A 131,309-nucleotide genomic window follows, 5' to 3' on the forward strand; every position below is an offset into this window, starting at 1 on the left:
GTCAACTCTTCGCAAGCAGACGAGTTTGAGATTCGGAGGTACAACAACAACTTGACAACCCGAGGAAACGCTACTAGTATACCCGCGGGTCCGAAGATCAACACCATAACGTACTACCGCGGTGTTGCATTTGGGTACCCGCGGGTACACAAACAAGAACAGTACATAGGTCTAATAACCTCACCCAACACTCTCGTCCTCAAGGTCCATGCAGACGTGAGCAATAAGTTCACGTACTGAGATCAGTTTCGTCATCCTGTTCGGCGGCAGGAAGTGAATCATTTTCATCAACATTAATATTGACATATGACCACGCGGGTAAATTAGCTAATTAATGGTACCGGAGTAACGCGATTGGGTGTCTCTAATGTTGAGCAACTTGCGACTGAGTCTTATGTAGTCTATTTTGTTCTATCTTCATTACATGTGTCATCGATGCTTGTCGGACATGTACGACGAGACGACAAAGAGGGTGAACGAAGGTTGTAGCTCCAGATAAGGTCTATAATACTACAAGGCGTAGATCTCTATGTCAGACACGCCGTTCTGAGGCCTCGAAGCTTTTCTGCATCTCATTCGCCGTCTATCATTCCCTCGCTCAAGCACCGATAGCCTTCCTTCTCGACATAGGTTTCGTCCGCTTGCGTTTCTTCCCCTGATTGAACGCATTCGCGATTTTCAAGTCGCGTCCGAGCACATCATCCTTCTTCACTTCATAAATGCGGACCTAAAGGACCGTCAGCTAAATACCGCATTCCAATCACATCAAGACGTACGATCCAGTTTTCCGTTGTATATGCCTCCTCGAGGTAGTCCAAAGTTGGGCCCTGTACAGGCACATGCTGTCCTCGCACACGATCCACAGGCTGCTGACCACCAAACAGCTCCGCAAAGCGATAGTAGCTCATTTTGTACATCAGACTGTCGCGCATCGCCGGGGATGCCTCGCTGTCTACGCGGTACTCTCCGCGATTGAAGTAATTTGGCTCTTGGATCTCATCGGGCCAGACACCCTGCGCGATACGTACCATCCAGAGGAACTTGTTAATATCGTCGCCGCTGTACCCGATCAGCCCACCGAAGATGATGAGCACGTAGCTGACATCGTGTTTGCGCAGGATGGGGTAGGCAATATCCTCGGGCGACGACATGGCTTTGCCCACTGTCGCAATGTGTGCTATTGTACAAGTTAGCGTCAATTAAGGCTGTTACATCATGGGAGAAACTCACTATTGTTCCAGGTGTTGTTATCCACCAACGTCGGACGATCCGCCATTCCTGCGATCTGGTAGCCATAGTCCCACCAACTCATGACAACTGCATCCTCTGCCGTGTTCTGCCTCAGCCAGTGGTACGCCTCCCTGAAATCATCAATGAGGTTCTTGCCTCCATCGGAGCTTGTCGAACTCAGCACGACGGATGGTGAGGAGTATGCGTTCGAAGTCACCCATGTGCAATGCACGACGAAGAAGAGAAGCAATCCGAGCGAGTTCAAAAGAACGACCAGGCGCGTGTCCATACCGAAGACGCCCCTTTCGGCAGTAGTGGCGGATTTGGCAGCTACAGCAGAGGAAGTAACGTTGGAGACAAGTTCACTTAAGACACTGCCCGCGGATGCAGAAGCTTCTTTTTCTTTCTCCTTCTCCTTGTTCTTTTTCGTCTTCTTGCTGGTAGCGGGTGTAGCGGGTCTCGAGGCAGATGTTCCAGTGGAAGGAGTATTCGAGGACTCACTCTTGTCGTCTTCAACACTGGGTTCGGTAGGGTCCAGATACGTATCCATGAGAGACGAGAGTGCTACAGCGGCAGACACACAGACAACCGGGGTGAGGGTAAGCATCAGACGCACCATCACGCCTGCAAAGTAGCTGGCAACGACTGCGTAGATGATCACGAAGATGTGCTCGTCCCTCAGTGTACGGAAACACATCACGACGCCCGCAGGGAAAAGGAAAATCAGGAAATGCAAGTCCATGAAGAACGAAGGCCATGCGGTAGGCTGGTGCTCAGATACTGAAGCAATGATAGGGATGTACCTGTGTGTCTAGTCAGTGATGGAAGGTTGTGCATAGGTATCTTCTCATACTTCTTAGCATAGCCGGTGTCCCACAGGGAGTAGAATCGCCCAGTCCAGGGGGCAATCCAGCCCTTATAAGTAAGGCCAACGATTCCAAAGAAGCCGATCAGGCCAAGAGAGATGACCGCAGCAAGGAGTAACTCCTGGAACTGCTTTGAAGACACGTGTGCGCGAACAAGTTGCCCGAAAGCAACGATCTGCAATAGGCCGAACACACCTGCAAAGGTGTTCTCAAAATAATGCGAGGAACGGGAATGATGAACGTACCAAGCGCAGCCATGTGTTCGCTAGTGCGAACAGGCTGGAAGCCAACGAAGGGGACCTGCATGCTGGACAAGGTGCCGATCGCATACCAGGACGAATACGCAACATAAAGTCGGCCCGTAAAACGACCCATCAACAATAGGACGAGCGCATGTAGAGGAATCATATTTGTGATGAATGCATACCCGCCTGTGGATTGTTGTCAGAATCAACTTGAAAGTAGATGAATGACATCATACCCCATGCAGCCACCATGTAGAAGTAAAATACAGCAGTAATAGTGCCCCAAAATGCGCTTCCCTGCTTGAGCGCCTTGATCCATGCGAAAAAGGTAAACATAAGCAAGAATATAGCAATAGCCTCATTGTCATACGAGCCGGCGACGGAACGCGAGATGTAACCCGGTACTATGCCAATGAACGCAGCTGCAAGAAGACCAGCACTTTCATCTTTCATTTCTTTCGTAAACCTGGTAAGTGATAATAAATTGACTGTCACAATGGAGTGTAGAACGCGCGCACATGTACGTGGCCCAAGCAGTTAAGGCGCTAAATCCTGGAGCTAGGAGGACACAAACGTTGCGAATATCGACCGGGAGATTGAGTGCATGGAGTAGGTTGTATATTACACCGCTAGTTGCCATAAGACCGGGATAGATAGTTCCACCGACTACACGTCCGAGGGGGTACCATGCCGTTGGGTCGAACCAATTCCAAAATTCCTGGAAAACGCGACTTGTGAAGTGCTAGTTGAAGAGCCTGAATGTTCTGCTTACGTAGAAACCTTGCGAGGCGAGAACCTTTGTTGCTCGACTGTAAAGGAGGCGCTGAGCACGCGAATAAATACACAAAATTTACGTACTAGTTAAACCATGGATCGCTGTTAAGAGTTCATTGTGTGAGTCGACACATGTTCAAATACGGTTTCACGCACAATTCATGGATAATACTCTCGAAATTGATAACAGCAAACAGACGAGAGGCAATAGCAGCGCCTGATATGAGGGCAAGTGCAATGATACGGAGTAGGGACGCGGTGTTGGCAACGGTGACGGGAGACAAGTCAGAAGGGAGTGGGTAGGCAGCCGGCATGGCCGCTAGTAATTATTGTCGACTGTCGTGGACTGTCTTTTAGCAACGTTGAATGAAGAGACCGAAATATGAGCTGAAACCCTCCAAGCAATATGGAAATGCGAAACCTTGGCGTTAACCGAAAGTCGACGTGTTCGATGAATGTAGACTTTGACCCCTCCGTGGAGGGTCACACGCACCTGGCATAGTGCTATTACTAAATATTAGTACTGCCGTAGTAACTATCTACATACTACTCATCATTGCCAATGACAGCCATTCATATGCTACTAGTATTACTGGTCACCGTGACCTGTGGCTTATATGCTGGTCACATTCAAGCTCGAGGTATCCTCGGTAGAAATCTAACATGGATATAAGGTGACGGACGAGTCGGCGTAGCCGGCTTCTGATACCAGCACTGCTTTTCCAATGACCGCCGCGGTCCAAGGAATTACGAGTCATCGTGGTATCCGCCATGTTGTTTATCTGCAGCAGAGACGCTGATATATGGGCCCTAAATCTATTACCAGTAAAGTGGTGCCTGCAATGACCGGTGCCGCGAACCTAATAGTGCAGAGACAATCACCTCGAGATACGGCATACTCGTTGAGTCAGGCTGGATTATGCCTGCTGGATCAAACGCTGGGGCAACGCGCTGGGCAACGCGCCCGGATCCAGTATTCACATCCGGGTCAAAACATCTTGGCATTTTGCTCTTGCCGGAGTTTAGTAATCCAGTATCACAAAAACTACCCTCCACCTCGATAACGAACCACTGCCCTAATCAGCTTCGGTGCGTCATAAGGCAGTGACGATACCATTAGAACGCGCCATGTAAGTATTGATGGAATTTCTACAACAGTGCTAGTTCAACACGTGTCTCATCAACCTTCCATCTACGGCAGGCGTGCGGAAGCCTCGAGGCGCAGCATGCAGCCCTCATAAGCGGCTCCAGATGCAACGGCATTCTGCACTTTTCTTCCAGCTCTCTTCATCTTGTAGCTCTTCAATAGCAGAGCCACTATATTCACGTCCTGGTGACTGAATACATACCAAGCAATAACCACAGTTGTCTAGCCTTACGGGTATATTCGTACCCTAATCCATTTCAGGTTACTCGCAGATCTATCAAATCATGCTCCCCATTACCGAATTCCAGTTTGCGTTCTGTGGGATCGCGACCTTTGCGGCCACCTTCGGCTACGCATGTGCTCGTAGAGCCTCCTCCCTGGGCGCTCAACCAAGGCACGTCGATGTCGAACCGTGAGTCACGCAACCCAGCCGAGTAGTAGTAATCCATAACGCGGACTCAGCGAGGAGAAGTCTCTCAAGCGTAAGCTCGATGAATCTGATGCCGAATCCGAAGAAGAACAGGAGAGACCCGTCAAAAGGAGCAGAACACCTCCCAACGACCACGAGGAGGAAGTAAGTTTTAATCGAAGACGATGATATTGTCTTCATTTGTTGAGCAACTTCTGCTAGGAGTGGGAAGTTGTCATCCCACCTCCTTCATATCAAGAGGCCCAGAATGCGGCACCCCATCCTGAACCAGCTGTTCAACAAGAAGTGTCCACAGTTGCTCAAGTTGGGGCTGCGCCAGTCGAAGACGTCGCTGCAAGCGCTAATGAGGTAAAGTTAAGATTCAATTTGATCGTGCACCAAAATTAATCTTCTGCAGCCCGCTCCAGAAGCACACACTCCACCGGCTACCATTGTTGACGAAAGTGCTCAGTCAGCCGAACCACAGACCGAGGAGGTTGAGTCACAACATAAGCATCCCGAGAATCAGTCTCAATCATTGAGGACCAATGAGCCCAGTGAGCCTCGCCCCGTTACACCGCCGCCACCGTCGGCTCCCAAACCAATTACTCCTGGTCCGAATGTCACTGCATTCTCATCTTTCGCAAACACCAAATCCCCCTTCACCAAGTATTCCAGCACTCCTTTCCCGTCATCTACGTCGGCGTTCACACCTGCTTGGCGATGCGGCGAATCTCGTACCCGAAACTTTCCTGTTGATAACGCACCTGTGCTGTGTCCGAACGATAATGCGATCTCGCCGTCTCCAAATGAAGTTGCTGAGACGTCTTCGGCCGGTGCTCTAGGTGACCGTACACAGGCATCCACATCATCAAAAGTATCATCACGTGGGTCACCGCCTACAACGACCTGACGCTTCATTAATCTATGGTATCCCTAGTTGTGACTGGTGAAGAAGACGAATCCGTTTCTTCCGAGCTCAAAGGTGTCAAAATCTTCATAAAGCGCGGACGCAAAGAATTCACAAATGGTAACTTTGGACATATCAAAGTCCTGACGCAGGACGAACGAACGCGCTTGCGTAAGTATATCTTCCTTGCAAAATGTTGCTATTGATCACGTGCGGTGTATCAGTATTCAGACGGGACCCCCTGGGCCAGGTGTCGATGAACGTAGCCTTGCGGTCTGCAGTGCGGTGCCATTATGATGCAGGTGAAAGTATTCTCCGAGTCGTGCTGATGGAGCAGGTCGCTGCTGAGGGGAAGGAACCGAAAGATGAGGTTGTGATCTATGCCCTCAAGGTAGGTGACATAACTTTGATCCAAGAACAATTCGGTTAATCGATCGACATGCAGCCGGGGCGTGCACCGAAGGCCGATTTCAAGGTTTTTGCTGAAATGCTCTGCGCAAACGAGTCTCTCAAAGTGGCGTCATAATCCCTCCTTCCCCTTGGAGGTCGATGGCAGATGACATGTGTCATGCCGCAAGACGCTGGACGTCTTCATTAGAACGCAATATGCGTTCGGGCAGTAAGTTGTATGACAGTATGTCGACAACTTCGCCGCATGTGCAAAATTGGTTTGGTTGGTGAAAGACCTCAGCACGTCCAAACCACTAAACAGTTATGGATATCCCGACACTGTATATTGAATACACACTAAAGATTGTACGAATTTTTGCTCGTGTTGCGAAACGCAACACGTATTCTAGGCAAGTTTGTACATCTACTCTATAGAATCATGATTCCAGTGCTAAGTTGTCGGGGACTCGACAAGATCACAACTGCGATATAGTCAGAATAGTGGTAGATCACAAACTTTTGCGCTCTCAGGAAAGGTGCCATGTGAATCCCTTGGAATGTGCCGGTCAATTAGTCCACTTCGATAAATAAAACTTACGTTTCGAGTGCTCAGTTGTAATGCGTTGTGGGAGTGACCCATGAGAGGTAGCGGGTGCCAGTCATTTCAATATTCTGAGCTTCGTAGCCATGTTATGTTCTTGAGAGCTTAACTTAAAGCTGTCCTGAAAGACCACTTCAGAAGTATGGAAACTGAGTTTGTAAAACGCATCTGGAACGCCCATTTCCGCAGCCATACTTTCGAGAATATGTGATCGATTGAGGCCGTGTATAAGGCAGGTTCTTATCTTATTCTACATCAGACCTTTCATATTTTGCTTAGAACGCATACTTGAAGGCGGGCTGCGGGCGGGCGGGGCCGCCGATCATTATTAAACCGGCGAGCCACCGATATTCCCACTCCATCAGCCTTTCTGCCGCCCAAGCCGTACACAGAGGTCACATGATGTGTTAGGTCACGGTTACGACTCTTGGGCTAACTTGAAGGCTGCCGCATCAGCATTTGAATGAGTTTCTTGCTGTTTCTCTTTGGCTTGCCTAGTGAGCGACTCGAAACCTAGTACGCAAGCTTTGAGCAGTGGCTCAGAAGTCTCTCCGGACCCTTCACTTCGCTTTCCTTGTTTGCCACACCATGGCTCGCGGCTTCAAATCCCCTGCTGCTCAAGTACCACTGCCTAAAGTGTCATTTATTATCGTCCAGGATGATGATATCAACCAACCTGCTGGAGTGCACGACCTACAAGCTAGATCTTATGGATGTATGTAGTGTATACGCTTTGTCAAACTATTCGAGCCAACTCCTTTGCAGACAACGACTTCACTGAATTCCTGAGACCGGATCATTACATTCGGTACATCGGTGAGCATGTTTACGTGTAATAAACGATTTATTTGACACAAAATAGAGCCCCTTGAGAAAGACCTTGCCATTCAGGTAGAATATGACATGGACGACCAAGGTGGGCACTCTCTTACCCCTCCTTCGCTTTACCAATCTATTAGAGCAGATCAGGAATGGCTTGACGCAGCGAACGTTGAAAGGAAGAAGGATCAACTGAATGCGGTCACGTACGAGACGTTTGAGATTATCATGGATCGCCTGGAGAAAGAGTACTTTGATTTGGTATGCCCCTCTGTACCATGTATAGACTCTTCTCACTTTGCCACTATGCAGACCAAGAATATACCCAAATCTGATTATGCGATGCCTTCTGAAGATTCGACTTGCGCCATTTGTGACGATTCCGAGGGAGAAAACAGTAATGCTATCGTATTTTGTGACGGCTGTAACCTCGCTGTTCATCAGGGTATTTCCCTCGAACTTTTGAACATATCACTTCACTCATGTACCAACAGACTGCTATGGAGTCCCGTACATACCTGAAGGCCAGTGGTTATGTCGCAAGTGCACCGTCTCCCCTGAGAATCTAGTGGTAAGGAGATTTTGAAAGGGCATGCATATTTCACTAACGGACATTCAGTCATGCATACTTTGCCCCAACGAGGGAGGAGCGTTCAAACAAACAGTATTTGGTGACTGGGCCCATCTTCTGTGTGCTATTTGGATACCCGAGACGCGGGTGGCAAATGAGGTATTCATGGAACCTATCACTGGATCTGACAAAATTCCGAAGCAACGCTGGAAATTAGTAAGTTTTTCTTTCTTTTCGTCTTATGCTTATTTCGTTCATTGACACTCTATCCAGAAATGCTCAATATGTGGCATTCGCCAGGGTGCATGCATCCAATGTACAAAGAACTCATGCTTCCTGGCCTTCCACACAACCTGCGCTCGCAAGGAAAGGTTACTCATGCCAATGAAGAGCTCGCAGGGATCTGAGCCTGGTACGCTGGCATGCTATTGCGAGAAGCATCTTCCTGTATGCAATGTCGTCTCCCTTACATTGGAAACCACTCATCTTACTTTTTTTTCAGAAAGAGCAGCAAGACGCTCGCCTGAAAGCTCTTGCACAAGACGGCCAGATGACTAGCCCCAGTTCCAAGCTGTCCAAATCTGCTCGTGCATATGCCAAAACTTACAAGACCGGCCCACCGCTCGTGCCACACATCATTGTTGAACGCATTCTGAATTATATCACTAAGGTGAATGTGCGCAAGAAAAATGAATTTGTATATATGGTTTGTAAATATTGGAGCTTGAAGCGTGAAGCGAGGCGGGGTGCGCCGCTGTTGAAGAGACTGCATCTCGAACCATGGACAGCGTCAAACTCGGGGAAAGTACAGACCGAAGAAGAAAAGACTATGAAACTAGAGGTTCATTTTCCTTTCTGTTTCTTCTGCAATGGCTAATGTTCGTGCAGTACTTGAAAAATTTGCGCAGAGATCTGGAGTCTGTTCGTGAATTGACGCTACAAACTCGCAGACGGGAGAGCCGGAAGCTTGCACAGACTGAGAGCATCCAGAAAGTGCTCGAGATTGCACTTTTTCCTCACGAGGCACTACTCCGGCTTGCGTTTGAGAAGGTTCTTGCGTACGCGGTGCTCCAAGTCTTTAGATTGAAACGCTGACATTTCATAAGTCTTGACCGTCACAGTCTCTTCAAGCATCCGGTGTCAAGGACGGAGGTCCCCGACTACTATGATGTCGTGAAAACGCCCATGACCTGGGATGCGATCGATGGGAAGCTTGATCGTCACGATTACTGGGACCTAGAGGGTTTCAAGGTGAGCCATGCTTAGGCTAGTTTTACGCTTCCGTTTTTAACATCTCTCAGAGTGACATCGAGTTGGTACTGTCTAATGCAATCCTTTACAACAAGCCTGGCACATCTTTCTACAAGAGCGCACAAAGAATACAAATAAGCAGTCAACCCATCCTTCAGGAACTCAATTCCCTTGCTTACAATCACTCACCCCTTACTCCCCCTGATCCTTCCGACTCCTCCGTTCTCTCCCAGGTGTCAATCGGAGACCTAGAACCTTTGATGGAAACACTCCAGCTACTGACGTCGACTCAAGACATTCAAGATAACACTAATCTTCTTATTCATACCGATCCCATCTCATCACTATTCAGCTTCGAACTTCCACTCGTGAAGCCCCCACCGCCTCCTGCCCCAGCTCCATCTCCTCCGCCGCCTCCGAAGTCCAAGGTATCCAAAAAGAAGCGCACCCCCAAAACTGTTGAACCTGGTCCTCTGGACACCTCCCCAGGCTTCCGTGCCCCACGAACTCGCCGAGCTCATGCGGCAGCCGCAGCTTTCGAGGCTGAGGCTGGCTTTGAACCCGAACCTCAATCCACTGCCGAACCTGAGCTGGGAGTAATCGAGGGTGATCAGAAAGTAGCTTCTGAACCACCAAAGAAACGACGCCGGCAGAGTGCAATGCCCGGGCAAGCAGAAACGCCACCCATGGTCACAGATGTAGACAGTCAGGGATTATTCAAAATGTTTGATGCCGGATGGATTTTACCGTCGGGACAACGGAGGGGCGGACGTCAGCCCGTGGAGAGGGCTCCACTTCCACCAAAGAAAAAGAAGATGGGTAAGTCGATATCTTCTTTGCTGTTTTCTTAAACTGATAGTCATAATGAAGATCGTGGGATGTCGAGGTTGTCTGTATTCAGCACAAACGCATCGGATAATCAGACTCTAGACGAGATTTCTGGGCCCTCTGGCTTGTCTGTAGAAGAGAAAGCGGAGATGGATGTCAAATCTGGAGTGTCCGAGGCGAGTGCTGCTGCCCCTGACATGGATGCGCAGGCAGAGTTAGACCATGGCGTCAATGAAGAGATGGAGGCACCCATGGCTCTTGATATTCCCGAGAAGCACCAGGAGGAAGAACCGGAGAGGCAACTACTACCAGAATCCGAACCTCAACCGGAAATTCAACCGGAGAGGCAACTACCACCCGAACCTCAACCGGAAGTTCAACCGGAGAGGCAACTACCATCCGAACCTCAACCGGAAGTTCAACAGGAGAGGCAACTACTACCCGAACCTCAACCGGAAGTTCGACCGGAGAGGCAACTGCTGCCAGAACCCGAACCTCAACCGGAAGTTCAACCGCAGGTAATAATCCAGCCGAAGGTCACAGAGTTAGAAAAGGACAGGGAGGAGACACGATCAGAGTTAGAAGCACGGATAGCCAAGATCCCCGTACGACCAAACACGAAGATCAATGTCGAAAACGGGAAAATTGTCGTGGAGGAGTTAGACACGCCCAAACTTCGGCGGGAAAAAGCAAGGCAACGGAAAGCAGAAAAGGCGGCTGTGGCGGCAGCTGCAGCTGCCCAAGGCCTTCCGCAAGCCAACGCTGAGATCCCGAAAACCAACGTCGCGACCACTCAAGATGACGTTTCCGATTTATCTTCTCTGAGCGAGCTGGACAGTGATACTGATGAGAAGCCTGTGACACGGGGCGAGGCGACTACATCCAATACGATACCCGACGTAAAGCTCGTCGGAACGCGTCAACTGCAACGCGCGCCAGCCAATCTCGTTACCACAGGGAAAGCGCTTGTTGTCCTTGAACCGGGAAAACAGTTAGAGTGTGGCACTCTTGGTAGGTCGGCCGATATCTTCACAGATTTCTCATCTGATGATGATTCCTTATCAGTTTGGGCTAAAGCAGGTCAGACCTCGATAAATGGAATTCGACAGTCTGCAGACTCTTACTGATATCACTTCATTAGATACGTATCCATGGTGGCCTGCAGTCGTTTGGGAACCAGATGACCCATCGATTCCAGAAGACGTTAGGAAGAAGAAACCTCAAGATAATTCTCGTCACATTGTACAATTTTATGACCCTACAAGCTCATGGTACATACCCGAAAATGAACAGTTGAATTTTGCTGATCATCTGAACAGGACATGGGTCACCACTGGCCATATGTTGTTACTGGGTGAAGATAATAGTAAGTGCTGGTAGCGTTGTGCGTGTGTCACTGCTGATTCTCTCATTAGCGGTCGATGCATCTCTACTTTCGCCAACTTCGGTGGTCCAAAAGTGGAAAACACCCAGGATTAAGAAACAATGCCGGGAAGCTTTCCAGTGAGTCCTCTTCTCATTCGTCATATATTTCACGAGAACACGTTGCTTCCAGGCGCGCCCTGGCAGAGATGGAAACGGATGCAGATTTACTTGCTCATGAAACGGAGGATGTTGCGACTGAGGTCACAAGCGCTGGTTCTATGAAAGAGCAAGGTTCTACTGATGTTCATATGGCTATGCCAGTCGAGCAATCCGCTTCATGAGCGAGGGTACTTTTGCGCAGACGAGTAACAGACTGGTCGTCAGACATGAATATACTACAGAGACTGTACCAAGTCCCAACCCGTGATTCGGGCTCCACATTTTTTCAAAAGACCGCTGGGAAACACGTTGCTTTATGAGATGGCCAAGATTTTTTCTGGTGATCACGGTCGCACTGTTGGTAAAGCATAGTGAGACAGATACAAGAGATAGACGTGTAGGTACTTGCATAAACAGCTGTTTTGCACCTGTGGCGTGGTGAGATCCAGGTGAACTAAAGAACGAGAACATGATCATACCGAGAGCATTGCAAGAGCTTCGAAGTTCCGGACTTTCCACAGCCGTCAAAGCCGCATTCATTAAGAGAGCTTTCACAGTGTTGTTTCAGGCCACCTGCCAGGATCGTTGTCTCCCTTGTTTGGGGGTTGTCACTACCTTTCTGGGCGACAAACGGGCAACTCACGGATCATCCTCCAGCTGCTTGAGGCAACGCGTAATCTGTTGCTTTTGGTATTTCCTATTCCACTCACGCAGTTTTGGGAGAAGCGCTTGTTTGTCTTCCTCGCTGACGGAATTCGTGCCCTGCAGGGCTAAGAGGGTCGAGAGAAACTGGCACATTTCTACGATGTGCACAGGATCTGCTGGAGCTGAAGACGCAGTGGCCATGCGATGCGCTTGAGTCTTGCAAATCGACGTTTTGGCCGTGGTTAATAGAAACCTAGCGAAGTAAGGCCTGAAAACTGTATGTGAATGGGGCGAGACAGGTAGTGGAAGAGGACTTACAGGTAAGCAACGGCATTGAGCATTCTCATGGGTATATTGAATGCCGCATCTTGCGCATCGTAGGCGTCTACGAGGGCAGGGAGATACTTGGCGCAAAATTCACTGACAGAAGCAAGGCTTAGGGTCCAGGGGACAACCTTGGCTGCTTAACGCACGAATTGATCACGCTTTGGGATGGATTTCTTTGGAGCAAACCAAGCTAATGTACAGATGAGAAACGGTGAGAACGATGGTGTTGCCAGTACTAGGATACGAACCTGTGATTCGAGAAACACTGAATTTGCCTGGTGATCGCCAGTCAATCCGCAGTATTCAGCCAGCGAATCTGCCGTGACGTTCAATAGCCCTTGCATACCAGCTTGCGTGCCAGACATCCAGCTCATCGTTATGATACCACTAGTACGAAGAGGTGGATCAGTTCGAACCCAGGAACAACATGTGCAATGAGGGCATAAGCAGGCCGCAATCATTATTTACGTAGTTGATCAGTTCTAGTTAGCGCTGATCATGTGCATGAGTAGTAAATCGGGACCTTGCTGGAGAAATAAGGTTTAGTAATAGCCTGTTTCCAACTTCAGAAGAGCCTACGTATACTATACGGTCTGATCAAATCACCATAGGAATTTAGGAGATGAACGTTTTGCATGCAAGCCGTTTTTTTCCTGCCGTCAGATATTTATCACGTTAGAATTTTGAAAAGACGATGTACATCTAAAAATTGGACTTAGTGAAAATGTCGTCTAAAACTCTTGCGAGAGTTACCGTTTTGGTTAGCACGAAATTTAGTTCGTAAATGCCTGGTTTTGGATATGTTTGAACCCTGAGCCAAGTTTCACACATTTGGATGCGAGATTTGAAGATTATCGATGCGATGTGAGATTATCAGTGCAGTAAATACGTTATCCAGTATTACTAGTAGTACAATCAAAACTATCTGATATGCATCAGGAAAAACCTCTTTTTAAAATTAGGGACAATTCGAGCCAATTCAATCAAAGGTAGAAAAACAAACAACGTTTTCTCAAATGCGTGCGTAAAAGATCAGATATTCAACAATATCAGCCAATGTGCAGACTCCCAAAACGAAATCAGACAAAGCATCGACAGTCTGAGCCAATGAGCACAACGGAAAAAAGGATTCAAATGCATCAGAGTAAATTTTGAGATACAGAATGCCATATCATTATACTAATTTACGAATGCCATGCGCAGCAAGCAGCACTTCCAATAGATGAGCTTTTCTCGCCTCCTCGCACCGTTTGATTTCGGCGTCCCAACGATCTCCTACAAGTCGATAGATATAGTTTTGAGACACCGTCAGAGGGGCCGGAGTCTGACGGTAGGGGGGGACGGGAGTTTCAGGGATTTCGAGCGGGGGAGTTTCCAATATCCCCAACTCCGGAATTGGAATCCTGCGGGTCAGTGGTTTTTTAGACCTTGTACTTATAGTGAGTAACTGCTGACAATCAACGGACTCGGACTTACTTTTTGACGGGCGACTTCTTAATGGGTGAGTTCCCATCAATACTAAACCCAAATGAAAGCGAGTGTGGGCTAAACAGTCATCAGCTTTACATCCGAGAAGCAATCATTACAGCATCCAAACAACTCACCGCTTCCCTGGTTTTAAATTCTCTTTGTCAGATTCCTGCAACAATGTAAGTCAAAGTTTTTGTAGTACAGACATTAGCATCTGCGCACCATAATAATAAGACACAATTTGATAGATAGCAGTGCACGATCAAGACAAGAACGAATCGATGACTCGGCATTGTGAAATTTTCATTCATCAACCGTGAGAATAAACCTGTCAGCCTGTACCATTACAGTGCGTTGTAGAGACTCGCGCCTCTCGATGCCGGATATGCGGCCTTCTTACCCATTTAATTCCCTATCTGTATCAGCTCACATCCTAAGGACCAGTCATTCGCGCCCTACGTACGCGCCTCACTCGCACATCGCACACGCACGCGCACCCTTCGCGTGCGCGCTCCATAGGCCTTCGCGCTCCTACCGTCCGTCCCTCTGTCCTTTGTCCTTGCTGATTCACTGGTGCGTTATTTTTATCTCTCTCATTGAATTAACGAACCTTCGGTCCGACCTCCGCGCTTACATACAGAGAGTCTATTTAAACTTAGAATATATTTAGAAGTTGATATGGTTACTCGGTTCGGGAGCGCGCTCGGAAGCGTGCCGCATAGCGTAATCTCCCTTCTTAAATAGAGGGAGGATTCCTTCGGTTCTGGTACTTACTTTCCCCTTATCTTGATATACTGCAAAGTGTAGAGTTCTCCCTCCAATACTAGAAATCTGATTATACTCCTCCACTGTTGACACCTGTGCCCTTGCTACTCTCTTAAGGACTCCTCTCCTTCATCGTTCAAGCGCGCGCCCGCTTACGCGCGTACCCTTTGCATCTCTCGCTCACGCGCGCATCTCGCGCGCCTTCGCATCGCCTACGCGCGTCACTTTCCCGCGTCTACCAGCGCCCGTCTAGTTGACATAGTTTCCCTCCACCTTATTCGCGAGGAACTTCTCTCAGTAGCTGTCCTTTGGGTCGAGTTGTATTCTCGTATCCAGGTCTTGCTGTAGAGCCCCCTTTCTTTTAGTGTTTTCACCCACAGTCAAGATTCCTCACCTTCAGCGTCTAAAACAAAGTTACATACTTCGAAGCTGCACCATTTAACTACAATATAGTCACATACGCATCTCTGTCAGTAAAGTTGTTAACAAAGAATGTACTACACTGATCCAACACATTGCTCGTAGTCCACTCACGCGGGGCCACCGCACCAAACTTAGGAATTAAGTGCACCGAGCGGCGAATATTACGCACAGGAATAATGCTTGCTTGCCTCTCACCATCCTGAAGTGCGCGCGAGATGCTATACATCCCATGATTAACGTTTGGGGTGGCAGGGAAGGGCGTGAACCACTCGACATATGCAAGGTGATCAGGGACATTAACCTTGTGAAATAAAGCCCGCTTGACATTGGCTGACAGTGCGAATATGACACGAACTTGCGCGACACGATATCCTGTTAGTATTCAATTAGCATCAGTGTCTCACATACATAGATCAAGATGTTCACCTTCCACGCCCGTTTTGTTGCCATTGCCTAGATTAATAAGTGCCGTATCAAACCTTGCAGGCACTCTCCTGTCATGGCCATCGTGTCGCACAGGGCGTGCGTGGATTGCGTCGACAGTATCATTGTTTACCATGCTACCATCATCATGAACAGCACCATAACGGACTTTGTGGAAGACTGATACTGACTGGAATGGAAGGGTGATGTCGCAGGCCGCATCTTCAGACTGCCTCGCAGACAAATTGGGGTGCATGACTTGGACTATGAAATGCGCCACTGCGGCCTGAAAGTGTGGTGCGCCATAATGTTCGGCTAGTGATGCCAATGGCACTCGTTTGACGGACGGATGCTTCGCCACCTTCAGTTGTCGGGAATATATGACGTCGGAGTGGGGTAGGGGATGATGTGATTGGGGGTTCAGCTGGAGTCTGAGTCGCCATTGAATGAATTTATCATGCCACATGATTTTCTCTCGTCGTTCGAGCCACAGAGTCATTTGCATGTATTCGTCCTTATGATTAGTCGCACGATACGCATCCTTCGCCAGGTCAATGTGCAGTCGTTCGGTATATTCGGTGTTATAATTGTCCGTAGTTCCAAACAGACGAATCATTGAGACGTAGTGCCGGAAAGAATGGAGTTTTGGGAGGTTAAACGACGCACGGATTCCTAAATCGACGAAGATAGCTTTATTGTCGTGAAAACAATTGAGCGCATCACGGAGGAGCTCTAAAGATGAATCAGAGTGACATGGGTATTGAGCGAGATACAAAAAGTCGAGTATCCCGCGTACAGCACGGACAAGTCTAACAGCGGAAGCGTTGTCGGGCAAACGGACGTCAAGGATGATGCCAAGTAGAAATCGGCATATTTGCTGGTGTTCCGTTCCACTGACTCGTGACAGCACTGAAATGCCTTTCATGAAGAGGCGGATGTTGTGGTTTGGAGGGAGCCGTTTGCAGCGCGCATCTATTTCTGCCTCGCTGCAAGCTGATTTAATCCAGGCAATGAGATGCTTGACCAGGCCTTGGTACAATTGGTGGAGGACATCTGGCGTGATCGCGTGATAGATATTGCAGTGCGGGAGTTCCTCCCAGAAAGGATGATACAGAGGTTTCACGCCTGCCAGTGATAAGAGGCAAGTCATGACCAGGTCAGCACGATTGAGCTAGAAACAACACATACCTGCATCACGACAAGCTCTCGCAAACTGAGTCATTGACCGGTTGATATCTGTGGAAGGGCCTGTCCGACAAGCCAAAAGTGATGCGCTTAAGAACCAAGGTATGTGTGGCTTGGTCAAGTTGGATTATTCGAAATCTACTGACCGAATGTGTTGAATCACAGTTTGGATGTCAGAGAAGAATCCACGGAAGCGCGCAGCATCTAACGTTGCAGAACCTGTTGTACACAAGCAGGCACGAGTGCGTGAGTAGGCTACTAGTACATTCTTATTCATTTTGATAGATAGTGACCTGATTTTATCAAGGAGCCCAACCGCTGGCTCGAGTGCCCAAAAAACACGGTGCCACACAGCTCTTTGACTCCGAGTCAGATGATTTTGGGCCCGAGGGAAGTGACGGGGGCTTGTCTGATTCGGATAGTAGTGGAGCTCTGTCAGATGTCAACCCTGAGGAGTCGGATGACGGTATTCTGGGACTCGACCCGAAGAAACTAAAGGCCACACTGGACTATGAAGTATGTGAGATTCATCTATAATTTCAATGACATTGCTTGACTCAGCTCATAGCGGCCTCAATTTGCTAGCTCTGCCTCGTCCATCAGGTCAGTCGCAAGTGCTCTGCTGTCAGATGATGATGCCCTCGCTGAGGAGCACATCGCCATCGACCCTGAGGTCGAGGAGACAAACAAGTCTGTGCCCCGCTACCGTGTTTCGAACCATAATGGTTTGAGTAAGATGGTCAAAGGGGCATTGAGAGGAGGGAAACAGCTTCAGAAGCGAGAGCAAGAGGTGCGATGGCCTGCTGTTTGCTGATGGCCCATATTCACTGACTGTACTTATTTATTTAGAGACCAACTTGGCGGTCACCCAAGGACTCCGTCGACGATACGATCAGCGAAGGACCGCCTGCTGTTCGTTCTCGTGAGGATGACTGGCCCGCTCCTTGTCGCATTGTATATAGTGGTTCAGGCAAGGTAAATCTGACAGAGCAACAACCTCACATTCAAGAGATGCTCCGGGCAGCCATTACCTCCCTTCATGAACACATCCTGTTCGAAAACTCGTATCCGGAATTACAGCAACAGAGAAAACTCATGGCCGACGTCCTTATGTCATGTACCAAAGACGGAGAAGACTTTGACGCTGTGAGGAATTGCCTGGCGAAGGACTCGAAGTATGTGCGTGCGTTATCTACAGTGGTACGTAGTGGTTATGTTTTGTTTCATATTGCTGACTGCACTCTTACCTGCATTACAGCCTGAAGGCCGGATTGGCAGCATCCGTGGGAACGTCAGAAAGGCTGCGCAAGCACATGTCGCCACCCACTACGGTCTGACCAAAGGTGCTGACGAGCGAGTCTCACACCTTCTCAAAAACAATGCCTACATATATCCGGTGAATGCCAAGGTCCGTACTACCCTTGTCTTATGTTCTGTCATTGGTCTAATGCCGATTTTGGTGATATATTGCAGGGGGATCTTGTCCGCACGAAGCCGTTTCAAGCTCCTGCGATTTTGGACACCATTGAGGATGCATTCTTCAACGACGAGCTGGGTGCAGGAGTGAAATGGCACGACCATTTGACGTCCATACTCGACGACCATCCAGAGGAAGTGGAGCTGCCTGTTGCGATGGTGGCTCTCGCTAGCGCTGCGGTGAGTCAATCTCTGTGGTTATATTATATACACTACTAATGGATGACACGACTCAAGGTATGCTCGGTTATTATGCAGTACTCCTCCGAGAAATACGACCGTGACTTCAACTCGGACATGTATGGGGGGATTTATCGAAAGTTGGTCGGCGTGTTGAATGCCATCTTCCAGACCAGTCAGCGGAAGTTTCATGTGCCCGTGCACTCGTTATATAAATCCGTCTAGTGAGTTCTAACGTGGTCGACGGCAGAATTTCTCTGACAGCGGTATTCTATTATAGTGGATCAAAGCGCAAGGCAGACGAACCTAGCGCCGCGGAGACACTCATGTTTCTCGATATCGAAGGTATGGCTGAGGAATGATAGATATAGTGCACTGTTTGTAGATTTGATATTCAATGAAATTTTTGGGTTTTAATATCGGAAGAACTGCCTGAAAATACTTCGCGGATTGGCAAGAACTGCCGCAAAATACTGTTCTGATTGTCTTGAATTGACATCCTATTTTCGAGAATTTGAAAGGGACTAAACTAATTGATCAAATCGTCTAATCTATGAATTTCTCGCAGATTGGGTTGAATTCAATCTCATTGGATCCAATTTGACAAGGAGGTTTTTCCTGATGTGGTTGACCTGTCTATGATATCTACAATTCTGTACTCCACCTGTCCTCATTCAACGGATGCTCAAGGACTCACGCTCGAGAAAACGGTACTGGAGATTCGTTCGCGCACGGTCAGCTTTACACTGCGCTATCAAGAGTGCGATGTCGAAGAGACATTCGGGCGCCATTTCCTACAGAGACTGAGGAGCAGACTACGGCGAACGCAGTATACAGACACCTGATATTGAAAAACAGACACACGACGTCCGAAGGTGATCAGTACTCTTGTAGCAGTAATAGTATAGAATCTACGAGGGTGCCTGCGACGGTCCAATCACTAACATGTACCGCAAAAAGTTGTGAAACTGTACTCGCTCGTCCCCGGAAAGGTTGTTCATCGCACTGAGGATATATAGAAACTTGCGATTGGGTCCCATTCCTCCGAAACCATCCACTTTCACCTTAACTTCGAACTGTTCATCGAGGCTGCCGAATGTCGCTGCGCCGGCGAGCGCCCACATGAACTTCAGATTTTCGATTTGTTGTTCCTCAGTCTCGCCGAGGAACTCTTGGTGCGACCCATGCCAAACAAAACGGATAACGTTGGACATGATGAATGAGTTCTGGAATTTAGCCCTGATTTCGACCTGTCCGTTCTGAAAAGATTGAGCTGCCCCCGACAACACACACGAATGAAAACTTACTTGGTCGAAGCTATAAACGTGCATGAAAACGAGTCCATCACCATCCCGTGCGATCTTTTCGATCAAGCGTTTGCGATAGGTGACGGCGGGTGCGGCAATATGCAGTGGAGGGAAAAGCCGATACGCATGGAAGACGCCCTTGCGCGCGAATTCAGCGAATTTGCCACGAGTTGACGACAACGCATTCGCAACATCCTTACGATGTTTACTCGAGATAAAATTCTCAAATGTTGCTAATAAAACAAGTCAGTATGATGTTAATGGACATATGATACTACTCACCATTAGGCGCAAAACAACGTGGTACTGAGTCCCAGATAACCTTGTTCAGCATGATTTTCTTGGCAGCTTTGTCAACCGCCATCGCCTGTTCTCCAAATAATTCGCGCGTGACCAATTGCGTTGCCGTTTTCATGGACTGGCCAATGATGTCATCCGATAGTTTGATGCGCGTGGGTTGAGGCGTTGATGACGTTTCGGATTGCGAAGTTGAATCTTCGACTGCAGATGGCAGAGATTCGGAATTGCCCTGCGGGCATGTGGAAGGGTAAGGAATCATACGTGGCGTAGGTGGCATCGCTCGTCGGGTTCGCCTCGTTGTTTCCCTTGGCGGGCCCATCGTCTAAGTGAGTGGTAAGCAGGAAATGAATCGAAGAAAAAGGAGAACTCATGTGCATCACATCGGTTGACGGAATCTCACCTCACTGGATCAGCGTCATCTCTGACGCGCTCGTGCTGGTACCAGTACCTTGGAGGGGGGTACTTAAAGGAAAGTTGTGGCTGGATCCTTGAGGTAAGGGTTCGAAAGAAGAGCCCTGGAGGCCCTCCGAGGACGAAGGGCCGTAGTATTGGCCGTGAGGGAAGCGGCCGTCGAAGTCAGCATCCTGCATACTCCAGCCATATAATGCTGCGAAATTGTGAGAGTCACATCAGTAAACGAAAGTGTGATTGACTCACACGTGCTCACACTTGATATGGGAGTAGGAACTCCTCCACTGGCCGCATGCACATCGAAGTTGAACTGAGACATACGTGGTTGCTCAGTAGGAATGTGAAGTTGGCCAGTTGCTGGTTCGCCAGATGGATTGAGGCCAGAACCGCGTGGCGGTTTTGGAACTTTAGCTTTGGTTTTTCGCTGAGGGGCACGCTCACTAGGCATTCAAGGTTGGAGGGGATGTGAGAGTGCATGCGTGCATTTAAGTTGCGAAACGACGTAACGGCACATAGGGGGAAAAGAAACACAAACTTTACATGATCTTTACAAACCGGGAACGTGTGGCGAGCTGATAAGGTGATTCTACAAAAAAAGCAAGGCCATTTACTAACGAAGTGTAAAAAGAAGGGGGGGCATGGTCTGATAAGACGACTTATGAACGGGAGAAAAAGATATATGAATGGCCGGAGCGGGCAAAGCGCTTTATTGAACGGTCGAAGCGTGTTTATGGACGGTCGAAGTGTGTTATGGACGGGCGAAGTAAGGCGGTATCAGTTGATAACAATCTATGAACAGTGACACGAATGAATTGAGTGTCACTGATATTGATCAGTGAGTGACGTGAACGACTTGGCAGTCACATACCATTGATAGTCACAACTGCGAACGCTGCTGGCCCGGCCACCCGCTGCGATGATCCTCCTCTTCGCCGGAATCGGTATCGGAGTCGGTATCGGTATCGGTACCGGCATCCGTGAAACCACCACGCAGTGCACATGTGATGTTGTCCCTGTTTTGTGAGGCTCCAACGAAACGAGGGAGGTAGGGAGCTTCGCCGGTAGACGCTAATAATTCACGTTTGGCACGTGATCCCAGGCATTTTGAGATTATCTCTGCTTGGGTGGTGATGGCGTGAAGCATCTCGCATTCATCATTGTAGGCAGCTTGAATGTAATTCGTGTCATCGTCGATTTCTGTGCGTTCACGCTCAGAAAAAATGTTCCTGATCTTCTTCAGCTGTTGGTCCTTCAAATCGAGGCGGTTTTTGTTCTCCTCGTGGAGCGCCTGATTAAACACTGTCATGCGCTCTGCGTATTCGACCTGCCATAACGATGTCGCCACCTCATGGCGAGCAGCCTCGCGACTAGCGAGTACTGCCTTGAACGCTTTGTACAAAGTGTCAAAGCTCATCAGTGAGAGACCGCTGGATATTGTGTCCTCCTGCTTTTGGACATAGATCATGTAAGAATTTGCGAATCTCTGGAACAAAGAAAAGAAAAGACAAATACCTCTTGCAGTTGTTCAGATGTAAAGTCTGGTTCCCGTACTCGCCCTGTCACGCGGTTGGCAAACCGAAGTTCTAGTGGAGATGGCCTGAGGGGGTATGGGATATGCCTCTTGGTCGACCTCTCACGCATGTAAGCTACTCGAGAAGGTGACTTTGGGGACTGTAAAACGTCAGGCTTATACAACAAACTCTCCTTTACATCAGGAAGGTACGGAATTTCTTCCACCGGGGAGAAGTGAACCTTTGGAGAACCTGAAGGGCAGGGAGACAGCTTGGGAGAAAGTGAACAGTCCGAGCCAGATAAGAGCTCAGTAGCCATGGTATTGATATGGGGCGACTCAGGGAGGCCAACCTTCTTAAAGATCTCTGAGGAAGTTAGTTCTACGCGAGTTGCACTACTTGATGTAGTGCTGGTGAAAGCAGGGCTACTTGGCCGAGCAGGAGATGAGACTGGTGATGAGGACACAGGCTCCATTAGCCTGGCGTGATGACTGTGCGCTGTGAAACGTGAGGTCTTCGGACTTTGAAAGACTTGTTACTTCCTGTGCATACTCACCGGTGTAAGTCTAAGCCAAGTCTACGCTACAATGTGAGTACTTCCATTGTTCACTTTACGATACCATACATACCCTTGGCAGGCTATGTCCCAACTGCAAATTGGGGGAATATCCATCCATCGAGGCGCTTATCTCACATCTCAATTCTCCAACTACTTGTTGGCCATCCGACGCACGACCACGAACATTACCCATTCCTTCAGTATTCAATCAAAGTGGTCAGATACCCGTCACTGGTACCTGTCACCCGCAATCCGGATACGTCTATGGTGTCGGTAGAAATATGCTGGATAAATTGGAAGACGATCAATATGCGCATCAACGGAAGATAAATCATTATTACCCTTTCCATGATGAAGGCGAATGGGAATTAGGGAAGTTTTTGGTGGAAAACCTTACTCAAACGCAGATAACCAAGTTCTTAAAGTTGAAATGGGTAAATGACAGATATCGATCTAAGCTGTATTCCTCAATCTGATCCTACCTTCACAGTTTGACGCTCCGAATTGCGCAAGACCCTCTTTCACCACGAAAGACCACCTCCTGGACTGAATGGATTCACTACTTTCTTTTGCCCCGTGGAAAGTCTCCAAACTAGCATTCAAGGGCTATAAGACTGTCCGTCCCGTGGACATCGTTTGGCGTGATGCGCTAGAGGTCGTGAAGCAACTATTTAGTGACCCAACTTTTGCGAACCACATGACCTTCAACCCCTACGTCGCTAATGTCAAGAATCAACGTGAATACGGAGACTATATGAGTGCCGATATGGCATGGAAAATTCAGGTTTGTTCACCCTCCTATTAATATACTCCTCGCTGAGTAACAGATTGATTTTTATTTCTAGGACCATCTCCCATTGGGTGCGACTCAAGTCCCAATAATCTTGGGATCTGATAAAACACCTGTGACGCGACTTGCTGGAGGAATTGAGATGCACCCGGTCTTCGTCACCATCGGTAACATTGATTCTGAGGTTCGCTCCAAGGCAACATTACGAGCTTGGCGCTGCGTAGCCTACATTCCTGTAATCAAGTTCCGCGTTCACACAGATTACCAGTCTATTCTCCAGGCTAGACTGTGGCACAAATGTATGGACCTTGTTTTCGCCAACCTCAAGGTCGCAGCAAAGGATGGCTGCTTCATGCCCGATCCTTCCCGCTATATTCACCATGTGTTTACGCCACTTGTCGCTCATGTGTGCGACCTACCGGAGGCTACTATGATCGCCACAGTCAGTAAAAACTCATCCCCACTAACTATGGCAACACAAGCAGATTTTGGGGATGGAATTCTCTACCCGCCTCGTACCGGGAAGCATACATTGCAGCTCATCGTGGAGATATCTCGACAGGTTGATCCCTGGGATCTCGACAAGTTCCAGAAAGCGGCCAAAGCCGTTAATCTATCTGGAGTTCACATGCCATACTGGCGTGATTGGATGTTTGCGTGTCCGTCCATTTTCCTCGCTGGTGAGGTGCTGCACACCTGCCATAAGTTTTTCGCGGACCATCCGCTGAAATGGATCAAAGAAGCTCTAGGAGATTATGAGCTCGATACCCGCTTCATGGTCCAGCACAAGCGAGTCGGAACGCGCCACTTCGCAAAAGGTATCACACACGTTAATCAAATGACAGGCCGCGAGCATAGAGACATTCAACGCACTATCGTTGCGTCGATCGCAGGGGCCGTTCCACCCAGATTCGTTCGTACAATCCGTGCCCTTGTAGACTTCTTTTACCTCGCACAAAATCCGGTTCACTCCCCTGAATCACTTCAGTCAATGGTTCAAGCACTTTCAGACTTCCACTCTTTCAAGGACGCTATCATTCAGGCCGAGGCAAGGAAGGGGAAGAAGGGCGTCAAAGAAGATTTTTTCATTCCCAAACTCGAGCTTCTCCAAAGCTTCATTCAGAAATTAGGCACTTTGATGCAGTTCTCTGCTGATGTGACGGAGCGGTTACTCATCACACACTGTAAGGACCTTTTCCCGCGGACGTCCCGGCAAATCAAAGACTTTACGGAGCAGTGTGTACGGATTCTTAACCGCCAAGAGTCTATGGAAATGTTTGGCCTGTACACGCTGTTAACTTCTCGCGGGGCGTCACTAGTTAATGCGATATACGCTGAAGATGAAGATGTCACAATTGCCAATCCCGCACTCTCCTGGGTCTCCCGAGTTCTCCCTGACGAAGTTAAGTCAATACATGGTCCCCGACCAGTCCGCAATCACTTTCTCAAGGGTATTCTCTCTGGAGATGCACTCACCGCTTTTCAACTCAATATCACACCTGATTACAAATCGCTATCACCGTCTGACATACGCACGAAATATGCACTCTTTGGCTTTGAGCGTGCGCTCGGCGAATTCATTTGTCGTTCCCCCCTTTCTAGTGGTGAAAATTCTTGCTGGGACCCCAAGTATGGGCGCTTCCAGGTATGGCATAAATTCCGATTGCAACTTCACTCGGCCTTCCAGCCGCGAGTCATCATGCCGAGTCGCGTGGTGCAAGCGTACCCACCGAGCGATGATTTTCCCTTTGGAAATTGTGATACTGTTCTCGTGGACACCACAGGCATTGATGGCAAAACCAGTATGTCTTTCATGTGCTTATGTTGTAGCCTACTGATATCATATACAGCGAGTTGCATCGCGCAGGTTCGGCTCATTTTTCAACCGACGGTTCGATGAGGTTCCAACGTGGAACTACCATCGTGTCTCTCAGACCCACTTCTCTACGTCCAATTTTTCCACTTTATTTCCAGCCCTGACGATTGTCCCGAACTCGCAATGTGGACCGTGGAGCGCACATACACGCAGGAGGAAAACGGTAATCGCTGTAGGAAGGGGGCTGTCATACGAGTGACAGACGTGACACATGCGGTTGAGTTGATACCAGTTTATGGTGAGGCAGTGGCCAATAGCGTGTCCTCTGCGACATCTTTGGAATGCTATGAGCGTTTTTTCCTGAATAACTTCGCAGACAAGGAGAGTTATCACACATTCAGTACCGAGTTTGTATAGGCAGTAGCATAATCAGTATATAGCAATTGTATCAATCTGTTTAATCTATTACATCTATCGTATCTCTGAGCATATCACCGAAAGATAATCAGGCTTGAGTTTTATCAGCCAGATATAGTGCGTTATATTGGTGTTCAGCATCTCCACCAATCGCCTGAGTGCGCTACTGAAGTCGTAAGTGTTCGTAAGTGTCCGTAACGCGCGTAAGTTAAGCGTTCATTTCAGTGGTTTTGCAGATGTACAAGAGACCCGGCTCATTCCCAAGGCGGCGCTCGATTGCGTGAAGGCCCACCTGAGAAACCATTACACAATTAACAATAACGGGTCACATGTCACATGTCACTCGACAACTTTTCACTGCTTGCCACTTCAATAACAACGCACAGTGGGAGTACATGTAGGCTCTGATACTGAGCAACAACGTGATGATGGGCCAGTCGTTGGGCGTGGCAGCTGTGGGGTCAAACGATCTCACTCGACCTGACTCCCGAATAGGAACCCTTGGCGACTTAGTAGATATTAGAAAGGTGACCGACCCCTGGGAAAGCACGAAGTTGACCCCAGGCTTGAGCTTTTCTTACATGATGTTACGCAAACTGTCGGGGCCTGGGACAGGTACTACTACGTCAAGCACTTAACATCTCAGAGACATAGAAAGACCGGTTACGGGGACAGCTCTGTCAAAAACTTGACCCTGGCCCGGGTTCACATTCCGACAACACGTGGTGAGTTGAAAGTACTCATTACATTCCGCCAGGAATTTGACCACTTCTTGCAGGTATATGTCAGAACGACGGCTTCGCGAATCGCCACCACAACATGAGAACTCGCGTATATGACTTTTGAATGCCGGTAGGTTAGCGCAAGATAGAGCAAGGTGTGCACTCACGCTTCAACTGTTCAAACGTTCAAATTCAAATCCCAGTATCGGCAGAGTTGAGTAAGTAGATCCGGACCGATTCTGTATGCTTGTGCTCTATCTGATAGTCTGATGATCCCACAGGGCCGAATACACTCATGGCTCCACCTTCTCCCTTTTAATAAATGTCAAATGGGGTACTTACTCGATAGCGCTTGCCTTCCTCGAAGGCATCGTGACCATGTCTATCCAAGAGATCACTCTGCCACGGACGTTAACACGTCAAAGGCCTGCAAACGCTTCGCTTATTCTGAGGTTCGATCTTAAATAATGCACTTGCTTGTCATGGTCATATGAATGGTGGTGGGACTTCATTTGATGTTTTCCAGCAGGGGCAGATAAGCACCGCTCTTGCTACCGAATCTAGCCTAAGAAGCAGTTACAGCCACCGGTGACGCAGGGTCACCCTTCAAGTTGTCAGTCGTGTGATCATCGACCTTTTGGCCTTTCCGTTGGTAGCGAATTATTGAGGACAGACATCCGATAGAGTGCAGCACCGCAAGCTCCGCTGTCGTACAGTTTTCATTAAAACGTCACAAGTTCACAACCCTTGCAAGTCAACGGGATTCCGATAGCCTGCCCTATAAGTATTGTACGTTAATGATTAGCAACCCATCCCTTACTCTCTGAAACTGCCATTTGACCTGCACAGTTTTATGCCGGAACTAGATGAATATCTGTATGCTCTTGCCTGGAATAACAACACATCAGGTTCGTTAGCCTTATCGTAAATGATTCATTGTGCCAAACTTCATCGTTTTTCAGTTGTAGTCATTACCCTGATATTCTATGAGTACGGTCAGTAGCTATCATGAACCTTGCAGTGCGGCTGAACGTAATGTTATCTAGTGCTCCAGTTCGAGAAAGAGGTACCAAAGAGCTCATTTTGTCTTGGTCAATTACTCATGATCATATTATCACAGGTCACGTTTGTTTGGGTTAGAAATCAACCTCGACCTTATCAAGATCCGGAACTGACTGGATATGCAGGAAAGACAGTGGTCGATGATGACGTATCTATACCTTGTTGTGAGTTCCACCCTGCCAAAGTGCTTGATAGTTTCCCATTTTGTTGCTATTTTAGGTTCGATATTTCGGTATTTTGATTGCAATGTACGTCGCGGTGTTGTATCCTTCAGATGAATATTGTATGTTGACGCTGGGTTTTAGAATCTCCGCTTGCTGTACGTGAGGTATACCAACTGAGCTGTCATTAACTGACTAGCGCTAGGGGGAGGTCTATTTTATATTCCTGAAGCAGTGAGTCTATCAATTCCTTCTTTAGAGAATTCTAGGTTGACTAAGATTCAGCCGTACGTCAGAAGTTTGTTTCACATTTAAGCATGATCTGCTGACCTCTTGTTTAGTTGTGAGTATATCATATTCAACTGAAACTAGCTTTGCTCATCGTGAAAATGGAATAGGTTATGGCATGTTTCTGTTTATCCAATGGAGTCTTTCTGTATATTTTTGCTTGGGAGAAGGTAAGTCAAGGTGGTATACATACATTCTCGCATACCCATTTCGCATTTGCAGTCATTCTCATCTGGCGTCTATACGCCTTGTACAACCAATCCAAGCCTATCCTGTATGTTTTACTGGTGTTGTTTATACCTATCGTCGCGCTCTATATAGCGGTGGATATATATTTATGGAGCCGACCCTCAGCGATCTCAAGTAAATTTCTATTTTGATCGAATTCTGTGCAAGCTGATGCCTTGGTGTGTAGTACAAGAAGTAATAATAACCCCAAACATCAAGTACTGCGCGGCTTTTTTCCACATCGGGCCCATGCCAGCGATATATACTTCCATCCCCGTCATATGCTATGATATCTTCCTAGTTGTCCTCGCCATTGCCGCCCTCGGGAAGCACCTGAAAGAACGGAAGGAACTTCGAATGAAACCTAACACCTATGTAATCGTGATCGTCCAATATCATGTCATATACTTTGTCCTGTAAGTTCCCCTTCGTTTGTTGCGTTCTCTGAAAGGTTTCATTGAGTCGCGCTAGGAATTTGACAAATCAAATCTTCATGGCGATATTGTGGGCCGACCTTTCGGTATGATCTCTTTTGATTCTAGAAAGATGTGCTCTAATGCAGGCATACCCAGACGGCAGTGATGAATCTCGTTCTAATGTTCAACGATACTGCACCATTTATTATCGTGCCACGTCTTATCATCAGCATTTGGGAAGCGCATGCCAACGATAACTGTGTGCATGTCAGTACGACATTCCAGGATTGCCTCTGTTGGACTTCGCCACCGACGTTGGAGGAGCACGAGCTGGACTTGCGCGAATGATGTTTTAACTTGGAAGGAGGTAGAGTGAAAACCCTTTGCCCGGACTCTTGTCATAGAGAAATTCTCTGATACTACTAGTCCATAGTGTCATATCGAGACATCTAACACTGTACATTGTCGCTACCAAGGATACATCAATAGTGTGATTGATTCATCAGTCGTTTTGGAATATCGTGGAGATGTATTGATCGGGTTCCTCCAGCCTATCAGGAAAATTCTTGTGTGATCATCTATGGCAACGTGCATTCACTATCAGCGACCATAGCATCGCAGTAAAGTCGCCCTCATGCAGCACAGGCACAGCACTGTGGCGCTTTTGACTAGTCATACCACTCACCTTATGTGCCTGGCTAAATACTGCTCATCCTGTCGGTACTCGTACACTTAATCTAATTTTATTTGGATGTTAAAATCAGGCACATCATTAATTGAGTGAGCGATTGATTTGCCCTTTTATTTTGCACTCAGTATGTTTGGAGGTTGGGAGAGAGCTGCCGAAATGCCGGCTGCGTATTTTGAATTCTGGTTGAGTGTGAGGTACGATCACGTGACACGAATAGAGTCTATGTTGTCAGCAAATCAAACGTTGTGCTTCTCCCTTCTCGTCCTCGCTATTAGCCTTTTGACAAGACTTGTCAATATACTCTTTCTAAACTCCTAAACCATTGGAAATCATTCTCTTTCGTCTATCTACGTTGTTTGCTCTGATGGATCGTCTACATTCCGACCCCAGCCTCTTGATTTGTCCTGATTTCCTTAGTGATCCATACCTGGCTAGTCGCACCAGCCTCGTTACCCCTACCACCACCGAGGCACAAGCAGTGGATCTCCTTCGCACGGTGTGGCTCACCACCAACAATGCCTTGCATTCCCAATGGCAACAACAGCTCGCTGAAGACGAGCGTCTTCAAACTGAACGCCAACGCCTAGCCGAAGAAGCGGCCGAGCGCCATCAACAGACTCTTCGGCTCGACGAAGAATCTAACAAAGCCGATGAAAGAAAGAAGAATCGTGCGAAACACCTACCCATTCCCATGCGCCCTTGTCCCGACGCTACCGATGATGAAGTGTTAGTCTCCGATTTTGCCCTCTGGAAGATTGACAAGGGACACTATGTCGAGCTATATTACTGGACGAATGCTGGAATTCAAGAAGCTCATTCCACGTATCGTACCTGGGACGATGAAGGAATGCTTCCCACGACCAGTGCAGATGGTTCCACAACGTGGATCACTGCTGCTGGTGCTAAACCGTCGCTGGCTGTCATTGCTGATCGTAATCTCTCCACCATAGAATTTGCTCAAGCGGTACCAAGGATGATCAAAGCTTTGGAAGAATACGACTGGCCAGTCCAATGGGTAACGATGCTGGCTCGCTTCTGGGCTGCACTCATGCTTCATTGGTACTGGAACTCGATTGATTCCATCGCTCAGCGCGCCATTTTGATCTACCAGGAAGAACAACGTCGTGCCTGGCACAACGCCATTCCCCTGGCCAAGGGCGCTTGGGACATCTCCATCATAGATGATGCTGCCCTTCTTCGCACGTACGACAGAGTTTTTCGCAGCATGCGTCGTCTCGACCTCGGAAATGAGCAAGCGGTACACTCGTCGTCGCTCTTTGTTAAACAATACACTGACTTTTTCGTTTTCTTCCCTTGTTTACCTGACGATCTTATGTGTTGTCTGCGTTGTTTTTTACCCGCGTTACTCCCTTGCGTCTGCGATACTTCATCCCCTGCATTTGCGTTCTCCCACCTGCATTTGCGTTCACCGTGCCTTCCTTTTGCCTTTTCGCGTTCGTTTTGTCGAACCATGCTTTGTGCATGACCTTCCGCGTTGACGCTTGCCCCTTGCATTTACAAATTCCATGGCCTCAGGACTCCAAATCACTCAATCACCATCACTCTCAGCGCTCGAAACGCTCCCTGTCACCACACACCCGGGATCGGTCGCCATCTCCCAAAGCCTCGAAGAAAGCACACGCTCAGCGTCCTTCTCGGTCTGCGCATTCTCGCTCGGGTTTTAAGGACAGCGCACACAGCTCTCGCTCCCCAGCCGTGTGCGCCGTCTGCCTGGGGAGCAAATCTCACGCCTTCATCGAGTGTACAGCGGAGCGCCTCTGGGACAACTCCCGCCCCGCTCTCACCACACGTGTCAACCGACAGCTCCTGCTACGCGGGTCCGACAAACCTTTGTGTGTGGACTGGCAGCATTCCAAAAGCTGTTCCAGCCACTCTCACGACGAGAGGCACATTTGCTCGGGGTGTCTTGCCAACTCCCACGGAGCTCAGCAGTGCCCTCGCGCACAGGCGTCGAAACCCACTCACGCCGTACAATCCTGATACCTGGGAGGCTGCGTTGCGCAGACACAATCTGCTTGATATATACCCCACTCTGTCACATAGTCTTCGGTTCGGTTTCAATCTTGGTATCCCACAAATTAGCAATGTACAATGTCCCTCGAATAATGTTTCTCTCGTCACCTTCGCTGATGCCTTCCGCTCCATACTTGACCGTGAACTATCTACGGGCTGTTACCTCGGACCTTTCTCCTATGATCATTTGTGTGCTCTGCTTGGTCCGTTTCAATCGTCCCCCTTATCCATCATCCCGAAACCAGGCAAGCCTGGGAAGTTTAGAGTTATACAGAATTTTTCGTTTCCTCTCCTGCCTTCTTTGGCTTACCCCAACCCGTCCATTAATTCTTTGCTCGAGCCGGATGATTTCCCTTGCACATGGGGCACCTTCGAAACTGTATGCAGCATCATTCGGTCTTTACCTCCAGGGTCCCAAGCCGCGACACGAGATGTCGCCGAAGCGTATCGCACTGTTCCTTTACACTCCTCCCAGTGGCCAGGAGCGGTGGTGCGTCTTCAAGATGACTCCTTTTGCGTGGATACGTGTGTCTCGTTCGGTATGGGACCCTCCGCCGGTGTCTATGGACAGGTCGCTGATGCGGGGATTGATCTTTTGCGTGCAGAAGGACTTGGACCTCTCACGAAATGGGTGGACGATCATTTGTTCTTTCGCATTCGGCGGGAATATCTGGACAGCTACAATGCCCATCGCCAAAGCGTCAACTCACTTGTCACTCGAAAAGGGCGTGTCCATTCTGGCGGGCGGATTTGGTTCAAGGGTAGACTACTCATTGACGACTCATCCGAAGTACATGCAGAAGATCACCGGTCTCTCCTGCGCGACCTCTCCTGTTCTTCTCCTCGTTCCTCGTTCGACTCTGCGTTCTCCTATGCTTTCGCCGATATTGATCGTGCGTCGCAGCCGTTGGGCATTCCCTGGGAGCCCTCCAAGGATACGGCCTTTGCGTTCTTCGCCCTCTTCATCGGGTTGCTTTGGGATATCCCTAAACTCACGGTCCAACTTTCGGATCAGAAGCGGGAGAAGTATCAAGCTGCCATTCAAAACTGGCGCGCCCAAAAAACTCACTCGCTCCTCGAAGTGCAAAAACTTCATGGTAAGCTGGTGCACGCTTGTCTCGTGGTCCCAGCCGGCAGAGCCTACCTCACATGCCTGGAAGCCATGCTCGGCATCTGCAGTCACCGTCCGTTCATGTCATATCACCCCGTCAAGCACCTTGAGGATGATCTCACCTGGTGGTCCATCACCCTCACTCGCTCCTTCGTTGGCAGGTCCATCGCACTCCCCCAGTGCCTCACTGACATTCGCGCGTTCTCAGACGCAAGTTCAAGCGTCGGAGTTGCAATTGTTATCAATGGGTATTGGAGGGCCTGGATTCTCCGGCCCGGATGGCAAACACTCGACGGACAACGTGACATTGGATGGGTGAAGTGTGCCGGCCTCGAGCTTCTCATCACTGCCATTCTCCACCACCCTCTCTACTCCTCCCATCATCACTTCCGCATTTACTGCGACAACCAGGGTGTCGTCGAAGGTTGGAAAAACGGTAGGAGTCGCAACTGAGAAACCAACTCAATCTTCCGAAGGATCCTTGCCCAACTCGACTACCTTGGCAATGCCTACTCATTCTATCCGCGGTATGTTCCCAGTTGTGACAATCCTGCAGATGGACTGTCACGAGGGATCTACCCACCGCGATGTCTCCTCTTACCACCAATCACGCTACCCGTTGGACTGGCAAAATTCCTCGTCGACGATCACATCCCTCGTCGCCACACCTGCCGCCAGCCATCTTCTGATGATGGGCTGGCTAGCAAAGCACCTATCTAGTCCTGCGGAGGTGAGCCATACCACTCCTAAGGCAGCGTTGATGCCTTTGTCCAATCGCTTTGACGTGTCGAGTCCTCTGCCTCTTCGCCCTCATTGTCTCGCTCGCGATCGCCTTAGACTCTGGGTTCCTGTGACTTCTCGGTCGCGCCTTGATCAGTCGGGGTCGCTCGTCTCTTTGACAGACGACGACATCGATCGCATCTTGCTTGTCATCGCCCACTGTCACGCCTCAAGCACTCGAGAGTGTTATGGCTCCGGGTTGCTTGTTTTCCACGTCTTCTGCGACTCTCGGGGAATTCCCGAGCATCAACGGTGCCCGGCATCTTCAGTGCTGGTGTTGGCTTTCCTAGCTGGATGCGCGGGTCTCTACTCCGGGAAAACATTAGAAAACTACTTCTACGGTATACGCGCATGGCACCTATTGCATGGCTTACCTTGGTCGGTTGACCAAGCGCAAGCGTCCTTGACATTAGAGGGAGCAAAGTCACTAGCTCCCCAGTCCTCGTCTCGCACGAAACGCGCTCCCTTTACCATCGCACTGCTACTGGCAATCCGCTCTAGCTTAGATCTTTCGACACCCTTACACGCTGCGGTGTATGCGTGTTTAACCACGTTGTTTTTCACCATCGCGCACACAGGCGAATTTACAGTGCCTTCGTTGAAAGGTTTCGATCGGCACTTACACGTGTCTGTCGGTGACATATGTCACGAGGTCGACCGTCATGGATTCCGTGTCACAGTCTTCCGCCTGCTGCGCACCAAAACATCTACCTCAGGTGAAGACGTTTACTGGGCAGTGCAGTCCGGCCTCGCCGACCCTCTTACAGCTCTAAATAATCACCTCCACATAAACCATTTGTCCCCCTCCGACGCTCTCTTCAGCTGGAGACACAAGACGGGTCTACGTGCTCTCACGTGCACTGCTTTCTTGAAATGCCTCAAAGACGCGAGCGCCCGTTCGGGACACGGAGAACTGAAGGGTCACGGTATCCGTATCGGAGGAACACTCGAGTACCTTCTTCGTGGTGTCCCGTTCGAAACTGTGAAGACAATGGGGAGGTGGAGCTCTGACGTGTTTGTACTCTACCTCCGGAAACATGCTGTGGTACTCGCGCCATATCTACAGGATCAGCCGGTATTAGAACCTTTCATGCGATATGCAATGCCAGCCTAAAGGTTCGTACTCGCGGTCCTCCTAATCTCTGGGGTCAAGCTAACACCTGTTGCGTCGTTTCGCTCCTAGTTCACAGGGGAATCGGCTTTGCTTGCCCCCACCTTTAGGAGTTTTCTTCGAGTATGTTTCGGTCGAAAGTCTTCCTGAGATTTTGCCCAATCATTATACCATTTTGTTTGCCTGTCAGCCTCAGTCCTAGCTATCGTCTTGCTACCTATGCACTGTCCTTACCAAAGTTTGATTACAATTCAAAGTCCTTCCTTTGTTTGCGAAACGAGACATAGACTGATCCGGATCGAGAAGACAAGTTTGAGTTACTAATAAAATATTGGGTATTGTTGAGCTAGCTTACTAATCATTTTCGCAAAGTCTTTACCGCCGTAGTACTTCCGATTGCGATTGTCTTCCTCAAGGCATTCATGATCATGTCTATTCAAGAGATCACTTTACCGTACGGACGTCAACATGCAAAGGGCCTGCAAACACTTCGCTTGTCTCGAGGTTTGAAATTTGATCTCGGATCATGCACTTGCTTGTCAAGGTCATATGGAATCTGGATGGTGGTGGGACTTCATTTGATGTTTTCCAGCATATGTCGGGGTAGATAAGCACCGCCCTTACCACCTAAGCCAGAGGGTCGGACAACCCAAGAAGCAGTTACAGCCACCGGTGACGCAGGGCGACCCTTCAAGTTGTCAGCCGTGTGATCATCAATATACTTGCGACCTTCCCGTTGGACCTTGGCCTTGTCGCTGGTGGTGAATTATCGAGTACAATGATTCGAGACATCAAATGGAAAAGTGCGGCGCCGCAAGCTCGACACGATGTCGTACTATTTTCATTAGAACACAGCAAAAGTCACCAACCCTTAGGAGTTAACGAGATTTAGTCTGCCCTATAAGTATTGCACGTTGGTGAGCATCAGCCCATCCCTCATTCTTTGAATTTGAGATTCGATCTTTACAGTTTCATGTCGGAACTAGAAGAATCTGTCTATGCTCTTTACTGGAATAACAGCGTCTCAGGTTCGTTGGTTTTGTCGGAAATGAACCATTGCGTTGAATTTCGTCGTTTTCCAGTTGCTGTCATCACCATGATATCTTATGAATACAGTCAGTAGCTTTCATGAATTTTGCAGTGCTGTTGACCGTAATGTTATCTAGTACTTCAATTCGAGAAAGAGGTACCGAGAAGCTCGTTTTGTCTTCGTCGAGTACTCATGATCATATCATCATAGGTCAAGTTTGTTTGGGTTAGAGTTGAACCTCAATGATATCAAGATCCGGAACTGACTAGATACGCAGGAAAGACAGTGGTCAGTGATGACGTATCTATACCTTGCTGTGAGCTCCACCCTGCCAAAGTGCTTCATGGTTTCCCATTTTTATTGCCATGTCAGGTTCGATATTTCGGTATTTTGGTTGCAATGTACGTCGCGGTTGTTGTATCCTCCGGATGATGCATTGTATGTTGATGCTGACTTCTAGATTTTCCGCCACCTGTACGTGACGTAGTGCCAACTGCACCGTAATTAACTGACTAGCGCTAGGGGGAGGTCTAGTTTATATACCTGAGGCAGTGAGTCTGTCTTTCTTTAGAGAATTCTAGGTTGACTAAGATTCAGCCGTACGTCAGAATTTCGTTTGACAGCTGATCTGTTGTTGACCGCTTGTTTAGTTGTGAGTGTGTTGCATTCAACTGAAACTAGCTGTGCTCATCGTGAACTTGAAATAGGTTATGGCATGTTTCTGTTTATGCAATGGGGTTTCTCTGTATACTCTTGCTTGACGAAAGGTAAGTCACAGATATATGCATACATCCTTCTTACTTCATTACACGTACCCATTTGGCATTTGCAGTCATTCTCATCTGGCGTCTATATGCCCTATACAACCAATCCAAACCCATACTGTATGTTCTAATGGGCTTGCTTATACCTATCGCCGCGCTCTATATAGCGGTGGATGTATTTTTGTGGAGTCGACCCTCAGCGATCTCAAGTGAATTTCTACTTCAATCGAATTCTGTGCAAGCTGATGCATTGGTGCGTAGTGCAAGAAATAACAATAACCCCAAACATCAAATACTGCACGGCTTTCTTCCATATGGGACCCATGCTAGCGATATATACTTCCATCCCCGTCATATGCTATGATATTTTGCTGGTCGTTCTCGCTATTACCATCCTGGTGAAGCACCTGAAAGAACGGAAGGAGCTTAAAATGAAACCAAACACCTATATAGTCTTGATCGTCCGATACCATGTCATATACTTTGTCCTGTAAGTTCATCTTCGTTTGTTGTCTGAAAGCATTCATTGAGTCGTGCTAGGAATCTGGCAATTCAAATCTTCTCGGCGATATTGTGGGCCAACCTTTCGGTATGATCTCCCATGATTCTAAAGAGGTCTGCTCTAATGCAGGCATGCACAGACGGAAGTGATGGATGTCATACTGTTGTTCTCCGATACTGCGCCATTTATTATCGTGCCACGTCTTATCGTCGATATTTGGGAAACACATGCCAATGATAGCTGTGTGCATGTCAGTACAACATTCGAGGATTGCGTCTGTTGGACTTCGCCACCGCCGTTGGAGGAGCACGAGCTGGAATTCTGTATAGATCCTGACAATATTTCTTGATACTTCATGGGAGCAAGTAGTCCAGGGCTCAATGTTTTCGTGTAACTATGTACTGTCTTTCATTCTATATTTATTTATGTCCCCAGCCACGTCTGGTACCACCCACGACGGGTTGTCGGCAATCAAGCCGACGCCGGTAGCCTGAGCGCTTTTAGTCAGCTGATCCAAGTCAGGCCGGTGCTGCAGGCCTGATTACAACTTGACTAGTAACTATCACCAGACAGCCGAAGGATACCATGTCCCATGAAGATATCATGCTGACCGTTACCTTTCGCGGTACATCGCACACTGTTTTCCTCCCGAATGACGCCCCTCTCTCTGCTCTTCATTCCCGTCTCGAGCTCCTCACTTCTGTTCCGCCATCATTACAGAAACTCATTTATAGAGGAAAGAAATTTCAGCATCGACAGGATGACTCAGATTTAGAACCCACCATGGCCCAAGCAGGTCTTCGCGATGGCATCAAAGTGCAAATGCTTGGCTCAACAGTAGAAGAACTCGGACAACTGAATGCAGCTGACTCGGCACATCAGAAGAAGGAGCAAATTCTCAGAGAGAGGGCGCTAAAGCCACAGGTCAAGGTATGTCCTGACACTTGTTCTTATCATCAAGATTATCAATCATGATGAGAGGCAATTAGCTTCGTTCGACCGGGTCATCGTCTACTTCGTCACACCAGTACCACTTTCACCGTATAGAACCGCTCACTCATCTGCCGCGACCTGAAACAGCGACGGAGTGTCTCACAACTCTTTCCAAGGACCCTGCAGTCCTACATGTCATGCAGAAGCATCGTTTTTCTGTGGGCTTGCTTACCGAGCTTGCACCCCATGAACACCCTGGACTTCTGGGTCTTAACGTCGGGAGTGGAGATACCATCAAGCTGCGAATTCGGCTTGATACGTATGATGGTTTTCGTCCGTACCTGGAGGTCAGGCGCGTGTTGTGTCATGAACTGGCTCACAATGTGTGGGGCGAACATAACAATGATGTGAGTCACAACCTGTATATCAAGAATTAGCTTCTAATACCCTTTTTACACCGCGGTCGTGTACTGCTAGTTTAAAGAGTTAAATTCTCAGCTCAATCGCGAGGTTGCAGAATTTGAGGCTGCAGCAAGAGCAGGAACACATGAACTTTCTGATTTACGAGACACTTATCAGCCGTCATCGGACGGAGAAGTAGAGGCACTTGTCCATGTTCTAGGAGGCACAGACCTTCGAGGTAACGATACCACGGAAGAACATCGGATAAGGGCGTCGGAAGCTGCCACAGCGCGTCTTAGGAACGAAGAACTAGAACGGAGCTGCGGGACTTCTGGACCACAGAAGCAATCTGGTTGATAGCTGAGTTAATGGTAACTACATATATTTCAGGCTAGGGATGGTGGTTTGAATCTGATGATAATTTACTTCTGCGCTAGTATACGGGGTCAGACAATGTCAGTCGTACATTGGCGCCCAATGAATTAAAAGGTGATCAAGCATTCCTTATAGCAAACATTAACATTACCCGCGTAACGTATAGACGTTGCTGACTGGGTTTGCATGTATGAATATGTGCTCCTTCAGAAGTTTGGTGGAACGCCTGGCGATGCAATGATGTCGTTGCTCGTATACTGTGGCAAGTGCGCTTCCAACTTCCGGTGTGTCTGGATTCCCCACTACAGTCAAATCACACACTTGAGGGAAGAGTAGGGGCGGGCTGACAATTTCTCGAGCTGTTGGTTTCTCTAAAAATATGAGGATAGTGCTTACTCTAGTTCGTCGTCACAATGTGTTCCGTACTAGACTCAAGTTGCACTCCCAGCCGGTTTGTAGGCAGCCCAGGTGAACGGGAGAGACAGTTGGACGAGTGAAAAACAGTATCATGCGTATACGTGATAATGACGGGCACTTCCATGATCTTAAGGGCCTCAGGACCTGATTCATACTATCATAGCGGAGAGTCATGATTCCGCACCTAGTAGAAGAGTTTAAAGGTTGGTTTCACGGTTCCCACCGGCCCGGGTCAGCCATAACCAACCTCTTTGGGATCATCGTGCTTCTCCCTTGTTTCCTTGTCTTCATCGTCACAGCTTCTGGTTCGTCGCTTGTGCTGTATCTCGACCACCCCTTGCATCACTTTTGATTCCAGATCTAGAGCTTGCAGGTGAACCGTGACGGGGCGTCTGTTGTGTTGGCAGTACCCTTCGTATGTTTTTTTTGCGTGTCACAGTGTAAGCTAATCTTCATTCAAGAACATTTTGTTCACCAAATCAAGCTACTACTCTTACGTGTATTTTCCCGTTATCAACTTTGTTCTATATGAAGCCGAAACCAAAATATAACTCGACGACTCAGTTACTTTCCTACTCGCAATCGCGACCTCCATGGAACCACGTCGTGATCGACACGTCCGCACAAGCCCCAACATGTAAAGTTTGAATCTGAATCGTCAAACCTGTTATTACCTTCAAACGGCGTCTTTTCATTTCATGCCTTTGTCACGCTGTCGTCCAAAGGTGTAGTTCATGCATCACTCCGATCTTTCTGCTAACATACATTTATACTTTTTAAATGTCAATACCGCTGCCGCGGAGACTATCTTGAGCGACCGAATCCATGGCCAGGGACATTAACTTTACATTCATGAGATAAGTATAATGTACAGGTTCTTCCGAAGATACCCATTCGTGGTCCGTCGTGCGACACTGATAAATAAATATTCAGAAGAAGTAAAACACCTGTAACAGCATGCCTTGCAGCGGTTAGCGCTTGACTAGAATGTTCGGTGCTAGGACCGCTCGCGTTCTAGATTTGGACATGCAAATTTCTGCGGCATTGCATTGTTTTGGTATCGTGAATGTTATTGACCACTCGGCAACTGGCAGGGACGTGCGCCGACGCTTGGTGCTCAACTGTGGTCACAACATCTTTTAATTGTTCCAAAGCGCACATCTCTATGATCTCCCCCGTCGTGATCGACAGTGGCTAGTCGCCATGATTACCCTGTGGGTACAATTCACAAATCAACGCTCCACAACTCATTGATATTATTTAAAGCGTGTTGTGGGGGTACCAAGGAACTCTTAAATACGCTCGTCGAATTGGCATTTCCGTACCCTTCTCCTCATTCTTATCTGTCAGGCATGGTCGCTCAATCTTCTTCTGAACCTCATTCCAGCGCTGCATCCAACGCCCCCGTCATAATGTCTACCGTAGTCGATGCTGGCATTGCGAATCCTTGCTCAGAGACCCCCGATCCTCAATACCCTTCTGCCTCGGAGCCGGCCGACCCTCCAGCACCTGCTCAGGTGTCCACCTTCACGCACTCCGGCCCAGCAGAGGTGGTCCGAACTACACCGGTGTCATGCACGTATGGCCCCTTTCGTGTTTGGCGCACGTTGGGCCAGGGCACGTACGGCGTGGCGGTGGGAGCTGAAGATGTAGCGTCGAATCGCTTGTTGTGTATTAAGGTCTTTCCAAAGCACCATCTTGAGCGCAAATCCAGGAAAGATGTTCTTCTGAACGAACTCGAAGCGTACAAGCGTCTTTCATGCGCGTTTCTGTGTCCCGCGGCTAGATTTCTCATGGGGCTCGAGATGTCGTTCCAGACCGAGGATAAAATATGTTTTGCAATGGTGCGTCCTCCTCCCCTGCGACCCGTTTCAGTCATCTGACTCCATCGGATGTCTGTAGGACCTGATGGCGAGCGACCTGTATAGCTATCTGCAACGTTATCCTGCGTACTGCGTCCTCAATGCTGGCAGGTGGGCTGCACAAATGGTAAGCAGTCGTCTTTCCTGGTCTTCGACATCTCACGTCTCATGCCTCCTCCGACTTCGAAGACCCTTGGGATCAACGCTCTGCACGAGATAGGGATCATCCACCGGGACATCAAAGCCGCGAACATCCTGATCGATGCTCGAGAGAACGTGCGCATCACTGACTTTGGCGTGAGTTATGTAGACAAAAACGAAGGACCCTTGGACCGACGGCGGAATTATTGTTCGCAAGAGGCGGGAACGACGCACACCATGGCACCGGAGGTCCTGCCCAACATATCCGGCCCCCATCCTTTCAAGTACGGAGCACCCGCAGACTGGTGGTCGTTAGGCTGCGTCCTCTACGAGCTCGTGTCGAAGAAGCACAAGGCACGTATCGAGTCTTCCTTCGCTGCTATCTTACTGATATCATCTCATCAGTCACTCTTCGTTACAAAGGATGACATACTTTCTTACCTTTCTTGGTGCTACCATAACCGCGACAGACCATCCAAACGGTTCCCTGCCTTTGAAGAATTACATGAAACTCTTGCGGATTTGATCTCTGGGGTAAGCTTTTGTCTTGTTCGTTTTACGGCACCATCACTCATCTTTACCGTGGTAGCTGCTGCAACCCGTCCCGTCATCGCGGTTTGGGTTCGCTGAAGTCGTAAATCATAGATCGTTTTTGTTGAAACCCAACACGTCAGAATTCTCCGACGCATACTCTCGCGGTGAGTTGAATCTGATTTGTCTGCGAACATCATGCTAAAACCAGATTGCAGCGCTTGAGCGCAAAGAATTTCCATCTTTGCTGCCAGACTTACGATGTGGTCGAGAGACCAATGCAGCGGAGATCTGGTTTTGCCAACCTTCCTGGGAGAAATCGCACGTTCCGGATGTGGACTGGGTCAAGCCGGCGCTTTATTCTCCGTCCCTATGATGGCCCTTCAGTCCAGTCGCTCTGTCACTACGTCTGCCTTCCTTCTTCAAGTTGTTACAAATAATCTTATGTAAAATGCATCTGTCTCTCGGTTCACATACATCTTTCAGTATCAATCTACTGTTTGTTCCATATCTCCCGGGACCCAGGCAGTAGTGAAATTGGCATGGGTATTCAAAGAATTGAGTTTATAGTTGTAGCTGATTTCAGCAGATTGAGTACGCCACGTTGCTACTCAAAGCGCGCCATCCGAACATCGACAAAGTACTAAAGGAAGGTCTCCGCACCAACATTCTCTCCTTCTCTTCGAACCCAAATTTCTATGGACACGAAGCGAGACTCCTCACACATAATCGACCCGACCCGAAGACTGCACTTGGGTTCAAAGCGCTCAGGCTGATTGATTGCTGGTAACCCGTCGTAGGCGGTACAAGACGTGGCTGAGGACATAAACAAATATAGAATGGAAGATAGTACACAGTTACACGAAAACATTGAACCCTGGACTACTTGCTCCCATGAAGCATCAAGCAAGGTTGTCGGGATCTATACGGAATTCCAACTCGTGCTCCTCCAACGGTGGTGGCGAAGTCCAACAGACGCAATCCTCGAATGTTGTGCTGACATGTACACAGCTTTCGTTCGCATGCGTTTCCCAAATGTCGATGATAAGACGTGGCACGATAATAAATGGCACACTATCGGAAAACAACAGTACGACATACATCACCGCTGTCTGCCAGTGTGCATGTCTGCATTAGAGCAGACCTCTTTAGAATTATGAAACATCATACCGAAAGGTCGGCCCACATTATCGCAGAGAAGATTTGAACTGCCAAATTCCTAGCACGACTCGATGAATGCATTCAGACAACACAATAAACGAAGGGGAACTTACATGACAAAGTATATGACATGATATCGGACGATCAAGACTATATATGTGTTGGGTTTCATTTGAAGTTCCTTCCGTTCTTTCATGTGCTTCACCAGGATGGTAATGGCGAGAACGACCAGCAAAATATCATAGCATATGACGGGGATGGAAGTGTATATCGCTGGCATGGGTCCGGTGTGGAAGAAAGCCGTGCAGTACTTGATGCTTGGGGCTATTATTATTTCTTGTACTACGCACCAAGGCATCAGCTTGCCCAGAATTCGATCAAAATAGAAATTTACTTGAGATCGCTGAGGGTCGACTCCACAAAAATACATCCACCGCTATGTAGAGCGCGACGATAGGTATAAACAACCCCAGTAGAACATAAAGGATAGGCTTGGATTGGTACAGGGCATATAGACGCCAGATGAGGATGACTGCAAATGCGAAATTGGTACGTAAAAAGTAAGGATGTATGCATATGACCGTGACTTACCTTTCGTCAAGCAAGAGTATACAGAGGTACCCCATTGCATAAACAGAAACGTGCCATAACCTATTTCAATTTCACGATGAGCAAAGCTAGTTTCAGTTGACTGAGATATACTTACAACTAAACAAGAGGTCAACAGCAGGTTAGCTGTCAAACGAAATTCTGACGTACGACTGAATCTTAGTCAACCTAGACTCATTCTCTAAAGAAAGACAGACTCACTGCCTCAGGTATATAAATTTGACCTCCCCCTGGCGCTAGTCAGTTAATAACAGCTCAGTTGGTATACCTCACGTACAGCAGGCGGAGAACCTAAAAGTCAGCGTCAATATACAATGTCCATCTGAAGGACACAACAACGTGACGTACATTGCGATCAAAATACCGAAATATCGAACCTGAAAATAGTAACAAAATGGGAAACTATGAAGCACTTTGGCAGGGTGGAGCTCACAGCAAGGTATAGACACGTCATCACCGACCACTGTCTTTCCTACATATCTAGTCAGTTCCGGATCTTGATATCATTCAGGTTCAACTCTAACCCAAACAAACTTGACCTATGATGATACGATCATGAGTACTCGACAAAGACAAAACGAGCTTCTCGGTACCTCTTTCTCGAATTGAAGTACTAGATAACATTACGGTCAACAGCACTGCAAGATTCATGCAAGCTACTAACTGTATTCATAAGATATGATGGTGATGACAGCAACTGGAAAACGACGAAATTCAGCGCAGTGGTTCATTTCCGACAAAACTAACGAACCTGACATGCTGTTATTCCATTGAAGAGCATAGAGAGATGCTTCTATTTCTGACATGAAACTGTGAAGATCGAATTGCAAATTTAAAGAATGAGGGGTGGGCTCATGGGCTCATGGTCACCAACGTACAATACTTATACTAGGGCAGGCTAACTCCTAAGGGTTGGTGACTTGCTGTGTCCTAAGGAAAATAGTACGAAATCGTGTCGAGCTTGTGACGCCGCATTTTTCCATCCGATGTCGCGAATCACCGTAACTGTACTGAATAATTCACCGCCAGCGACAAGGTCCAATGGGAAGGTCGTAAATACATTGATGATCACACGGCTGACAACTCGAAGGGTCACCCTGCGTCACCGGAGGTTATAACTGCTCATTGGGTTGTCCGACCCTCCAAGTTGCTCAGGCCCAGGTACCAAAGGCGGTGCTCGACATGTGCTGGAAATAATCAAATGAAGTCCCACCACCAGCCATACAACCTTGACAAGCAAGTGCATGATCCGAGATCAAACCTCGCAGCAAGTGAAGTATTTGCAGGCACTTTAGATGTTGATGTCCATATGGTAAAGTGATGTCTTGAGGAAGACTATCGCGATCAGGGAAGTACTTAGTGTAAATGATTTCGTTGCTCGTATACTGCAAGTGCGGCCAAGACGCTTCCAACTTCCGGATGTCTGGATTCCCTATCACAGTCAAATTCTCATTGACAAACACTTGAGTAAAGAGTAGGGGCGGGCTGACGAAAATTCTCGAGCTGATGGTTTCTCTACAAATGAGGATAGTGCTTGCTCTAGTTCGTCATCGACAATGTGTCCCGTAGAAGTTGCACTAGGAGCCAGTTTCTAGGCAGCCCAGGTGAACGGGAGAGACAGTTAGACAATTGGACGCGCGTACGAGTGCAAGACAATATCATGCGTATACTTGCATGGGCACTTCCAAGGTCTTCAGGCCTTCAGCTTCAGGACTTGGTCCTATCAATCATACTATCACAGTCACTATCTGGAGTAGTGTTTATTGCCTCGGGTGGTTGTGACATGCCGCAGTGTTGTGGAGAACTGGCATTGTCTGAAAGCAACTTTCCATCGGAAAGCCTGAGAAAGTCATACAAAATATTCCGGTAGCAATATGACGTTAACGGTTGAGCTCAAGGACGAGAACGACGACGTACACCAAGGTTGCATTGCTCACGCTCACAAACTTCAATCATATATTTTGATTGTATTACAGTGCGACAACCAGATTATGCTTGATTACAATAGCCATGGCAAGTACAATATCAAGGACTCACTGGTTCACTGATTGGCACAACACATAATGACAGTAGCATCCTCATACAATCATTAATTCACTAGTGCGCCATCCGAGTTATGTGCATAATGGTGGGTACTATGGAAACAATGCAGATGTGATAGAAAAAGAATACAAGCGAAAGCAGACGTGACTTGCAGTAACAGCAACGAGGAGATAAGAGCGAGAGCAGATGAATTGTAGCATTTAAGTGATAGGACCACCAGCTGCGAAATCGGTCACGGACGATGGACGTCGACTGGACCAGTAAGCTCAGCAACAATCTATTTGACTTTGTATAGAAAAATTGTCAGGGTTGAAACTGGAGTACCGAGTATAGTACACAATTAACATGGGGAGGAAGCATCGGAAGCAACTGCACCGCTCAGGAGTTAGAGCTGGGGTGCTTGGTATAGTACACAACACGAGCGCAGAGCATGAGGAAAGACGCATCAAAAAACAGGAAGCTTGGCCCGAACATCATCTACTTCTTTTCTGTCAAGTCCTTCGCTGCGTGCTTTTCGTAAACTTCGACTTCCAGGTTCACAACGAGAAGAGGGACGTACACAATCGATTTTCAAGTATGAAGTCAAGAACCTTCTTTCCCAGTTCCTCTCTGTGGTAGCCTTGACGACAAATCTCTTTTGCTACTTTCTCTACTGCGGCAACCATGGGAGATTTCAGGTAGTAGCTCACAGCAGACTCGACGAGCTCCGAGCCATCCGACTTGTCTGGGAGAAATGCAGAGTACTCGAGGACGATAATGGTAGCTGCTTCCTGTGATTAAGACTACAACCGGTCGTATGGTGAGAAACTAACCGATGCCAGTCTGAATTATTCTGTTCACAGAAGAAGTGAACAGTGAACCCTTCACAGCCTGTTGCACACTGGTCAGTGGTATAGTGTTGGGAATCAATGCGGGGGAAGCCAACCTACCAAGGGCTGAAGGACGTGGATGATACCATTTTGGTGGGTTTCGGCCTAGCCACAGGTTGAAAGTATGGGTATCAGAATCGACTCCACAGGGGAAAGTACTTGCCCCCTGCGGGAAAGGAATGTCAGAATTATGAGGCGGAAAATTGGCATTTGATTAATAACAGGGACACACATTCTATTTGGTTGACATGACAGTCGTGAATAATCAACCACCATATTGTAGACAATGACTGCTATGCTCAGGTAACTTACAAACTGTCAGGGGTTGGAACCAGATGAGCATCCCTATATGTTGGCGAATACCATTCATGGACGTACGAGCTAGATAAGATTGTCTGTCAGTGGAGTAATATGATGTAAGACAGATATGATCAACACACATTCTGCGAACACGTGATGAAGACAAGAGATTATGTGGCTAAAATCACTGACGATTGAAATACACTTACACCCTACAGATCGACAGAGTCAGTCGAAATGATTGAGACATTGAACGCTTCACATTATGAAGGTCAAACGACTTACATTCTGCACAGGACACGAAAATATGCAAGATGAATGAACATGGAAAATAAGTCTTCAAGGAGGGATACTCAACGAACTAAGCATTATATGAGCAACGATGATTCGACTCATCGGATGGAATAGAGCACGCTTACATTAGGCTATGAAAACGAGTGAACATCATTACATTATTCAGCACCATCTCAATACAAGATATGATCAAGACATGCACCACCTGCCAAAAAAACAGTAAGATGTAAGACGTGTCCACATGAGTTGCAGACAGAAAACCATCAAGGCACTCACCTCCTGTCAACAGGTAAGGAGCAGCGATTGTCAGCATGGGCTACTAAGGATGAGAAACCATCAAAAGTACACACATTCTGTCAACAGGCAAGCAGCAGCGAGGGATGGGGATCATGAGCATGGGTCGAGGACTCGAAACCATCAAGGCACTTACCACCTGTCAACAGGCGAGCAGCAGCGAGGGATGGGGATCACGAGCATGAGTCGAGGACTAGAAACCATCAAGGCACTTACCACCTGTCAACAGGCGAGCAGCAGCAAGGGATGGGGATCATGAGCATGAGTCGAGGGCTAGAAACCATCAAGGCACTTACATACTGTCAACAGGCGAGCAGCAGCGAGGGATGGAGATCATGAGCATGGGTCGAGGACTAAAACCATCAAGGCACTTACCCCCTGTCAACAGGCGAGCAGCAGCGAGGGATGGGGATCATGAGCATGGGTGGAGGGCTAGAAACCATCAAGGCACTTACCACCTGTCAACAGGCGAGCAGCAGCGAGGGATGGGGATCATGAGCATGGGTCAAGGACTAGAAACCATCAAGGCACTTACATTCTGTCAACAGGCGAGCAGCAGCGATGGATGGGGATTATGAGCATTGGTCAAGGACTAGAAACCATCAAGGCACTTACGGACTGTCAACAGGCGAGCAGCAGCGATGGATGGGGATCATGAGCATTGGTCGAGGAATAGAAACCATCAAGGCACTTACCCACTGTCAACAGGCGAGCAGCAGCGAGGGATGGGGATCATGAGCATGGGTCGAGGACTAGGAACCATCAAGGCACTTACATACTGTCAACAGGCGAGCAGCAGCGAGTGATGGGTATCATGAGCATGGGTCGAGGACTAGAAACCATCAAGGCACTTACCAGCTGTCAACAGGCGAGCAGCAGCAAGGGATGGGGATCATGAGCATGGGTCGAGGACTAAAAACCATCAAGGCACTTACATACTGTCAACAGGCGAGCAGCAGTAAGGCATCAGCGTTGTCCCTGCGTAGCTTCGTAAGCCATGATCTTACCAGCTGTCATCAATAAACAACTACAATCAAGGAAAACATGTCAGAATGTTAACAGTTTCAGCGCTTCGATATTTACCATCTGTGAGCACCATTACCAGGGAATCGTCAGATTGAATCAATCTTCGTCTTACTTTGAGATGTGGAAACCACTTAGCAATGCTATACTGATATTCTTCATCGTCGATTTGCTTATGTGCACGATCAACGAGTGTTCTAGATGATGTTGGAACAAGAATGCGTGACTTGCAAATATGAGACTCACGCGATGGCGCACTTGATGCAAAGCTCCATGTTCGATTTTTGTGTCAACACCAAACACAACCGCAATTCTTCATTATCCAGTGCGAGAGTGGTGCTTTCCAGTAGAGTGTCGCAGTTTGTATTCTGTTTGTTCATATCTAGGACGGTTGCTAATGTCAACTTTGACATGGGACAAATCAATCTGAACCACTCACTTTGCAAACGTACATAGGACTTGGGACGCGCACGGTTTTCGGGGTTGTACAACCGATCCAAGACACGTGTCTTAATGAACAGTTCCTCAACGCGCTCGGCAATCCTCTTTGAGCGCTCTTCACCCAATACCCCTTGTAGTTGCTTCTTGATTTCACCATACGCGACTGGACGCAGAGCTTCGAACTTGGTGAACACTGCGACAACAGGAACTAAAGATCGATCATTCGGTCCCAGCACGGCAACTGATGATGAAGTTGCAAGCTCACCGTGCCCAGTGTCGCACTCCTGGAAGAACTTCTCTTCCGACCGCTGGAATGTTTGCCAATGGTCGTCCATGGGAATACAATACCTGATGGCAATCAAAAAGCGCGGAACGTCGGAAGGGGGCTGCTTACCATATGGCGTGAATTCGCTCCTCTAATTTCGTCGCATGTGCGCATTCTGATATAAATTTCTTCATGCTCTCAAATTCTTCTTCAGACCCTGCTTCGAAACCGCAGGAGTCATGAAAGACAAAATCGGGATTACTTTTGAATACCATCTCATTCGTGATGTCATGATTTCCACGCTGAACATTTGTCAGCGCATGTATGCCCACAGGGCAAATGATACACACACCTTGATCGAGGAATTCACGATGGTAGTATCGATCTACCCACAATCTATCAGCGATACACGCATCCACGGCATAGATCATCACCCGCACCTTGTTTCCTTTGGTATCGTAAATTTCTGGTTGATCAGTGGTGTTGCAGACCTTCTGAAGGATGGTCGTTTTGCCTGCGTTTGCTCTCCCCATGATCAGAACTCGAAAGCGCTTCATCATCCTTCTGAGTTTCTGAGCTTCGGTGGTTGCCATCGGGAGATCTTGATGTGCGTCCTGAAGAAGAGGTAATTTGGTTTATCGTGAAAGCTGTACTGCGGTACAGAACGAGGTCGTGGCGAAATATGGCAGCGAACGAACATGAAGCAAGGGTTCTTATGGCTTGTGGTACAACAGCTACATACGGCGTCTATCTCTTATCTATCTCCCTGCAACAGACCACTGATTATACCGGTACCCTCGCATAGACACGAAGTTGCAGCTGTTCAATTGTTCGTACAATAAGTTGAAAGCACGAGGATTACACAACAAATGATGAGAACAGTGTTAGGGATATGAACTATGATGAATGATCAGAATACGACGGACATGACAGAACTTCGCTCTTCCCTATACCCGTCTAGCTGAGAGCAGTGATATCGGAAATCTTAGTAGGTGAGCTCGATCTTCTAAATGGTTGATCTTTGCAACGTCTGAGAGCAAATGAGAGCATGTCAGTATGTGAGACAGCCTCTGGAATGGGTGACGTCCCGTGCTGTTCGACAGGGTCCGCACGTATGGAGTTTTCCCGGAAGATGGTGGTTCTGGGTATGAACTAAGGGGCAATTAGGTGCCGTGTATGATGGCTGAACTCAGATGTCGACCACGCTCATTGGTACTGAGGGAAAGGCAGATGTGGCGGGCCGCAGGAGCTTGTGTGTTCATAGATAGCTCGGGGCATGTTTGATACACGTTCGCGGATGAGTCCGACTGTCCATAAATTGGCGCATATACTGTCAGGTATCAAAGAAGACGTACCGGTCAACATACACAAAGATTCTCAGGCTGGCGTGCGTCTCACTGGACTACAATGAAATCCGCCCCAAAAACCCTTGGATATGCACTCATGAGCACAACATTAATGGACAAACTTCTTGCAGCATGAAGAGTCGCAGTGTGCGCCACCACCCGACCCAGCCCTCCTTCGACTCTTCCCTCATTGCTGGTCCCTACTGTGATGAGTGATGTCGTTCAGGCTGGCTCCTTATAGGAGCATAGCGAGCTCCCCGGTGTCTTTTAATGGTATTGAGATCGCATTGAGATCATATAGCTCCAACCGTCATGATGTAAGTGATGAAGTATGTGACCCTGCGCCTCGAACATACAAAATAGCATGCTTTTGCAAGAACACGATCAGTATAAGGACTCGCGGTGCAAGCCAAGACTCACTAGTTTGAAAGATATGTGTGACTGTATGCCGGACGTAAAAGGTAGAATTTGACAGCGGGGAATGTGGATACCCTCAAGCGAAGGTGTGAACTGCAGTGGGAATCTGGGTTGTGTGACTGCTTCTATGCTGAGCTCGATGTCTTCGTCATCTAGACCGGCTGTTTGCATCCACAAGGCAAACATGAGGGAGTGACCACTGACGAAGATCATTACGCTTCACGTGCGTAAAAAATCCTCCGTAAGGACACGCTCATCCACTAGGGATGCGAGAACACCGTTGTCATTAGGTGTGGTAGCGGTAGATCTGGGGACGGAGATCGTTGTGTAATCACATGTTGGGAAAGTGAGATGGGAGGGCGGACCATATATCGCTGTGCCGGGAATGTCTCCAGAGGTGTCGTAATCTGCGAAATGGTTCTCCTGTACAGATAAATTGAAATCATAAGTTATTGTAGTAAAAAGCACAAGAACAGCAAAACGAACCTCTATACCAGGATCATGATCCGGTTCATCCTGCTGGACAGGTTGTGGGTCCCGATACCATGCTAGCATGTATCCTTTTCTCTTTCAGAGAACACGTCCCCCTCGTATCGGGACCTCTACATGCCGTCTCCACGTTCCATAAGGTACTTGGTGCAGCTGGCTCTTGCACAATCTCTCGCAATTGCAGTGATATTTTTTGGTGTTACTGAATCTGTAAAAGAATGTGGAGTCATGGTGTGTCGACAAAGGTATGTCTTGCCGACACGAGACGCTGACAGAACGCAGGTCACAGATAACTGAGATAAGTTCTGTGCAACATGTGCTCTGCCTGCGTTTCGTGTGTTGTGAGTAATGATAGAGACGATAAATAAAATGGCAAAATTCAAACATTGAGTCACATGACAGGTATTCGATCATTCTGCATACTCCATCACTCGAACTCACAATTGCCAGATAGTTAACCCCTGAACAAATACCTCCACCGAAATCTCCCATAGCAATGTAGCGCCCGATCAGTAGAGACAGTTCATAGTCTACTTTTTGTTGACATGCACCCTTCAAATCGGAACGTGCATGCACAAAACAACTCAAACCGGCGCCTCCTCCATCACCAAAAGTCCCAAATCTAGATATGGCAAGCGCTTGCCATATCATACGACAACACTGGGGAACAGATCCATCAGACAGGCCAGGTACCACCAGATCAAATTTGTCCAGATAATGTCTGCTCCTAAAACTGACTTTCTGCTCGCTGGCCATCATCCTGCTGAATTTTCCGCCACACGCTGGCTATATCTAAGTCATGCTAACCTTCTGTTATCTAGATGTTGTAAAGCCCATAAACTGGTTTGATGCTCGATGTCGTATTGTCTGGTGGCTGCGTTCAAGTCATGCCAAGCTAGATATTGCAAGACTTAGAAACTCGTTTGACTCTCAATCACCAGTCATCTCCTGAACATCCCGTCATCTGTTGGCCAGCATCTAAGTCCTGCTGAACTTCCATCGTCTAGGTATTGTATGAACAAGACGCGCTCAGCTGCTGAACATTCACCTATATGCTAGTTCCTGCTGATGCCTTATCAGATCTGTCATACAATATAAGCACATATCATTCTGCTCGTACAGTAGTAGTTGAACATGTAAAAACACTCATAACCAGGGAAGTTGTCATATCCCATATTCCGGACTTACATCCGACAATATTCCCACGCCTCATCCGGACCTTCGGACACCCTATCCATGTCTCCAGTCCTCTATCCATCCGGATCCCTGCACCTCTGCACATCCACATCCACATCCACATCCCTTTACCTCCATACCTCAGCTAGCCTGCATCAGTCATCCTTTGTCCCATCACCCTAATGTCATATCCCATATATCCACGCGTCTCATCCGGACGTCCGGTCCGATCCGATCCGATATACGATAAGCTTCTTAATTCATTTCCTGTGCATATAACGTTAACACAGCCTATTCCTCTATTTGGTATTCCTTGTCCTTGGTATCTCGGTTATACTTACTACCGGTATGCTTACTGATCCGTTAACCTATGCTTCATTTCCGACTCGCGCTTGATAACTTTGCTTATGCTTCATACATAGCCTCAGACACTTGCTTACTGATCTTTCCGTTATTTCCTTAGTATATAAACTCTTGTATATGTCCTGTAGTTGCTCAGTCTGAATATCATATTAGTCCTCGCACTAGATCTCACTCTAAGTCCTCATATCAGTTCTAGTCTATCGACTTAGTCTATATCCATCTCGGGCCTAGGGAGAAATTCCCTAGGCCAGAGCTCCGCTTATCCGCTCATCCGCTTATCCGCTCATCCGCTTATCCGCTCATCCGCTTATCCGCTCATCCGCTCATCCGCTCATCCGCTCATCCGCTCATCCGCTCATCCGCTCATCCGCTCATCCGATCCTCCGAAGTTTCCGGACGTTCGTCCGAAACTTTCCCGCGGTTCTCCGGACCTATTCTGCTTTGGACTTTGTCCTTGCAGCCTTTCCTCTGTTTGCTTCTACTTAGGACTTGTCCTAAGTAGCCATTACACATATCCGTATCAGGACAAAACCTCATCGTAATTTCCGGAAGTTCCTCCGGAACTTTCCCGCACTCGTCCGGAAGTTACTTGCACTCGTCCAGAAAGTCCTTCCGAACTTTCCCGCGCTTCGGACGTCCTTCGGACATCATTCTGAAATTAAGGGCACATACTCGGGTAAGGGGCGCAGCGCACGAGCTGAAGCCAAGCCCCTCGGAATCAGTCCTACCCTTTGTGCATGGTCTTAACAGAAGTAGTACAACTTGAACTGAGGATGGTCGCAGTGCGGCAGAAAGCAAGTAGGATCAATATCGAAGATGCTGAGCAAATATGAGACACTCGAGTGATAGTAATGATGTGCAACGAACGAGAGGAGGGCATAATCATGTCAAAACTGCATTGTTCGTTCAGACGAGTCACTAGGCACAATAGGAGTAAGAACCAACCTGAACACATCAATTTCTGCCCTTGCGTGTCTTCTTCGAGGTTGTGGTAGTCTTGCAAGCCTTCCTAGCACGCTTTGATGGAGCAGGCATGTCGGTCTCATCTTCAGTGAGAGGATTGTCATCTTGGAATTCCCCCAACATTCGTTTTAGAGACTCTATTTCTGGGTCAATGGAACTAGGTGTCGCAGATGGAGATGCGAGGGGCGGAATTGGTGGGTCAGCAGCCTCGGATTGTCGCATAGAAGTTGGGGGCACAGCAGTGTCTTCGGCAGCAGCTGGGGTAGCAGCTGCATTCTCGGGCAATCGTGTCTGAGTGTTAGAGGCAGTTAGTATTGGAGAATGATAGAGTAAATTTGAACCTTCTGATGCACAGCCACCATGCGCATTTCGTGCTGTCTCTGCATGACAACAAGGTCATCATCTTCATCATCCTCGGTCAAATCAATCACGACGAGGCCATGCTTGTTACCAAATACCGTCCTTCACAAAATTAGTGTGATGCCAAGGTAAGAGCAAAAATGGTACTCAACTGGTTCCACCACTGAAGCAGCGACTCTGCCCATGTTTGATCAGGTGCCTCTCTGATTGCCTTGATGAAGCGGGTGTATGCTTCATTGTACTTATAGCAACCATCGGTTTCATGCCACTTGTCACGCGTGGCAATACTGAATCGGCTCTATGACATTTTTTAGATAGTCATTGAAATATATTAGAGCACGTACCTGGACGAATGCATAGGCAATATGTTCAGGCTCGACCTTTTCCATGCCATGTAACTTGGCATTACATCCACGACTCGGAATAATCTCTCCATCTGGAACAAGCGCAGATGACGGAGATGTAAATATGTGACGAAAAACCTAAATACTACATGAGATGTTGTTGATAAGGCAATAGTAAGCGTACCCGTTTCAAATAATAGCCCTTTGAAAATCCCTCCTGAACATTGTCTGGGTCGAAGTCTTTTCCTGGCGGAGTACCTTCATATATAAATGCAGGCCATGCAGCGGAGTGAATCCTGATAACCCCATTCTGAAGTTCAGCTTGTACCCTGAAAGTCGCCAATAAGATGATGAACGGTCATAGATTTCATACGTACTTTTTAGGGTCCTCATGATATGCTTTTGCATGCTTGATAGGGCACAGCATTGCAGCGAGTTGAGGGTGGTTCACACCAAGTAATGCGCTGTAGAGACTCATGCCTCTCATTGCATGATATGGCAGTATTCACTAGGGAGTACATAGCACGAACTTGTAGCATCACTCTGTGTGCTATCCACAGCTATTCCCTTATGAGGCGCAGCTTTCCCGCGCAAGGCGCAGCAAGCGCGCACGACTTCCTGCGCTTTACCATGTATATACGCGCGCGCTTTCCCGCGCTTGAGCGCCCTATAGCGCCAGCCATCCGGAAGCATCCATCCACTGTCCACCAAGTTCTCTAGTGCGTATGTTTCCATTTCTCTTATCTGTGTATCGTTCCACCTTTATTTTGGACCCTTACTTACATATAGCTTTACATACCTTACTCGGTAGCGCTTCGGCTCCGCATGACAGCGCTTAGGCGCCGTATATAAGCGCCAGCATTACATACTATTACGAACTTTCGAACTTTGGACTCTACCTCCCACTTACCACCCACATACTACCTAGGAGAACATAGTAGAAATCTATTCTTTGACACCTCGCACTCGTATCTCTTGTCTAGTATCTAATCACCACTTAAGCAAACTCACTCTTACTCTCTCTCATTACCGCTCACGCGCGCACCTTCGCTTTCCCGCGCCTTGCGCGCACCTGCGCGCTTTCCCGCGCTTCGCATTGGCCGACCAGTAGCACCTTCAGCGCCTACTACCAGATCCTTGCTGCACTCGCTTCCCCTTTAGGGTCGAACGCACTTGTCGTCTCAAGTATAGCAGACTAGGCAACGCGCGACCTCACAACATTTACAGATACAGTCAGGAGCATCATTTGTTCCTCTCAGTATTGTTGTTTCTACAGCGCAGGATTTGTTGTCAGCGTAAATCGGAGGTTCCAGCCCCTTGTCTGAAGGGTCTGGGGCTGCATACTGCGCTACACAATTCTTAAGGTGGCTAGCGTCGTCAGAGCGTGCCTGACCCATAATGACTTGCATCTTCTTAGGTTTAGAGGTAAGATCACCAAGGGTACATCACCAGAGGCTTACCTCGGTAAGGATAGCGTGCAGCTCCGTCTGTTGTTTGACATTTCCATGTGCAAGTTTGCGCAAGTATGGGGCTCCAAGTAAGATCTTCGAGTAATTTCTCATGTGTCATTCTTGGGCATCTTTACCCCTGTAAACATGGTAGTCAGGAAGTGAAAATAATGGAACGTCTAAAGTCATACACGTAAGACAGGACTTGGTCTCGCTGCGCCTTGACATCTTCATCTTCTGAGTGACCCGACACCTTAGAAGCCTCTTCCTCTTCCATTAGCATCGCAATACGGAATGTATCAGTTAAGCTACAAAACATATCGATGACACGAGGGATCCAGCGTGCAAAGTGCAAGCACTGTTCCCTCGCGGTGATGCTGCCTTTCCTATTGGTAAAAGGTGACGCAGTGCCTTTTGCATATTATCAAGTCAACCTACCTTTGGTTATTTATCGTGCTGCGAGTATAATAGATCAGCTCAGTTAGTATACCAGGTTATTGTGCAACGACTTACTTGTTATGCTTTGCTTTAGACTTGGCCTTTGGATCTTGTGTCGGTGGTGATGAGGCATCCAAGCTGGGGGCCAACTCAGACTCGGAGTCGCTGTCCAATTCGGACGGTGTCAGTAAGCGAGTGGCTGCACTGGAAGATTTGTGAGCAGACATAAGAGAAAATGTGGGAAGACGTTTGCATCAAACGCTCACTGACCACTGCACTAGTACTAGTAGCATTATCATAGTTGCGGTACCATCAGGTACGTCATGCACTTGACCAGTTTTGTCCCAGGTAAGGTCGCCGCTCCTGAAACGGGATGTTTTTCAGGGAAGGGAGGTGGGGTGTTAATCCGGATCATTACCTTACAATAAAAAGTGGGGAGTGACCAGATGCTAGTTATTAAGCAATGAATCAATAAATCCATATGGATATAATTCAGCTCACCATGCTCCACATACTTTGGGATCCGACAGAGTGACACATTACAATGCAGGGTCGATAACGGCCCAAAAGAATCTCTGAAATGGAGCACAAGTCAGGCTAAGTCCCAATAATTTAAAAGCCTTACACTTGACGGAGTAAGCAAGAAACATGTCATCTGACTGTGACACCCTTAGCAACAACTCCCGCCCCAGCGACTTCAATGATGGGCTCGAGGCAATCTTAGCGAATGCTGACTTATTTGAGAACCGTTCAAACAGGTCTACTCCAGAAAGTCACCAGGGATGCACTAGGCATCCTGGCCATGGGCAAGGCGCTCCAGTATATTCCTGTGGATGCTATAAGCATGATATGCTATCCGGAGGGTTCAATCCTGACGACTGGCCTCCTAACAATGAGCAGGCGTTTCAGCTTGTAGATGAATTTCAACTTGGAGCTGAACGGCACGAACAACCAGAGCCAGTATGTATCTATGGATTATAGTTAGCTGCTTTGACAACTCCGATTTCAGCAGTTAGAAGCTCCAAGTCGAGATGGTCTTGAAGACGCTGATGAATCTCATAGAAAGCGAAAAAGATCTGAAGATAATGGTGTGAGTGTGCTGGCTCAATTTTTCAGCCGATGCACTCACAGCTACATGCAGACTCCATGCAACTTAGGCCGTGACGTTACTAACACACAAGCAATGTCAGTACCTATCATCGAACTTCCACCTGAGAAACGCAGGAAGATCGGAAGAAATTTTGAGTTATTTGAAGGCAGATTGCTGGCAAAGGTCATGCAGGAAGTCATGGGAGTGCGTGAGGCTATGAGTAAGATCGAAGCAATCATCAACAGGCAAAATGAAGTTCTTCATGAAATCTGTAACGCTATTGAAAACCATGGGATGTGAATTGTTGTATATAGACTCACCGTACTAGTGTAACAACAATCAGTATTTTAACGAAGGTGCATGCCGTTGGGCTGATAACAATGGGTAATGTCGAAGATACAATCCTCAAATCTTTTTGAGGCCTGGCTGGTGGATGAGCGTGACAGAAATGCCCTTGAAGAAGTTCTTCAACTGCCTGAACTCAGTGAATCTGGGCAGAGGTCTGGTGCACGAACATTGTTCTGCTTGAGAACAGCAAGAGCGGCGGTCTGAAACCTGCCAGCCGGTGGATGAGTGTGACAGAAATGCCCTTGAAGAAGTTCTTCAACTGCCTGAACTGCGGCAAATCTGGGCAGAGGTCCAGTGCACGAACATTGTTCTGCTTGAGAACAGCAAGAGCGGCGGTCTGAAAGCTACCCTGCTTGAATCTGAGATTTAGATTTACATGAGTGTTAATGTATAGTGATTGTTGAGACAGGCTTGCTTACATGACCGCTGTCGACACATCAATGTTCTTTCCAATGGTAGGGTGAACACTCCTAATAATTGTATGTTGGTCAAATGTGTGTCGCCACAGAGATCCTGAGCTTACTGGAAGTATCCGCGCCACAGTTCTAAACCTTCACCCAGGGTCTGTATCCCAGCATCTAACCTCTTACGAGTTCTTGAAGGTAAGGGGCTCCTGTAATGATCTTCTTGAACGTCCGGAGCATCTGGTCCTGCATGTCTTTGGATCTTGTCACTGTTAGCAGTAAATAAACACAAAAATATCACTTACATGTTAGCTAAGAGAGTACTGTGTGTCGTCTGCATCAGAGTCATTGTCCAAGTGAGCATGTGCATCCTCGATAATAGGTGCAATGCGAAAGACATCCTTTTTATGGCTAATATGCAATATTAGTCAATATATGCGTGCATATAGGTGAAAAAAAACTTACGATCATGGACATTTAGATGCCTTAGCCTTGACATTGCGTATTTCAAGCTCTTCTTCACTATTTTCTGGAGCCTTGCATTTCTGTTTGCTGGATTCCGATGGCTCCAATGTTGACTTGCGCTTCTCAATTTTAACAGGTTGCGGAGAATAATTGAACAATGTTACTGAAGAGCCACGCGCATAGATTATATCTGAGTCAGGGGGGTCAGATGAGCTTAACGCCACGCCAGGACAATGACAGGACATGATGGTTAAGGGTTACAGCATTACAAGGACACGCCTTCGGTCTTCTCTTCGATGACAAATTGTATTTACAGTAGCAAGGGAGGAAACACGATATTTGTGCAGTCTTGCTCTTCTTTCATCTCTGCAAACAAACACAGTGTATCCCTTTGCGTCCTCACCCTGAACATATAATTGGCCGTGAGCAAACGGATCAGTCCACAGGTCAAGTACTGTGCGCACCAGTGTGAGTCCTTGGCAACCATTGAATGTGGTTGCATGCGCAGCATGCAGTGGAAATTGCCTTTGGCTTGCTGTCCACAATGAACCGTGTGATGAGTTGAACGGTCCCAAGTTCGGTGGTTTGCCCTCCATCTGACGACTCGTGTGGGTGAATTTGGAACAAAGATGGTTCGGAAGGTGGATTGACGACTTAGGGCAACAAAGCAGAAAATTGAGACAGTTGCTTTCGTCAGGCCAGGGTCGGCCCGTTCTACTTGCACCTGAGTAGATGGCACCCGTTGTGCAGGACTGATGAACGGTCCGCTAAGCAGATGGGATGGATGGACAAACATCCCTCATTATTTGTACATGTTAACGCATTTGCTTGACCGGCATTTGCCGGCGGACTTCTGAAAAGTCACATGCAAAATTTCGTACTTTGTCCATCCTCGACATTTACAATTGGGCTTTGTTGGCGGCGGCGGCCTCCTCCTCCTGCTTGCGCGTCTCTTCGGCCTTTGCAGCCTCTTCCATCTCTCTGAGTATGCAGGAGCTCGTCTTCGAGCTGTTTCCTGTGGGCTGAGGGACAGAGCAGGGCGCTGGATATTGTAGTATCGGTGAGCGTCCTTTCTTTTTGGTTTGCTTAAACTCCCCTCCCTACGAAGCCCGGTATGGCCCATCCCCGCCCCAAGGCTGAGTAGTGGAGCGCCGCTTCCCCTTCCACCACATCCACATATTTTGACCGTTTTTTCTTTCTTGCTCACTCTCTATCTAGATTACGTCCTGACCAGCGACTGCTGCTACCCAAGGTCGCGAGGTGAGATCGTCCCTTCAATTCATCTGCATCACCAACACTAACGTCGTCCTGTCCCTCAGTGTCATTTCAGCGCCGAGAACGTGCTCCGTTCAAATTCGGGTCAGATTTGCACCGTACATTCAAGCCTTCCTGCCATTCCTGTATCCTGCCCTCAAAGCACACGAAGATACCCAATTGTGCATGGTCGCCGTTGGCATCAGTTCTCACCACTCTCGTCAACCAGGCGCTTCTCTCATCCCATCAACAACCCCACTCATTGCCCTAAACCTTTGGTCATCCGTCCGAGCGAGCGCAACAACTCTGGTGAGTTTTTTTTTATTCTTATTTTTATTATATTTGCACTTCACTTCCTGGTCCAACACGCCTCCAGGAGGCAACTTGGACCAGAGGCTGTCAGGCTGCGAGGACACGCCTCTACGAGGCGACTCTGAGCATTTAAGCCTGACAGTTTTTAACTTTTATCATATCGATTCCTACTACCTACCATGTGTACTGACTTCGTTTCTTGTACTAGGCTATTTACCTTATTTCCGGCCTGACTTCTGGCCGACTTCCACTGGCAAGGCCCTTCGTCGCATCTCATAAGGAGCTGCTTCCATTCGCACAAAGGGCGAGGCAGGCACAGGTAACGTTGTTGAGGCGGTCCGCCACCAGCGATTGGTCATGAGTGAGATCCGAAAGGCTAGCATTATGAACGCCGCTGGGGGTATTGCCACATTGAGAGTGAAGTGCTAAATATTATCTATCTTGGCTGACGCTTCCATACAATATCTATATTTAATATTAATATCATCAGCTTTGATCCGACCCAGGACTGACATTGAATCTTATTCAATAGCTCCGACTCCAAGTGGGCCGAAGTTCCTCAGCCGCTGTCCGAGTCGCATCACTCCGAGTCTGAGCCTTTCAACTCTTTGATCAAGATGGAGCAGCCCTGCCTTGCCTGTGGTAAGACCTTTCACACACAAAGATCGCTCTCTGGGCATCGTTCCCGCTGCTTGCAGAACAAAGCTCTGAAGCTCTCGGACATTTTACACTGTGCCATCAAACGGCACAAGTCTAACGATGGAGGGAGGTCAAAACGGCCTCGGATTGAACAGGAGGAGGTGATGCAGGAAGCGAGGGACGATGAAGCAAGGGCAATGGATGATAGCGGGATGGATGTGGATGATGATACAGCCGCGGTCAATCAGGTATGTTTTGTCTGGATCGTTAGAGCCAAATCTTACAGTGCACTTACCAATTCCAGAATATTGGTGATCCATCAAATGTACCTCCAGCCCCTACGATCACATCAAAACGTTCTGGACGCACTATTTGCATGCCACGTCGATTCGTTGACTATCTCCCGGGCACACGTACACACCTTGCACACATGCCTTCAATTGTTCAACAGCGACATGCAGGCATTTCGGGTAATGAGAACGAAGCTCCCCAAAGCTGCAGTGCTTCGTCACCCCAGCCATCACCACCACCCTTTGATCTACCTGATCCTCCCCAGCTTATACCCTTCCAAACACAACCGGATATGTTCGGTCTGTACAGCATATATCCAATGCGTCCCACTCTGGCCCCAGAAGCTAACTGCACACTAGAGGGTGTCACAGATGCTCCGACCCTGGAGGGTGCATGCGCTACCCCTCACAGAGTGCACCCAGGAGTCTCCTCCCCCGAAATCAGCAATGACGATCTGTTTGGAGCATTCACAAATCCGTCATCAGCCCTCTTGATGGCCTGGCACTATTCTGGCAGTAATGCAAAATCAGCAACCGAACTCAATCGCCTTGCTGAGTTCCTTCGTGATCCCAGTTTTAAGCAGGCTGACTTAGTTGGTTTCAATCACACACGCGAGAGCAAACGGCTAGACGATTACCTTGATGGTAGATCCAATCCCTTCCACGAACATTACGGCTGGCAAAGGTCTACTGTCAAGATCCGCTTACCCAACGAGAAGGCTAAGTTCCCATCAGAGACCGATGCTCCTGAGCTCGCAATCCCTGGCGTTTACCACCGTTCTCTAGTTGATATCATCACGCGCGTGTTCGAGGATGATGTGTCACTGCATTTCAACATGACTCCATTCCGCCAGTACTGGAATACCCCAGATAATCGAACACTGGAAGTTTTCTCTGAATCCTATGCCTCCCCTGAAATGGTGAACACTTACAAAGAACTGAATGCTCTTCCCCGAGATCCTGATGACAAACTCGAGCGTGTCATTGCCTCGCTAATGGTCTGGTCAGACGCCACTCACTTAGCAAGCTTTGGAGATGCATCTCTCTGGCCACTTTACTTATTCTTCGGTAATCAGTCCAAATATACACGAGGAAAGCCTACGGCTCGTGTGTGTCACCACTTGGCATATATTCCCAATGTATGTATACATCTCTTTACGAACATATTTTACTGAACCTACCTGCAGCTGCCACATAATTTACAAGACGTTTATGTGGATATATTTGGTGAACCAGCCTCAAGTAGCACATTCACGCACCTCAAACGCGAGTTGGTTCACGCAATTTGGGAGTTAATTCTTGATGGAAAGTTTGTGGAAGCATATAAGCACGGTATTGTTATTCACTGTAGTGATGGGATTACACGAAGGGTATTCCCTCGGTTTTTCTCATACTCCGCAGATTATCCAGAAAAGTAAGTCCCACCTGACATTACTTGGCTGATATTGATGCATTACTCGAGGATACTGCTCACTAGTATCAAATTTTTAGGGCAGCGTCCATGCCCTCGCTGTCTTGTTAAGAAGACCGACATTCATATGATGGGAATGGTACTAGACATGAGGCGCCGGGTCACACAGGAGCGCACTGATAGCCTACAACAACAACAACGAGTGGAAGAGGCTCGGAAATTGATCTTCGAACTTGGAGCTCCAGTGGACGGCAGTCGTGTCAAGGCGATTCTCAATGAAGAATCATACGTGCCAATTCGTGTAAGTGCTACTATATGCCTATTAACGTTCACACTGACTGATAATTATCATTAGAACACATTTTCTGCACGACTAGCAGACCATGGCATTGACATGTTTTCACTGTTTGTGATTGACCAACTGCATGAGTTCGAGATTGGCGCTTGGAAAGCACTTTTCACGCACCTGATGCAAATCTTGCATGCAGCTGGAGGAACGGCAGTGCAGAAGCTAAATGAACGGTAAGTCATTTTTTGATGTGGTGCATCGGTGCCAAAGGTACTCGCCCACTTGCAGATTATGTATGCTAATATCCTTTCTAGATACAGAGGAGTCCCTACATTTGGTAGAGGAACAATTCGTCGCTTTCACCATAACACTTCAGCCATGAAAAAATTGGCCGCTTGAGACTTCGAGGATCTTCTGCAGGTCAGTAGCCATACCATTGATATCACGTATCATCTAATTTTCTGTCAGTGTGCTATGGCTGTATTCGAGAATCTATTGCCCAAGCCTCACAATACCATAATCCTTGACCTTCTCTTTGACCTAGCATCATGGCACGCATATGCGAAGCTTCGGATGCATACCACCGACACACTGGATTTTTTTGATATTGCCACCGTCATACTTGGTCAATCAGTTCGCAAGTTCTACAAGACTACATGCAATTACTACTTCACAACTGAACTTCCTGACGAGTATGCAGCACGAAGTCGTCGAGAGGCTGCATTAGCTGCGAAACACAATGTAACGTCCACCGCTCCAGGGAAGAGAAAGGCTGGACCAAAGTACAAGTCCCTCAATATCTCGACATATAAATTTCATGCGCTGGGAGATTATGCTAACACGATTAGGCAAAGGGGCACGACGGACAATTATACTACACAGCCAGTATGTTTCATATTGATTATCATGCCAGTAGTATCACTCTCTTATATCCCTGCTTAGGGCGAACTCGAGCATCGACATGTCAAGTGATGGTACCCAAGGACATCAAAGAACAAGAAGACCATGGTTGCAACAATGACACGCCTGGAAGCTCGTGAACGACTTGTTGCAAGGTGCTAAATCAACGTCAGAAGACCCTGGCATCTGTAACGCAGCAAGAAGTGCGCAAACGCACATCACCCTCAGCACACTATCACATATCAAAGTATTCGAAATGCTCACATGATATATTTGCATGGGTTGGTGAGCATGACGACCCAGCAATCAAGGTGAGTACCCAAAGTATTTTCACATTCCCTACTAACTTCATGGCCTTGTAGGACTTCATTCCACGTCTTAAGGATCACTTACTGGCACGACTCCGTGGCATAGATTACTCTGGTGACGAGCACAATTTCTCTGACGAGGACAGGAATCAGGTGATCATTGTCAACAACCAACTCCGCGAGCACAGCGTACTGCGGATCAACTATACAACTTATGATATGCGAAGAGAGCAAGACTCGATCAATCCTCGAACACATGCGGATGTCCTGATGCTCTCGCATGAGAACGACAATGACCGACACCCTTATTGGTATGCCCGCGTCATCAAGATTTTTGATCTTGATGTCTGGTATCGTGCTCAGGGTGCCACCAGCATATGGGCCCCAACTCGTATGAATGTGCTTTTTGTTCGTTGGTTCGGGCGTGACATTGAATACAAAGCTGGGTGGTCAGCCAAACGACTCTACCGCATTGGATTTTTCAAGCATGATGACCCTGAAGGCTTCAGTTTTGTAGACCCTGACCAAGTAATTCGGGGTGTACATCTGATTTCTGGATTTGAACACGGACACACTGACACTCGGCTTGGGCCTTCGTTTGGATGTGCTACGGATGATGACAATACAGACTTCAAGTATTTCTACGTGAATCAGTATGTATTCTCTATATATTGATATCACTCTGCTAATACGTCTACCCAGTTTTGTTGACCGCGATATGTTCATGCGCTTCCGAGGAGGTGGTGTTGGTCACAAAGTAACACGAGAGTGGGATGAGTTTTTGCAGAACGACAGTGCTGTGCCATCACATGAGGAAGAAGACGTTCAGCTTAACTCGGAAGAGTCTGACATGGAGGATGAAGCTGTGGATGATCATGACAGTGATGGGAGCGCACATGAAGACCCAGGCGACGATGAGGAGAATGAAGTTTGGGTTGACGAGGAGCTAGATGATGATTTTCTTGCACGTGAGGGATATGGCGCCTTATAAACTGGTGAGGATCATATCTGCTTTTCCTGTGTATCAATCCTCAACTTTCGTACCTGCATTCACAGAGTTGCTCCCATCTATACCGGCGAACTTGCTCACACTAACTTTGCTTCTCCGCACTCATGTCGGGCACTCATAGGTTTTGTCCTAGCTTTTGTATCTATCCCACAATCGTCATTGCATGGCCATCAAACATAGGGTGATGTCTTGCCAGTGGGCCTAAGTTCTTGCTGCATCTGTCGAGTCACTGGTGACCTTACATTAGCTAGCTCCAGGTATATCAGGCATCAGTCGGGCTGCAGGTGGTATAGCATAGTAGATCATAGTGCATCATTCAAATTTCATTATGACAACTGACTTATCATGTACTCGTCAGCCTGAACATTCTCTAGTGAGTCGAGTTGAGCACAGAGGACGGGAGAGAGCTAAACGAATATATTATCTCAGTATCCGGAAGGGAACTCTTGTGTAAGTAGGTAGTACCTAAACGAATATATTCTAAGTGCGCGTTAGCTCGTTATCGAGAGACGGGAAAATAATAGAACATACATCTCAGTATCCGGAAGGGAACTGAGATGTCTACTGCTTGGGTGTAGCTTTTAAGTACGGGTAGAATAGGAAAGAAAAAAGGATATTGCTTTAAGACATTCGGAGGAGCATACTCGGCCGATGTCACAATGGATGCGCTCGTACTGATCCCAACGTACCCGACGGCACTGATTCTAACACTCCCCCTCGAGCGCATTCCACCTTCATCATCCCTCTCAGCTTCTCCAGGCGAGGTCGGGGCAACGCTTTAGTGAAGGCATCCGCGACATTCTCCTCGGTAGGACAGTAGATGAGGTCGAAGGTACCAACCTTCATATGGGACCTAATGAAATGGTACCTTAAGTCGGTGTGCTTGGTCCGGGAATGGAACTTATTATTTGTAGCGAGTGTGATTGCCGACTGGTTGTCGCAATACAAAGGGGTAGGGATAGTGAGGGGTCCATACAGCTCTCCAATGAGCAACTGTAGGTACAGGATCTCGCGCGCTAGAGTCATTAGAGCGATGTATTCCGCTTCTGCGGTAGATAAGGCAATAAGGGGTTGCTTGCGGGAGCTCCATGATACAGGGCCTCCGTTCAACAGCACAATATACCCGGACACGGAGTGGCGATGGGCCTGTGAGGCCCAATCCGCGTCAACGTAAGCTTCGAGGCCCGTATCAGAGCCGCCGAGCGTGAGTCCATAGTCACAGGTGCCCTTAAGGTACCGTAAGGCTCGTTTCGTGGCCTCCCAATGAGGGATTCCAGGGTTGCGCATGAATTGCGAAAGGGTTGCGAGGGAGTACGCGATATCGGGGCGGGTGCTGGTAGCTGCGTACATCAGGGAGCCTATGGCTCTCTGGTACGGGACGTTCCGCATTGCCTCAATCTGGGCAAGCATAGCAGGGGCCTGTCCATCAGATAGGATGGTACCGGTATCCATAGGCATTGGGGCATTTTTCGTTTCGGTTAGATTAAAGCGCTCAAGGATAGTATTGATGTACGCCTTCTGCGACAAGGTAATGGTCCTGGTAACCCGATTACGCGTGACCTTAAGACCCAGGAGCCATTTAAGCTCTCCAAGGTCAGAGATCTCAAAGAAGTCGCGGAGTTGGGTCTTGAAACGGTGGATGTGGGAGAGGTGGTTTGCGGTCACGGCCATGTCGTCGACCGACACAGTAATGACCATGTGTTCATTAGAGGCGCGCTTGAAATAAATGGCCTGATCTACCTGTGAGCGCGTAAAGCCGAGTTTGGAGAATACTCCAGCCAGTTCCTCAGACCACTCGAACCCTGCCTGCTTCAAACCCGGTAAGCTTCTTTTCAGCTTAAGGACTTTCTTCTCATCTCCCTCTTTGAGGTATCCAGGTGGCGCTCGCATATATATGTCTTCTTTGACGTCTGCATATAGGTAAGCACTCTTGATGTCTACCTGGTGTATCTCCCAGCCTAACTCTGCCGCCTTAGTGAGGATGGTACGTATCGTGGACATGTTGGAGGTTGGGGTGAATGTGTCGTAGTAGTCGATCCCATACTGCTGACGTCGACCGTTAGCTACTAACCGAGCACGTAGTTTCAATTTCTCGCCGTCCGGACCGCGTTTGGTCGCCAAGACATAGTGACATGGGATGAGGTTCACACCTGCCGGTGCATCTACAAGTTCCCACGTGCCCAACTTCTCCAATTGACTCAACTCATACCCTATAGCTTCTTTCCACTCTTCAGTGTCTGGTCCATTGAGGGCTTGTTGGAGTGTCAGTTCTGGTTCTACTGCGACCAGGGCGTATAGCTGGGTGAGTCGTTCGTCCGGTTCCTCTGTTGCCGGCTCAGGCTCCGCTTCAGCAGCTAGAGTCGCTAATTCGCCGTTGTTCAATGCAGCATAGTACCCTGGTGGGTAGGTTACACGAGTTGGGCGAGGCGCTGGTGGCGGTAGAAGGATTCTGGGTGTCATAGGAGGAGTAGAAGGTGCGGGGGGCAAGGCGTTCTGGACGGTACTTGCAGCTTGGGGTCCTTTTGTTGCTGCTGATGGGTGTGACTCCCCCTCGTCCGGTACGTCCGTCGCCACTGATGTGTCTTTTGGCACGAACACCACATTCCTCTCCACTGAAACCTTCCTCCTCTGGGGCCAATAGATCCGGTAGGCCTTGCTCTGGTGGTCAACACCAACAAACACGGCCTCCTCCGCCCTAGCATCTAACTTCCCGGTACCCTGAAGGTGGACAAACACCGGGGTGCCAAACTCGTGAGCAAGCTCAAGGCCAGGATGTTGTCCCGTCACCAGTTCGTATGGTGTGTGCCCGGGGGTCGCCTACGAAGGTAAGCGATTCTTGAGCCAAGTCGTGTAGCTGATCGCTTCTCCCCATAGGAACTTGGGTAAGTTTCGCGCCAAGAGCATCGCGCGCTGTCTTCTTAGATAGATGATCTATAGATAAACACCTATAAAAACAAATATCTCCACGGTCAGTGATTCAGACAAGTACCAATGACTGATAACGTGGTCGTTCGTGGGTGGCTAGTTGTATACTACCCAAAGTACGTTCAGCTAAAGATATTTCTGCAAGATCAGTAAATACGATGGTCAATCCAATCTATGGACTTGACAGAAACAAACAAACAAACAAATAATGGTCAGCCCGACAGTATGGCAGTAACCAAAGAAATAGAAAGTTCTTCCTCAAGCTTCCTTTCAACAACAGGGCCTCTTACCAAACTGTACTCCAAAAAGAATGGTGCGGAATTACAATGATCAACCCCCTCAGCACAAAACAGGTAGAATCAAAGGTCAAGACTAGTCCAATGCTTTATTGTAGAACTCTTAGCTCAATATTGAACCTGCTGTCAAGGAACTCACTTTGAGTATTCAAACAGACTCAGGAACGGACGTCCTTGGATTTACTACCAAGTCCCCTCTTCAACAGCTAAAGCCTAGCAGGCACAGAATATCTTGGCTCAGTATCACTACTCAGATGAGTGAGGTCAAGCTTCACTATCAATCCCTTAAGTCTCCCCACTAAGCTACTCTGAGTCTTAGGTGGACGTAGAGACAACACGAATATTTTGGAATATGCTTTTTGGAAAAAGAACACCAAAGGCTGGTGAAAGTAAAACAGAAGAGAAAAGAAAAGAAAAAGAAAATAGAAATTTGAATAAAACTGTGGCTGTACCTTGCTTGCTGGTTGTTGCACACAGTGAGCTCACAGCTAGTCGTTTAGTATGATGAGCTTGCAGTATTACTGTCTCTTGAGAATGTTCCTCTCAGTCTTGAACAGTTCTTGACACTGATGCTGACACTTATCACACCTTACTCACAACTTAATGTTAGATGGGCTGAAAACTCCCACTAAAAGTTGCTTGGTATTATTTCAGAAACTGGGGTCTTTATATACACAATAAATGTGGCTGTGCTACTAGTATACTCAAGAGTCATCAAGAGTCAAAAGGAGTCATATATTCAGAGTGAGTCATAGTGAGTCATATGGGTATTGTGCTAAGTCATGTGACCTATCCAACTCCTGATGACAAATCCAGAAAGAGAGTAAGAAATGTCACATGATGTGGATCCTTTGTGTGTCTGTCTTTTCTTTGTTTTGTTTGATGAGTGAAAATGACGCGAGCTTAGTATTTAGGGTTTTACTAATGTTTTTCCAGGACAACATATGTGGGAAATATTTTTCACAGTCACCTGACAGGCGTGGGATTTTGTCTGGGTCATCACCATGGCTGACTAAGCAAAACTCATCGCAAAATTAAATGTACTAAAATATTCAGGCTGCTTATGTACACACTTGAAAAATAAAAAGAAAGGTGAAAAATATTCCCTTAGCCTCAGTCTGACTTCAGATCATAGAGAAAATGATTTCATAGGGCATAGGGCTCATAGGAGAGTATCAGTCATCCATGCACCGAACCAGTTTGGTGCAGGTCAGCGCGCATGTTCGACGAGTGTTCAGTTCAGGCGCTCGGCGACACCGTTTTGCTGAGGAGAGTCATGCACCGTCAGCTGCCTCTCGATGCCCTGCGTCCGCAGGTGCTTATCGAACTCCTCGCTCAAATACTCGCCCCCTCTATCAGAGCGCAAGGTCTTAATGCGTGCACCATCGTTTTGGCGAGTTAGCCAGGCCTCATACTGCTTGTAGGAGGTAAGTGCCTGGCTTTTGTCCTTGAGGAAGTGTACAACCGTCTGACAGCTGTAGTCATCAGTGAAGCTCATGTAATACAGGCAGCCTCCTAGACTCTGCACTCGTGCGGGGCCCCACAAGTCGGTGTGAATGACGTCACCATACTTTTCGGCGCGGGTCCCACTCTCCTTTGGGAACGGGTGACGTGTAGCTTTAGCCTTGGTACAGGCTTCGCAGAATTCCGGTTTGGATGTGGTGTCCACCTCGATACCGGTGACCAGGCCTCTCTTTAACGCCTCCAGGACAGCATGCTGGGACACATGTCCCAGCCGCCTGTGCAATTCACATACGGTGAGTTTTGCATTGGCTAGATTCGCTCGGTGGGTCTGACGTGCAAGGACTGTGTACAGTCCTTCGACCTGAGGAATTTCGGCGATCACACAGCGTTTAGGCCCTGGGGAAAGAATCCGGCACATGGTACCTTCAAAATGGACAGCTAGCCCAGCAGCTGTGATACGGTTCGTTGAGACCAACGTGAAGGCCATCTGGGGGGCGTATAGAGCGTCGCGGAGAGTAACAACGGTGCGTTTTTCTCCCAACGGAAACTCTAACTTGATGTCCCCTCTCCCAACAGCACTCACTTTTGTTCCATCAGCTGTGTGTATATCTTGCGGCTGGATGGATACAAAATTCTCGAACTTCGTTCGATCCGGGCAGAAATGAGCACTTGCCCCGGAGTCGATTATGGCTCCTCGACGTTCCTTCGGTACGTTCAGCTGTTCTGCGACGCTCGCTAAGTCTGACGAAGCGAAGGCAAAGTTCTCGGAGGAATCGGGGGGTTCATCAGTGGCAGCGTTCGCAGAATGCTTTTGGCTGCATCCTCCTCTCCTCGACTTTTGATTAGGACCCTGACCCTCCTTGCCTCCTCCAGGCCTCCAACAATCGGTTTTGTAATGCCCTTTTCTTTCACAGTTGAAACACGTGATATCAGGGTTAGGTTCGCTCTTGTTCGCCGGGCTCTTGCCCTTGGCTTGGCCTGTTTTGGCAGAGAATGCGCTAGATGCGCCTTTCTTTGTGCTACGACAGTCGGTGATCTGGCGGTGCTCAAACTCCTTGCTGACTACGCTGATAAGCTCGTAAGGGGTGAGTGGTTTCTTTGCAATTTTGGACGCAGCGTTAATTGACGATAGTAGAGGTCGATATGATTCAGGGAGGGAACCTAGGATAATAGCCTGGAAGTCTCGATCGTCCAATGCTGCCCCCATCCCTGCTAAGGACTCTCTGAGCCTTAACAGCTCTGAAAAGTGAGCTTTCACATCAGCTCCTTCGTCACACCTGGTCTCATGTAGACGCCTGCGCAGATCTATCTGCACCAATTCGGTCTTGCCTTCATGGATGCAGCAGACCTCAGCCCAGATGGTGGACACCTCCTCGAGCTTCTGTACGCGGAGTAGGAGCTGGTCCGTGACGGTACTGAAGATATGTTGTTTAACCAGTGAGTTCTTCTGGTAGTACTCGTCTATTTTTGTATCTAACTCTTCGATCTCCGTCTGTGTGGACATAGAGCCATCAGGCTTCTTTGGGGTGCTCGTCGCTGGGTCAATAGCGAATGGTTTGGGCTTTATCGCACGACCGTCGACAAATCACATCAGACCTCAGGCACCTATGGCCGTCAACATTCGTTCCTTGTAGGTTATCCAATTGCTCCCATCATCGGTGAGCTTTGGGATGTTGAATAGGGCAGAGTTGGTACCGGGGAGCGTAGATTCCATGGCCGGCGCAGGGCTCATAACCTCTAGTGAGTCGAGTCGAGCACAGAGGACGGGAGAGAGCTAAACGAATATATTATCTCAGTATCCGGAAGGGAACTCTTGTGTAAGTAGGTAGTACCTAAACGAATATATTCTAAGTGCGCGTTAGCTCGTTATCGAGAGACGGGAAAATAATAGAACATACATCTCAGTATCCGGAAGGGAACTGAGATGTCTACTGCTTGGGTGTAGCTTTTAAGTACGGGTAGAATAGGAAAGAAAAAAGGATATTGCTTTAAGACATTCGGAGGAGCATACTCGGCCGATGTCACAACGGATGCGCTCGTACTGATCCCGACGTACCCGACAGCACTGATTCTAACACATTCTCCATCTATTGCATGATTCAGCCTGATTGTAAATATGAAAGTGATATTTGGTGATCTGTACTCGCCGTACATGAGCTAGACAACCACAGGACCAGAATCCCTAATCAGGTGGCGTCAGGTTTTTGGACTTTTGGTGATGTCAGGCCTCAGCAACCGTCATGGAGCCCTATTCAAATATATATATAGCACACACCAAAAAAACTGGAATAGTCATTTGGAGATGTCACCCAAACCAAGAGATGAATAAGTAATACTCACTCATTTGTAATTCCTTACCATTCTCAGTCGGCGTCTTCGTTCTCGCTCAGAGCAGTCACCCACCACGTACAAAGCAGGAATCATTAGACACGGTACATACTGTAGACAGATAATAAGCAAAAATAAACAACCAAAAATCGCATCTCGTGAACTTGTGTCAAGGTAGAGGTAGCCTATGCTGCCCCAGGATCTTCAACTCAACCCATTCACTTTACAACAGCTAACTGTTGGTTTCATTGACAAACCCATATGAAGCGCTGCAACCTTGTTCGCCAATGTCGTAAGAGTCATTACCAGGTTCACATTTCGGGTTCACTCCCGCTTCCGCAGTACAGATCTCAGTGGGGCCAGCTGTGAGTGCCCAATCCTGGCATTTCAGTGAGTGTACATACACTGCTGCAACAGACAGTTACTTACGGCCGATGCACTATATGAGCAGCCATTCCACGTTCCCGGATTCGCATCAGAAGGGTAATAGCACGTGAAAGTATCGCCTGAGCACGTCCAGTAGTTAAGACATGCATTCCCTTGCTCAATACTGATTTGCTCGTAATCGCAATTAGGACGGACCTCGCAATTTGCACTAACTCCAGTGCCAAGCGCGAGGAGCAAGGAAACGGCCAGTATAAAATGAACCATGGTTGCACCGGAATGTTAATAGTTAGATCTAGCAGCAAAGGGATAGGGCAACGAAAACGTACACGGTGTAGTTGTTTCAATTGCCTAATAAATTTTTGGCTGGACAGTCGCTCTTATATGCAAGCTGCTTCAGGCACGACTGGGGATGCGGTGAGATCTTATAAATCTCGCGTTCGATATCATATGATCTGTGGTGTCACAGGGTCTGTTCAAATGACATCAGTGAGGTTACTTCCAAAGCAATATCCATTACCCATACTTGCTCACCTACAAAGTTTTATCACACCGTTTCACATACGTTTCCGATGTCCACAAAGCAGATATGCAGCAACTACACAACCGGCACCGACAAGGCCAGCGAACCGATGGCCACCAACTTGAGCGATGCCATGGAAAAGTTTTGCCTCACCGTTTCACATGCATTTCCAGTGTCTGAAAAGCGACTACACAACCAACAAGACCAACTCGCCGGTGACAGTTAACTTGAACATGGAATATGATTTAGAAATACTCACATAGACTAGAATTTGCAAGTCAAGTCACCGAAACAGTCGTTTGCTCACAAGCGTGATCAGACTGACGAGGGTTTCTTGTCCAGGGAGAGAGAACTCGTCTCCGTCATCCTGCTCGCCCTCGTCAAGTGAACGGTCCTTGAACTCCAAGTTGGAGGCTGAGAGTTTGATAATCTCAGAAAATGCAGGATTTGATCGTTCTGCGCGAGGTCTATGCAAACTAGATGCAGACTTGCGTCCTGTTAATGTGTTGCTCGGATTCAGAAAGTGGCGGCTCCAAGTCAGTGAAAATACTCACCACAAAAGATGGGCAGATATCACCGTACGTAGGCCATGAAAATTCGACGGGAGAACAGGGCAGGCCGCGGTAAATGGTGATCGTGTTTTCTTACGCTGGACCGCAACTCACGGTGGAGAGTCGGACTAGTCATGCTTCCCGTACCTAGCAGAAGAGTTAAAGGTTTCACGGTTTTCGCCGGCCCGAGTCAGCCGCAACCTCATCATGCGTGCTCCTTGTTTCCTTGTCTTTATCGTTATAGCTTCTGGTTCGTCGCTCGCTGCATTTCAACCACCTCCCACATCACTTGTGATTTCAGATCGAGAGCTTTCAGGTGAACCGTGACGGGGCGTCTGTTGTGTCAGTACCCTTCGTATGTTTTTTTTCTCGCGTGTCATAGTTTATGCTAATCTTAGTTCAAGAGCATTTTGAACCTACTGCTCTACATGTATCAACCTTGTTATGTATCAAGCCGAAACCGAAATATAACTCATTGACTCAGTTACTTTCATATTCGCAATCGCGACCTCCCTGGGACCACATGATCGACATGTCCGCACAAGCCCCAACATGTAAAGTTTGAATCGGAATCATCAACCCTGTTATTACCTTCAAACGCTGTCATTTCATTCCATGACTCTGTCATGCTGTCGTCCAAAGGTGTAGCCCATGCATCACTCCGATCTTTTTGCTAACATACATTTATACTTTTCAAATGTCAATACCGCTGCCGCGGAGACTATCTTGAGCGACCGCCTCCACGGCTAGGGACATCAACTTTACATTCATGAGATAAGTATATGAAGAATAATGTACAGGTTCTTTCGAAGATACCCATTCGTGGTCCGTCGTGCGACGCTAATAAATGAATATTCAGAAGAAGTAAAGCACTTACAACAGCATGCCTTACAGCGGTAGCGCTTGACTAGAATGTTCGGTGCTAGGACCGTTCACGCTCCAGACTTGGACATGCACATTCCTGCGGCATTGCATTGTTTTGATATCATGAATGTTATTGACCACTCGGCAGCTGGCAGGGATGTGCGCCGACGCTTGGTGCCCAACTGTGGTCACAACATCTTTTAATTGTTCCAAAGCGCACATCCCTATGATCTCCCCCATCGTGATCGACAGTGGCTTTATCTGGTCGCCATGATTACCCTGTGGGTGTTTTCAGACAATTCACAAATCGACGCTCCACCACTCATTGATATTATTTAAAGCGTGCTGTGGTCCTACCAAGGGAACTCTTAAATACGCTCGTCGAATTGCTCCTTGACGTTTCTGTACCCTTCTCCTCATTATAATATGTCAGGCAAGGTCACTGAAATGTCGACAGCTCAATCTTCTGCTTCTCAACCTTATTTTACCGCTGTATCCAACGCGTCCGCCATACAGTCTATCGTTGTCGATGCTGGAATCGCGAATCCTCGCTCAGAGCCCCCCGATCTTCAATACCCTTTTGCTTCGGAGCCGGCCGACCCTCCAGCCGACCCTCCAGCACCTGCTTACGCCCTCACGCACTCCGGCCCAGCAGAGGTAGTCCAAACTACGCCTGTGTCATGCACGTATGGCGCCTTTCGTGTTTGGCGCACGTTGGGAGAGGGCACGTACGGCGTGGCGATGGGAGCTCAAGACGTAGCGTCGAATCGCTTGTTGTGTCTCAAGGTCTTTCCAAAGCACCATCTTGAGCGCAAAGCCAGGAAATGTGTTCTTCTGAACGAACTCGAAGCGTACAAGCGTCTTTCACGCGCTTTACCGTGTCCCGCGGCTAGATTTCTCATGGGGCTCGAGATGTCGTTCCAGACCAGGGACAAAATATGTTTTGCAATGGTGCGTCCTCCTCCCCTGCGACCCGTTTCAGTCATTTGACTCCATCGGCTCTAGGACCTGATGGCGAGCGACCTTTATAGTTATTTGCAACGTCAACCTACGTACTGCATCCGCAATTCTGGTAGGTGGGTTGCGCAAATGGTAAGCGGTCGTCTTTCCTGGTCTTCGACATCTCACGTCTCATGCCTCCTCCGACTTCAAAGACCCTTGGGATCAACACTCTGCACGAGATGGGAATCATCCACCGGGACATCAAAGCCGGGAACATCCTGATCGATTCTCGAGAGAACGTGCGCATCACCGACTTTGGCGTGAGTTATGTAGACAAAAACGAAGGACCCTTGGACCGACAGCGGAATTATTGTTCGCAAGAGGCTGGAACGACGCACACCATGGCACCGGAGGTCCTGCACAACGGATCCGATTCCCGTCCTTTGAAGTACGGAGCACCCGCAGACTGGTGGTCGTTAGGCTGCGTCATCTACGAGCTTATTTCGAAGAAGCATAAGGCACGTTTTGAGTCTTCTTTCGCTGCTATCTTACTGATATCATCTCGTCAGTCACTCTTTGTTACAAAGGACGACATACGTTCCTACGTTTCTTGGTGCTCCAGTCGCGACAGACCATCCAAACAGTTCCCTGCCTTTGAAGAATTACATGAAGCTCTTGCGGATTTGATCTCTGGGGTAAGCTTTTGTCTTGTTCATTTTCCGGCACCATCACTCACCTTCACCGCGGTAGCTGCTGCAACCCAACCCGTCATCGCGGTTTGGGTTCGTTGAGGTCGTGAATCATAAATCGTTTTTGTGCAAAGCCGGCACGTCAGAATTCTTAGATGTATACTCTCGCGGTGAGTTAAAGCTGATTCGTCTGCGAACATCATGCTAAAAACGGATTGCAGCGCTTGAGCGCAAAGAAGTTCCATCTTCGCTGCCAGACTTACGATGTGGTCGAGAGACCAATGCAGCGGAGATCTGGTTTCGCCAACCTTCTTGGGAGAAACCGCGCGTTCCGAATGTGGACTGGGTCAAGCCGGCGCTTCTTTCTCCGTTCTTATGATGGCCCTTCAGTCCAGTCGGTGTTTATTTCGTTTCGATAGCTTCACTGTTCGCTGTCACTACGTCTCCCTTCATTCTTCATGTTGTTATAAATAATCTTATGTAAAATGGACCTGTCTCCTGGTTCCCTTTTTGGTTCACATACATCTTTCACTCGCTGTTTGTTCCATATCTCCCAAGACCCAGGCGGTGGTGGGATCGGCATGGGTATTTAAAGGTTTGAGTTTATAGATGTAGCTGACTTCAGCAGATTGAGTACGCCACGTTACTACTCAAAGCGCGCCATCCGAACGTTGACAAAGTACTAAAGAAGGGGTCTCTGCATCAACATTCCCTCCTTATCTTCGAACCCAAATTTCTACGATCACGAAGCGAGGTTCCTCCCACAGAATCGACCCGACGTGAAGACTGCACTTGGGTTCATGCTCCTCTTGATCAGTACGAGGAGTCGAATTCTAGCTTTCCGAGCGTAGTTCAGCTTGAAGTGGTCGATCTATATGTACAGACTCGTCGCAGGCCTCTGCATGGTAAGTGGGTGCATGAATGCTACCAGGTTAAGGTATGTAGTCGGCCGTTCCAATTTTTTTGCCGGATCCCGATGCTAGTACACCTCAACATTTCTGAAAGCGTTCAAATACTAAGCACTGTATCAATTCAGACTGATAACCATCTCACCACTGGCCAATTATGCTAATCTGCAAACTGCAATCCGGCCTTGACCCGGACAGCCTTCAATATTCAATGAGCCTCATGGCCTACGTCCTGAAGCTATCAACGCACAATTCCAGCCCCAATCTCTCAAATGTCATCCACACGCCTGAGCCCTCGATCTTCTCCTCGCTGATATTAGCACTGGTTGAGACCTTCGACAGTGGCAGTATTTAAGTAAGGACAGTTGGCCCTACAGTTGACGCTGGATATCACCTGACTCTAACTGAAGACTATGACGGTCCTGACGGGCTGGCTATAAATGTATGTTCGAGCCTTTGGCAACGTAGCCTCGCATACACATATATGCAATAAGCAACACTTCGGAGTCGATGAGGGCGTATCCAGATTTTTGAACTGCAAGACTGTGGCACTGGCAGGATAAATGGTGGCCGACTAAAGATCAAGCAGCAGCTACTATAGGAGCCTAGAGGTTGTTGTATCATGATTTGGTTCCATTTCAAGTATTTGTGACTATTTGTCATGTGCCACGTAAGGAGTTTCGGTTTGCATTAAGTCCTGCCAAATCACAAACTTCTTCTTCACTTGTCCGCTCCTGGACTTCAAGCTACGATGAGCGGTTGTAAGTCTCAAACAGAGAGTCTGTTAGTTGACTGTTACTGACTTTACTTGCATACAGTTCGGTTTCTGAATCTTGTCCGACCATTCCTTCCACTCCTGCCAGAGGTTTCTTCACCTGATCGCAAAGTATGTTCCATACATGCGTCTGTAGGTTATAACATGCAAAACTCACCAGCTTCCTTCGTTTTTAGGTTCCTTTCAACCAAAAACTGTTATGGACCGCTGTTACACTCCTCATTTTCTTGGTCTGCTCTCAAGTACCATTATATGGCATCATGTCTTCAGATTCGTCTGATCCTCTTTACTGGATGCGTGTCATCCTCGCTTCCAACCGTGGAACCCTCATGGAGCTCGGTATAAGTCCTATTGTTACGTCCGGAATGATCATGCAACTATTGGCTGGCGCAAATTTGATCGAAGTCGACTTCAGCTTGAAGGAAGACCGGGCACTGTTCAGCGGTGCACAAAAATGTACGTGTCACTTGGCAACTTGCAAACCTTACTGACGGATGCTTGTTTCAGTGTTTGCTTTGATCATTTCACTTGGCCACGCTACCGTATACGTCTTGACAGGTCTTTACGGGCAACCAAGTGATCTCGGTGCTGGTGTTTGTCTTCTGCTCATCATTCAGCTTGTCGCTGCCGCCCTCATCGTTATTCTCCTCGATGAGCTTCTCCAGAAGGGCTACGGTCTTGGGTCCGGTATCTCCCTTTTCATCGCGACCAACATCTGCGAATCCATCATCTGGAAGGCCTTCTCACCTACAACTGTTAACACCGGTCGTGGCCCTGAGTTTGAAGGTGCCATCGTCGCGCTCTTCCACCTACTCTTCACGTGGAATGACAAGGGACGTGCTCTCCGTGAGGCGTTCTGGCGTGACAGACTCCCGAACATTATGAACCTCCTTGCGACTGTCATCGTGTTTGCCGCTGTCATCTATATGCAAGGCTTCCGCATCGAGATCCCCGTGAAGAGCAACAGATTCCGCGGTCAGCGCGGCAGCTACCCCGTCAAGCTGTTCTATACTAGCAACATGCCCATCATGCTCCAGAGCGCACTTGTATCAAACGTGTTCATTGTGTCACAAATGCTCGCAACGCGCTTCCCCTCTAACATTTTGGTCAAGATTCTTGGCATCTGGGAGGTTGGTTATTCTATGACTTGATACTTTTAATTGTCACTAAAAGTATATCACAGCCTCTGGAGGACTCTCCCCAGCTTCGCGCCGTAGGTGGTCTCGCATACTATATGTCACCCCCACACACCATCAAAGAAGCCTTCCTGGACCCCATCCACACATCCCTCTACATCACATTCGTAGTTTCTGCTTGCGCACTCTTCTCAAAAACCTGGATCGAAGTGTCTGGTAGTGGCCCACGCGAGATCGCTAAACAGCTCAAGGACCAACAAATGGTCATGGCTGGTCATCGTGAGGGTTCAATGTACAAGGAACTGAAGCGCGTTATTCCTACCGCTGCTGCATTCGGAGGCGCTATCCTGGGCTTGCTTTCTGTTGCTGCTGATCTCATGGGTGCTATCGGAAGTGGAACAGGCATTCTGATGGCTGTTACAATCATCTACAGTTGTGAGTACTTTTGTCCTCCCCGAAAAGAACGTTCGTACTGACTGACGTACGCCTTGCGTTTTAGACTGGGAGATTGGTATCAAGGAGAGTGGGGGATCCGAAATGGCAGCGCTGAGCGACCTCATGTAGATACTGGAAGTGTAGCCGTTGTTGAGTCTACTTGAATACATGGACCTGATTCAGAACCTCACTGAGTGATGTCCATTGTCTCGACGACTCACTCCACAACTGGAACATGGTATTGATGGAGCAGAAGCACCTGCGCCCATCTCCTGGGGGAAGAAATCCTGTGCAGTCAAGTCTGCATGACTGATCAGGTACAGAGTAAATCACGCCACGGCTTGGAGTGAATTGTCGGAACGAAGTAAGCCAGCCTTCCTGCCTGGAATCCATTAATAAAACAGTGACGCTCGATGAGATCTAGAGCGGTTGAATTTGTCCCCAGAAAACCCCAATCGATGTCAATGGGAGCCTCTATGTCAAATTCAATTTCATGTCTATGAGTCCCTCATGCGAGATCCCTGATGTGGCCATTTGCTTCCGTTTGACTCTTGGGCACGGTAAGTCGGACCAAGAGGACCATAAGCTAAAGTGCAGTCTTCGCGTCGGGTCGATTCTGCGGGATACAACTGTAAACTCAAACCTTTGAATACCTATGGCGATTCCACTACCGCCTGGGAGATATGGAACAGATAATGAATTGATACTGAGAGATGTATGCGAACCAAAAAAGGGAACAAAGAGACGTATTTTACATGAGATTATTTGTAAGAAGGAAGGGAGACGTAGTGACAGTGAACAGTGAAGCTATCGAAACGAAATAAACACCGACTGGACTGAAGAGCCATCATAGGGAAGAAAAAAGCGTCGGCTTGACCCAGTCCACATCCGGAACGTGCGATTCCTCCCAGGAAGGTTGGCGAAACCAGATCTCTGCTGTGCTAGTGTCTTGACCACGTTGTAAGTCTGGCAGCGAAGATGGAACTTCTTTGCGCTCAAGCGCTGCAATCCGTTTTTAGCATGATGTTCGCAGACGAATCAGCTTTAACTCACCGCGAGAGTATGCATCTAAGAATTCTGACGTGCCGGCTTTGCACAAAAACGATCTATGATTCACCACTTCAGCGAACCCAAACCGCGATGACGGATCGGGTTGCAGCAGCTACCACGGTGAAGATGAGTGATGGTGCCGGAAAACGAACAAGACAAAAGCTTACCCCAGAGATCAAATTCGCGATCTTATCTTTACCCAAATCTTCGAAGGCAGGGAATTGTTTGGATGGTTCGTCGCGGCTGGAGCACCAAGAAACATAGGAAAATATGTCATCCTCTGTAACAAAGAGTGACTGACGAGATGATATCAGTAAGATAGCAGCGAAAGAAGACTCGAAACGTGCCTTGTGCTTCTTCGAAACGAGCTGGTAGATGACGCAGCCTAACGACCACCAGTCTGCGGGTGCTCCGTACTCCCAAGGACGGGGGTCGGATCTGTTGCGCAGGACCTCCGGTGCCATTGTGTGCGTCGTTCCCATCGCATCCGCAGAATAATTTCGCTGTTGGTCCAAGGGTCCTTCGTCTTTGTCTACATAACTCAAGCCAAAGTCGGTGATGCGCACGTTCTCTCGAACGTCAATCAGTATGTTGGCGGCTTTGATGTCTCGGTGGATGATCCCTATCTCGTGCAGAGCGTTAATCCCAAGGGCCTTCGAAGTCGGAAAAGGCGTGAGACGTGAGATGTCGAAGACCAGGAAAGACGACTGCTTACCATTTGCGCCGCCCACCTGCGAGAATTGCGGGAGCAGTACGAAGGACGACGTTTCAGATTAATATACAGGTCGCTCGCCATCAGGTCCTAGAGACATCCGATGGAGTCAGATGACTGAAATGAGTCGCAGGGGAGGAGGACGCACCATTGCAAAACATATTTTATCCTTGGTCTGGAAAGACATCTCGAGCCCCATGAGGAATCTAGCCGCAGGACACGGCAACGCGCATGAAAGACGCTTGTACGCTTCGAGTTCGTCAAGAATAACCTCTTTCGCGTATTTGTGCTCAAAGCGGTCCTTTGAAAACACCTTCAGACACAACAAGCGATTCGACGTTACGTCTTGAGCTCCCATCGCCACAGCAAACCCGCCCTGGCACAACTTGCGCCAAACACGAAAGGGGCCATACGTGCACGACACCGATGTAGGTTGGACCATCTCTGCTGGGCTGGAGTGCGTGAAGGTGAAACCGTGAGCAGGTGCTGGAAGGTCAGCTGGAGGGTCGGCCGGCTCCGAGGCAGAAGGGTGTTGAAGATCGGGGAGCTCTACGCGAGGATTCGCAATGCCAGCATCGACAATGGTAGACTGTATGGCGGGCACGTTGGATGCAGCGCTAGAATAAGGTTCAGAAGGTTCAGAAGAAGAGGAAGAAGATTGAGCTATCGACATTTCAGCGACCTTGCCCGACAGATAATGATGAGGAGAAGGGTACGGAAATGCCAAGAAGCGATTCAACGAGCGTATTTAAGAGTTCCTTGATAGGACCACAACGCGCTTTAAATAATATCAATGAGTTGTGGAGCGTCGATTTGTGAATTGTCTGGAAACACCCACAGGGTAATCATGGCGACTAGCCACTATCGATTACGACGGTGGAGATCACTGAGATGTACGCTGTGGAACAATCAAAACACGTTGCGACCACAGTTGAGCACCAAGCGTCGGCGCACATCGCTGCCAGCTGCCGAGTGGTCAATAACACTCACGATATCAAAACAATGCGATGCCGCAGAAATGTGGATGTCCAAGTCTAGAACGCGAGCGGTCTTAGCACCGAACATTCTAGTCAAGCACTGACCGCTGCGAAGCATACTGTTACAGGTGTTTTGCCTCTTCTGAATATTTATTTATCAGCGTCGCAGGTCATCCAGAATGGATACTCTTGTCATGTCGGCCATGGAGCGATAAGATGATCTAAAACAACTCTTGATCTGCGTCTGCGTACGAAATCGCCTCATGGTTTGAGGCGTGGTCGTGACTTCTGCCGCTGCCGTCTGTGTAGGAACCTGTGCAAAATTCTCGATGTGCAGAATAAACAATTCAATAAGTTGGAAACATACTCTCAGAGAGGCTGCTGTCGACAGCAAATAGATACCTTCGTAGCCTCACAAGCTTGTTTGTCGTCTTCAGGTTGTTCAGATCTTCTTCCGCCTAAGTAGGCATCATCATCATGATTCCTGTCGAAGTTTGAAATCGAGTCTGCTCGTTTTACAGGCATACACAGTGATGAGGATTTAGGGGGACGAGGAGTCAAGGATAAGCGCTGCACTCACCCACTTTCTCTTATTTATTTATCCTGGCATCAACAAACTTTTTCGTCTGACCAGTTGAAAGTTCTAAACTGCTGTTGTCGCCGCAGAGAAAGGGCTCGCGAATGGGTAGGTTCGGAAAAACCTGTATATTATTCTTCATACACTCATCTCATGAATCTCAAGCCGATGTCCCTAGCTGTGGAGTCGGTCGCTCGAGATGGTCTCCGTGAAAGCAATATTGACATTTAAAGCGTGTAAATTTACGTTGAGCGGAAAGATCAGAGCAGTGCGTGAACTACACCTTTGAACGACGGCATGACAGAGACATGAAATGACAGCGTTTGAAGACAATAACAGGGTTGATGATTCAGATCGTGCAAAATTTACATGTGAGGCTTGTGCGGATACGGTGCGAGGGTCCCCTGGAGGTCGTAAATGCGAGTGGAGAAGTGACAGAGAGACATTAATATTGAGTCATATTTTGGTTGCGACTCGATACAGATAGCCGGAAAATACATGAGAGTAGTACTAGATGGTCACCAGAGTTCGCGTTTTTTTTTTGCAACGACATTAGCTCCTCAACGTCTGGGCCAAAATCGAAAATTCTTTTACCGTTGGATAGCCTGATGTCGAAAATACAATGCCTGTTACTTTTTTTCTCGAGATTTGAAGAGTTGAGTCCAGCGGAGGGTTATCGTCTGATTGTCTCAAGGGTTCGCGTTTTTGTCACACTATGTAACACCCTGCCGTCGAACCATTTCACGCTCCGCACCAGCAAGTGAGCTTGAGATGCACAATAATATCTTGTAAAATTAGACAGAATGATAGTATGTGAAATGTACGGGAAGATATGCAAGTATGTTACAGTTGACTATATGACAGTAAGGTATGATGACAGGTACTTAATCTCGAGGGCTAGCGTGAATTACAAGGTAGGTGTAGTTGTTGAGGTGGCGCAGGTTAAAATGACGCATGTGTTTAGTGCCGCATTTCGGCACAGCGGAATCTCAATTCCTATATCACACTTTGGATAGATTGTCACGTCTGGTCGTGTTTCTTATACTGCACGTCATTCTATTGAGAAAGTAGTCTCGGAGATATTTATTTAACATGGCCTAATCATATACAATCACGGTGTACCATTTCAGAATTTTCCGTGATGATATGCTTGCTGGAGTGTGCATTCTATGTGTAAAACTAGCCTCTAGCACCATAAACTGAGCCCTGGCACGAGAACCACTTGGAATTTTTTCACAAGAAAAATATGACAATGTGTATTATGCTGGGGAGAACCCATATGTAACATACAGAAGGATTCTGTGTAGAATTGCATGTGCTAGAATGAAAACACGAACCCATGAGACACACGAACCCGCGTGACCATCTAGTAGCTTGATTTGGTAAATGCATACTAACACAAGTCATGTGATATGTACTAACTGAAATATGTTGTGGTGGATGTAATATCATCGGCCGACTAGCTCAGTTGGTTAGAGCGTCGTGCTAATAACGCGAAGGTCTTGGGTTCGACCCCCACGTTGGCCATAAATTTTTGCTCATCTACCAAATCAAAACCAACCAACACGAAACCAATTAATCGCTGATAGTAATACTCCACACAAAATTATATCATCGTACATCGACTCCTACATCGAGTATTCAATAAACAAATCATCGTTCTTTGGGCTTAAAAGTCCAAATCTCCATAACAGTCTTCCCCGCTCTCTTACACATAACCGCACACACACCCTTCTTATAGAGCACCTTCCACACGCTCTCGGACCGCTCACTCAGATCGCGCACCCACGCCCCAGTCTGCGTCTCAAACACCCGTACGCGGCCGTCGTTCCCACCCGTGATGAGAAAGTTCGTGTCGAACTGGAGAGAAGTGACACTGCTGTCGTGTGCGGCGAGACGTTGAAGGGCGGTGAATGAGCGAAGGGAGAAGGTAATGACTCGGCCGTCGGAGCCGCCTGTGGCGAGGAGGTTGGTGGTGGTGCTGAGTTGGAGTTGGCAGACTAGGGCGGTGTGGCCTGTGAGTTGGGCGACACAGTTTCTGTTATGGGTGAATGGGTGAATGTGAGGGTGTCAGGAAGGGAGGGGACATACCCTGTGGTTGCGTCCCATACTCTGACGATGGTGTCCATACCCCCTGAAGCGACGAAGTTGCCATCGATCGCGATGGAGTAGATTTGATGGCTATGGCCTCGGAGGACTCGTATGCATTCACCTGTGTCGACGTCCCATATCTGCAACTCGTCAAAATCATATGCACATTGCTATGGAAATAAGACTCACTCGACATGTAGTGTCGTAACTACCACTGACGACCTGGTTCCCACAAACGTCAAGACATCTTACACTCGCGGTGTGGCCGTGCAGTACACGGAGCATGACCCCCTTTTGGATGTTCCATACACGAAGGGTAGAGTCTCGAGAACCTGTCACTGCGATCGGGCGGTTGTGTAGTACTCGGGCGCATCTGACAGTGGCAGTATGCCCACGAAGGACGTAAATGCAATGTCTAAGCGCCCATAAGCACATAGCCAGAACCAGACGAACGCAGGAACATACCCAGATGTGGCGTCCCAAACGCGAAGCGTCTTGTCGCAACTAGCACTGACAATGATAGAGTTTGGCTGGCCCCATCCTTCGCTCGTACAGCAGATATCGCTGGGTTTAGAAGAGTCGTCTCCAACGCTCGCTGAGGATCGCATTCGCCTGCGCCTGTCGATGCCGAGTGCCGTTTTCAGGGCTGCGGGTACGACTGGATCGCCTGCGTCGTCCGGGTATCCGTCTTCATCCATGTCTCCGCGACCCCAATAACCGCCGCGGCAGACGAGATGGACTGCCCATACGCCTAGTTCGTGACCCATGAGTGTTCGGCTGAGTACGCCTGTGATTGCGCTGAATAAATGGATCTTTGAGTTTGCTAGGCCGACAACTACCCATTCGGTATCAAGGGCTACGGATGTGACTACACCACTGTCTGGTGTTGGGATTGGCATACGGTGAGCGCGGAGGATGCTACCGCCCTTTCTCAGATTGAGCACTAGATATTGAATTAGTGAGGATACAGGTGTGGCAGGAGCGACGTACTTGTACCATAAGCCCGCCTGAAATATTGCTGATGAGAAAACTGAGTTCTTGGATGTAAAAGATCATCCGAGTATGGACCCCAGTGGGATACGGAAGTAAGTTCTTGCCGTTTGAGTCGATCTCGCGCTGTGAGCCATGGGTTTATTGGATTTGAAGTGAATTTATCGATCTCGTCCCAAGATTCGTCGTCTTGGTATATATTAGTAGCAGATTTGTCTTCTGTATCTGCTCTGAAGCTGTATGTATCGCATAAGACCTTCCAGAGCCAGTCATCTGCGACGAGGTCGTGCCAGCGTTTAGAGACTTGACTTGCGCGTGCGAGAGTGCATGGGTCGTCGACATAAGATAGGATGTGGAGTGCAAGTTCTGCTGGTAGTTCTGTTAGGACATCGCGTTTGAGCATGGGGGTGATTGTTTGGGAAAGGAAGCGTAGTTCTGCTGGGGAACATTCATGCAGTATTGATATGAGGTATTGTTTACGTGAGGCGGGACCTAACAGAGTTGAGAATTCGGATGAAGGGTTGTATTGGGGTATTGGACGAGGAGACGGAGCTGGCGTTGGTGGTGATACTATTGGCATGTTACTGGTCATGGTCAAGACATAAACTTGACACGTGACTTAATACTCTCTCACTTTATTCAATTTTTTATTGTAACAAGTTAACTATGACCAAAAAGAAGACTCAAGCAAAGAAAAAGCAGGCTCAGGCTGCTGCTGCCAATGCAAATGGCATAAAGTATGGTTTAATTCGCTTCATTCACTCGCAATTGACAGCCATCTCATCCTTGATTAGCAAAAATCCACCTCCTCCCGAGCCTAGTCCTTCCTCACCTTCCATCCCCAAGCCTGAGGGCCCTTGTGCAGATGACGTAAAAGAGCAAGGTAATGTAGCCTTCAAAGCAAAACAATATACAGAAGCTATCGAGCTATATACCAAAGCTATCGGTAAAATAACTACATCTCCTTTGCAACTCACAGAATAACCCCCTTCCAGATATCAAACCAACAGAACCAGCATATTTCACTAATCGCGCAGCCTCTTACATGGCTTTGAAGCGTTTCCGTTCCGCACTATCAGACTGCCAACAAGCAGCTACACTCCAATCCTCAGAACCATCATCAAAGACTCTCATCCGTCTCGCACGTTGTCAATTCGCACTCGGTTTATCAGAGCCTGCATTAACAACACTACGCTCGGTCCTCGATCTTGAACCTACAAATCTTGCTGCTGCACAACTGAGGGACAAAGTCCTCGAACTAGAAGCTCACTTGCGTACCTTCACCTCTTCCCGCACACGCAAGGAATGGGGCATGGCACGCCTTGCGTTAGATAAATGTCTACAAAGCATCGAGGCTGAGGGCGGCGAGATACCAACTCAGTGGCGGCTATGGAAAGTCGAACTCGAGCTCTCTAGAGGGAACTGGGATGCTGCCAACATTGCTGCAAAGTGAGTTTGACCCTATCACCACAGATCTCTGGACATTAACAGTGTTTCAGTGATGCTCTTCGATTAGAACCCAACTCACCAGAAGTACTTACACACCGTGGTCTCGTGCTCTTCCTCAGTGGTAAGCTATCCCAAGCACTACAACACGTGGCTTCGGCGCTTCGCCTCGATCCTGGACACGAGCCTGCCCACCGCCTGCGCAAGCGCGTAAAAGACGTAGAGCGTCTTAAGGAGGAGGGAAACACCGCCTTCAAAGGTAGCAGACTCCAAGATGCAATCGCACGATACACAGAAGCGCTCGATGTAGGTCCCTTCTTACTTCAATAACTCAGGCTCATACTCATACTTCATTTCAGCGAATAGGCGAAATCGAAGAAGAAGGCAAAGGCGGACAGATTCGCGCTACCCTTCTCTCAAATCGCGCTACGACTCTCGTAAAGGTATGTCTTCTCTAACGTCTCACTCATACCACATTCTCACATCATTCTCAGCTTGATAAATACGAAGAAGCACTCCTAGACACAGAAGCTTCTCTCACACTTTACTCCACCTCCTTCAAAGCCCTCCGCACGCGCGCGCGCATCAACCTCCATCTCGAGAAATATGACGCTGCAATCGCCGATTTCAGAGCGTCGATGGAACAAGCAGAGTTTGAGGGTGTAGACGCCGATGTTAGGGCGCTGAGGAGCGAACTTAAGAAAGCGGAGGCTGCACTTAAGAGGAGTAAGACGAAGGATTATTATAACATTCTCGGTGCGTCTTTTTCTTTTCAAGAAATAGGTAATATGTATCGATTGTTACTTCCCAGGCATTGCGAGAGACTGCAACGAACTCGACATCAAGAAAGCATACAGACGTGAAAGCCTCAAACATCATCCAGACAAAGGAGGCGACGAAGAGAAATTCAAACTGGTAGTAGAAGCACACGCAGTTCTCAGCGACCCTCAACGCCGCGAACGCTACGACATGGGCGAAGACGAGGATGGACAGACGGAGGGTGGGATGGGTGGCGCTGGGGCGTTTAATACGGCTGATTTGGCCGAGATATTTAGTCAGTTTCAGGGTGGGTTTAGTGGGGGGCCGTTTGGCGGCGCAGGAGGAGGAGGAGGAGGGTTTGGCGGAGGGCAAGGGGCTAGTTTCCATTTTCATTCGGGGAGGCCGCATGACTTTCATTGAGTGGCTCCATTATATGAGAATTTTTTTTCGTATTGTTGGATTTCGTCGGACTTGAATTTGTGAGACATTGCGCTAGCACTGCGAGCTCCGCGGGGATCAGCTTGGCTGATCAGATTTCTTGGACAAAAATATGATCGTTTGAGTGGCGACACTGCTTAAACTTGACTCGATAAAACTTAGCGACCCTCTCGTACATAAAATTATAGCGAACCCCTGACCAGGACTCTCATCGCTGGCACACGAACTCGAGTTTCAAAACATTATTTTATGTCGTGCTAGAGACAAAAATCATGGCCAACGTGGGGATCGAACCCAAGACCTTCGCGTTATTAGCACGACGCTCTAACCAACTGAGCTAGTCGGCCGTTGGAAAGTTGATATACGTAATCGATAAGACAAAGCGGCATCCTGAATGCCAAGTCAACCGGCCCCCTGTCAACTATTCTTACATTCGAACCAAGTCCACAATGTCCTCTACGAAGAAATCAAGCTCACGACACAATAGTGCCCCGGCCCTTAAACAGGGGACCTTAGCCTTTTCTGTAAAGCGCACAAACTCCCACACCACTACTAAGGCGAAAGGGCCTCTACCACGACGGTCATCCCCTTTGATTGAAAAGCATGCAGCTGAAGACGCAATAGACTTGGAGGTAAACAACGAGCAGGACGGTGACGCCGTGCTGGAGATATCTTCAGAAGAGGAGTACTCGCCAGCTTCTGTGAAGCGAAGTGGAACTCCCAACGCCACGAAAGCATCGATATCCAGCCCTGCCAAAAGGCTAAAGGATAATCCTCCTGCTCTTAAACCCGTGGGACAACGGCCGACATTAGATGTATCGGGCAAGGCCTACCGCAAACACTATGGACGCGTGCGAGAAAAGATGGGCAACCTTGAACCGAGTGAGTGAGCTATATGCGTCTATCGTTCACAAGGTTAAAACGGGAACATATGTTTAGTCCATTCGGAAGGGCAGAATAGAATCCATCAGATACTCCGCGTGTTTGACATGTATGTAAATTTTGGATCTAGGGAATTAGATCGATGTTTAGCTTTTTTTAGGTCCTACGAGTACGGTCCGTGTGTTGGTATGTCACGTCTTGAGCGTTGGGAGAGAGCCTCTTCGTTTGGTCTTAACCCACCTGATGAGGTATGTGCATGTACACCATGACGCTTTAACATAAATGCACTCTTGCTTTGTGATCAGGTTCGGCATATTCTCTTGACTGAAGAAGGTGTCGAAAAAGATGAATATTCTCAATGTGTTCTCTATGGAGAAGTGTAGTTTGAAGACTTCTTCAACTTCTCGGATGTAAGTAAGTGCCTACGTGTTCACCATTTGATAACTGGCTCATGGTTATCTCCGTAAGTCTAGTTTTTCCTACGTGTCATATCCGACTCGACTCGGATGGAGTGTTTGGGGTTATCCATGCGCGCCGCGGGCGCTTCCGGGCAAGCCTGTGACACACAACAATCTCGGTCCTCCACTGCTCCATCACATCGAAGAGGGTTGTGTGTGTTAGAGTACTTGTTCCATACTTCTCTGTTGTACTGATCACTTGTTGTATTGACATTCGTTGTACCATCCAGGTCAGGATGATTGATCTCACGGAAGGATATTGGACATCACTTCATGTCAAGTCCAATCTCTCACCGAATGTGCTGTCACTTACGGTCTTGATGGTACCAGCCTATTGAGAACAATACGGGGTACATAATATTTTTATTTGCAGGATGATATGTTTATCCAGATTCAAAGTTCAAGTCAGCGCCTCAGAATTGCTGCGGGTCTAGTTGATGATCAATAAACAAGCGAGTAGAACACAAAATTCAATCAGGAAAGTATTTCTGACATACCAATAAGCGTATCGTGTTGTAAAATAGTTGTTGCGGTTCCGCGGGATGTCCTTAAAGTATATTGTAGACGAGTCATCACTAGAATGTGCTCACGTAAGCTTGACGTCGCCACATGAACATAATCGAGCTTCCCTTCGTGAAATTCACTGTCGCAATTGCGTTCGAGAAGTTGTTGATGCTTAGTCTCATATAGCAAATGCTTTTATCTCGATGCGGCAAGAATTGCACATACACTCCTGGTGCGTTGGGTCAAGCTCTCCCACCGTGCTCAAGAGTCGAGAACCATTATGCTTCCTTTTCGCCGAAATAGCCTCGACGTAGCTCCACTGATTAGGATAAATCTTGAAGGGGACTTCTGCACAGGATGGCCATAGATTCATCTCGGTGGGTTCTCAGAGAACTTTGCATATATTTTGTGACGCGGCTGCCGGTAATCGCAGCTAATCCTTGTGACTCAATTTGTCAGTAGGTTGGCAGTGCTCGGGCTACCAGTGGCATGTTTATTGGGAAAGAGATGATGTATCAGCAGGAGAGCGTTGATACGCAAAATCATATACATCCATCATCACTTGGATTTGCCCATATTGCATGCGGCTCAGCTCACACCATGTGCATTTCAGGCTCAACCTTCTGCACGCGGATTATGTATGCCACAGTGTTTCCCATAAAGTCTCACTGAAGCCGGGTCTATTTTCTGATCCCTCCGTTTGTCCGTGGCCTGTGGTGAGGTCGGCCGGGCGGATAATTGACTAGTACAGTGTTGGTGAGGACTTTTTTATTTTTATTTTTAACAAACTAGGAGCTCATGAAACTCGGAGTAGCGAAGCATCACCCAAAATTCAGTCAAATATTTTTTTGCCAGATCGACTCCCCAGTAGAAACTCAGCAATCAACCACATCAGAGCTACATGCATCTAATTTATTGTGAACAACTACACATTTGATGAACTCCTCAATCGATTCGGTATTTGCCATGTGTAGGAGGCAGAAATTTGATCGCCCACATAGTTTTATCCAAACATCTTGCAAATGTGGATTGAAGCATGAACTGTGAGATAGGCTCATATATTTATCCTGCCTCTGGTCATTTGCTCTCACGAGCACTCTGGACATTGTGGCTATGATCCTCTACAGTTACACCCTGGTATCCGGGCCTTCGGTATCAGATGACTTTGGTGAGTGCGAGTGTGATCTTAATTTGCGCAAGTAGCTGACTTGGCACTAGTAGCAGTGCTACAATCATGTTTGATTATTGCTTACTCTCCCGTGGAAGTCCGGGCGCCAGCGCCCTGCTTCAGTTAAGGATGGGGATTCCCGCACTCGCACCCTCTGTATAAAGACGCTCTACATTTTCATTTTTTCTCCATCACAATCTTGTAATGCCTGTCCCCGTCGTACCCCACTCTGAAGTCGATGTTCTCATTATTGGGGCTGGCCCTGCTGGCCTCATGTGTGCGAACGCTCTGGCAAATGCGAAAGTGAATGTTCGGGTTATCGATAAAAGGTATGTGAGTTTGGTGGCTAGCATTCCTTCTTACTTGATTTTCCATCAGGGCTGCTCGAGTAGCCGCCGGTCAGGCTGATGGACTTTCACCTCGTACTATTGAAGTTTTCCAGGTGAGATCCCTTCTTTACTCAATGCTGGCTGACTAATGATCCATAACAGAGCTATGGCATTGCAGAGCGCCTTTTGAAGGAATCTGTTCAAGTCCACCAAGCGGTATGTCCTTCAACAGGGGCTGTCCTTCAACAGGGACTTGGCCGATTAAACTTAATGGTTTTTTAGGCATTCTATAACCCTTCCCCGTCCGGCGGTATCGAGGTTCGTAACTTTTTGCGATCAACGAGGAATATTCAATGAATGACGGCCATCAGCTCACCAGCAGAACACAAGATGTAGTAGCTCCGTCTGCAAGATACCCATTCGAGGTATGCTCATTATTTCAAGCGAAATTATACAAGCTGAACGAAATGCAGTGTGCACTTCATCAAGGAGCCATTCAAGCTATTTTTATAGATTCCATGAAACCGCTTGGTGTCGAGGTTGAGTGGTCAACGTTACCAACTTCGATAGAGATCTGCAAGGACGAACATGTGTTGATGGACCCTGCATCGCATCCTGTTCGCGTTGTTCTCCAAAAACTAAATGCCCCTGAGGGTCAACTACAAGAAGAGATTGTCCATGCTAAATATGTTGTTGGAGCTGATGGTACGTTCCGAAGATATTCATCTGGCCGTCCTAATCATTTTTCCCTATAGGCGCTCACTCATGGGTTCGCAAACAATTTGATATTACGATGGATGGCGAACAATCTGGTAAGCATCTATATCAGTTAGGGTTTACAGCAAGCCTAAACTCGATTGATAGATTTCATCTGGGGTGTCATGGACATGGTGCCTGACACGGACTTCCCGGATGTTAGGAATAAGTGTCTTATGCATTCCAACAATGGCTCAATTCTTCTTGTACCTCGAGAACAAGATCGCCTTCGCGTGTATGTGCAACTAGAGAACAAGGATATCATCGATCCAGCAACAGGTAGAGTAGATAAAGATAGAATGGGTCCAGATGAAATGCTTGAAGTAAGTGATACCCGTTCAATGGATCAACAATCATCAATATCCCCCTTAGGTTGCCCGAAAATCGTTTAGCCCTTACAAAATTTCCCCGACGACTGGGTTTTTGTGGTGGACACTATATATCAGTACGCATCTGACCCATTTGCCATCAAATGTTCGTTTGACACGTCGCTTAAGTCGGGCAACGAGTGGCCTCACAATTTTCCGTCAAAAACCGAGTACTTATCGTCGGCGATGCTTGTCATACACACTCTCCGAAAGCAGGCAAGTGTCTTAAATCTGGCCCTTCCCTATCAGTCTGCTTACAATGGAATTTTCAGGGCAAGGAATGAACGCAGGTGTGAGCGATGCACACAATCTAGGTGTGTTTCCTGTTTCCTGCGGCGTCGATTGAAGCCAATGGGCTTTTATAGCATGGAAGATCGCCTTAGTGGTTCGTGGTTGGGCAGATCTGTCGCTTTTGTCAACGGTACGCTCTCGCATACCCATTTGACTATCTGCTCACGCATCGCCATTAGTACGAATCAGAGCGCCGTAAATTCGCATTGGACCTCATCGTATTTGACAAAATGTATTCCACCCTCTTTTCTGGGAAGCCCTTGAGCCAGGAGAACAGCCATGGGGTTGCGCCCGAGCATTTCTTGGAGTGAGAATATGCTACCAACAGCGTTGCCGTGTTACTAATGCAACGGGGTTATAGGATATTTAAACAGTTCGGAGGCTTCACCAGTGGCATTGGGGTACATTATGACCCTTCGGTTGCAACACTTGACAAAAACCAAGAGTTAGCCAGTGGTGTAGTGATTGGCGAACGTTTCCCTCCATACAAATTCATCCGCGCTGCAGACGCATGGCCCTTTGAAATCCAGGACCTTCTTCCTGCGGACTTCCGCTTCAAGTTGCTCGTTTTCACTGGTGACTTCAGCGAGCCACTTCAACAGGCGAGGGTTGAGTCGATGGTTGCTACCATGCAGAAACCCGAGAGCTTCCTAAACCGTTACGCGACGTCTAGCAAGGGCGCTGAAAACTCACGATTTGACATCATCACCATCAGCAAAGGTCGAAAAGAAGGATTCAATTTCTTGCAGTTCCCAATGCTTCTTCGCTCTCACTGGTCGAAGTGAGTATTTGATTTATGATATGTGTGTGATGATATTGATAGGGGTATTCTCAGGGTATTTATCGATGACATTGATGTCACCGGTAGCTTCGGGGGGAAAGGCTACTCGTATTATGGTGTAGGCGATGAGGGCGCAATAGTTGCTGTTCGCCCCGATGGCTATGTTGGAGCCATTGCGCCCCTGGATCACGTTGAAGACCTTGATGCATATTTCACATCTTTCATGACGGCTGCCGTTTAGTTTCCACGAGCAATTCGTTTTGCACATTGCTTCAAGATAACATATTTTTCTATTCTTTATGTATCAAAAAAGGTCCTGTTGTATTATCATAGAGTCACCATCAAATGCATTACAAACATATCTTTGCTTTGGAATCTGCAAATGTCGCCTTCAGTGATGCAAATATTGCTGCGGGGGTGCTTACACCGTAAGCGAGTGACCTTGTGAGGAGGGGCCAAATTGGGATTGAATCCGCGTGTGCTGTTGGTAAAAGCGCAGACTCGTGCGCATGACCAGTCGCCTTACATAGCAATCACGAGGAGGGGTAATGCAGCTGAGAACAACTTTTGAAGACCATACGTCCGATCTTTTCTATTTTTGTATGTAAATGATTGATGCGTACCTCCGAATTATACACGGCCGTCTCTACGCATCTGCTGTCACGACTCACGAGTCCAAAAGGGCGACGCAGGAGAGACTCGGAATCTGCGAGTAAGAAACTCGGCGGCGCAGGGAATGTCGTGGTCAAATTTCTTTCAGAGACGTGTCTATAAACCTTATGGGCATATAATCGAATGGCTTTAGTTGCAGACACCGTCTGCGATGTGGCATTCAATTCCAGAGATGCGTACCCAATTATTTTCTGTGTTTACGTAATGACCTGAGGCGGGGTGTGGCGCGTAGTTGCCTTTTCGAGCGGAGTCGGTTGGCAACTTTGTCCGCCTCGTATTTCTTAGATTTCTACTATACCTCCATTTATACGCGGATCTAGACGTCTATTGCCACCTATCGGCGGCCCAAGTTCCTCTTTGTTGTCGAATCACTCGATTTCCAATGGGACTCGAACATGATGACTAGAAGGTGCACAGACACGTCCGAGTCGTGGTGCGTATCCGTACATACACTTATCCACCCTGCACACTCGCGCTAGCAAGCTACCGTGACATTACAGCCCACAAGCACAAGAGTATCTCTACTCGCGCACGAGCGAGATAAAGAACGACCGTGTTCTCTTCATAAACCATATAGCCGAGATAATAGCTTCGGATCCGGAAAATGAAATGCTGGTGTTCGGTGACGAAGGCTGCGAAAGATAAAGGGCGTTCGGAATTCGGCACAAGGTTTGCTTCATTTACAGTCTATGTGTTGCTAACAGTTTTTCGTGTTTAACGTTCAAGAAATCAGCTTTATTAGTTCTAAATAACGGCTGATTTCTGTTACATTGTAGCAAGTAACTATTGAGGCTATTTGGGCTCAAACCCGAAGGGTTTGCGACCCGAAACATCGTTTCGAACCTGCAGGAAAGTCCAGGATGAGCCGTGATTCCCAAAATACCCGAAAGGAGCCCTGCGACGCGTCAGGCGCAGCATGGACTCCCATCTCCCAAGGAGAAGGGCGAAGCATATTAAGAATTGAAATTACTCACTGTTTAGTGCGCTGGGGGCATTGTATATCTGGTAAAAGGTTCTAACGCTGGGGATTCTTGAAGGTACGGGGCTAATATAAGCGCGTGTTTGCGAAGATACCCGGTGAAGGCTTCACTGGACCATCTGCCTATCGACTTCACTACGTCGAAAGGAACTCCGCGCAGCAGGTATTCCAGAGTGCCGCCTATGCGCAGTCCGTGTCCTTTAAAGTCTCCTAGCCCGGCTCTCTTTATTATACCATTAATCCTCTTCCAGAATTCGTTCCTCGTCAAAGGTCTCATTCCTTTGACGTGCTTCCATGCAAAGAGATGTCCGTCGTGCTTCGGATCATTTATTGCGAAATGATGCAATAGCGCCGTCTTCGGATCTGTCTGATTGTCTTGTTGGGCCCAATAAACACTCTCTCCCGATGCTGATACCTTGGTGCGTGGTATAAAGATTTTGGTCGCACGAAAATGATGCCTGTCCTCGACGTCAAACTCCACGTCCGAGCGCTTGACTGTTTTTCCCGGGTCAAAATCTTTCATCGTCTTCGTTGTGAGTTCTCCCAGTCGACATAATGCATAGAATGCTGTTGTTAAGCATGCGAATACAAAGGCGTCCAACGGGGTAGCTAGATTAAGGTGCGCTCGAATCTCGAGGATCAGTTTCACTGTGAATGGTTCTCGTTTGGAACGTTTAGACGAAGAGGGTGTAAGTTCTGCTGCCCCGTCTAGTGACGCTCGTAACTGATCCTGGTTGACGATCCAAGATTGTCCGTGAATCGTATGCCAAGCTTTGACGGCGTAGACGTAATTCGTAAGTGTTTTGCCTGAGTATGACCCTGCGCAGCTGGAAACGAAGTTAAGGATGGTCCGTGTGTCGACTGGACAGCGTTGGTCTTCTGGAATTGATCTCTCGTCGCAGAATACATGAAAAACGAGAAGTCCCGCGCCGTAGCATTCTCTTGTCCCGGTTGTCCACGATAAATTCATGACGGTGAGCACTCTCTCTAAGTCTTCTTCTGTGATTGCGAGATACCTCCCGTCTGGACCAGCGGCTACTCTCGTCTTCAATGGATACCACAACCTTAGCCGTTCTCGTGCTAGGCAGTGCGGGCGTAACTGTGACGTTGCAGGTACTAACCCCTTCTTGTAAGGCTGGGGTTTAGCGGGTAGCTCTGTTGGTAGCGATGCTTTGAATCTGGAATTACTGACGATGATGCTGTTGCTCTCGATGGATGAAGAAGAGTGAGTCCTTGATTCCTCTGTGACCGTCGTTGTGAGATTCATCTGTATCATTGCGAGCAGAGCTTTTGACGACGAGTGCGTCCGTCCTGTCTGTACTATAGTCTGCTGGGTTCGTGGATATGATGAAGGGATCGACGATGAAGGGCTGAAGCTCGGCTGGGATGGGGATGGAGGGGAGGAGGAACTCTGCACTCTTGTAGATACCTCTCGACGGTTCATCTGCTGGATTACGTTTACTCGTGACGTAGGCTGGGTGGAACGAGTAAGGCGTTGCGGAACTGTAGATAAGGTCGAACATTCGTCTGAAGACCAGGTTAACCGCTTTGTTTCTACTGCGACCATTGCGCCATCCTTCGATAACGCCCTGGTTGTCCCCGTAAACTCTGAAATGTCTCTCTGATTTTCCCATTCCGACAATGTGCATAGCAAGGAGCTCGAATCCAACTGCTTCTGCCCACCCAATGTCTTTTTGGCCGTCGAGTGTCTGCCAGCCTTTGCGTAAACGCCAGGCTCGCCATCTATCGCCAATGATGATAGCAATTCCGACGCCCAAACTGGCGTCAGAGTATGCGGCTGGGTCATGCAGCGTAAGCGGTCTGGGAATCGGTCGTCCCACGAAGGAAGATTGCAGAATCGTTGACCACCAGAGAAGATCGTACTCAAGACTCTTAACTGGTCGTCGTGAGATAAATGGCTTTTGGGAGGCAATGCGCAGCATTGCCTCCAAGGACATAAGGTAAGCGCGTCCTTTCGGTACCACCAGGGTAGTGTGCAGCAGCTTACCGTACAATTGTTGTACGTCAAGAAGAACGTGCGTACCACGTTTCTGCCAGACTTCGATTGCCGTAAGATACTTAGTCTTCTTCTCTTCCGCGAGGTATACTTTGTCCGATTCCAGGTCCCAGATAATGCCGATGTAAGGATTGTTGAAGTTGAACGCTTTGTCTTTGAGTTTCTCCCAGGGAATGTCGAGTTCTTCCGAAAATTCGTCGATGTCCTCCATGCTACATGAAAAACGACCGTCTTCCGCAGATCTCGGTGGTGCTCCCAAGAAGTCCCTGATCGGAAACTGACAGTCCTCATCGAACTCTTCCAGCGTGCCATCTTCGAAAACGTGCCCTCCAAACCACACTCTACCTCCATCCTGCTGTCTCCCCTTTTTCTTAATCTCCTCGTGCCATAGCGCCCTCTTGATGTTGTAGTCCGGTATGCATTCTTTGAGGATTCGAATAAAAATGTGATCGTCGACCCATCTAGAGTTCGGTCCAATTCCTCTAGATCGAAATAGGTCAAGACCGGCATCAGCCAGGTTCCCATACGCTCCGGCTGATGGCCGGAGGCCGAAACACATGCAAGTGTCGATACAGAATTGGTCTTCTGAGATCCGGACCACGGATCCTGGCCATTGTGATGCATGTATTGGGATGGTACGATACGCCTCAGAGACGTCTCTGATGGCGATCTGCGAACCGGGGGGCAACCTGCTGATGGTGAGTGCGAGGACATGAAACGTTCCCCAGGTACTGGGAAAATTATTGGAATCGATATATGAATTGATGGAAGCATTGGGAAACTTGATAGAAGGAACGTGCGGAAAAGAATAATTCTGAATGATCCGGTATCGACCTGGGCGACCTGGCTTCAGAATAATCGAGAACGGAGATGTCTGAAATGGTCCGATAAGACTTTCGACTTCATTAAAATTAAGCGGGCCAATATATCTTTCTTTCTGAAGCTCGGTTTGCACAATAGATAGGAATTCTTGTTGGTATATAGCGACAGAGTCTTTGTTTGGAGGCGCTTGCGTGATCTTAATATTAGGAATGTCCAACATGAAACCCCGACGTAGGCTCTCAGGAATATGCGGGTATCTGTCAATGAGACCCGTTGCGACGAGTTCTGTTTCCCATGCTCCTGCGTTATATGGCGTGAGCGCTCTATGCCTTCTGTGCTCGAGGACACATTTGAGCCCCGTGAGTCGAGAGTCCACATCCCGAACAAAAATGCCTTCGGTCGTGCGTGATCTCTGCACATCCGCTGACTCTCTGCCAGTCGCTGCAAACCGCTTTTCCGTCTCGCATGGTGAGTACCCTTCCGATTCGCGCACAAATAGTGTCGTGTGACTCGTCCCAGAGTTTGGCTGACTTGCATTCGATGATCTTGTGCGGGTTGCGTCCCAGACATACAGCGCAGGCGGAGAGGACGCCTCCGCTTGCGCCCGCACGAAAATCCTGACGCGGTCTTTTCGATCTATTGCTATGATCTGGGGACGCTGTACGTTTGTGCAAATCTTTGTACTCTCGCTGCTGCGAAGATGAGTTAAATCGGTGATCCGACTGTGGCATGAAGCGAAGCATGTGGCATTTCAAGTGAGGCATGTAGCGGTGCGTGAGGCATGTAGCGGTGCGTGAGGCATGTAGCGGTGCGTGAGGCATGTAGTGAAGCAATTGGTATATTACAACCAAGATTTTACATTTTAATTCGTGACAAAATTAAAGCGAAATAACAATTAGTGTGTGCTCGTTTACAATTAATGAAATGATTGCTGACCTTGTAATCCCGCGCATTATCTCTCTTTGAACGATCCTCCCAGTAGACTTTGCTCCTCGTGTCCTCTAAGACCTTCTCGTTGATTATCGAGAGATCATATGGACCTACCGCGGATTTGGCTGCAACGTGCCAACGTCTCCGCTGTTCCGCTTGGTAGACTAACAGAGTTTTCTGGGCTAATGGGTCTCGGAGCGACCGGTATTTGTGAATCTGCAGATTCCTCCAAAAGATAGCCGTCATCCTAATCCTGTCTTGTGGCCAATCTGCTTCCTCTAAGGCTGCTAAGAAACGAGGACACGCCTGACAGAATTCCTCGAATGGTAAGTCCTCGTCGTTGACAACTGAGCGAGCGCTACGAGTCGAGGCTGATGACACCCAAGCTGTTGAACCGTCCGGTAACGATGATAGAATCATTGCATCATCATCTACCGTTTTTTTAGTTGATGCTTCATCTAATCCGTCGTTCGTGAAATACCACAATTCTAGGTACTCTCCCTTGTCGAGCTTGCGCAGTGCATACGAGCAAGGAGTGACTGCTGGGTCGTCTGGTACACCCGAATTCTGAATCGGAATATATTTGTGTTTATTTTTCTTGCGTTCTTCCTTGCGTGCGTCCTCCTCCTCATCGATGTGTTCTTGTTTCAAACGTTCTTGCTCGTCTTCTTCCATGCGTTGCTGATGGGCTAGTTCCTCCCTGTCATTCTCCAGCTGTTGCTGCCATAGACGCTTGTCTAGATTGTTGTTAGCTAGCCAGATGTTCCTGAGCAACTGCACCGCTTGTTCTTCTGTAGTGTTATCGTTCACTAGCTGCGCTCGAGTGTTCGCGAAGTCCTCTGAATTGTAATCCGGGCATAAATTCAAGTTGGGATCACTGCGAATGCGCGGCATAATGATATTAACTGAAGAATATTCTTTTTAAAGAATTTGCGACGAAACGAGCGTGCCGTCGCGGAGAATAGTAAATGCGAGTGCTGAGTGGAAGTACAAACCAAGAAGCGTGAGAACCCGAAAACACTGCGCCGCCACATAGATCTAATTCTACGTACGTTCTCGTGCCTCGAACTAACGTAGAATACACCCTAGTACCAGTCGAAGCGTACCGTTGCTTCTTAGTGACCTGTTATCGTGCTTCGCATGCGTAACTGTGAGGAAATCGAGGTATTTGGAGTTGAGATATGAAATTTGACTTCGCTGAAGGTGAGGCCATTATTAAAAGCGAGTCTATCTCAAACTTTGTATCTCTTGCAGCATGGTGTTCGAGTCTCACGTACTTACGGGGTCCAACGTCAACTTATGCGCCTCCACGTAACTTTGCAATCAGCTGTAATGTTCAGCATCTCAGCTTTATGGAACCCCATCATGGGCGTACATAGAACAAACTATCATTACAATTGACAAGCTGACACGTTTATGCTTATGGTGTCTAGACTCTATTGGCAATATATGCTAAAAAGATATGTATGAAACGAGATGAATCGTCTCAAGAAACGTGATGCTGGACGCCAAGGCACTACGCCTCCCGGTTCAAGGTTTTTCCTATCAGGAAAGAACCGAAGTACTTATCCATGCTCTCTAATGCCGTAGATGGTGCAATCATACCGACATAACCGTCAGGCCGAACAACCACTATCGTGATTTCTTTCTCATCGATACCGAATCTCGGATATGCGCCTCCACCCAAGCGGCCTGTCACATCCGTGTCATCGATCAAGACTCTGCAAGATCATATGTCAGTGTCGTGAGACAGTAGAAAGCACGACGACTCACTTAGACCAGTGTGTCCTCAACGTCGAAGGAATGTCCAGGAAATTCACATCGTCTTTGTGACCAGCGGCTATGGAAATGATGTCGAACGTGGATTGTGCCTTGCCCTGGGCAGGGAAGTTGTACTTTTGCAGGAAACTTGTGGGGAGTTCCAACTCCTCAGCGAGCCTTCGAACCTTTGTGAGCTGTTCCGATGTCAAAAGGCCAACGAAGAAGAGGAGCTTGAAGCGGGTATCTGCGGGAAGCATGTCTTGGATCTCTGTAGGACGAGCATCCGCTGCACGAACGAACATTTGGGGCAGCATCCGCTCGCCGATGATGATATTGGACGCGCTGCCTTGATGAATAGTATCGACAATCGCTGAAGGCATGTAATGGACACCGATACCACTGCTGAAGCCACCAGAAGCTTGGAAAGCACTGAGAAGCGTGGTTCAGATAAAGTTATATAACGCTATTGAGACAACTCGACCTCAAGAATTCTTCATGGGTAACACCCTCCTGGTTTTCCGACGTCCTCGGTTTGCCGGAAAATAGAGCGGAGAACTCACGATCGAAATCAATGAGATCCTGGGCGTATTTCTGGCGCTCAAGCTCGTACTGGGGGGTGATAAGTCCTTGACATGAACGAGTGATACGCGAACGTACAGTTTTCAAAAGGGAAATATCCGCCCTGCCCCGCAGCACTTGTGCCAGCTTCCACGCTATTTGCAAAGACTCTGAGAAATACACTTCATCTGGAATAGGAAACCCGTACCAAGGTTGTGGGTGTCGTTCATGCTCGCATTCATACCCTGTCCTGTAATGCAATGAGATATGTTTATCTTCTCGGACCATCACATGGCTCACCTGCTTTCGGAGAGTGCGTGTGGCAAGCGTCACCAGCGATGAAGACACGGTCATGTTTAGAGAACTTGGAGGCCACACGTTGACCAACTGGAGTGACAATTGTTCAACTCGCGATCCCAATGATAGCAGTGTAATGCCCTTACTGATGTAAATTGAACACCAGTCCACTTCTTTTGGTTCGTTAACTATATACGGGTAGAATGTTCTGCGAGCAGTCTGTTGGAAAAGGTATTAGCAGTCCTTTGATGCGATCGAGTTGTTGCATACGTTGATGAGGTTCTCGGCGGTCACTTTCTGCTTGTCGATTCTTCCTGTTTCAGGATCCATGACGTCTTTATCCGACATCTGCAGGTAGAACCGGACTTTGTCTCCTTCGCGGGGTATGATCATACATGAGCCGTTCTCGGAGTGGATTGCAGAACGATTGCGAATGTCTGGGAAGTTGGTATCCGGAATGAAGTCAATCACGCCCCATATGTAATCTGAGATGGGCTCCACGTATTAGCATATCTTATGTTGAATGAGTGCCCAAGTTGACCTGTTTGTTCCCCATCCATCGTGAAACCCAAGGTTTTGCGAACCCACGAGTGTGCACCTTAGCAATGGGCACCATCAGTCTTACAAGAGCGTTCGACATGTTGCATGTCTCACCATCTGCACCGACGACGAACTTTGCATGAACGATTTCCTGTTCTGGGGTATCATCCGAAGAATGTATGTGGTCCAAGACCACCTGTGCCAATGTGTCAAAAGTAGCGTCTTGTTGGGATTAGAATCTTGAGCACCTTCACAGGGTATGATGATGGGTCCAGAAGTTCTGCGGGATCTTGTGAAATTTCTAGGGAGGAAGGGACGATCGGACGGTCAACTGATATTCCTTGGGACTTTAAGGACTCGATGAAAAGTGCTTCGATTGATGCTTGTGCGATGGTGATCTACTCCACAGCAGGAATCAGATATGAATGAGCTGAATGATAAAACATACCTTGAAGGGATAACGGGCGGTTGGAGCTGTGACGTCTGCAGCCCGGCCAGTACGCTGCGGGCATTGTTTGAACAAATAATGACACAGCAATTGACAAACATACCTCGATGCCGCCATCAGGGCCAGGGTTGTAAAAGGCCTACACAAACATTATTATTGCTTAGGATTTGAATCAACTGAAAGTCTGAGACTTACACAAAGATGCATCTGGGCACCCTCCTTCAACAAAGGCTCTGCCAAACCATAACTCTGGAGAAATTGAATATCACTCCTGTTCTATTGCGAATGTTTGGGACATACTTGAAGAACTTCGATCGTCCTGGGCTGTATGCCATCAGCTTGCCCAGCGGCCACACCTACCGGTCTGGGTTGACGTGAGTCATCCATCTGCGCTCAAAACTAGAAGGAACGGACCTGTTGTCTATGATTCTAAAGTCCACTCCAGCGCCAGCTAATGCATTGGCACACATGAGTCCAGACGGACCTGCACCGATGATGAGGACATCGACATGACTTTCCTTGAGCATGACGGTAGGGATGATAAAGTAACTGTGTTTTTGGATGAAGGTTTGAAGATATATATACTATTTAATACGCGTGCTGTGTTGACGAAAGACCCGCCCGAACAGAAATCCCATGATATTCGGTTCGCCTTCGAAAGCTGTGTCACTGGCAGCTGTGAGATCTGGGCACTTGTACGGGTTCCGATACTTATAAATGGTACGATAACAATTATGTAGACCCGAGCAAGATTATATGGCCTGACTTGAAGAGGATTAAAAGTATTGCTCCTATTTTGTATTTACATCGGCATCCGACACACAAGTGTCCCAGGACTAATGGCGTCCGATGCATATCATAGCAAGACAATCGTAGGCCCCATGGTACAGTACCGTCGTGCGCTGTGAATCATAAGACAGTCCGAACTCAACGGAACATCATCCCTGAAGTAAGCTGAATGACGCCACCGTCACAGTCAATTTACCCGCTCAATATTACTGCATGATGTATCAAACGAAACTACATCGTTGCTAGCACCATTGGAGGATCTAGACGAACCTACGGAGAGTGAATGTCTCGGCCGTGATCTCAGCACAACACTCTACATGATGGTTTAATCTCTCAATTTGAAACACAGCACCGGGGAGCTGGGCAGTCCACCTGCCGTCGACATGCTCATATGCGCACGTGTGAAGAGGTTGGCATTACTGTCGAGGCTGCACGAAATCTTGAAGCATTTTCCCCGTGGACACCTCCACTCTCGGCCGAGCCTCGTGACGCAGATGACCTTCTTGCTGGTCTAGAACATATCTCGTCTGACGATGTTGCTGCTGGATTCGCGGGTCTCAAAGAGTTGAAGAGGACTGAAGAACTTTAAAGCATTAACGACGTTGAAGTGCTCGAGGTAAATGCTTTTGATTCTGATCAGGTTGAACAAGGGATAATACCATAGGCTATTCTAGATGGTGACCAAGGTTTTCCGATTCCCCCGGTTGTAACCGGAGGCTGCCAGAACTTGAGCTTTTCTTCCGCGATCAGTTGAACGTTGAAACGTTGAATCACCGTGCCAACCACGCGACGGCTCGGAATCTAAGTATGTATTTGCAAATGCCACATATGCATGTAGCGGACTCGGTTCAAGCGCGATGTCCATGTCAACGCTTGTCAACGCGATGTGAAAATGCTGCAATGTCACTGCGTGGTGACATCACGTGCACTCCGAGTCGATTAAACTTGAACGTGTCGCTCGCCGATTCTGCTTGCCGTTGGGCCTTGGCCGCCTTCGTTGATGGGCTTATCGTGGGTGTTGGACCAGTAGGGGTGCCGGTGATCTCCACTAATAATGCACTCGCGACTGGTCACTGCTGGGATTCTTGTTAAAATTGTGTGCCTTCTTTACTGCGGTACTTATGCCAAGACTGCCAAAAGTACTATCACCAGGACAGCCGGACGGTATTCAATCCAGGATGATTGATGTTCCTCAGGCCGATTCCACCATGGCTCTGTACCACATTGTGGCGACACACTAGCCTACTACTACCACAGCCTGAGCGTCTGCTCAAGGAAGGCTGTCGAATGCACATGTGTGTAAGCCAAACCACTAGAACGCGCAGTACTTGTCGTCGCAGCCCGTTGTTACTGACGATCTAAATCAAGCAGTTCTATAGCCCCGATCACGATGGTACATTCGCAGTACGAGTTTTACGTCAAATTCTCATACTGGACGCACTCCTGACACAACTACTCCAACAGCTCGATATCCCCTTGAGGTCCTGTTTAATCAAAAAGTTGCCGAGTCAATCTTTGTCGATTTCATGGACACGGTCTCATATACATAGTTGGTCGTCCCATGATGCCTGCTTCTATCAAACTGTCCAATCATTCGAGGCAGCTTTGAACTCGCAGGTCCGTTCATCCGTCCAGTGAAGATAAGAAAGGTAGGAAAATGTCGATAAACGATGATATTTTCTACCCCCAGTCAGATGGTGCATGCTTGTTTTGTTGCCGTAGGTTTGATCTTTCCTACGTGAAATTAATGAATGATACAAGGTAGGCTTCTGTATATTTTTGTCAAAGCTGCAGATCTCGTTTATATGACATATCTGACACACGTTGGTCTGCTGATCCGCCAAGAGCACTCCACGCTCTTGTCGACCACCAGCCAGTCAGCCAATGAAAACTGTTTATCGTTTATCCACGTCTTCTTGGACCTACTTTAGTGCCATTCGACAAAGTTCTGAATAACAACGCGAGCCGTCAGAGAACAACTCGGGCCGTCCATGAGGATGCTGATAGCAATATTCCGCAGGAGATAACATTTTGACTGTCTGGCCGCCTGATGATTTAATTCATGGCCGCCCCTCGGGGAGAAGCACTTCATCCTTCGCTGTAAGGCATTCATTTGGCTCTGGTAATGGGCTTCTGTTTTGATACTTCCACTTATGAAACATTATTGCATACGTAGGCACAGATATTAATGTTTACAATTGAAAACCGTAGGGTATCATAATGATACGGCAGGAGAAAATCACGGACGTGTGTGGTACAAAAAACTATTAGTCATCACCTCTCTCATCCTCGCCATCCAGGCAAAGGAGCGGCTTCAGCACTCCCAATTAATACCCTCCTCGCACCGCCCTTTCCGGAAGGCAGCTTCGGTGCAGGCTTGTTTGCAGCTGAGCTGCTAGCCTTCAGCTTTGGTTGAGGAGCAGGAGGCAACGAAGGAGATGGTTTTCGGAAGACCTTGTCGCAGTTTTCTTTCTCTGGCTTCAGCTTTCCAGGAACAAGCTCCGCTTTGGTCTTTCCCTTCTCTTTTGTCGAAAAGCGCTTCGATTCGGGGGGTAGCACTTTTTTGAAGGGAACCAGATGAACAACATTTGGCTCGGTCTTCTTATCCCTCAGAGGACTATCATCTGACTCTGATTCGCTTTGGAACGTCGTCTTCTTTGTAGCAACTGGTGGGGTAACAACAGACATCGGAGAGTCTTCGCCCTCTTCTGATACCCCATCCAGGCTGTCAGGAGAGTTCGCAAGCATAAGAATGCGAGAGAGTGGGCTTGGTTTGACAGGCGAGTAAGCATGTGACATGTGTGGCGCAAGTGGCTTCGCAAGCGGGAATGGACGGAGTGTATTTACAACAGGAGCAGGAGGTGTTTTAGGTGATGGAAGGACAATTTTCGGTATTACGGCTCGTGCCTGAGTAGGAGGCGACGTGTCATCTAACGAAGAAGTATCAGTGCTCGAAGCGGAGGCTGACTCGGTGTCGGTCGAATTTCCTCCTGACATTGCCTGATGTGTGATCATCGCTGGAGGAAGGAATGCCTCCACAGGGGGTAAGGACGTCCGGGGTGAACGCGGAGGGAGCACAAACGCGGAGGGTAAAATAGACTGCGCCAAGGTTGACTTTTTTCCTAACGCCTCAAAGGCAGCCGGTGGGATAGTGATAGGAATCACCTCCGTCTCATACGCAGGCTCCATTTTACTTGGTGGTGTGATCGAGGACGAGGAGCGCCGAGACACTCGGGTCTTTCTGCTTGCCACCTTGCCGACAACCTTGGGCTTCATAGGCGACTTTCGAGGCGACTTGATCTTATGAGGCTGAGGTGGTAGAGGTGCAGGTTGGGAAGTTGTAGGAGGTGTTGGTGGGAGATCGGAGAGCATCTGCTCGACATGCCATGAACGTTTCTCTTCGATGAACTGGATGCGCTCAGTCTGAGTGCGATCATCAGTAACGCGCTAGACCCAAGTATTGAGTTTTTACCTCCAGAGCGGCTTTCTCCTTGCCGAGTTTGACAGCAGCATCGGTAAACTTTTTCCGCTCCTCATCAAGTTCGGTCTTCATTCGCTCAAGGCGCTCAGCGGCAAGGTCTCGCTCTGGCTGTGTCATGAGCTCGACGCTTTCGTCCCTTGGATGGCGTTCTGTAGATAATGTTTGGGATGCAATTTGCATCAAGAGGGCCTGAGTCTCTACAATATGCCTGTCGTGGAGTTTCTTAGCTCCATCTGTTCCGAACACTTGTTAGGTATGTGCAAGAAAACCCGATGGCATCCAGACACGCACCAAGTTCTGAGCGCAACTCGTCGACGATTCCTTGTAATCGTTTATTCTCCAGAACATCCGAAGCCTTGGCGCAGTCTGGTGCTGGTGGTGCGGCAGCTCGCTGTGACAGGCGTTCTGAAATGTCATCGAAGATGCTGTGCGCCGAGGAAAAAAGAGCAGAAAGCTTGTCATTGGCAGCGTTGGGATGTGCTAAAGAGAACAATACGCTGTGCGTTATTATTGCAGGCTACGGACAGGTTAGCAGGTTGGTTTGTGCTCGAAGCTGCAGTCACACCTCTTCATCACAAGGCGAAATCAAACATCGCAGTTCGTGCAGTACTGACTGCAGTCGGTTTGCGACATTTACAACAAGTCGCTGTAACGCCAACGTTTCATCAGCTAGTGAAGCGCGAGCAGATTCAGCTTGCTCAAGAGCAATCTCAAGGTATCCTTTTCCCTTGCCAAGGGTTTCGGACCCGCTCACCACGTCGGCATTACCGCATCGAAAAGTCAATCCCGAGGACGAAGTCGACAGCTTGGTCTGCATGTCAGAAAGCTTTGACCATTTCTCGATAATGCGTTCGACGTCTTTCTCTTTCTTTTTGATTTCCGCCGAGTGAGTCGCCCGGAGAGCGATCAACGAGGAGCGTGTGCGCTGAAGCTCGGCTGAAGTTTGCTTATGGGCTGATTCCGAAGCTGCCAAGGTTTTGGAGGCCGTTCTGCCACAAAATTTAGATTCCAAATTTCGATCAAAACTAATCAATCGCTCACGCCATTCGTGACTTGTAAACGTTCATTTCGCGCTCTGCATTAGCTGCCTTCTCAGTGGCTGAACGATGCATCCCCAGAAGCCGCTCGTGGTCATAAGAAAGGGTGCGCAAACTGGTCGATAAATCTTCAGCGCGAGACATGTCATTCTAATATAGTCTTGAATGAGACCGGTATCACTCGGGCTGTCACATAACTGCGTTAACGCACCACTCTTTGGCCTAACATAGCAAGCAAACACTTCGCCAGCTGATCGGTGTCAGGATTTGAGAGTCCTTCAAAGGAGATCCCGGGTGAATGGGTGAATCCATGTGCCACAAGCTGAGAGTTGATGTATTCCAGACTGGACGTTGACGCGACGGAATCGGAGGACGTTGCTTCCGAGCATGGTGATCCAAGATCAGAAATAGAGACATCAAGACCCCAGTGCACCAGCTTTCGTGGTGTGACGGCCATCATCGGTCGTAGTGCTGAGTTGTTGGTTGTGGTTGTCGTCGGCGTCGTCGATGTTGAACTACTTCTGACGCGACTCGGTCACGTGTATTCAATGTTAATGCGTGACAGCGTAAAATCTGTGACATATCACAAATCGAATCATGATTCAGATTGGGTTCAATCGATGATAAAGCTATTGTCAATGACTTCACATCTTCTGCGTGTCTTGTCACGTATCATATTAGTACTACTGTCCTCAGCTCTGTGATGCACATGCCGATTCCGTCCTCATCGAGAAATGGGTTCGAGACCGTCCCAGTCACTAAGATCTCTCCCCCCCAATGGGCATCATGATAGATTCGTCATGGATTCGCCCCTGTCAGCCCTTTTCCTTGTTCTTTCTGAAACTAGTATGCAACAGAATCCATTCCTGACTGAGTTTCAACCTCCAACACTCACCCACTGAATCAAGTCGAGGACCAGTATTGCTGGATCTGGTGTGATGAAACCTTTGTCTGATTCGGAGCACAGGATCATCGCAGATCGGTTTTCTCCCGTAGGACTAATAGAATGGAATCAGTCGTTGTTCCTTGAGCCTATGGTATGTGCTTTTGAATTTACTCGTGAACGAGATATTGACTTGTCGGCGTCATCGTCTTCAATACTTATTTGCTACTACGATGCGTCTCGCGATTTTATTGATCACCAGCTATCACCAGGCCTCCTGAACAGCAGGTATACACTACGTGAAGCGCATGGTGGCTGCCATGACCGGTCCATGATATATCGATGTAGTCTTTCACGGCTCCGAGAGTGAATGTCATTATTAGTGTGAGAGTACATGTAGACTAAGAAAATTCTGTGAAAAGAAACAAATAGTAAGGAGCGTCATGTCGACGGGCGAGCTACAGGGGATGACAGCAAGTATAGTGATATAAGTTTGATTTGACTCCAGGAGATAAACATCCAAATAAGCATCTTAAATAGTGATTTGATCTATGATTCGATTCTCTTGTAGTACAACACGTATGCTGGGCGTCCCTAAGAAAATTGTCAGGTACGAGTCTCACCCTGCATATCAGAAGCTTACCACAATGTCCTTGGCGTCAGTCGGCATGACCCGACTGTCGTCACAATAAACCCATCCTCCACGAGAAGCGATAAAAGCGGTATCTGGACACCCGGGTTGACAGAAGGTAACATAGCAACAGCGGAAAAGCTCACAATGTCCATTGCTTAGATTTCCAAAATGATTCGTCACGCCGTATAGATCGTATTTGTATGGTGGCGTCTGTACTCGCGGATCACCAATACCATTCGCTGAACCGTTATGCATCCCAGGGGGTAGAGCCGGAGGCATGTAATTCGTCAGATCCAGGCCTTTGAGAGGAAAGTCGACGACGGTCTCAATCTTGTCTGTGAATACCCCTTTGTGCGAGAAGCGCTTCAGGTGAATGAGCAGGATTGGTGGAAGGCGTGATAACGAGAGCTGTTTGGTGGCATTACGCAAAGTTTTGCAATGCGGACAGTGCCTGGTAATGACATGAGAACAATGCCATAAGATTATGCGACACTATACCAAGCCTCCGTTCCCGAAAGTACTTCTTCTTTAACAAAAGCGTCTAGGCACGACTGCAGGGATGTCTTGGACAGGCCTTTTACGGAAGGCATGGGAAGCGAAAGGTACATGAAGGAATTATACGTCGTCGATGTCTGCATGATGTTGCAAGCATTGTCAAGTGTTTGAGAATGTCTAAGAAGATTCCAAACACACCTTACGACATGTCAAGCACACCAACCGATTCTTAAATTGTCCTTGAAAGAAATCTACAATAAGTGAATCGTTCCGCATTCGGTAAATCTCCCATTCTTGTGCACTGGCAATCGACTGAGGAAGCCGTTCCAGTTCGGCCTCGCGTTCAGGCGTCGTTCCGTTGGATGGTTTATGAAGAACACGGTTGAGGTCCTCATGGAGACCATCAAGTAAGAAGGTGAGGAATTCTTGCGAGTCATGCTGGTCAGATCCCGAGAATTGAGGAGCATGTGTGCATATTGATTTCTTGCCGACGAAGTCAGTTGTGCACTAATGAAGACAATAAACTTACCCTGAACGAAGCGGGGATCAGATGCGGAAGCTCGGAATGTGACATTTCGTAGAGAATAGTTGCGAACGCCGATGCGAGGTTCCCCTTCGTTCCCATGGGGTTGACCGCATTGACAGCCTTCCTCCACCGGCCTTCTATATCAGAGTCATCTTCTATAAGCCCTTCATTTGGGTGTAGATTTTGACATTCATACATACCAGTGAAGAATCTCGCGAATGGCACTGTGGCACTGAGACACTGAATTGTAGCATTCATGTAACATGTATTTCCCAAATTCTTGAGGCCAACCGTGACAATCTGCATGTCAGACCAATATGTCACGGGATAATTAGACGGGATTGTAGGCGGTTTGGGAGGCTCCTTAAGCGTGCTAACGGAATAGGACTGCGAATGCGAATGATGCCGCTGGAACGAGGAGGAAGCAACCGGAGGGGGAGGGCGAATAATGTGAGAATGAGGTAGATCGGGGTAGTCGATGGGGAGGCGAGCACTAAATGACGCACTGCCAGTACCTTGTTCGACGTAGTCGCTTCGCCTCCGGACAAGCGGAGAGTGGTTGATGCTCGCTTGCGGTGGAATTGCTGGGGGGTGAGAGATTAAGGACGTGGCCCCTGACCTCGAAGCAGAGGAATGACTTGTGGTTGAGAAGGAGGGGTATTGGATCGGTGTGAATGCCGCTGCAGAACCGTTTGCGAGAGAATGGGGTATCACGGGAGGTGTGCGGGGTGTCTGTGGGACAATGAGCAACGTGTGATCAAATTAGGGTAAATGCCACGTACACTATCAGGACGGCTATAACTGTATGAGATGGATGACGGGATATGCGTAAGAATGTTCGCGCGGCTTATGGAAGCGGGAGTGTCACTTAATGTATCTGAATCGTGGGACTTAAGCAATAGCCTAGTACCGGAACATCAATACTAGACGCAGGATGGAAAAGGTTTAGCTTACCCTGGGGAATCGTTCGGCAATTTCGGAAACCGGCGTTCAGGTGATGAGGGTATGCCAGACAGCGCGTCATTTATTGAAGGTTTCCAGGGGCGTAAAGCTGATTCGAAAGTTGACCTAGTACCAAAATATCAATACTGGACACAGGCTCGAAAAATGAATGCTCACCCTGAGGAGTCCATTAACAATTCCGGAAACCGGCGCTCAGGTGATGAGGGTATGCCAGACAGCACGTCATTTGTTGTAGGATTCCAGGGGTGGGAAGCTGGTTCGAATGTTGATATACCTCCTAGATCCTTGATTGCACTTGGTTTTTCCATTTCATTGGTTGCAGCGACTCCACCAGCAACTCGATCAAACCCCGTCTCTGATGATTCAGTAGACGTCGGGGACGGCGGCCCCAGTGACGACGGCGGGACAAATGCATATGGTGAAGGTGCTGTAGAGTTTGATGCGGATGAAGAGGTACTGAGGACAACAGTCGAGGACAACGAGGGAGACGTTCGATTAGAGCGGACTGGATCCGGCAGGTACAAGGGAGGAGGAGTCCCAGGAGCAACTTCCCGCGAATAGCGTTTCGTCGTGGAGTCGACGAGTCCATTTTGACCAAGCATCTTCATCCGATCTGCGAGCGACTTCATATTGGATAATTCTCCCTGATGAGGTGAGACACTATGGAAGAAAGAAGAGTCAATATATACGAGGGACAATCTGTTGGGCGCAGCACCCACGTTGTCGTCGATCTCTCAAGATCAAGTTCCGCCTCGAGGCTTTTGATGCGGTTCAGAGAATCACTGTATTCCTGTGGATGATATCATTGGATGGTACTCTACACTGAAGACATGATGCGAACCTGGAAGAACTGTCGGAACTCATTGTAATTTGGGTTCCCTTTAGTCCTGTCTGGGGCGTAGCTGGAATGCTTCGTATAAGTCGTCATCAGGTTAGCTGCGACGTATAAGGCATGCAGAGCTGCCTTTGGGTCCCGAGCGGCATCCTTGAGTTGAGCCTGGTGCATCTGGGAACGGGCCGACCCAAGGAGTGCTTTGGCACTAAAACCTTTACTACGTTCCGCAGTAATTTTAGCATGCTCCTTGATCTCCTGGACAGATCCTAAAGATGACAAGCCATTGTGCATAGTTGAAGAATTTAAGGTAGGATCGATAAGTTGTCGAGGCAGGTGTGTTCTATTAGTACTGTGAGTGTCTGGACCGAACCCTGCGAGACTAGGTGATGGGGAAAGGACAACGACACCAGGCATCCAAGAAAACGAAAAGAGTAGCCTCGAGTAGCCCCGAGTAGAGTCAGCGATTCAGTGCGTGGCAGGTACTGAGCCGCTCGGCGACGGAGCGAAATACTTGGCAGAACAACACAAGTTACTTAGTCCCACATCGTGTGACAATATTGATCCCGATTACATAACTCAACATCAAGCAGCCACTCTGAATATTAATGTTCTTTCCTGAACGACGAGTGCACTAGTATCGTACAAAGTTCATTTAAAATACAATGGGGTATTCAAAAAGACCCGCGTCTATCCATCCATTGTGTCATCAAGGGGGGAAAGACTATCATCAGGAGACTGGCCAGTACCAACCCCATTTCGGTGCTCAAAGTGGCATTTGTGGCACCGCCAACGGCCCGAGTAATGTCCACTCGGATAGAATGCAGGGGAGTACTCTGTAGAGCACATATCACATTGAAGCGCAGGCTCAGCCGAAACGTCAGCCGACGAGGCGCCGTCCGTGCGGATATTCAAGGTTTGGTCGAGTCTCCTAGCCTTCCGAAGTAGAGCATGCGCCTGAGTTACAGGCGCCTGTTTATAGATCCGGCAGTAAACTTGCAGAGCAGTCTGCCGCACCGCTTCAGCAATTCTAATAGGTGAAACATCGTGATCCCTCACCTCTCCAGTCTCATCCGTTTCACATACATCATATAGTTCCCGCCTGCTGTTCTCGTGTTCCTGGCAACATACGACAGGAACCATGTTGCCAGTCTCACCCTTGAAGGTGGTAATTATACCATCCCGACGTGGATGACGCACCTGCAATAATTATCCTATGACGCAAAACGACGAAAAAAAACGAAAAAACCGTACCGGCTGGATCTCAAAACCAAATTGGTGACCTTTCCTCCAAGCACAAGATGAGTGGTATTCCCGGACACAGTCACTGCATCGGATGACTGCACCGCTGGTTTCGCCGCATAGAGCACATTTCTGCTTAATCGTGTCAACTAAATAAGGATAAAGGAAACGGATGCGTCCTTACAGATGCCCATCTCTGCTTGGGTATGGTGCTGATGCCCTCAACGAGCCGGAGTTGCGACACATCCGAGAAGCTGATCTCAGGAGTAAAGACAGCACACAGTACGTGCGCCCAACCTTGTCCTTCTGTAGGCTTGGAAGCACGTAAGAATGAATCAGCATTGGGGAATTGAACTTTCTTCTTGGATTTGCGCCGTGGACACAACAAACAGTCAGTGTGCTAGAGAATACAAGTTATTATCATACGGTTATAACAAACCAATTTTTTTGGTCGATTTACCATAGATGATTCCAGGGTCTCTTCGTTCTGGCAAATGTCGCACATCCACGAGTCAACGGCGCTCTTTTCCACGTGGACGCCGCATGATGCTGTATATTCGTGCTGTTGAATTGGTGTATGACGTGATTAAATCAGCGACCTCACCTGCATGCACTCGGAATTGACACTGGTTACACTTCAGTACCTTACCCACTGGACCATTCTTCTGGCATGCCAAGCAACGCAGTTGTGGGGCCATTGGAGCATTAGGGGGAGGTGTCGCATTTACAGAGGCCGATGTTGAGGTCTTAGAGAAAACAAAAGTAAATAATTGAAGTACCAGGGCACGTCCGCCATTACCTTCACTCGCTTCGTACTAGGTCCATTTAGGGGTGTACCTTCACGTTTATCCGAGCCCTTCTTGCTAGGCGGTAGAACATCCTCACGGACTGTACGGAAATTAAGGTCCGCATATTTACGCCAGTTCGTCCCACAAGTATCACAGAGAATATCAGTAGCAAGGCCCTTGGGAGCCCTCCACCAGTTCTCCGATTCACGAGTACGGCATGCGCCACAGCTATTGTTGTGTCTGGACAATCCAGGCATGATTGAACCTTCGTCATCAGAGAATTGGTCGGTGACAGCCGCAGTAGCTGAGGGCAACTCATCTCTGCCCTCATCTTTAGCCTTGAGTCTCGCGGCTCGGATTCGTACATTCTCTTCCTCTAGTCTCGAGCTGGATGGAAAAGAATAATAAGAAAAATCAGGGAAGATAATCTACGCCTACTTTTTCCATTGCCCATAAAACCGCACGACCTCAGCCATGGAACGGGTACCAATTTCGTCATGTACAGCCCGAAGTTCAGCGCCGTAGAGGAAAATGCCGTCCTCAAAAGCAGTCACCTCATCCGCGGTCCACTCCCGGTCGGTATGCCTTGTTTCGCCCTTCTTCCACTATCGAACCAGTCAGATTTTCTCACTAAAAAAATCCACGTCTGGGACATTACCTTCTCTGGACGGGTGGGAATAACACTCATATCAACAGTGGACCAGCCGCGGTTCAATAAATGTGCCTGCGTAAACCGCCTGAGGGCCTCGGTCAGCCAGTCGACACTGTGCAATTTTTCCGGTTTTCTGCTCAACACCACCTTCCATGCTTCCACTGAAATTTGTGTTTTTAGCAAATATAGTCCCCCAGATCATAAGGCACCTACTTTCAGCGACTGTGAAAAAAGTAAGTTGTTTACCTAAGCCTAGGGAAGGCTAAAAATACGTACTTTCTTCATCTGTCAAGGTGTTGATCGCGCTCAGAACTTCGACGGTATAGTCTCCGCCCCGCTGTTCCGGATCTAAGTTGCCTTGAGCAGCGTCCCGGACTAAAAGGAGAAGAAACCTACCTGAAGGCGAGGGTACATCAAGCGTAGTTGGAACAGTAGCTTGATATTTGGGGCCAACGCGTGTAGCAGATCGAGGGAAGATGAGATCGTCAGGATCTACCGTCCAAATGTACTAAGCTCCACACATCCCGTATCAAACTCAAACTTACCAAGCGTATCTTCTGCCACTGTGTATTGCCTTCATGGGAACATGGGCAGTCAGCTTTCGCTCTTAAATACCTATCGAGATAGGGATGCGGTCAGGTGCATACACTTACCCAAAGTACCGAAACGGCCACATTTTAAAGTACTTGATCTCGACGTTTTCTTCCTTTTCCGCAAGGCTCCTGTCTTTACGCGGGCGTCCCCTGCCTCGTGGAGCAGGCGCATTAGACTTTGGCTTCGCAACGGGGGTCGGATGTCGAACATCATGTTTATCTACCTCCTCTTCATGGCGCTTAGAGCAAGGGGCGCATGTCCAGCCGTAGCCGCGTGATGGCTTTGCCAGAAGTGGAGGTTGTACGCAGCTCATGTGGAAGAAATTCTTGCATCTATCACACCCTACTGTGTCAGGACTGATGTTATGATGTTAGTATATGCATAAAATAAAAATGTTTCCTCCATCAACAACGTACTTTGCACACCATTCACTGCAGGTTGCACACAACCGCAGAGTGTCGGTGAGGTCTGGAACCACGTCTTTCTCAGCTACCACATATTCGTATCTTGAGGTCAAAACCTGTCTGATGTGATCGGGCACTACAGGGAAATGTTGACTCGAAACCGCGGAGGTAACGAGAAGTTGTACGTACAATTCCGAACGTCAGTCGCTTGAATAACATCAAACTCCTTCTTGATATAAGGATCAAAAAGACGATTGAAATAAAACCTGTCAGGGCGTTTCTTCCATCCAGCTAGGTCGGTTATTTTATCCCTATGCAAAACGTGGCACCGGGAGCGAAGTTGGTTTATGTCGCAGATCTCTGAATATATGGCGGCGAGAAGGAGGCGAGAATCTGCGACCGGACGATCACTGACGTCGCTTGGACGATAATACCAAGCCAATCGAACGCGGGTATATATTTCCTTTCCTTTCCCTTTCCCTTTGCCTGCCCCTTCCGGTGGCAGGAATTCCATGATACGGGCTATAGAGTATGGGGTACCATCTCGAACAGACCATGGTGGAGAACAATATACATGGTCTTCGTAATTCAAGTCAGAATGATGTCAGAAGAAGATATGGAAAGGAGTTGGATTTTTACCGTTGACTTTGACCTTCTCCCCGCTTTTCAGGGTAACCTGGGCTGTCATAAGCGCTTGCTGGAAAGATTGCAAGAAAAATCTGCAGGGGATCAAAACATATCCTTTGACCTTAATCAAGTTCAATACCGTAAAAAATTGACTCGCCTTGGCTGTTTATTGTGTTGTTGTGTGGATAGTATGAGCTGTACAATGAAGGAAACGAGGTGGAGAAGGTGTGATCCACGAAAGGCAGAAGCCTGCGTAGTAATCAAACTCCGATGGGCGCGAATATTCCCGCCGCCTCACACAAAACATCAATATTTACAAGCTTCCCACTACTACACATGTTAATTTTCAGCTTATATTTTCTTGATTGTTTTCACGAGAACACAGTGAAACCAATGTCTGAGTTTGTTGCGCGGACATGTTTATAGCGTGGCACTCTTGTGTCGGAGCTGGTCATTTGTTGCCATTTGAGTTCACATGCCGTACTGGCCGTACCTAGCCCTGGACAGGCTTCCCGCTAGCTGTCGACATGCATTTTCCGCGATACCGAGAAAGTATGTAGCTTGTACATCGTGTGCAACACATACGTAGTAGTTGACCATCTTCAGGAACCTTCCGCGAGCTATATGATGCATTCGCAACGAATGATTACTGTGAATTTCCCACTGCGGCAGCATTGTCAATGTTAACGCGCGCTTGTCTACTGATACAGTACATACGTTGACTTTCCACGATGACACCAAAGAAGAAGAAGGCTCAAGTCTATCCGAGCGGGCCTTGAACGCGGATTCTATGGGGAGATAGTGAGCTTATGATGCAATTTCGTGTCCTCGGATATCTTACAGTCACTTTCCAGGCAGGCCATTCATCAGATCTCATATACACCCCTCCACATGCTGCTCGGTCTCTTGTCTTGCAGCGATGTCCAAGTTCAATGATGACACTCGACGTCAGCTTGTTGAGGCAAAGATGGGCGATACGGCGTCTGTTCTCTTTACCCGTCAGCCCGAGGACTTCACGGGCTTGCCACTTCCTGTTACACAGACTAGTACTGCAGATTCAGGCCACCAAAACACGAAAAGATGCGTTTATTGGGAATGTTTCATGAAGCGCATGGGTACCGAGTCCCCGTCCTTATCCTCTGCGCTTGTGGACAGTCTTCGCGACAGCGGTCAAGTTCGGCTAAGAACAGAAGATAGTACTGACGTTGACGAAGTCGACGAAATTGTCGTGGACCGAGATTGGACAGAGGATATAAAGAACTCGCCGGACCATTCTGAATACGCTTCGGATAATTCAGGGGATAGCCACATGGCTAATGTCGGTGCAAGGGCTAGTACAAGCGTCGGCCATGAAAGTACAGCGTTTCCAGATGATGGTGGCTTCTTCCGTCAATTTCTCATTCTTCTCCGCTGGGACGTTTGGCCAGCAGTTCATAATTTTTTTCTTGTTCGTTTTAATGACGAAAAGACGGAAGAACGATACCAAGGGGAGCGTTGGTATATTAGAAAGGTACTGTGCCTTCTGGACTTCCCTGCTACCTAACTGACGTTTTGTTCAGCCGTTAGCAATTTGGTCGGCCATATTTTTCATTGCCAACTGGGTCATTGGAGCAGCAACAATTGCCACGCCCAACACCATACTCGATAAATCATGGATATGGGGTGTAAGTATAAATGTTGTTTGCATGTATTGGCCATGTTCATAATTTGCAATAGTTTATACCTGCGCATACCATTCCTCTCCTCATGTTGGTCATATTCGATTTCCCACGCGACTGTCGAATACCTTACCAGTTGCTTTTAATGATCTCAACGTGGTCATGGTGAGCGTCGTATATATGGAGCTTGCAAATACAATGATTTTGACTTCCCCCGAGGTGTCTGTATGAGATCGTGACAATGTGAGCCTTAGCGTTATGCCTTCTACTGGACTCTGATACTGGGTAAAGGTATGTATGTGGATATTATAGTGCAGATAATACATGCGGAACAAAGGATTTCCTCGGAACATTCTAGTGCGTGGTACCAGCCTTCGAGCTCAAAACTACTTATCCTTGCTTCTAGCTATACCTCTGCATTGCAAACTATAGCATTGTTCGGGATGCGGATGAATAGAATCGCTGCTATGGCGGGGGCACTGACATTCCTGGTTATGTAAGATATACACGAGTTTATGTATTGCGAAGCCTATACTGATTTCCCATAGCTCAAGTACTCTTATTTTGCCATATAAGCCAATATGGACCAAGCGTGCGTTGAATGTTTCCAGTCTTATCCCCCTAGCTCACTAAACATTCCAGACATGCTTAATTTTCTCCTGTATCACATATTCCTCCTGTTTGTGCATTACATGCATGAGAATGTGGGTGGAACAAGTGTTCCTATCTTTTTTATTCTCACCTTCACAGTCCGAACGGCGTCTCTTTATTCTCCGAGAGCAACTCAAAACCCAATTTAAGGCTACCCAGAAGGCTCAAATTAACGAGCGAAAAGAAGCGGACTCTAAGAGGAGGCTTACATCGTACGCATCATGTTCGCATGCCTGCATAGTTTGCTGACTGACTATTGTTATTAGATATGTCTTCCATGATAAGTACAGTATCTTCTTGTCCTCACCTGACTCACTAGAAATTTACAGGTGCGAGTGCCCTTGAACACAGCTCGTAGGTGTTATCAGGTACAGGGTAGCTGGTGCTGATCGAGCGTCTAGTGCTTGCCGTGCAGAATATGGAGGCGTCGTGCGCTGTATCTAAAGCGCAAGAAATAGAATTCATGGCATTAGGGGGTAGCTTGGTAATGATGTCTAAAGGTAAGTCCATCTTCGTTTAGTTTCTGCAGCTAATTAATTGCTCAGCAGTTCTCAACGACATGCTTGACTTGCTTGAGTAGCTCCCTCGCTTTTAGGAACCGTGTCTGACATCGCTCCTAGCAATCGCATGGATAGTGGTCTGTTCGAGATCTTGTCTAAACCTTACAAATTCCATGCTGTTATGCGCTCGTTGTTCATTCCACTGCGCATGGCAACAGATGCCCGCAATCTTGAACTCGTAACTTCTCTTGACGAAACCATCGACAAGGTTGCGCGACAAGCCGCTTTCGAGGCTGCAGGCGACAATTTGGCAGAATCTGAGGAGTATCTGAACAACAAGGAAGACGGTATCGTTCTTGGGGATGCTACTAGGCTGCGACAGATCATCAACAATCTCGCAAGGTCTGCAGCTATCCATACGTCATCAAGACTATCTGGAACGTTTCATTTTTAGCAACGCCTGTAAATTTACCCCTGCGGGAGGCAGAATAATGTGTTCAACACGCTTGATATTTCCTGCACATCCCGCGCCAGAACCTTCAAATAATTCAAGACCAAAGATTGATATAGGCGAAGATGCGATAGAGGAAGTACTCTGCGCACCCGCTGATGATTCTGATCCACTACATCCAACAACGAGCGGGGGACAGGACATGGAATTTTCAACAAAGAAGGGCCCACCGAAGCAAATCGTTGTGCGAATTGAAGTTAGCGATACAGGACACGGAATTCCGCCCAGGGAGATGGCGCAGGGCAAGCTGTTTTGTGAGTGATCGTCTCGTGAATTCGTTGCGAGATGCTCACTTTTTCAGCTGCATTCAATCAGACGGAGCAAGGTAGACAACAAGGCGGAAAGGGCACCGGTCTTGGCCTGGCCCTCGTCCGCCAGATCGTAAGGCTGAGCGGCGGTCGGCTAGGCCTGCGTTCTAAAGTTGGTCATGGGTCAACATTTTGGGTCGAGCTACGTAAGTTATCTAGGTTGTTCAGCCCGACTTCAATTGTTTATGCACATGTTTTGCAATAGCGCTGGGTGTCGGAGTTAAAGTTGTCGATGAACCAGACGCGGAGTCAACTTTGCGCGAGAAGCAGCGCACCTTTGAGCTAGCCGGGCCGCTATCAGTGGATCTACTGACAAGCAGTGCCCCGACGCAGTCAGTCTCGACAAACATCATGCAGACCATGATGGACGAAGGTCAGCATTATACATACTCTGTTCATCGTGTAAAGCAAACATCCGATTTTAGGGGGCCTGGTGCAGTTGAATTTACCAAATACAGTTAACAGCTCTGAAACTTACAGGCTCACTCGGACTACCAGCAAACTCTCGTCAGGCACCCAGCTTGGTCCTCCGTTACCCACTCCACCTGTCTATGAGTTTGGCGAGAACCTGGGTAGCATCATGTTCTCTCGAATGGGAAAATACTCAGTTGACAGCTCGCCTACGGTCGTTGCGGATTCGCTGAAAAGTCTTGATGACGCTACCCCACTTCCAGCTATGTCATCTATGTCAACTCGCCCAGACCCGCCAGGTCGACAGCCGTCATTAGCTTCCCAATTATCGGGGTCCCTACCGTTGCCCCTGAGCCGCAAAGGGTCCACTGCCGGTTTTGATCCGCCTATACTTGTTCTAGTCGTTGACGACGACCGAATTACTCGTACCGTTATGTCTCGAATGCTGACGAGATTAGGATGCGACGTCTCAACCGCTGAGAATGGTGAAATCGCGTTGGAGATGATCATCGGCGGTCCAGGAACTTCGAAGACCGAAGATGGACCTGATTCCAGGGTCTTCGACCTCAATCATGATAGTGAAAAGGATCAGAATGGTAAAGGGACGGAGGATGGTTATGCATATGATGTCATCTTTCTTGACAATCAGATGCCCGTTATGTCTGGTTTGGAGGTGGTTTCCAAACTTCGAGAGATGGGTAGGGCCGATTTCGTCGTTGGAATTACCGGTCAGTGCTGCAGTTGAATTGTGCCCTCAAGTATTCTGACGCTGAAGCAGGTAATGCACTCATCAATGACCAGAAAGAATACTTTGAGGCGGGTGCGGACCAGTATGTGGCTTCCCTAGTCCATAACGTTTCAATCCAACTAAATTTCTATCAGCATCTTGACAAAACCTGTCTTTGAATCTAGCCTGATCAAAATGTTGACGATAGCGGATGAGCGGCGGCAAAAGTTATGAACTTTGACGACCTTGATACCGATGGGCTTATTTGTCCTCCTTGTTTATAGCACTCTCATTTACGGCAAACAATCTTACGATGTTCTTTATTTTGGACTTTTCGCGTATAGGATCGCACAACATTTGCCATGCTAGATCTTGTTATCTATCTGTATTATTCACTCCTGCACACACGCTATTTAGCCGCCAGGCGATATGAAAAGGAAAGTTTGAAAGCAAAAAGACGATGCGGCTGATTATTAATTGCTGATTGAATGATAATAGTCGACAAATTCTTGTCCCCTGCATCAACAACTAGTAATCGTTCTCAACGGAGGTGTATATATTCGGGTTGGGCGTGTGATTGGGCACCCCGTGAAAAGGCTTGATAGAAGACAATATTCTTTTATAACGAGAAACAAAGGTCTGGCAATGGCTTATAATCATAAGTACATTAGAACTGTATTTCGAGACTGCACGACGAACAGCGAACCTGTCAGGAGTCATGTTGTTTACATAGGTGCAGCTTTGTTCAGGACCGAAGATTTGCGTGAGGTACAATAAGTATTGAGCGAGGCTGGAAATGATCTGCATCTGGAACCCGAAAAAAAAACTAGAGCTGTTGCCCTTCACCTTCGGGCACATTGCAAACTTCCGTAGAATCCATTGTTTCTATTTTCACTTCCTCCTCTATACCGTCATTCTGCGTCCACTGAGATACATGAACCTGCGAAGGCTTCATAGGATATCGATGCGAACTCCTTCTTTCGATTTCCCCGCTATAAGCCATCGGGAGGAAATTTGGATTAGTTTTCCAGGGTGTAAGGCGGATCAACACCATGTAGAAGGCAATCGAAATGATCGGCATGATCTAGGTCGAGTTTCAGTCTCATAACGGGCGTTGACGGTCATAATTACCATGTCCAGCATAATATACTGGGCGTTGTTCGCGCAGATGAAACATATTAGTATGGTCACCAGGGCTGCAGAGTACAAGATAGCGGCATCTATAAGCACGTGCACGATGGGCATCATGGTGCCATCCGTAGCGCGGTTTCGAGAGACTTTACGTTCCACAGTCCAGATGCGATACACAAGTAATCCTGGATAAATTCAGGTCGTTATGAGCTGTTGACATCATGTTCATGCGGAAGCAGGCTTACCTGAACTTATCAGATTGGTTGAAAGTGTCAAGGTAAACAACGCCGTGACCCATTGTCCAGTCTGATTGGTGTAGATGTTTCCGCCAGTTGCCTGCGAAGCGTAGTAGGGTGCGATTAAAGCAGCCACTTCGATAAAAAAAATCAGCAGGCAATTCCCCGAGTACGGTAGCGATCTGACCTGAGGAGCCGCACCACAGCATGCTTGGTAGGATGATTACCCAAACGGATTGCCAAACGACATAACAGCGATAAATCTTTTATCGTACAAGGCACTTTTTAAGCCCAAATAGCTGGTAAATAAGAATAAAACACACCACCACCCCATCGCCAATCATAGTTTGCAAGGCGTATATCAAGTTCTTTGTCACAAATGTTGGTTGGCTGATATCTTGGAAGAACGCAACTGGTCCACCAGGAAAGACGTCACGATACTTGACAAACCCATCTTCGAGACGAATGATATCTACGATCAAGTGCTGGGGCAAATTCAGCAGGTGGCATCAGGGGTAAGAGGTGAGGAGCTCACTGCAGTGCTTAATATCAACAGCAAGATTGCTGCCAAAGCGATCGGGCGATTTGCGTCACGTTTGTAGTGGATCGAAGCCCACATTGTACCCATGAACATGAGAACTGAAAAGCCTGAAGAACCATAGGCTGACGGGAATGGACGAATGCTCATCGTAATACTCACCAAACAAGATGGCTTCCAGCGCTGTTGAAATTATAGTAGCGGTATCTAGCGGAATGCCTGTTGAGACCATGGCGAGAACAACCTGGATGGCTTGGGAACGTACGAGATGAGGACAATACGAGGGCCCAACTTTATAGAGCCTTAGTGTCATCAGCGCTCTAGCTCATCAGGGGATATTTTTGGAACATGCTAACCTAAAGAAGAGAAAGCACTCGTCTTGTTGTGAGATGGAGATGATTTGCGGATGGCGGATGATGCTTGAAGAATTATTGTCACGAGTGAAGAACTGCAAACAGAGAAAAAAGTGGACCAACACAGTGAACATTAATACGGAACGAACCATAATACATGGTGCATGATATCATATAAGCGCACAAGAGACCCTCCTGTGTAAAGTAGTTAGTCACTGCCAAACTGTGACGTACCTCTAGAGACAGGCTGTGTCTCTGGCAGTGCTCGAGCTTTACATCTGACCGCTAATGCCCCGCTGTCAAGTAGTTTTGAAAGTAGTTCTCCGTCACGCTCGCTCAGGCGATTATAACATGTAAAGGTTGCTTGCTGAACGTTTGACACCTTTGAAGCTTTCCGCCTTGCTGTAAAGGTCAGAGCCAAATTGTGGTCACACTGCAGCCGTGGGAAGTAATACCCAACTGTACGCAAGGTTCCTGCCTCTCCCAGTGATCTCTTATATAAGTACAGGTCTTCCCGTCTCTTACCACAGGCATCCAGGCTACTAGAAGATGGTTGCTTTCGTAGGGCGGTAGGGCGGTTCGTATTCGTTCTTTTGGTTTATTTGCCAGTCATACTTACTATGAAACGTAGGACTAGCCTACATGGTAAAGCCCGCTGCATTGGCTGGTACTCGTTCTTCTCTCGCTCTTTTTCTAAACAAATCGTCACCATGGTGTCAGCTACTTCTAGGATGTTTTCGGGGGCCCTCGTGATTGAAGCCGTTGTGTCGAGAAAGGACTGGTTCCATGGACAACGCGTATTCATCCAATTTAGCAGACGATCAATTTCGCTTTTAGCAAAATTGTTCATGTGCTAAGTCGGCAGTTAACTCATTAGCTGTTCTGCTTTAATGTCCTCCAGAGTGTGCTTATAAAGTGGCTGCACCACTCAGGATGGCGCATGTAACGCTACATCTATAATAATTGATGTTACTCTATGTACAATGATATATTCTAGGTTGTCTTTGCAGAGCTAGTGAGAGTACATTCACCATGCGCATAGACAAAATCTGCTTTCCGTGACTGGCTTGGCCGTGGTATATCATCATGGTGATACTTTCCATCGTCCGGTGAGCTGGTTAGCGCGGAGAACGAGCAGGTCCCTGAGCATTTGTAGCGAGTCCTTGACAACATTCAGTTTGCTCCCCGCCACCTCATGCCATTGTACGGGGACCTCTGCAACAGGTATACCCAGCTGCTTCGCCAGCAGGAGTAGCTCAACGTCGAAGATCCAAGTGGCAAGATGTTGTGCAGGGAAAATCTGCTGTGCAGCGCGGCGTGAGAATAGTTTGAATCCGCACTGAGTGTCACGAATATGCTCCACGCCCACTATGCGTAGGATAGTGTGCAAGCCATACATGAGGATGTTACGGAGCACAGAGCGCTAACGGAGAGCGGTGTAAGAAGTTAGTCATGTCACATCGGAGAAAAAGCGCACCTTGACCACAGCTTCGGTCTTGACGAGGTGCGCTCGACTACCGACGACCACCGTCGGCTCGTTCTTCGGCCCAAGTTCGTCCATCTTCTTCCACAGTAGCTCTAAGTCTTCAAAGCGACTTGCACCGTCCGCATCCACCATCAACAGCCTATTTCCGCGTGCGTGTAGCATCCCATGGCGTACCGCACCGCCTTTTCCAAGGTTCTTTTGAAGGGTGACAACCCGAATATCGCTATTGATGTATTGCTGTGCCAGTTTTAGCGCAAGTGCGGACGTGTCATCTTTTGAACCGTCGTCGATGATGATGAGCTCGTATGTACGTGTCTGGTGGATGGAAGTGGAGTTAAGGTGATCAAGTGTCGTTTCGAGCATGGACGGGAGACGGGCTGTCTCGTTGTACGCGGGAATGATGACGCTGAGATCAATGGAGGCTGCATCGGCGAGAGATGGAAGGCTGAGAGGGTCTTTGAGGGATTTTCGTGAGCGGTATGTCTTTTCTGAGGGTCGGGTTATTATTGGGGGAGGCGAAAGCAAGGTGAGAGCTAGATAGAGCTAGTGATGATTAGCGAAAATGTTAAAGCGGATTGGTATGGAGAAGATAGTCAGGCAAGAGGGAAATAATTCCCTGACCCAGAATTTGTCGTCCTCGCCACGGCGCAACGTCTCTCGAGACGGCCCATGGCTCGAAGAACAAGGATGAAATGGGTGCTCATCATACAAAAACGAAAGACCAGACATTGACGTTGAAATTATCACTCACACAAGGTAACGATATGGCCAGAGCAGTTAACGAATAACCAAGGACAGATTGGTCCATTTTTAAAGACTCATTCAAGGAACCATATGGTAAAGTGAAGCGAGACTTTGTCAATTGGGAGGGCCACTTTGACTCAGAATTGCCTCCTGGTTTGTCACTTGTCACAAGGCTTACAACATTACGTGACTCTGAAGGACCGCGACGTCAGACACACTTCTGCCGCTGCCGCAAACCCAGAACTTCGATAGCTTGGACGACGTGGGGGCGCTAATGGAAGCAACGAGGAAGTACGGTATCATGATGGAAGCACCGACTTTGAAACAGGCGGTCGTCCCAAAAGGCTAGCACGACTCGGAGCTAGCGAGCTCGTTCGAAATCAGAACAAGTGTGAAATAATATCATTGATCTAGACACACGCATAGCATGCTTCTTTCAGAACGAGAGTCGCTCATGCACATGTACTAGTTGTCAATCCGGTCCAGTAGTCTCCAGTAGTCTGAGGCAGCCGGCTACTGCCAGTCAGCATCAATGACTTGGACTGTCGCCTATGACACCACTGCCAGTCTGAATATCGTGCCCATATGTCAAGACAGTCACCTACTACAAGCGACCGTCTATCCCACCCGCCCCGTCTCAGTCATCTGACCGACCTCCCACACTGTCAGCCTCAGCCCCTGCTACTCCTCCAAAATCGGCTACCTTTCCTGCTCGCTCATCGAAACCTTCACCGCTAGTACCACCATCCACAGAGGAACATCAGCCGTTTAAGCCTCCAATAAACAAGAAGGACCTCGTGGCTTCTCTGTTCATGTCGAAGCACGCACCCTTTCCCGAGTTTGCATACTCCGCTTACTGAGAACTGGACCGAACTGGGCTTTCTATCACTACTCTTAGTACCCATCAGGTCTGCGAGATCAGATTTACCACGTGTGTCTGTGTGTACTGCATGGAAACTGGGTTTACGTTGTGATTGCCGAGGTTCATGAAGTCACACCAAACGCGGGGTTGACCATCATGGTGACCGCGCTCTTTGTTAACCCGGAAGGGTCCGAGTGGTGCGGGCTTCAGACTAGGTGGCCCACTATGCAGTGTGCGCTGTCGCTTAGGAGGAAGAAGACGGACAGAATACATGGAGCTACGGAATTTTGTGGCCTCATTCTTGATCTTCTGAAAGAATGTCTTGGGTTTATGACTCAGGTTCCGCAGTGCGAGGGCTTCTGAGGAACGAGTGCTCGCACTTCCCATGTCGTCCCAGTCCCGTTCAGGGGCTGCGGAATTAAGAGACTCAGAGACTCATCTCGCACCTGCAGGTGATCTCTTCATCTCGTCTGCTGGACGTTTCCGCAAAACTTACAATCTCATTACGCAGATGCCTGCCGGACCCAGCGCTGGGATGCACGTTCTTCTGCGAACATCTAGTAATGTTCCCTGCACCCAACAGTTTGATTCGCAGAATGGCAGGTATTAATGACAGTTGAACTATAAGACAGATCTCAGCGTTTGGTAAGAGAAGCGCTGAGATTCATAGTACCTATAAGACAGATCTATAGACGAAACAGAGTGAGACAAAGCCGGCGTGCAAACAATATATGATACATACCTCAGCGTTTGGTAAGAGAAGCGCTGAGGTATGATTAATGAAACGAACGAGTTTATAAGCTATTCTACAGAGTCCGAAATGCCAATGACGAGAAAGGAAAGAAAAACGAGCGATGACGATGTTGAACTCCAACACACCCCCTCAACGAGACAGTGCTCGAGAGGAGGTACCCTCAATAACAAACTAGAGCGAGGCCGGAACGATGATGCATAAAGGCGGGTCGGGGAAGGAGCTTCGTGAAGATGTCTGCAGTATTTTTGTGCGTTGATAACCAGACAGGTGCGAAGGTCTTTTCCTCGATATGACGTCGAATAAAATGATAACGAAGGTCGATATGCTTCGTTCTGGTGTGATTAGCCGCCTCCTTCGACAAGGCTATCGCGCCGGCATTGTCTGCGAAGAGCTGCAGCGGGAGTGATAGTGGGATGCTAAGGCATCCGAAGAATGACTGGAGCCACAGTCCATCTTGGATGGCAGAGGTGAGTGCCATGTATTCGGCTTCGGTGGACGACAACGCTTGCGTGGTCTGTTTCTTCGCAGAATGCGAGACGGGGCCCCCGTTGTAGAACCAGCCATATCCAGACATCGATATACGGTCCTCGGGACAAGATGCCCAGTCTGAATCTGAGAAGCCGTGCAGGGATGGGTTAATTCCTGCACCCCCATAGTGAGCTTGGAGGGTTGATGTGCCTGCAAGATAGCGCAGAACGTGCTTGGCTGCCGCGTAGTGCTTCGGTTCAGCGGAGACATTGTGTTGTGCCAGTCTCATGATGGTAAGGGCGATGTCAGGCCGGGTGTACATGGCCAAATAGAGAAGTTCGCCAACCAATTTGCGATATTCCGTCTGCAAGTCGTCGACATCAGGAAAGAGATCGGTCGGACGTCCGAAGGGGAAGTTTGGGTCCATAGGGAGCGCTACAGGATTGCAGTCGGACATACCGTGTTCAGCCAGTAGATACACAATATAGTCCTCTTGATGCATCCACAGCTCACGCGTTTTGCGGTCGCGGATGAACTGGATCCCAAGGTATTTCGTTACGGGCCCGAGATCTGTGATGCCGAAACGTTCTGCTATTTGTCCTTTCGTGCGATCGAGAAAAAGGCGATTATTCGATCCCGCGAGTCCATCATCAACGTGCCATGCTATAATGCAGATTATCTTCACCCCTTCGCCGTTGACATGATCGAAGATGAAGACGGCGTAGTCTGCATCGCAACGCAGAAACCCAAGGCGCGCGAGCACGTCACGCAGAAGTTCGTACCAATCAAACACCGCCTGTTTGAGTCCGTAGAGTGAAGATAAAAGGTGTGCGACGAGGGGAAGTCCGTTCGTATCTACGCGCTCAAATCCTGGGGGTTGTCTCATGTACACATCCTCCTGGAGCTTTCCCCACAGGAAAGCCCGACATGCGTCGAAACAGTCAAGTTCCCAATCGTGCGCTGCGGCATGCGCAGACAGGACACGAATAGAGGTGGATTTTGCAACGGGGGCGAATGTGCGTCCGAAGTCGACTCCTGGGATCTGGGAGAAACCCTGTGCAACCAGGCGAGCTTTGAATACGGGCCCACCTTTGAGGTCCTCTTTAAATTCTAACACCCACCGACACCCGATGGCGCGACGTCCGGCGGGCAACAACATTAACTCATAGACGTTCATCTCCGACATCAGGTTCATCTTCTTGTGCATTGCCGCACGCCAGTGGTCGCAATCAGGTCGCCACATAGCCTCGTCATGAGTCGCGGGGGGAATGCGCAGGTCATACCCGGGTGCCAATGGATTGCGTCGTGAGTCGCTGCGAACTGATAAGCAAGCGACTTCCACGACGATGAGGTTGGCGAGCGCCTGGGAGAAGCCAATCTCGTCGTCCTCAGCAGTGATTGCATCAGGATCCGGGATGTCTGGCGGTGGGAGGTCAGGCATGAGGGTGGGAGTAGTGATGACGGGGGCTGGTGGTACAAGGACGTCACTGGGAGGTGGAGGAATGCCGGCGATACGTGCTGTGCGAATTTCACGTTGGCGCGTCAGGCGTGCCTTGGCTGCGATCATGCGGTTCTTTAGTTCCAGGCCCTTTTCTGTCGGAACGGGAATTCGGCCCGAGTGGCGTATGACGTCGACATGAGGAGGCTGTGATGCCATGGAACGTTGAGGCACGGCGGGATGTTGAGGCATGGCAGGAGGAGGGATGGGTGTGGGGGAGTGTGAAGGAGAACCTTCATCTTCGTCATCACTGTCCGAACACAGACGATTAGCCACACTCTCATCAAATATAATGTCTCTGGAGTTGAAAAACGCCCCAGTGACGATGTCACGACACCTCCAGGCTTTTACTCCCGGTGGGTAACCCATGAACTGCGCTTCACGGGAGCGTGGTCCAAGCTTCTGTTGGAGCTCTGTCGGGATCCGTGCAAAGCAACGGGCTCCGAAGACACGCAGGTGAGCAAGGTTGGGCTGATTTCCATGGAGCATCTCATAGGGCGTTTTTCCTGGAGGGAGCGCGCGCGATTCTGTCCGATTGAAAAGGTAACACGCAGTAAGTGCAGCTTCCCCCCAGAGAGACCTTGGCAGCCGGGCGAAGTCTAGCATGGCGTACATGCGGCCTTCAATGGTGCGCATCACGTGTTCTGCCTTCCCGTTCTGTTGGTGGGTGTAGGATGCGGAGCGTTGACGTGTGATCCCCGCCTGTTCCAGATCTGCTGTGAAGGCCTCATTGATGAACTCACCCCCATTGTCTGAGCGGAACATCTTTAAACGGGAGCCAGACAAATTTTCCCAACGAGCGCGGAGCGTGCGCCATGCGGCCAGCGCCTGGTCCTTTGTCGCAAGTAATTGCAGGTCAAGGGCATGTGTGCTGTCGTCCAGAAAGATGACGAAGTAATGCTTGCCGTGAGGAGTGACTGGTTGTATGGGACCACAGACGTCCGCATGAATGAGGTCGAGAAACTTTTGCGCGCGTCCGGTCTCAGACGCGTGGAAGGGTTGGTGTTAAGACCGTGCACAAAGGGTAGGACTGATTCCAAGGGGCTTGGCTTCAGCTCGTGCGCTGCGCCCCTTACCCGAGTATGTGCCCTTAACTTCAGAATGAAGTCCGGAGAAAGTCCAGTGAAGTCCGAAAAACTTCCGGAGAAGCGTGGGAAACTTCGGAAGGACTTTCCGGACGAGTGCGAGAAACTTCCGGATGAGTGCGGGAAAGTTCCAGAGGAACTTCCGGAAATTACGATGGAGTTTCGTCCTGACAGGGATATGTATAATGGCTACTCAGGACGAGTCCTGAGTAGAAGGAAACAGAGGAACAGCTGCAAGGACAAAGTCCGAAGCAGGATAGGTCCGGAGGACCGCGGGAAAGTTCCGGAGGAACTTCCGGAAACTCGGAGGAATGGAGGATCGGATGAGTGGATGAGTGGATGAGCGGAGGATCGGAGAAGCGGAGCTCCGGCCTAGGGAATTTCTCCCTAGGCCTGAGATGGATGATTACTAAGTCGGAGGAATAGAACTGTTACGAGGACTTAGTGTGAAGACTAGTGCAAGGACTAATATGTGTATGATATTCAGACTGAGGAAATACAGGAGTATCTACTGGGGTTTATATACTAGAGGCAAGTCTGTGCAGATCAGTAAGCAGAGGGGTAAGGCTATGTACGAGCATGTGGAAATGTATTAGAAAATAAGACGGATCATAGGAAATGAACTCGGAGATGAAATGAGGTACGGAAAATGAGGAAGTCTAACTCAAGAAGGAACATACAAAGGGATAAGGCACGGAAGATAGACGCGGGTCGGATCCGGATGTCCGGAGATGAATGCGTGATAGGTCTGGGTCCGGAACGCAAGGAAGATAGACGTGGGTCGGATCCGGATGTTTGGAAGTCCGGAGACAGGTGATTACCATAAGGGGATGGGCGCTGATTTAAGGTTTGGGTTCGGACATGACAGATAGGTCGGATCCGGAGATCCGGAGATGTGGATATCAGATCTGGCATCCGGATATCAGATGCAGGAGTACAGGGATCCGGACGGATAGAGGATTGGGTCTGGAGACATGGACAGGAGGTCCGGAGGTCCGGATGAGGCGTGGGAACGTCGTCAGATGTTGGTCCGGAATGCGGGATATGACAGTTGGTGAGGATGCTTCGCGACAATGCACGACTCACAGTGAGAAAGTGGAGAGGCGGATTTGACAGTAACACCCCTT

The 131,309-nt window shown here is 48.3% G+C and overlaps 37 protein-coding genes and 2 non-coding genes across 39 annotated transcripts; 18 read left to right on the top strand and 21 right to left on the bottom strand.

Annotated features, from left to right (window-relative positions):
- Positions 1-340: 340 nt before the first annotated feature.
- HD556DRAFT_1365666 (glycosyltransferase family 66 protein) lies at positions 341-3,538 on the bottom strand. Its single transcript, XM_041302778.1, has 10 exons — positions 3,272-3,538; positions 3,200-3,217; positions 3,114-3,150; positions 2,860-3,059; positions 2,578-2,807; positions 2,342-2,527; positions 2,084-2,291; positions 1,231-2,033; positions 777-1,177; positions 341-727 (listed from the first exon to the last, which is right to left on the bottom strand). The coding sequence occupies exons 1-10, from the start codon at positions 3,427-3,429 to the stop codon at positions 599-601; spliced, it is 2,370 nt and encodes a 789-aa protein (XP_041160997.1). The 5' UTR covers positions 3,430-3,538; the 3' UTR covers positions 341-598.
- Positions 3,539-4,546: 1,008 nt separating this feature from the next.
- Positions 4,547-6,107, top strand: HD556DRAFT_1442377 (uncharacterized protein; the record flags this gene model as incomplete). The annotated part of the gene is made up of 7 exons (XM_041306451.1): positions 4,547-4,674; positions 4,725-4,836; positions 4,894-5,040; positions 5,090-5,558; positions 5,612-5,752; positions 5,806-5,972; positions 6,027-6,107. 7 exons carry the CDS (start codon positions 4,547-4,549, stop codon positions 6,105-6,107), a joined length of 1,245 nt encoding a protein of 414 aa, XP_041160998.1.
- Positions 6,108-7,160: 1,053 nt separating this feature from the next.
- On the top strand, positions 7,161-11,747 carry HD556DRAFT_1236040 (PHD-zinc-finger like domain-containing protein; the record flags this gene model as incomplete). The annotated part of the gene is made up of 17 exons (XM_041297796.1): positions 7,161-7,287; positions 7,338-7,388; positions 7,435-7,488; positions 7,534-7,652; positions 7,704-7,836; positions 7,886-7,962; positions 8,011-8,178; positions 8,236-8,409; positions 8,465-8,803; positions 8,851-9,020; positions 9,069-9,213; positions 9,264-10,032; positions 10,326-10,415; positions 10,528-11,040; positions 11,183-11,333; positions 11,422-11,544; positions 11,597-11,747. The coding sequence occupies 17 exons, from the start codon at positions 7,161-7,163 to the stop codon at positions 11,745-11,747; spliced, it is 3,354 nt and encodes a 1,117-aa protein (XP_041160999.1).
- Positions 11,597-13,295, bottom strand: HD556DRAFT_1365702 (uncharacterized protein). Its single transcript, XM_041302779.1, has 8 exons — positions 13,117-13,295; positions 12,786-13,064; positions 12,684-12,727; positions 12,529-12,630; positions 12,209-12,478; positions 12,045-12,158; positions 11,975-11,993; positions 11,597-11,920 (listed from the first exon to the last, which is right to left on the bottom strand). The coding sequence occupies exons 2-8, from the start codon at positions 12,996-12,998 to the stop codon at positions 11,852-11,854; spliced, it is 831 nt and encodes a 276-aa protein (XP_041161000.1). The 5' UTR covers positions 12,999-13,064; positions 13,117-13,295; the 3' UTR covers positions 11,597-11,851.
- Positions 13,296-15,214: 1,919 nt separating this feature from the next.
- Positions 15,215-16,840, bottom strand: HD556DRAFT_1236042 (uncharacterized protein; the record flags this gene model as incomplete). The annotated part of the gene is made up of 3 exons (XM_041297797.1): positions 15,215-15,567; positions 15,622-16,743; positions 16,807-16,840. The coding sequence occupies 3 exons, from the start codon at positions 16,838-16,840 to the stop codon at positions 15,215-15,217; spliced, it is 1,509 nt and encodes a 502-aa protein (XP_041161001.1).
- A 133-nt stretch (positions 16,841-16,973) lies between these two features.
- Positions 16,974-18,821, top strand: HD556DRAFT_1442381 (uncharacterized protein; the record flags this gene model as incomplete). Its single annotated transcript, XM_041306452.1, has 8 exons — positions 16,974-17,049; positions 17,111-17,319; positions 17,372-17,593; positions 17,653-18,003; positions 18,062-18,211; positions 18,277-18,459; positions 18,517-18,683; positions 18,740-18,821. 8 exons carry the CDS (start codon positions 16,974-16,976, stop codon positions 18,819-18,821), a joined length of 1,440 nt encoding a protein of 479 aa, XP_041161002.1.
- Positions 18,822-19,370: 549 nt separating this feature from the next.
- On the bottom strand, positions 19,371-20,925 carry HD556DRAFT_1307653 (uncharacterized protein; the record flags this gene model as incomplete). The annotated part of the gene is made up of 6 exons (XM_041300047.1): positions 19,371-19,709; positions 19,767-19,999; positions 20,049-20,295; positions 20,328-20,388; positions 20,472-20,673; positions 20,724-20,925. The coding sequence occupies 6 exons, from the start codon at positions 20,923-20,925 to the stop codon at positions 19,371-19,373; spliced, it is 1,284 nt and encodes a 427-aa protein (XP_041161003.1).
- Positions 20,926-22,305: 1,380 nt separating this feature from the next.
- On the top strand, positions 22,306-25,570 carry HD556DRAFT_1431743 (uncharacterized protein; the record flags this gene model as incomplete). The annotated part of the gene is made up of 7 exons (XM_041305043.1): positions 22,306-22,472; positions 22,627-22,981; positions 23,152-23,331; positions 23,393-23,779; positions 23,900-24,521; positions 24,561-25,139; positions 25,239-25,570. The coding sequence occupies 7 exons, from the start codon at positions 22,306-22,308 to the stop codon at positions 25,568-25,570; spliced, it is 2,622 nt and encodes an 873-aa protein (XP_041161004.1).
- Positions 25,571-26,810: 1,240 nt separating this feature from the next.
- HD556DRAFT_1526804 (uncharacterized protein) lies at positions 26,811-29,245 on the top strand. The gene is made up of 15 exons (XM_041309320.1): positions 26,811-27,081; positions 27,142-27,200; positions 27,255-27,287; positions 27,339-27,358; positions 27,413-27,427; positions 27,480-27,518; positions 27,574-27,602; positions 27,660-27,673; positions 27,721-27,749; positions 27,801-27,813; positions 27,857-27,973; positions 28,026-28,166; positions 28,219-28,447; positions 28,503-28,551; positions 28,604-29,245. The coding sequence occupies exons 2-15, from the start codon at positions 27,146-27,148 to the stop codon at positions 28,793-28,795; spliced, it is 975 nt and encodes a 324-aa protein (XP_041161005.1). The 5' UTR covers positions 26,811-27,081; positions 27,142-27,145; the 3' UTR covers positions 28,796-29,245.
- A 272-nt stretch (positions 29,246-29,517) lies between these two features.
- On the top strand, positions 29,518-30,282 carry HD556DRAFT_1199840 (uncharacterized protein; the record flags this gene model as incomplete). The annotated part of the gene is made up of 1 exon (XM_041296364.1): positions 29,518-30,282. A coding segment is annotated over one exon (765 nt), but the record flags the coding sequence as incomplete, so codon positions are not given.
- A 4,658-nt stretch (positions 30,283-34,940) lies between these two features.
- On the top strand, positions 34,941-36,916 carry HD556DRAFT_390070 (uncharacterized protein). Its single transcript, XM_041310468.1, has 14 exons — positions 34,941-35,091; positions 35,144-35,202; positions 35,257-35,289; positions 35,341-35,360; positions 35,415-35,429; positions 35,482-35,520; positions 35,577-35,605; positions 35,665-35,678; positions 35,727-35,759; positions 35,912-35,971; positions 36,037-36,177; positions 36,230-36,458; positions 36,509-36,557; positions 36,610-36,916. The coding sequence occupies exons 2-14, from the start codon at positions 35,148-35,150 to the stop codon at positions 36,817-36,819; spliced, it is 927 nt and encodes a 308-aa protein (XP_041161007.1). The 5' UTR covers positions 34,941-35,091; positions 35,144-35,147; the 3' UTR covers positions 36,820-36,916.
- A 139-nt stretch (positions 36,917-37,055) lies between these two features.
- On the top strand, positions 37,056-38,162 carry HD556DRAFT_1235882 (WLM-domain-containing protein; the record flags this gene model as incomplete). Its single annotated transcript, XM_041297778.1, has 3 exons — positions 37,056-37,400; positions 37,460-37,810; positions 37,881-38,162. 3 exons carry the CDS (start codon positions 37,056-37,058, stop codon positions 38,160-38,162), a joined length of 978 nt encoding a protein of 325 aa, XP_041161008.1.
- A 1,468-nt stretch (positions 38,163-39,630) lies between these two features.
- Positions 39,631-41,507, top strand: HD556DRAFT_1526806 (kinase-like domain-containing protein; the record flags this gene model as incomplete). The annotated part of the gene is made up of 7 exons (XM_041309321.1): positions 39,631-39,659; positions 39,752-39,811; positions 39,864-40,441; positions 40,500-40,586; positions 40,649-41,134; positions 41,190-41,298; positions 41,350-41,507. Exons 3-7 carry the CDS (start codon positions 39,950-39,952, stop codon positions 41,505-41,507), a joined length of 1,332 nt encoding a protein of 443 aa, XP_041161009.1. The 5' UTR covers positions 39,631-39,659; positions 39,752-39,811; positions 39,864-39,949.
- A 526-nt stretch (positions 41,508-42,033) lies between these two features.
- On the bottom strand, positions 42,034-43,707 carry HD556DRAFT_1526807 (uncharacterized protein; the record flags this gene model as incomplete). Its single annotated transcript, XM_041309322.1, has 13 exons — positions 42,034-42,243; positions 42,302-42,350; positions 42,406-42,634; positions 42,687-42,824; positions 42,884-42,943; positions 43,099-43,131; positions 43,179-43,192; positions 43,250-43,278; positions 43,335-43,373; positions 43,426-43,440; positions 43,495-43,514; positions 43,566-43,598; positions 43,653-43,707. 13 exons carry the CDS (start codon positions 43,705-43,707, stop codon positions 42,034-42,036), a joined length of 924 nt encoding a protein of 307 aa, XP_041161010.1.
- Positions 43,708-47,966: 4,259 nt separating this feature from the next.
- HD556DRAFT_1235957 (GTP-binding protein) lies at positions 47,967-49,023 on the bottom strand (the record flags this gene model as incomplete). The annotated part of the gene is made up of 5 exons (XM_041297787.1): positions 47,967-48,106; positions 48,164-48,373; positions 48,431-48,513; positions 48,560-48,732; positions 48,850-49,023. The coding sequence occupies 5 exons, from the start codon at positions 49,021-49,023 to the stop codon at positions 47,967-47,969; spliced, it is 780 nt and encodes a 259-aa protein (XP_041161011.1).
- A 1,137-nt stretch (positions 49,024-50,160) lies between these two features.
- Positions 50,161-51,438, bottom strand: HD556DRAFT_1307660 (uncharacterized protein; the record flags this gene model as incomplete). The annotated part of the gene is made up of 4 exons (XM_041300048.1): positions 50,161-50,392; positions 50,417-50,616; positions 50,680-50,760; positions 51,124-51,438. The coding sequence occupies 4 exons, from the start codon at positions 51,436-51,438 to the stop codon at positions 50,161-50,163; spliced, it is 828 nt and encodes a 275-aa protein (XP_041161012.1).
- A 2,625-nt stretch (positions 51,439-54,063) lies between these two features.
- Positions 54,064-54,345, bottom strand: HD556DRAFT_1201932 (uncharacterized protein; the record flags this gene model as incomplete). Its single annotated transcript, XM_041296400.1, has 2 exons — positions 54,064-54,217; positions 54,266-54,345. Coding segments are annotated over 2 exons (234 nt in total), but the record flags the coding sequence as incomplete, so codon positions are not given.
- Positions 54,346-55,453: 1,108 nt separating this feature from the next.
- Positions 55,454-56,001, bottom strand: HD556DRAFT_1442395 (uncharacterized protein; the record flags this gene model as incomplete). Its single annotated transcript, XM_041306453.1, has 4 exons — positions 55,454-55,475; positions 55,528-55,722; positions 55,775-55,792; positions 55,850-56,001. The coding sequence occupies 4 exons, from the start codon at positions 55,999-56,001 to the stop codon at positions 55,454-55,456; spliced, it is 387 nt and encodes a 128-aa protein (XP_041161014.1).
- Positions 56,002-56,422: 421 nt separating this feature from the next.
- HD556DRAFT_1442396 (uncharacterized protein) lies at positions 56,423-57,164 on the top strand (the record flags this gene model as incomplete). The annotated part of the gene is made up of 3 exons (XM_041306454.1): positions 56,423-56,734; positions 56,784-56,864; positions 56,916-57,164. The coding sequence occupies 3 exons, from the start codon at positions 56,423-56,425 to the stop codon at positions 57,162-57,164; spliced, it is 642 nt and encodes a 213-aa protein (XP_041161015.1).
- Positions 57,165-57,345: 181 nt separating this feature from the next.
- On the bottom strand, positions 57,346-57,965 carry HD556DRAFT_1473279 (uncharacterized protein; the record flags this gene model as incomplete). Its single annotated transcript, XM_041308486.1, has 4 exons — positions 57,346-57,571; positions 57,632-57,682; positions 57,736-57,885; positions 57,922-57,965. 4 exons carry the CDS (start codon positions 57,963-57,965, stop codon positions 57,346-57,348), a joined length of 471 nt encoding a protein of 156 aa, XP_041161016.1.
- A 13,609-nt stretch (positions 57,966-71,574) lies between these two features.
- On the bottom strand, positions 71,575-72,333 carry HD556DRAFT_1365760 (uncharacterized protein). Its single transcript, XM_041302780.1, has 2 exons — positions 71,936-72,333; positions 71,575-71,885 (listed from the first exon to the last, which is right to left on the bottom strand). The coding sequence occupies exons 1-2, from the start codon at positions 72,155-72,157 to the stop codon at positions 71,739-71,741; spliced, it is 369 nt and encodes a 122-aa protein (XP_041161017.1). The 5' UTR covers positions 72,158-72,333; the 3' UTR covers positions 71,575-71,738.
- A 1,942-nt stretch (positions 72,334-74,275) lies between these two features.
- On the top strand, positions 74,276-75,838 carry HD556DRAFT_1442400 (kinase-like domain-containing protein; the record flags this gene model as incomplete). Its single annotated transcript, XM_041306455.1, has 5 exons — positions 74,276-74,779; positions 74,834-74,920; positions 74,983-75,465; positions 75,521-75,629; positions 75,681-75,838. 5 exons carry the CDS (start codon positions 74,276-74,278, stop codon positions 75,836-75,838), a joined length of 1,341 nt encoding a protein of 446 aa, XP_041161018.1.
- Positions 75,839-77,036: 1,198 nt separating this feature from the next.
- On the top strand, positions 77,037-78,901 carry HD556DRAFT_1365774 (SecY subunit domain-containing protein). The gene is made up of 6 exons (XM_041302781.1): positions 77,037-77,128; positions 77,186-77,253; positions 77,319-77,598; positions 77,650-78,272; positions 78,326-78,713; positions 78,778-78,901. Exons 1-6 carry the CDS (start codon positions 77,119-77,121, stop codon positions 78,840-78,842), a joined length of 1,434 nt encoding a protein of 477 aa, XP_041161019.1. The 5' UTR covers positions 77,037-77,118; the 3' UTR covers positions 78,843-78,901.
- A 581-nt stretch (positions 78,902-79,482) lies between these two features.
- On the bottom strand, positions 79,483-81,092 carry HD556DRAFT_1365784 (kinase-like domain-containing protein). Its single transcript, XM_041302782.1, has 6 exons — positions 80,624-81,092; positions 80,479-80,565; positions 80,111-80,416; positions 79,931-80,059; positions 79,767-79,875; positions 79,483-79,715 (listed from the first exon to the last, which is right to left on the bottom strand). Exons 1-6 carry the CDS (start codon positions 80,915-80,917, stop codon positions 79,561-79,563), a joined length of 1,080 nt encoding a protein of 359 aa, XP_041161020.1. The 5' UTR covers positions 80,918-81,092; the 3' UTR covers positions 79,483-79,560.
- Positions 81,093-83,482: 2,390 nt separating this feature from the next.
- On the top strand, positions 83,483-83,556 carry HD556DRAFT_t61. The gene has a single exon. It is a non-coding gene; the product is annotated as a tRNA-Ile (tRNA).
- On the bottom strand, positions 83,488-85,708 carry HD556DRAFT_1365791 (WD40-repeat-containing domain protein). Its single transcript, XM_041302783.1, has 5 exons — positions 85,111-85,708; positions 84,586-85,063; positions 84,310-84,535; positions 84,121-84,260; positions 83,488-84,067 (listed from the first exon to the last, which is right to left on the bottom strand). The coding sequence occupies exons 1-5, from the start codon at positions 85,700-85,702 to the stop codon at positions 83,683-83,685; spliced, it is 1,821 nt and encodes a 606-aa protein (XP_041161021.1). The 5' UTR covers positions 85,703-85,708; the 3' UTR covers positions 83,488-83,682.
- A 17-nt stretch (positions 85,709-85,725) lies between these two features.
- Positions 85,726-87,956, top strand: HD556DRAFT_1365796 (uncharacterized protein). The gene is made up of 7 exons (XM_041302784.1): positions 85,726-85,847; positions 85,905-86,056; positions 86,106-86,559; positions 86,610-86,862; positions 86,916-86,999; positions 87,051-87,312; positions 87,368-87,956. Exons 1-7 carry the CDS (start codon positions 85,777-85,779, stop codon positions 87,733-87,735), a joined length of 1,644 nt encoding a protein of 547 aa, XP_041161022.1. The 5' UTR covers positions 85,726-85,776; the 3' UTR covers positions 87,736-87,956.
- Positions 87,957-88,026: 70 nt separating this feature from the next.
- Positions 88,027-88,100, bottom strand: HD556DRAFT_t62. Its single transcript has one exon. It is a non-coding gene; the product is annotated as a tRNA-Ile (tRNA).
- Positions 88,101-88,202: 102 nt separating this feature from the next.
- Positions 88,203-89,018, top strand: HD556DRAFT_1431749 (DNA polymerase delta, subunit 4-domain-containing protein; the record flags this gene model as incomplete). Its single annotated transcript, XM_041305044.1, has 4 exons — positions 88,203-88,635; positions 88,693-88,744; positions 88,796-88,883; positions 88,941-89,018. 4 exons carry the CDS (start codon positions 88,203-88,205, stop codon positions 89,016-89,018), a joined length of 651 nt encoding a protein of 216 aa, XP_041161023.1.
- A 1,750-nt stretch (positions 89,019-90,768) lies between these two features.
- HD556DRAFT_390829 (FAD binding domain-containing protein) lies at positions 90,769-93,718 on the top strand. Its single transcript, XM_041310469.1, has 15 exons — positions 90,769-91,094; positions 91,144-91,207; positions 91,257-91,310; positions 91,377-91,412; positions 91,466-91,519; positions 91,568-91,799; positions 91,850-91,906; positions 91,959-92,173; positions 92,223-92,295; positions 92,348-92,434; positions 92,491-92,532; positions 92,584-92,639; positions 92,689-92,816; positions 92,871-93,290; positions 93,345-93,718. Exons 1-15 carry the CDS (start codon positions 90,970-90,972, stop codon positions 93,529-93,531), a joined length of 1,830 nt encoding a protein of 609 aa, XP_041161024.1. The 5' UTR covers positions 90,769-90,969; the 3' UTR covers positions 93,532-93,718.
- A 5,271-nt stretch (positions 93,719-98,989) lies between these two features.
- HD556DRAFT_1291025 (uncharacterized protein) lies at positions 98,990-99,698 on the bottom strand (the record flags this gene model as incomplete). The annotated part of the gene is made up of 1 exon (XM_041299389.1): positions 98,990-99,698. A coding segment is annotated over exon 1 (615 nt), but the record flags the coding sequence as incomplete, so codon positions are not given.
- A 528-nt stretch (positions 99,699-100,226) lies between these two features.
- HD556DRAFT_1236034 (FAD binding domain-containing protein) lies at positions 100,227-102,841 on the bottom strand (the record flags this gene model as incomplete). Its single annotated transcript, XM_041297794.1, has 16 exons — positions 100,227-100,431; positions 100,484-100,900; positions 100,953-101,080; positions 101,129-101,184; positions 101,238-101,279; positions 101,330-101,416; positions 101,473-101,545; positions 101,597-101,811; positions 101,868-101,924; positions 101,981-102,062; positions 102,115-102,264; positions 102,315-102,368; positions 102,418-102,453; positions 102,510-102,563; positions 102,615-102,678; positions 102,729-102,841. The coding sequence occupies 16 exons, from the start codon at positions 102,839-102,841 to the stop codon at positions 100,227-100,229; spliced, it is 1,833 nt and encodes a 610-aa protein (XP_041161026.1).
- A 312-nt stretch (positions 102,842-103,153) lies between these two features.
- Positions 103,154-103,692, top strand: HD556DRAFT_1307674 (uncharacterized protein; the record flags this gene model as incomplete). The annotated part of the gene is made up of 3 exons (XM_041300049.1): positions 103,154-103,211; positions 103,350-103,426; positions 103,453-103,692. The coding sequence occupies 3 exons, from the start codon at positions 103,154-103,156 to the stop codon at positions 103,690-103,692; spliced, it is 375 nt and encodes a 124-aa protein (XP_041161027.1).
- Positions 103,693-105,301: 1,609 nt separating this feature from the next.
- HD556DRAFT_391111 (Afadin and alpha-actinin-binding-domain-containing protein) lies at positions 105,302-108,130 on the bottom strand. Its single transcript, XM_041310470.1, has 6 exons — positions 107,833-108,130; positions 107,626-107,771; positions 107,150-107,573; positions 106,876-107,101; positions 106,576-106,817; positions 105,302-106,526 (listed from the first exon to the last, which is right to left on the bottom strand). Exons 1-6 carry the CDS (start codon positions 108,079-108,081, stop codon positions 105,387-105,389), a joined length of 2,427 nt encoding a protein of 808 aa, XP_041161028.1. The 5' UTR covers positions 108,082-108,130; the 3' UTR covers positions 105,302-105,386.
- Positions 108,131-108,853: 723 nt separating this feature from the next.
- HD556DRAFT_1365834 (uncharacterized protein) lies at positions 108,854-112,475 on the bottom strand. Its single transcript, XM_041302785.1, has 12 exons — positions 111,964-112,475; positions 111,842-111,912; positions 111,279-111,782; positions 111,114-111,227; positions 110,942-111,062; positions 110,360-110,891; positions 110,163-110,296; positions 109,832-110,116; positions 109,637-109,770; positions 109,282-109,589; positions 109,148-109,230; positions 108,854-109,098 (listed from the first exon to the last, which is right to left on the bottom strand). Exons 1-12 carry the CDS (start codon positions 112,369-112,371, stop codon positions 109,054-109,056), a joined length of 2,739 nt encoding a protein of 912 aa, XP_041161029.1. The 5' UTR covers positions 112,372-112,475; the 3' UTR covers positions 108,854-109,053.
- Positions 112,476-112,553: 78 nt separating this feature from the next.
- HD556DRAFT_1365836 (uncharacterized protein) lies at positions 112,554-116,474 on the bottom strand. Its single transcript, XM_041302786.1, has 18 exons — positions 116,419-116,474; positions 116,274-116,353; positions 115,824-116,213; positions 115,647-115,770; positions 115,290-115,586; positions 115,182-115,210; positions 115,033-115,128; positions 114,913-114,984; positions 114,850-114,858; positions 114,643-114,797; positions 114,423-114,589; positions 113,996-114,371; positions 113,801-113,942; positions 113,657-113,745; positions 113,381-113,596; positions 113,209-113,328; positions 113,014-113,154; positions 112,554-112,962 (listed from the first exon to the last, which is right to left on the bottom strand). Exons 2-18 carry the CDS (start codon positions 116,320-116,322, stop codon positions 112,645-112,647), a joined length of 2,790 nt encoding a protein of 929 aa, XP_041161030.1. The 5' UTR covers positions 116,323-116,353; positions 116,419-116,474; the 3' UTR covers positions 112,554-112,644.
- A 754-nt stretch (positions 116,475-117,228) lies between these two features.
- On the top strand, positions 117,229-121,261 carry HD556DRAFT_1235929 (Tco5, signal transduction HAMP domain histidine kinase; the record flags this gene model as incomplete). Its single annotated transcript, XM_041297786.1, has 19 exons — positions 117,229-117,771; positions 117,821-117,925; positions 117,978-118,084; positions 118,139-118,162; positions 118,211-118,276; positions 118,326-118,415; positions 118,468-118,511; positions 118,562-118,623; positions 118,670-118,793; positions 118,907-118,924; positions 118,972-119,070; positions 119,166-119,472; positions 119,525-119,835; positions 119,883-120,035; positions 120,095-120,262; positions 120,315-120,444; positions 120,505-121,028; positions 121,076-121,130; positions 121,183-121,261. The coding sequence occupies 19 exons, from the start codon at positions 117,229-117,231 to the stop codon at positions 121,259-121,261; spliced, it is 3,009 nt and encodes a 1,002-aa protein (XP_041161031.1).
- A 178-nt stretch (positions 121,262-121,439) lies between these two features.
- On the bottom strand, positions 121,440-123,742 carry HD556DRAFT_1365921 (uncharacterized protein). Its single transcript, XM_041302787.1, has 9 exons — positions 123,435-123,742; positions 123,095-123,380; positions 122,930-123,042; positions 122,718-122,879; positions 122,582-122,657; positions 122,404-122,529; positions 122,159-122,343; positions 121,734-122,111; positions 121,440-121,676 (listed from the first exon to the last, which is right to left on the bottom strand). Exons 2-8 carry the CDS (start codon positions 123,243-123,245, stop codon positions 121,854-121,856), a joined length of 1,071 nt encoding a protein of 356 aa, XP_041161032.1. The 5' UTR covers positions 123,246-123,380; positions 123,435-123,742; the 3' UTR covers positions 121,440-121,676; positions 121,734-121,853.
- Positions 123,743-124,225: 483 nt separating this feature from the next.
- Positions 124,226-125,734, bottom strand: HD556DRAFT_1365937 (glycosyltransferase family 2 protein). The gene is made up of 3 exons (XM_041302788.1): positions 125,523-125,734; positions 124,763-125,314; positions 124,226-124,708 (listed from the first exon to the last, which is right to left on the bottom strand). The coding sequence occupies exons 1-3, from the start codon at positions 125,577-125,579 to the stop codon at positions 124,370-124,372; spliced, it is 948 nt and encodes a 315-aa protein (XP_041161033.1). The 5' UTR covers positions 125,580-125,734; the 3' UTR covers positions 124,226-124,369.
- Between the last annotated feature and the right edge of the window lie 5,575 nt (positions 125,735-131,309).

The sequence above is a fragment of the Suillus plorans genome, assembly GCF_016647745.1.
Source record: "Suillus plorans strain S12 chromosome Unknown HD556scaffold_23, whole genome shotgun sequence".
Lineage (NCBI taxonomy): Eukaryota > Fungi > Basidiomycota > Agaricomycetes > Boletales > Suillaceae > Suillus > Suillus plorans.

Bases quoted from the DNA above. Each gene is read 5' to 3' on its own strand.
- HD556DRAFT_1365666 (XM_041302778.1), bottom strand. From the start codon at position 3,429: ATGCCGGCTGCCTACCCACTCCCTTCTGACTTGTCTCCCGTCACCGTT. The intron at 3,060-3,113 runs GTAAGCAGAACA...CGCGTTTTCCAG, and splicing joins TCGCCTCGCAAGGTTTCTAC to GAATTTTGGAATTGGTTCGA. The intron at 2,528-2,577 runs GTATGATGTCAT...AACAATCCACAG, and splicing joins CTACATGGTGGCTGCATGGG to GCGGGTATGCATTCATCACA.
- HD556DRAFT_1365702 (XM_041302779.1), bottom strand. From the start codon at position 12,998: ATGATTGCGGCCTGCTTATGCCCTCATTGCACATGTTGTTCCTGGGTT. The intron at 12,631-12,683 runs GTGCGTTAAGCA...TGCTTCTGTCAG, and splicing joins TCCCAAAGCGTGATCAATTC to TGAATTTTGCGCCAAGTATC. The intron at 12,479-12,528 runs GTAAGTCCTCTT...TACAGTTTTCAG, and splicing joins CTCAATGCCGTTGCTTACCT to GCCTTACTTCGCTAGGTTTC.
- HD556DRAFT_1526804 (XM_041309320.1), top strand. From the start codon at position 27,146: ATGCCGGAACTAGATGAATATCTGTATGCTCTTGCCTGGAATAACAAC. The intron at 27,288-27,338 runs GTCAGTAGCTAT...AATGTTATCTAG, and splicing joins CCTGATATTCTATGAGTACG to TGCTCCAGTTCGAGAAAGAG. The intron at 27,974-28,025 runs GTAAGTCAAGGT...TCGCATTTGCAG, and splicing joins ATATTTTTGCTTGGGAGAAG to TCATTCTCATCTGGCGTCTA.
- HD556DRAFT_390070 (XM_041310468.1), top strand. From the start codon at position 35,148: ATGTCGGAACTAGAAGAATCTGTCTATGCTCTTTACTGGAATAACAGC. The intron at 35,203-35,256 runs GTTCGTTGGTTT...GTCGTTTTCCAG, and splicing joins CTGGAATAACAGCGTCTCAG to TTGCTGTCATCACCATGATA. The intron at 35,290-35,340 runs GTCAGTAGCTTT...AATGTTATCTAG, and splicing joins CATGATATCTTATGAATACA to TACTTCAATTCGAGAAAGAG.
- HD556DRAFT_1365760 (XM_041302780.1), bottom strand. From the start codon at position 72,157: ATGGTTCATTTTATACTGGCCGTTTCCTTGCTCCTCGCGCTTGGCACT. The intron at 71,886-71,935 runs GTAAGTAACTGT...CTGAAATGCCAG, and splicing joins GCTCATATAGTGCATCGGCC to GATTGGGCACTCACAGCTGG.
- HD556DRAFT_1365774 (XM_041302781.1), top strand. The intron at 77,599-77,649 runs GTACGTGTCACT...TGCTTGTTTCAG, and splicing joins GTTCAGCGGTGCACAAAAAT to TGTTTGCTTTGATCATTTCA. The intron at 78,714-78,777 runs GTGAGTACTTTT...CTTGCGTTTTAG, and splicing joins TGTTACAATCATCTACAGTT to ACTGGGAGATTGGTATCAAG.
- HD556DRAFT_1365784 (XM_041302782.1), bottom strand. From the start codon at position 80,917: ATGGTCCAACCTACATCGGTGTCGTGCACGTATGGCCCCTTTCGTGTT. The intron at 80,417-80,478 runs GTAAGCAGTCGT...CCGACTTCGAAG, and splicing joins GCAGGTGGGCGGCGCAAATG to GCCCTTGGGATTAACGCTCT. The intron at 79,876-79,930 runs GTAAGCTTTTGT...TCACCGTGGTAG, and splicing joins TCGCGAATTTGATCTCTGGG to CTGCTGCAACCCGATCCGTC.
- HD556DRAFT_1365791 (XM_041302783.1), bottom strand. From the start codon at position 85,702: ATGACCAGTAACATGCCAATAGTATCACCACCAACGCCAGCTCCGTCT. The intron at 85,064-85,110 runs GTACGTCGCTCC...TTCAATATCTAG, and splicing joins CAGGCGGGCTTATGGTACAA to TGCTCAATCTGAGAAAGGGC. The intron at 84,068-84,120 runs GTATGTCCCCTC...CACCCATAACAG, and splicing joins GTATGGGACGCAACCACAGG to AAACTGTGTCGCCCAACTCA.
- HD556DRAFT_1365796 (XM_041302784.1), top strand. From the start codon at position 85,777: ATGACCAAAAAGAAGACTCAAGCAAAGAAAAAGCAGGCTCAGGCTGCT. The intron at 87,000-87,050 runs GTATGTCTTCTC...CATCATTCTCAG, and splicing joins GCGCTACGACTCTCGTAAAG to CTTGATAAATACGAAGAAGC. The intron at 87,313-87,367 runs GTGCGTCTTTTT...GTTACTTCCCAG, and splicing joins GGATTATTATAACATTCTCG to GCATTGCGAGAGACTGCAAC.
- HD556DRAFT_390829 (XM_041310469.1), top strand. From the start codon at position 90,970: ATGCCTGTCCCCGTCGTACCCCACTCTGAAGTCGATGTTCTCATTATT. The intron at 91,311-91,376 runs GTATGTCCTTCA...ATGGTTTTTTAG, and splicing joins CTGTTCAAGTCCACCAAGCG to GCATTCTATAACCCTTCCCC. The intron at 91,800-91,849 runs GTACGTTCCGAA...TTTTCCCTATAG, and splicing joins ATATGTTGTTGGAGCTGATG to GCGCTCACTCATGGGTTCGC.
- HD556DRAFT_391111 (XM_041310470.1), bottom strand. From the start codon at position 108,081: ATGATGGCCGTCACACCACGAAAGCTGGTGCACTGGGGTCTTGATGTC. The intron at 107,772-107,832 runs GTGCGTTAACGC...AGACTATATTAG, and splicing joins CTATGTTAGGCCAAAGAGTG to AATGACATGTCTCGCGCTGA. The intron at 107,102-107,149 runs GTGTGACTGCAG...ACCTGTCCGTAG, and splicing joins TTTCGCCTTGTGATGAAGAG to CCTGCAATAATAACGCACAG.
- HD556DRAFT_1365834 (XM_041302785.1), bottom strand. From the start codon at position 112,371: ATGCCTGGTGTCGTTGTCCTTTCCCCATCACCTAGTCTCGCAGGGTTC. The intron at 110,892-110,941 runs GTACGTGGCATT...ATTGTCCCACAG, and splicing joins GTTATAGCCGTCCTGATAGT to ACACCCCGCACACCTCCCGT. The intron at 110,297-110,359 runs GTATGTATGAAT...ACTCTGATATAG, and splicing joins ATTCGCGAGATTCTTCACTG to AAGGCCGGTGGAGGAAGGCT.
- HD556DRAFT_1365836 (XM_041302786.1), bottom strand. From the start codon at position 116,322: ATGACAGCCCAGGTTACCCTGAAAAGCGGGGAGAAGGTCAAAGTCAAC. The intron at 115,129-115,181 runs GTAAGTTTGAGT...TTTGGACGGTAG, and splicing joins AGTGGCAGAAGATACGCTTG to ATCCTGACGATCTCATCTTC. The intron at 114,985-115,032 runs GTAGGTTTCTTC...AAGGCAACTTAG, and splicing joins TGATGTACCCTCGCCTTCAG to ATCCGGAACAGCGGGGCGGA.
- HD556DRAFT_1365921 (XM_041302787.1), bottom strand. From the start codon at position 123,245: ATGACACTAAGGCTCTATAAAGTTGGGCCCTCGTATTGTCCTCATCTC. The intron at 123,043-123,094 runs GTGAGTATTACG...ATGGTTCTTCAG, and splicing joins GCTGGAAGCCATCTTGTTTG to GCTTTTCAGTTCTCATGTTC. The intron at 122,880-122,929 runs GTGAGCTCCTCA...AATTTGCCCCAG, and splicing joins TGTTGATATTAAGCACTGCA to CACTTGATCGTAGATATCAT.
- HD556DRAFT_1365937 (XM_041302788.1), bottom strand. From the start codon at position 125,579: ATGGACCAATCTGTCCTTGGTTATTCGTTAACTGCTCTGGCCATATCG. The intron at 125,315-125,522 runs GTGAGTGATAAT...AATCATCACTAG, and splicing joins TGGCCATATCGTTACCTTGT to CTCTATCTAGCTCTCACCTT. The intron at 124,709-124,762 runs GTGCGCTTTTTC...GCTCTCCGTTAG, and splicing joins AGACCGAAGCTGTGGTCAAG to CGCTCTGTGCTCCGTAACAT.